This window comes from Eptesicus fuscus, chromosome 9 (genome assembly GCF_027574615.1).
Source record: "Eptesicus fuscus isolate TK198812 chromosome 9, DD_ASM_mEF_20220401, whole genome shotgun sequence".
NCBI classification, from domain to species: Eukaryota; Metazoa; Chordata; class Mammalia; order Chiroptera; family Vespertilionidae; genus Eptesicus; species Eptesicus fuscus.
In genome coordinates, this window is record NC_072481.1 from 23130107 (window position 1) to 23249274 (window position 119168).

The 119168-nt window shown below is 48.4% G+C and overlaps 5 protein-coding genes across 9 annotated transcripts; 2 read left to right on the forward strand and 3 right to left on the reverse strand.

The window, feature by feature from the left end:
• The first annotated feature begins 4913 nt into the window (after nt 1-4913).
• Nucleotides 4914-50905, forward strand: THRAP3 (thyroid hormone receptor associated protein 3). Its single transcript, XM_008151129.3, has 12 exons — nt 4914-4996; nt 13477-13584; nt 31079-31250; nt 35333-36235; nt 37689-38396; nt 40241-40413; nt 41162-41273; nt 42272-42356; nt 44329-44516; nt 46685-46880; nt 47529-47672; nt 49374-50905. Exons 3-12 carry the CDS (start codon nt 31114-31116, stop codon nt 49593-49595), a joined length of 2868 nt encoding a protein of 955 aa, XP_008149351.2. The 5' UTR covers nt 4914-4996; nt 13477-13584; nt 31079-31113; the 3' UTR covers nt 49596-50905.
• Nucleotides 50906-52119: 1214 nt separating this feature from the next.
• Nucleotides 52120-60954, forward strand: SH3D21 (SH3 domain containing 21). Of its 3 annotated transcripts, none has more exons than XM_054721618.1 (17): nt 52120-52195; nt 52355-52512; nt 52597-52660; nt 52882-53000; nt 53205-53295; nt 53480-53535; nt 53649-53694; nt 53843-53943; nt 54062-54148; nt 54354-54390; nt 58088-58138; nt 59356-59449; nt 59542-59585; nt 59689-59783; nt 59911-60575; nt 60658-60721; nt 60806-60954. In XM_054721618.1, exons 1-17 carry the CDS (start codon nt 52192-52194, stop codon nt 60875-60877), a joined length of 1848 nt encoding a protein of 615 aa, XP_054577593.1. In that variant the 5' UTR covers nt 52120-52191; the 3' UTR covers nt 60878-60954. The 3 variants fall into 3 exon arrangements, with proteins under 3 accessions (XP_054577593.1, XP_028015808.2, XP_054577594.1); XM_028160007.2 differs by having other exon boundaries at nt 58091-58138; XM_054721619.1 differs by lacking the exons at nt 52120-52195; nt 52355-52512; nt 52597-52660; nt 53205-53295 and having other exon boundaries at nt 52844-53000.
• A 722-nt stretch (nt 60955-61676) lies between these two features.
• EVA1B (eva-1 homolog B) lies at nt 61677-63298 on the reverse strand. Its single transcript, XM_008151130.3, has 3 exons — nt 63147-63298; nt 62650-62746; nt 61677-62372 (listed from the first exon to the last, which is right to left on the reverse strand). The coding sequence occupies exons 2-3, from the start codon at nt 62714-62716 to the stop codon at nt 61945-61947; spliced, it is 495 nt and encodes a 164-aa protein (XP_008149352.1). The 5' UTR covers nt 62717-62746; nt 63147-63298; the 3' UTR covers nt 61677-61944.
• A 6376-nt stretch (nt 63299-69674) lies between these two features.
• On the reverse strand, nt 69675-105816 carry STK40 (serine/threonine kinase 40). Of its 2 annotated transcripts, XR_008556927.1 has the most exons (12): nt 105634-105816; nt 85625-85744; nt 83811-83896; nt 83300-83443; nt 80744-80971; nt 79850-79902; nt 76006-76121; nt 74313-74457; nt 74047-74166; nt 73534-73618; nt 71596-71962; nt 69675-70936 (listed from the first exon to the last, which is right to left on the reverse strand). XR_008556927.1 is itself a non-coding variant. In XM_028160008.2 (11 exons), the coding sequence occupies exons 2-11, from the start codon at nt 85734-85736 to the stop codon at nt 71744-71746; spliced, it is 1308 nt and encodes a 435-aa protein (XP_028015809.1). In that variant the 5' UTR covers nt 85737-85744; nt 105634-105816; the 3' UTR covers nt 69675-71743. The 2 variants fall into 2 exon arrangements, 1 of the variants encoding a protein (XP_028015809.1); XM_028160008.2 differs by having other exon boundaries at nt 69675-71962.
• Nucleotides 105817-112219: 6403 nt separating this feature from the next.
• Nucleotides 112220-114746, reverse strand: LSM10 (LSM10, U7 small nuclear RNA associated). 2 transcript variants are annotated; one of them, XM_008151134.3, is made up of 2 exons: nt 114651-114746; nt 112220-113012 (listed from the first exon to the last, which is right to left on the reverse strand). In XM_008151134.3, exon 2 carries the CDS (start codon nt 112994-112996, stop codon nt 112625-112627), a length of 372 nt encoding a protein of 123 aa, XP_008149356.1. In that variant the 5' UTR covers nt 112997-113012; nt 114651-114746; the 3' UTR covers nt 112220-112624. The 2 variants fall into 2 exon arrangements, with proteins under 2 accessions (XP_008149356.1, XP_028015817.1); XM_028160016.2 differs by having other exon boundaries at nt 112220-113015.
• Nucleotides 114747-119168: the final 4422 nt, after the last annotated feature.

Sequence of the window (119168 nt, forward strand, 5' to 3'; positions counted from 1 at the left end):
TGAAAGGTTTATAAGCAGGAGAGGGATTCAGATTTCCTTTTTTTTTTTTTTATTTTTTTTAATTTCTTTATTGATTAAGGTGTCACATATTTGTCCTCATCCCCCTATTCCCATCCCACCCCTCTCCCCACGCATGCCCCAACCCCCTGTTGAACTTAACCATTGGATAGGCTCATATGCTTGCATACAGGTCCTTTGGTTGAACTCTCCCCCTCCCCCCACCCTCCCCTATCCTCCCTCTGAGGCCCGATAGTCCGATCGATGCCTCCTTGCTTCTGGTTCTGTTCTTGTTCCTCAGTCTATGTTGTTCATCATTTCCCCTAGATGAGCGAGATCATATGTCACTAGATATATACTTATAAGAACTGAATGTGAGACGAGCAATAATAGTTATGCTGACAGGCAAATGAATCAGTCTGTAGCGAGCTTCCCCCTGGACCAACAGTTCTTTTGAGACCCAATTTCAATGTCCAGCAGTTCCTTGTGTGTACATGTCAGCACTGACCCCTCAGCTCTGGATGGTGGACAAATGGTGGTAACGGAGGTCCGACTATGTATGTTTTTTTAAAGATATATTTTTAATGCCCTAGCTCAGTGGTCGGCAAACTGCAGCTGGAGAGCCAAGGTTTGTCACTCTGTTGACTAATGAGTTTGCCGACCACTGCCTTAGGGAAAAACACTTAAAAAACATTTTAATAATGTACTAATGTCTTTAACCTGAAGTCAAAACTTCTGAGTAAGGGTAATGCCTTAGCAGTGGTTGGCAAACTCATTAGTCAACAGAGCGGCAAACCGAGGCTCGCGAGCTGCAGTTTGCCGACCACTGAGCTAGGGCATTAAAAATATATCTTTAAAAAAACATATAAAAAAAAATCTGAATCCCTCTCCTGCTTATAAACCTTTCAATGGCTTCCCATTGCTCTCAAAGAGCCAATATCCTGGACCTGGACTATCAGACCCAGAAGGATGTGGCTCCTTATGACCTCACCAGGCTCATGAGCTTTAGTTCCTGTTACATTCTAGAGTCAATGACAGGCCTAACAATATTTAGGATGTGCCAGGTTTTTTCAGACCACAGTGCTTTCCCGTGTGTTCTTCCTTCTGCCTGGAATGCTCTTCCCCAATTCTTGGCCTGATTAACTACAAGTTTATGGGCCACTTTCTCAGGGAAACCTCCTCGGACCTTCTAACCTAAGGCAAAACCTCCAGATTCTATGCCAAGAGTCAGCAAACTTTTCTGCAACGCTTAGGTAGTAAATATTTTAGGCTTTGCCTGTCATGGAATATCACAACTGCTTTGGGGATAGCAGCCACCGACAATACATAAATGAATTTATGAATGCTGAACTTTGAATTTCATATGTATTTTTCACATGTCATGAAATATTAGTCTTCTTTTGATCTCCCCCCCTTCCCCCAGCCATTTAAAAATGTAAAAGCGCCCTAGCTGGTTTGGCTCAGTGGATAGAGCATCAGCCTGCATTTGATTCCAGTCAAGGGCACATGCTCGGGTTGCGGGCTTGGTCCCCAGTGGGCGGCATGCAGGAGGCAGCCGATCAATGATTCTCTCTCATCATTGATGTTTCTATCTCCCCCTCTTCCTTCCTCTTTGAAATCAATCAATATATATATATATTAAAAATGTAAAAGCAATTCCTAGCTTCTGGCTATGGTATAGGAGGTGGATTGGAATCGGCCCATATACTAAAGTTTGCTATCCCTGCTCTATGTTGTCAGTTGTCATAGTGTTATGGGTGGGGAGTGCTCCTTGTCCCTATCTGTTGCCAGTGGAAATGGGCTTCTTGTAATGTCACAAGAAAAGGTTTTCTGAGATTCACATGGGAGAACAAGTGATTTTAAAAATATATTTTTATTGGTTTCAGAGAGGAAGGGGAGGGAGAGAGAGAGAGATAGAAACATCAATGGTGAGAGAGAATCATTGATTGGCTGCCTCCTGCACGCCCCCCATTGGGGATCGAGCCTGCAACCCGGGCATGTGCCCTTGACTGGAATTGAACCTGGGACCCTTCAGTCCTCAGGCCAACGCTCTACCCACTGAGCCAAACCAGCCAGGACAAACAAATGATTTTTATTTGTGTGAAATTATATCCCTGAGTTTCCAAGGTACCATTTCCCTTCATCCCACCAAGGAAGAAATCCAGCTGTGCCTTTAGCAGGGCTAAGATTAAAGTGTTGCTCGGAGTTTCCATTCCATGTTGGAGCATAGTCCAGTCCAGCATCAGGCTATGGAGGGAACATGGACAAGAGCAAAGCCAGAGGAACAAGAGAGCCAAGAGCCTGAGAAGCTCCTTTGTCTGGGGATTATGTATTCCCAAATTTTCCAGCGTTTGCATTGGCTCCACCCCCTCTAGCCAATCCATGGTTCTCCAGCAGGCACGTTTCCTATGACACCCTAACTTCACTGCACATGCATCCATATCCATCTCCTCTTTGTGCATTCCCTTTACCCAGTGATTTCCCTGGGGATTATGAAATTGCAGCTTTCTGGTGAAGCAGCCCAGGTGGCCATGCTTACTATGTCTGGCCTTCCCTTTTGCTCCTTTCCTGTTATTAATAACTAGCTACTTACAACGGTAACAATAGTGTAATACACCATATACTTTCCTGTGTTGCACCTATCACAATCGTAATTAGTTATGCATATGATAGACTTCTTAATGTTGCCTCTCCAGTTGGAAGTAAGCTCTGTGCAGGGACCACATTTGTCTTGTTTACTGTTTTCCTCCTAGCTTCGAATACAGGGCCTTGCCCATAGTAGTTGCTCAATAAGTGAATGGGGGATAAGGAGTTCTTTTCCTTGAGAGGAGCTCAAAGGTTAGTGGAGAAGACAGACACGTAAACAACTCCACAACGAACTAGGTAATGCTGTACTGGAGGAAGAAGAGTTTTGGGCAGGTTTAGTTTTGAGATACCAGTGGGAACTCAGGGTATGGTGATTCCCAAACACCTGGAACTGAGTGGAAGCTGAGATGTAGAGAGGGAGTAAAATGTATAGGAGAGGTGTAAAAACTACCTGAGTATGCCATATAATTCAGGGAGAAAGGCTGAATGAGGAAAGGAGAGGGAGGAAGCTGGAACTGTGAGGTAAGTTTCTAGGCCAGGGAAGGGGCAGAGGTGGGAGGTGTCAACGTAAGAAACATCCAAACCTGTAAGATTTTTTTTTTTTATTTGAGCCAAACTGATGACAATTGCTGGGAAGCAAAAATCTCAAGGGATTGAGAAAATGCTCTGGAGAATGATAGTTATACATCTTATTTTATACATTACATTCAAAAGAGGAGGCCTAAGGGGGTTACGTGAAATCCGCTGCTGGGTACAGGATAGTTAACAATTACACAATAACAATAACAATGAGGGGATTTGTGGTCTCCTGCTCTGATGTGATTGTGCTTTCAGGGGTCCTGCCTGGCTTTCCCTGAGCTTGTCAGGTTTAATATGTGGTCCCTTTGTCATCCACAGAGGTAAGAAGAGATCAACACAGAGTGTTTTAGAAACCAAGTGGAATGACTATGTATTTTTGTATCCATCTGGTTTACCTCTGTTGTTCCTAGTATTTTGTACTGGGGATGGCATATACTAGACACTCAGAAAAATCTGTGAATTTAAAATTAAATTCAATCAGAACCTTCCAAGAAGCACCACACAGAAAGCAGTCCACGGGAAGTGCTCAAAGAAGGAAGAGTAAGCAGCGTGGAAGGAATGTTGCTGAGGCCAGAAGGGCAAGGAGGATGTGGCAGGGTCTGAGTCTTGAGTTGAGACTGGTGAGCTTTCCCCCCAAAAGAACAGTAGTTTCCTTCAATATTTATTCATATTTTCTTTGTTTACTCTGCCTTGGGGATGCAGAAATCTATCAAAACTGATCTCTGCTCTCAAAGAGCTCATATCTGGTGGGGAAGACAAACACAGGAGATAATATAGAATAATATAGGACCCCTAGAAGCACAACCACACCAGAGCAGTGCAAAGGTACTGCAGGAGTACAGAGACGGGAAGGAGCTCGTCAACTTCTAAGGCATCACAGAAGCGGTGACATCTGAGCTCAGTCTTTAACAGTCCGAGTTCACTAGGACAGGAATTCCAGCGCGAATCAGCCTGTGCAAAACCCTGTTATTTCCGGAGAAGCCTCTTTATAATGTAGATTCCAAGGCTACACTCCCCGGGAAACTTCTGGCACCCATTTTGAGAGGCTTCACAGGACCCCACTTTATCGGAAAACCTCTTTCAGGGCTCCCATTGTTATTGAAGGCGGGGATGGGGGAGGGCGCAGTGGCGGGAGATGAAGCCCATCCCAGCTTCCGGATCTCGGAAGGTCACTATCATAATAAAAACAACTCCATTTTGAATCGCGCTTTCAGGGTACTAGGCTGCTCTCACGTGCCTTACTTTGTGAGAGCCTCACAACAAGTCTGTGGGGTCGAAATTACGAGTCTTGTTTCCTGGGGAGGGAACTGAGGCTCAGAGCAGGCGGACTATTTGCTCAAGGTCACAAAGCGATAAGGAGCCCGTATGGAATGAAAGCTAGGAGACCGGATTCTCAGCTCTGAGACTTTCAACAGTGAAAGCAGGCCGCGGGTGGGTGGGGTCCGGCCCTCCTTCCAAGCTGCTTCCAAAATGGTGCGGGCTGTAGCGTCAGCAACACCTCCGCCCCTTCCGTCCACCTCCGCCCTTCTTCCCCAGGCCACCCAGGCGGGGGGAGGGGATGGAACGGGGCGACCCACGTGACCGACGACGACCTGGCGCGTGACGCAAACGGCGGGCCCAACGCTTGATCTGCCTTGTGGGAAACGTAGTTCAGCGCACCGTCAAGTGGGCGAGGAAAGGCGGGTCTACGACTACATTTCCCAGGAGGGAGCGAGGCGACGCTGCCGCTGCCGCCGTCGAGAGCGGGGACGCGGGCGCGCTGTCGGGCGGGGGCGAGGTTTGGGCCGGTTGTGCCGTTGCGAGGCTGCAGCTGCGATCGCTGCGGTGGGCCCAGGTGAGTGAGGGTCCCGGGTGGGATGTAGGGCCGTCTGACCGGTTCCAGTCATTTAATCTTTTATATTTTCACTGCGGTGGCTGGGTCATGGTCCCCAGGTTCGCCTGGCGCGGAGCCGCTCCCCCGCGCCTACCCCCTTGGCCTCCGAGCGGGCCATCGTTCTCCGGCTCCTCCCCCTCCCCGCCCTACTGGGCTCCCCTGCGCTCCGGCCTAGTTCCCGACGCTCAGGGCTGCCTTTTCTCCGGAGTAGTTTCTACCCTTCTTTCTCCTCCTCGCAAGCTGTGTGGGAGCGGCCTCCCCCCCCCCCCCCCAGTCGCATGAACCAGATTATTTGGGTTCCTTTTCCCGGAACTCTTGAGTGCCCTTCTCCCCCCCCCCCCCCATAGTCTCCATTGGCCTGGTTCTGTCTTCCCCTAGGGCGCATGTGGCTGGCACTCAGTAAATGTTAGTACCTCTTCCGTCCTTGTTGCCGCGTGGCCAGAGGAGGCATGGTCCAAATTTATCTGCCTCGGGAACATTTGTACGCCCACGTTTATTTCAATCTCGTGAGCTGGAGATGAGGCCGACTTGACTTGCATTCCAGTGATAATCTGCGTGTGTTCTGCTTACATGAGGCAATTTTTTTTTTTTTTCTTTTTGCCTGCCTTAGCATCTAACCAACTTTTATCAGCTGTTCTGTTTGCCTTTGTGAATCTTAGGGGAGGAGCATGGCGGCAGAAGCTGGCGAGTAGCGCTGGCGCCCCGAAGTTGGAAGCCATGAGTGGTAGTACAGTGTTGACGGGGAGGTGGTTAATTGGATAGAGAGAAAAGCCTCAGAGTGTGGAAAGCCTGGCGGGAGAGAGCCAGTGAAGCTTCTTGTGGCAGCATTAACAGAAATACCTTAGATTCAGCGTGCCTGCATTCAAAATTTGGCCCTGCTAGCTCTTGATTTTAGGTCAGGGAGCTTCACTTCCAAGTGCCCCAGTTTCCTTATCTGCAAAATAGCTGTGAGTAACGGTGGCCACTTTATAGGATTATTATGAAGGTTAAATGGATTAAATTGAAAACCGCTTAGCTCATTACCTAATATGTAGTAAACACTATTATTATTGTCACCATCATTTATAGGATTTCTAGATTGTGGGTCCAGAGTGGAAAGGCATGTATCACACCGTCATTTTCCTTCCCTTTCAGGTGGTCCTCTCTTTGTGAAAATACTGTCTGTAGTAAAAATACTGTCTGTAGTAGTCTGTCCTGTTATCTAGATTCTAGACAGCCTTATAAAGATTCAAAAACGGCTGCTGCCTTGAACAACTTGTGGAGCAAATTGGGCTTAGTTTGTTCTTCACTGGGAAATGTGTTTCATGACCTAGTGTACACACTGTGGCAATATCAGAAACATTTTCGGCAGCTATTTAGGCTTGCTTGTATTTTGTACAAGAGGTGAGTTGGAGTTCCTATAAGAAACTAACAAAAAACCTTTATGTCTAGTACAATTCCACCTTTTTTTTTTTTTAAACTTTCACAAGAGTGAAAGCTCTTCAGTTTTGGAGACTACAGTCCAATTTTTAAAAATATATTTCTGTTGATTTCAGGGAGGGAAGGAGAGAGAGAGAGAAATATCAGTGTTGAGAGGGAATCATTGATTGACTGCCTCCTGCGCATCCCCTACTGGGGAGCAAGCCTGCAACCCAGACATGTGCCCTTGACCGGAATCAAGCCTGGGACCCTTCAGTTCGCAGGCTGGAGCGCTATCCACTGAGTCAAACCAGCTAGGGCTACAGCCCAATTTTTAAAACTATTTTAGCCCAGCCATCTTGCTCAGTGTTTGACCATCAACCCATGAACCAAGAGGCCTCTGGTTTGATTCCTAGTCAGGGCATATGCCCAGGTGGCAGCTGGATCCCCAGCAGGGGGCGTGCAGGAGGCAGCCAATTGATGTTCCTCTCATTGATGTTTCTATCTCTATTCCTCTCTCAAATAAATAAATAAAACATTGTATTCACAGATTTATTTTAAAAAATGTATTTTAGAGAGGAAGGAAGAGAGAGAGAAACATCAATCAATTGCCTCCCACACGCACCCCAACTGGAGGATGGAACCCGAAACCTGGGTATGTGCTTTGACCCAGAAGGAACCCACCACTGTTTTGGTGTACAAGAGGATACTCCAACCAACTGAGCCACTGGGCCAGGACAGATTTATTCTTATTTAGCATTTCCTGTAGCTTGCAGTAGAGCACATTTTAGCCAAATAATAGATTATTTAGGAATGTTTATCATATTTCATAAGACATTAAAAACATTTTCCTTAGATTGTAACTGGCAAGAAAAGTCAGAAATCAGAGTTGACTGGATGGAGTTTGTGGCTTAAGGTTCTTTAACAGGTGAAAGGTAGCATGATGATGTGAAAGAACTGGGACACAGAGTCAGTGCCTTTTTGGGCAAATTCCTTCCTTTTTTTGTTCTAATGTTTTATTTAAAAATTTTATTTATCAAACATACTGATTTTTTAGAGAGAGTGGAAGGGAAAGAAACATTGATTTGTTGTTACACTTATTCTTTTTCCCCTGTCCTCCCCATCCACCCCCCTGTTCCACTTATTTATGCATTCATTGGTTGCTTGTTGTATGTGCCCTGACCAGGGATCCAACCTTGGTGTTTAGGCATGATGCTCTAACCAAGTGAGCTACCCAGCCAGGAGCTCTCCCCTTTAAAAAAAAAAAAAAAATTTTTTTGATTTCAGAGAGGAAGGGAGAGAGGGAGAGAAACATCAATGATGAGAGAGAATCACTGACCGGCTGCCTCCTGCATGTTCCCCACTGGGGATGGAGCCTGCAACCCAGGTCTGTGCCCATGACCGGAATCAAATCTGGGACCCTTCAGTCCGCAGGCTGACGCTCTATCCACTGAGCCAAACTGGCTAGGGCCCCCCCTTCCTTTTTGGGGGGCTGTTTTTCTCCTGCAAAACTAGGTTTGTGTGAAATATCCCTAGGAATGCTTTCATATAATTCTAGTCATATTTGTTCAAAACTTTGTTCTCCTGGTTCAGTGTGTTTGCATCTAGATTGGGTTGCATCATGGTCTCTCAATCACAGGGCTCTGGATCTTGGATTAAAGCCAGTTGTATACCCCTCAAAGCTATACCCCCTATACATGATCTGAAGATAATGAACTTTCTCTTTATTCTTCTAGCACTTCAAGTCACAATTCTATTTTACAAATAACTATTTCAGTGAGATTAGAAATAGATTCATACAAGTTATAAGTGTAGACTAGAAGTTGTGTTAACCAGGTTCTCAGCAGAATATTACTTAGCAGAGATAAACTCCTCTGTTGCATTATAAGTACCTGGGAGGTTTTCTGATTCATCTTTGTGCTTTCAACAGTGCTCAGTGAAGGAAATTAACAATTAGTTATTATTTTAGTGCTTGCTATATTATTAGGAACTGTACTCAAATTTTGATGTTCTCATTTAATCATTGCAACAGCTTGTGAGGTAGTGTTACTCCTTTTTTATAGATTGAGAAACAGGCTTAAAAAGTAAAAATGTGTTTTGTTTTTTAATATGTCTTTAAAAACTGATTTTAAAGAGAGGAAGGGAGAGGGAGAGAGAAACATCCATTGGCTGCCTCCTGCATGCTCCATACTGGGGAATGAGCCCGCAACTTGGGCATATGCCTGACTAGGAATCAAACTGATAATCTTTGGGTGCAGGGACAATACTCAACCAACTGAGCCACACTGGCCAGGGCAAGAGTCAAAATGTTTTTTTTTTCTTTTTTTTTTCGAGTCAAAATGTTTTAAATTCGTTTTTCTGTGACTCCACAGCCTGTAATCTTCCTTGCCTCAACATACTGTTTTACAAAGACATTTTTCAGAGTGCACTCAATGAATGTTAACTTAGTGAAATATTTGTAAAATGTTTAAAAATTTACGTATATTGTTTCAGGTTTTGATGTTAGTATTTTTAGACGAGAGAATAGCCAGTCCTTACAGGCCAACTGAATATTAAGATGACATCTCAAGGCAACCGGTGGTTGGTAACTGTTCCAAAATAAACTGTGTTCCAAAATAAAACATTAAAACCAGCGACAGGGACTAGAAATTGGGAATAGGGAGGGAAGAAAGAGATCTCTTTGTTATATGCTCTTGTACAGTTTGAAGTATTGGCTGTGTATATATATTTTTTCCTTTTTTAAAACTACATATGCAACAACATAGATGAGTCTTGACATTATTATGCTAGGTGACATAAGCTAGACATAAAAGGACAAATATTGTATGATATGACTAATATGAGGTACTAGCGTAGTCACAGAGAGAGAGACAGTAGAATGGTGGTTGTGGGTGGTTACTGTTTAATGGGTATCTAGTTTCAGTTTGGGAATATGAAAGTATTCTGGAGATGGATGATGGTGATGGTTGTGTAAGTGTGAATATACTTAATGCCACTAAACTAAACTATGCACTTAAAAACGGCTAAAATGGCCCTGGCCGGTGTGGCTCAGTTGGTTGAAGCATCGTCCCAGGCGCCAAAAGGTTTCCTGGTCAGGGCATATACCTAAGTTTCAGGTTCAGTCCCCATTTGGTGCACATGGGAGGCATCCAATTGATGTTTCTCTCCCTCTCTCCCTTCCCCTCTAAGCATGTCCTCGAGTGAGGGTTAAAATTATGTTTAAACTGGTAAGTTTTGTGTTAGTTAGACTTTATGATAGTAAAAAGAAACTAATTCATTTATTTGTCATTCAATGAACATGTATCTAGACCTGGGAATACAAAAAGGAATTTGATCTGGTAATTACTACCAATATTAGCATAGTAATATTGCAGGAACAATAGTTTTCTAGGAAGTAGAGGCTTAAGTTGTAGGGAAATGGCGGTAGCTTATAAAAGTTTTGTAATGTGATTAAAAAGATAATAAATTCTGGGAAGATAGCTGTTAGAGTTTCAGATAAGATAGTCTTATCCTCTTGTGGATGACTAGAAGGACTCAAATGAGTTGTTATTTGGTCTTGAGTATCTTTGCATTGTGTGAGAGCATGATTTTAAAAGTCATCAGTCTAAGTAGAAACTGTCATATGCACAGATGGCATGTTGATCCTTCTCATGTAAACTGAGAACCTGTGGCACAGAATAATGGTATCTTTTAGGAGGCAGACTCATTCAGCCTGCAGTCAAGTATAGGCTTGTGTTTATTACCAGAGTGTATTAAGAGGTTTTGAAGATGTAATAAGCATCATATATTCTGATTCTGCCTTAAAACCAAATTCTGAATTGTCAAGAGAAAGAAGGTAATTGTTTAAATGACCATATGACTGACTACCCCTACCAGCTGGTTGAAGTCTTTGTCCTTTTTTTTTTTTTAATTGATTTCAGAGTGGAAGGGAAAGGGAGAGAGAGAAACATCAATGATGAGAGAGAATCACTGCTTCCTCCTGCAAGTCCCCCACTGGGGATGGAGCCCACAACCAGGGCATGTGCCTTGACTGGGAATCGACCCATGACCTCTTGGTTCATAGGTCAATGCTCAAGCACTGAGCCTTGTCAGCTGGGTGAAGTCTTTGTCTTTTAACTGTCATTTTGACATTGGCCTGATTGATAATGTTTATGAAATACTTTATGTGCTAAGCTCGGTTTCAAGAACATTACATGCATGTTAATTTATTCAATTTTCATAGCAATCCTGTGTAGTAGGAACCAGTTTTACATATGAGGAAACAGTGATAGTGAGATTTAATTAAGTACAGTCAAACCTGGGTTCTCAAACCTTTCCCATCTTTTTCTTTTTTTAAAAAAATATGTTTTTATTGATTTTTTACAGAGAGGAAGGGAGAGGGATAGAGAGTTAGAAACATCTGATGAGAGAGAAACACCAATTAGCTGCCTCCTGCACACCCCCCACTGGGGGATGTGCCCTTGACCAGAATTGAACCTGGTACCCTTCAGTCCGAAGGCCATGCCCTTGACCAGAATTGAACCTGGTACCCTTCAGTCCGAAGGCCAACACTCTATCCACTGAGCCAAACCGGTTAGGGTTCAATTTTTTTTAAATATATGTATACTATTGATTTCAGAGAGGAAGGGAGAGAGAGAGAGATCAGTGTTGAGAATCTGCCTCCTGCACAGCCCTTACTGGGGATCGAGCCCACAACCCAGGCATATGCTATTGACCAGAATCAAACCCGGGACCTTTCAGTCCACAGGCTGATGCTCTATCCACTGAGCAAACCCGGCTAAGGCTCTCCACTTTGAAAAAATTCTTGCCTGTTGTTCCACACAGACTCTTCATAGAGGCTAATTCTTCTGTTACCTCAAACTCAATATTAACGTCTCCAATAAACAACTGAGCAGTACAAAAAATGTCTTTCAAATCATCAAGAAGAGTCAGAACACCACTCAAAATCATTTGCCTTTTTTTCTTTTTAAGCAAATGCCTAATTTTGGAAGTTTCAGATAATCAGAAAATAGTATATGTACACCACACATGCATTTCCCCTGTTAAACAGCAGATAGAGGCCACGAAGTATACTTATGACTGTCCAAATGACACAGGCAGGACAATTTGGGGTGGTGGTGCATAAACACTGTGGTGGCAGGGATGACTCAGGGCTTCAGGTGTCTCCTTTTACAGAATGAACTAAGGGCCAGAGCCTCATTTGTATCTCTACCCATTGGGACAATGGGAAATTGAAGACTTGTTGGGATGATAAAGTTCTTGCCAATGTCCAAAAAGAGGTTAATAAGAAACATGATGGGATACTAAAATGGAAGATTTGTGTGTGTTTGGTTAGAATTTTAAGGATGGGTGAATTGGAATAGTTCCTTAATTCAGTGGGTTGTAGAGTAAACAATTCTCAGTCCTATACTGTCATCAGGCTTTCCTTCAAACTGATGTGAGTCCCTGTGCCTCTGCAGTTAGAAATAGGGAAAGAGGTTTTGGATGCTGTAACCTAGGATGAATTCTACGAATAAGCTGCAAGAATATATGCAAAAGAAAAAAATACATATGCTAAAGTATTTTGAGTTTTTGAAAGTGCTATATTTTTACTGTTTATCAATTAAGTAAAATATATACCAACATTATCACTAATTTGGTAACAGGCTGACTGAGTAATAATTTCATCTGTATAGAACAGCTTTATCCTGTTAGTTTTAAGGGTAGGTTTTTGTTGCGTCTTTGTAATGTAAATGACCTGGTTACCTTTGGTATAGGTCAAGAGTTTATTGCTTGGGTTATCAGCAGATGTATCACTGTTAGGAAAATGGGCATATTAACATTTTAGAATGAGATGAGTGTAAGGAGAGACATGTCTAGGATAACACAGAGAAGCAGTACCTAACCCAGCCTGGGTAATCCAGGGACAGTTGTCTGGGGGAGGAGACCCTCATATGAACGGGTTTGGAAGAGGCTTTCTAAGCTGAGGGTTCCACATATACCAAGAGACCATTCTTTTTTCTTTTTAAAAATATATATTTTATTGATTTTAGAGAGGAGGGGAGAGGGAGAGAGATAGAAACATCAGTGATGAGAGAGAATCATTGATTGGCTGCCTCCTGCACACTCCCTACTGGGGATTGAGCCCACAACCCAGGCATGTGCCCTTGGCCGGAATCGAACCTGGGACCCTTCAGTCCACAGGCTGACGCTCTATCCATTGAGCCAAACCAGCTAGGGCCAAGAGACCATTCTTTAAGAAAATACATCACATTCTTCCTGGCTAAATAGGCAAGGGTTCAGCTGTATGTAAGCTACAGGTTTCAGAAAAAGCTAAGTTGGGTATCTTTGAGTGAATACTAAGTGAAAAAAAAAATTAATGTCAAGTCTGCATCTTTAGATGATTTGAATTGCGGTGCCTTCCTACTTTATAGTAACGTGAATGAATGATAAAGCTTTAATAAGCTAGGAGTGAGGACATTAACTACATACATGAGCTTGTTGATCTTGGATTTCTTGTTTTAGATAACTCCCTACATAGCTTTGATGTATGTCCATGTTTGTAATGTTTAGGTCTGGGAATATTTAAACAACTGGATCAGAAGGGTCTTTTTTTGTGTTTGAGGGATGAGGATAGGGAGCTATTTTAATTTGAAATGTATTGATTAAATTTAGCATAACTCAGTTAAGTATTTTTGTTTCAAATATCTAATTATTCTGAAGTAATTTTCCAGGTTGAATTATGGAGTGTGTGAATTAATTAGTCTTGCATAATGCAAACTGTAACATCTGAAATGTTGCCAATGAAAATATCAAGTTATAGGAGGAAGGTTTTGGCTTTCCTTAGTGGAAGATGTTGAATAGGTTAAAACCTGTATGAGAGACAGGCAGACAGAGACTCTCAGGCCAATCAGTATACTTAGAGTGAAGCCCATGTTCACTTGGAGTGAAATTCAGGGCTACAGTAGAATTTTTGCTTATAGATTTCAAGTGTGTGAATTTCAAGATGCAATCTGCAAGGATTGTGTAGCTATTTTATCACTGCTTATTTCCTCTCATTCCAGAATTGTATCCTGACTTTGTACATTGGAGAAGCCAGCAGCATTGCCCGTGTTTGTTTGAGGTAGTGTCTGTGTGGGATCCATTGCAAGTCGAATTATTGTTCATATAAGGTAAATGCAAGGTGGTAAAAGGAACTAATAACTTCACTGACTTCTAAAGCCGGTCTTACATTATTTAAGAGTTGTATATTCGTAACAGTCCTTAATGGGACTTTATTAAGCAGTGTTTGTCAGTTTAACCAACTGAAATAAGATGGTAAAATAGCCAGCTCTCTTCTTTGATTCCTTTCTAAGTTGTAGAATCAGCATGTGCCCTGACAAGGGAATTGAATCTTGACTTTTCAGTGCATGGGAGGACGCTCAACCAGCAGCTTAGCAGTTACTTTTTTTTTTTTTTTTTAATATACATATATATTTTATTGATTTCAGAGAGGAAAAGAGAGGGAGAGAGAGACAGAAATATCAGTGATGAGAGAGAATCATCCATTGGCTGCCTCCTGCATGCCCCATACTGGGGATCTAGCCTGCAACCCCAGTATGTGCCCTGACTGGACAGTAGTTACTTTCTTTTTTTTTTAAAAATTATTTATTGTTGAAAGTAATACATATATCTCCTTTTTCCCCCCATTGACCTCTCCTAGCCCATACAGTTACTTGTTAATTTTAACAACTTTTCAGTTCTTTATACATTTATTCATTTGGAAATATTGAAGAAAGGTCATCTATAAACTTGACATACATAATTATGGTTAATGTTTTGGTGCATCCTCTCTTTTCATGCATATGGTATTTGGATATCTGTGTGTTTAATCAAGTTGGGATTGCACTGTCCGGGAATTGAACCTGCAACCTTTTTGGTGTATAAGATGATACTGCAGCCACACAAGCAACCTGGCCAGGGCCAAGTTTACATGTTAAATGACTGATGGCATTTCATCATTGATGTGCTGTGTAATTTTAACTAGTTCTTTTTGATAGACATTTAAGCTTCTCTCTCTTTTTCCCCAGTCTTAGATAACTATATGGTGGATATAAATAAATTCATGTATACAAGGAAGGCAAAAGTAGGTTTATAGTTTTGAGCAAGCATGTCAAACTCAAAGGTGAACATGGGCCAAATAAATAAGATTTAAGTTAATGTGGGCTGCAAAAAACCCAAAGTTTCAATTTTCATAGAAACATAGGTTTATTTCAATAGAGACATGCTGAATACAAAGGGCTGAAATAAAAGAGTAATCGTTAACATAAAATAATAGAACATTTCAAAAAATATATTTTTTAAAAATATATTTTATTGATTTTTTTATAGAGAGTTAGAAACATTGATGAGAGAGAAACACTGATCAGCTGCCTCCCGCACACCCCCCACTGGGGATGTGCCCACAACCAGGGCACATGCCCCTGACCGGAATTGAACCCGGGACCCTTCGGTCCGCAGGTCGACGCTCTATCCACTGAGCCAAACCGGTCAGGGCTAATATTCTTTTTAAAAATATATATATTTTATTGATATTTTTACAGAGAGGAAGGGAGAGGGATAGAGAGTTAGAAACATCAATGTGAGAGAAACATTGATCAGCTGCCTCCTGCACACCCCCTACTGGGGATGAGCCCACAACCAAGGTACATGCCCTTGACCGGAGTTGAACCTGGGACCCTTCAGTCCGCAGGCCGACACTATACACTGAGCCAAACCAGTTAGGGTTAATATTTTTTCTTGAACAATTACTTACTGGACACTGACTAACTACACAAATTAATATGCATAATGCAAATAAACCTATTTTTCTTGTTCTCTGAAAGCAAAATATTTCCTGTTGCCCACACCAAACAAGTCAGTCCAAGACTAATGATGTGGAAATCGGCTGCTAAAATATTCGCTAGTAGTATTAGTGGAGAGAAATGATGTGCCTGCGCGTAAGGGAAATGAACGCAACACGATTATAGTAATCAGTCATTAGCAAACGTAGTTCGTTATTAATAACTAGAGGCCTGGTGCATGAATTTGTGCATGGGTGGGGTCCTGAAGGGGATGTGGGGGTGGCCAGGATGCAATCGACCCTCCAGGCAGGCAGTGGGATGCTGTTGCCGGCCTGGGATCTGGATCCATCCCACTGACATTTGCGCCAGTTGTCAGGAGCCACATGGTGGCCTCTTATTGATTTATTTTTATTATTATTTTAAAAAATATATTTTTATTGATTTCAGATCGGAAGGGAGAGAGAGAGGAAACATCAATGATGAGAGAGAATCATTGATTGGCTGCCTCCTGCACATCCCCAACTGGGGATCGAGCTCGCAACCCAGCCATGTGCCCTTGACTGGAATTGAACCTGGGACCCTTCGGTTTGCAGTCGGATACTTTATCCACTGAGCCAAACCAGCTAGGGCTGGCGGCCACTTTTATATCCTTTCATCCTTGTAGAGCGTCTAGGGAGGGGAAGCGGTCGCGGTGCCCGCGGCCAGCGGTGCTGTCAGGGTTGTGCAGATGGGGTGGCGCTGGTCCATTGGTGCCTGGCTCATTCTCGGGAGATTGGACCTGCAGGACTACTGAGGGACTGGCTGCCGCTGGGTCGGTGGGCCACCTGGATGGATCCTTAAGCTGAGTGGCGCTCCTATTGTATGCCCCCTGGTGGTCAGTGTGCATCATAGCGACAGGTCATTGGGTTGCTGAGGCTTTTTGATATATATAGACTAGAGGCCTGGTGCATGAAATTCGTGTACAGGGAGGGTGTGTGTCTCTCAGCCAAGCCTGCACCCTCTCCAATCTGGGACATCCCTTTTATAATCCAGGACTGCTGGCTCCCAACTGCTCGCCTGTCTGCTTGCCTGATTGCCCCTAACTGTTTCTGCCCGCCAGCCTGATCACCCCCTGACCACTCCCCTGTCAGCCTGATCGACATCTGACTGCTCCCCTGCCTGCCCGATTGCCCCCAACTGCCCTCCCTTGCTCCCCTGCAGGCCTGATTGCCCCCAACTGCCCTCCCAACACACAATAAGCAACGAAGCTAGGACTATAATTCAGTTTTCATTCAGAGTTTTCCATAATATGTTACTTCAAGATGTGAGCATAAAAGTGAGTATAAGTGAAGGAGTATGCTGAAGCAAATACTCAACCTAAAATGCCTTGTTCCAAATAGACAGAACCCTTATTGAGTCACTTTATAATACTGGACCAGGTTCTGTAAGTAGTGGTGGCTTTGCCACCAAAAAAGAACTGGGTTCAAATCTTGGCTCTTCCATTCATTAACTGAATAAAATACTCTCCCAATCTTACAAAAAAGGGACCTTTACCTCACAAGACCAGCATGGGAATTAAATTAGTAAGTGTATGTAAACTGCATGGCATACAGCAGGTGAGCTCCATAAGCTATGTTAGCTATAACAACAGAGTAAGATTGAGCTCTGACAGCAAATAGATTTTACCACTGATTCCATTTTCCTAATATTAGTAATAAGTAATCAGATCTTCCTACACAGAATAAAGTGTTTTATACTTTTACTGGCTAAGTTGGCGTGTGCTACACTGAAGAGGTGTAAAGAAGCAAGAGAAGGGCATATTCTGAGGTCATGACCTTTGGAGAACAAATCCCTTTGCTGCTGGATGTTAGCAGGGAAAATCAACAGCAACCTGAGGGGCCATTCATTTGGAAGTCATTCATCACAATATCCCCAGTGCAGGTAACTTGTATCTTCTGAGAATTTGCTCAATGGAGGTCTACTATGCTCAGGATCATCTATGCAATTAAACTCGCATCTTTGGAGAAACAGAATGAACTGCATAGCATAGTGAGCAGTTTAAATCTAAGTTCACTCCAGACGCTTCTCTCCTGTATCTCTAGGGGAGGGTCTAATTATTTCCTAGGGTAACTTATGTGCATATATTTTTTAAAAAAACAAAACTGAATCATTCATATACATTCCTACATGTTACATATTTAAAGCAAGTTCTACCAAATTCCATATAATTCAATATTTAATTATTTATTACATTATTTAAAATTTTTTTTAATTTTATTTTAGAGAGGAAGAGAGAAACATTGATTTGTTGTTCCACTTATTTATGCATTCATTTGTTGGTTTTTGTATGTGCCCTTACTAGGGATCGAACCTGCTACCTTGGCATATCAGGATGACACTCTTAACAAGCTGAACTACCTGGCCAGGGCTAATTCAGTAAAGTTTGAGGATTTTAGTACTAAGCCGCATAATTTTTTTTTTTAATGCTAGAGATATGCACAGTTGTTGATTCTGTTTTCTCTTCCTCTTACACAGGAGAGGGTAATCTGAGAAAAGCATAAAACAGTAAACATGTTTAATATTTCACCTGAGCTCTCCCCCGCCACACCCCCCCTCCAACTACCCAGAGGCATACAGAGCACAAATGGGGCTCACAGCTTTGTCTATATAATCCTTTATGAATAGTGAATTTCTTTCTTCGTTAATTTGTGCACCTAATTTTTTAAAATCTTAGTCATTTGTGTCTTTTTCACCACAAGATTTCTAAGGGAACTAGGATAGCCAAAACTGTCTTGGAAAAGGAGGAAGTTGGAGAACCCACACTTTCTGATTCAAAATGTATATAAACCTATAGTAATCAAGACTGTGCATGACAGATCGATCAATGGAATAAAATGGGAGTGCAGAAATACACCCTCACTTTTATAGTCAGCTGATTTTTGACAAATATGTCAAGACATTTCAGTAGGGAAAGAGTAGTCTTTTCAACAAATGGTACTGGCACATATGGATATCCACATCCAAAACAATGAGGTTGACCCCATACCTCACATTATCATTATAACAAAATTTAAGTCAAAATGAATCATGGATCTAAATGTAAGAGCTTAAAGTATAAAGCTCTTAGTTTTCAACTTAAGAGTAAATCCATGTGCCGAGGCCGGTTTGGCTCGGTGGATAGAGCGTCGGCCTGCGGACTCAAGGGTCCCAGGTTCGGTTCCGGTCAAGGGCATGTACCTTGGTTGCGGGCACATCCCCAGTAGGGGGTGTGCAAGAGGCAGCTGATGGATGTTTCTCTCTCATCGATGTTTCTAACTCTCTATCCCTCTCTCTTCCTCTCTGTAAAAAATCAATAAAAAAATATAAAAGAAAAAAAAAAAAAAAAGAGTAAATCCATGTGACTTTGTGCAAACCCTTCTTAGACATGACATTAAATACAAACAAGAAAAAATAAGATAAATTGGACTTCATAAAATGAAATTAAAAACCCTTTTGTTTCAAAGGTCAACATCAAGAAAATGAAAAGACAGGCCTGGCTGGTTGTGCACTGAAAGGTTGCTGGTTCGGCTCTCTGTAAGGGCACACTTGCACTGGATCCCCAGTAGAGATGTGTGCAGGAGGCAGCCAATCAAATGTTTAACTCTCACATCGATGTTTTGCTTTCTCCCTCTCCCTTCCTCTCCTCAAAATCAATAAAAAATAAAGAAAATGATATCCTACAAGAATGGGAGAGACTTTGCAAAGCATGTATGTAATAAGGAACTTATGTCCGAAATTTATAAAGAACTTTATAGCTCAATAAAAGGACAAATAATCCAATAATTCAATTTAAAAATGAAGGATCCAAAAGTAGTTGCACAAATAGCCAACACACACGGAAAGATGCTCAAAATCCCTAGTCATTAGAGAAGTAAAAGTCAAAACCTCAGTAAGATACCACTTTACACCTACTAAGATGGCTGTAATAAAAAGACATAAGTGTTGGGAGATGTAGAGAATTGGGAACCTTCATACACTTCTGGTGGAAATGCAAAATTGTATAGCTGCTTGGAAGTAATAGTCTGGCAGTTCCTCACAAAGTTAGGCATAGAGTTACCATATGACTGAGCAGTACCACACCCAGGTATGTACCCAAGAGAGAAAAACATCTGTGTACAAAAACATGTACATGAATGTTTATAGCAGCATTATGCATAATAGCAAAAAGTGGCAACAATACCAGTGCCCATCAGCTGATGAATGAATAAATAAAGTAGGTTATATTGTGGTATGAAAATGGAATGTTCTAATAACATGGATGATTCTTGAGAACATGCTAAATGAAAGAGGCCAGTCACAAAATCCCCGAAGTATCAGGCATAGGCAGATACGTAAAGACAACATGGATTAGTGGTTGCCTAGCACTGTTCAGGGAGGGGGCGTGCATGGAAACCAAGCTTACTAATTTAATTTTTCACACTATTTTTCTGATTTATCTTGAGAGCAATGCTGCACTGAAAAGTCTGGTGCCACAGGCAAGCAAGAACCATTTTATTACCCTTGGTTGTTAGGTTCATGTTTCTTGTTATTAGTCTCTTGTTACACAAAGCTCTTTGTTCTCTACAATTGGCTGTAGCATTCTTAGTTTAGGCTCTCTAAAATCTATAGCAGAAACATCCTTCTGTCTTTGGCAAGGAATGTGTTTTGCACTTAAAGTTCTCAAACAGTTCAGGCAGAGCCTGTTTTCAATTTTTGCGTATGTTATGAGTTAAGAGTTAGGGGTTGGGAAGCTGTTGGCTGCTTTAGTTAAGCATCTGAACTCTCCTGGTTCAAGATAATTATGCTTCTGAGATTGATTGATTTTTATTTTTAACTGATCAAATTCACAGGAGATTGATGGGTGGGGTATACCATAGGGGTAGCCCATAAGGTAATAGCCACTCTGCCATAATGTCTATGTTTGAATTCTGAACTTAACCAGCTGTAGAACTTTGGGGCAAGTTACCAACTCTTAAGTCCTCATTTCCTCTTTTGTAGAACAGGTACAGAACATAGTACTTAATGAAGTTTGTGTATATAAATGATATAATGCTGAAGGTTTGTAGCTCCTTGTCTGTCACATCTTAGTGTTAGCAATTGTTATTGATAAAGTGTCAGGGAATCAATTTCCAATGGATACAGATCTACCAGGAAAGCCAGTATTTGCCTAGGGTAGTCTTTTCTGGTAGACAGGTCCATCCAGAGTCCAGATTCCAAGTAAGAAGATGTTTGAACATATTCAAGATACAGAGCAAGCGGAGCTAGATGTTCATTAGTAAGTCCATCAAATCAGGGTAGCTAAATTATCCTACTTGAGGAAATGATGTATCCTGGCTTTTCAGGAGAGTCCTAATTTAAAATCCTTTTCCCCATTGTCAGCATAAATGTTCTAAAAACTTTACATTGGTAGATATTAATGTCACCCCCAGACCCCCAGCCTGTCTCAACCAGAAGCAGGTAAAAAATCTTGACTATGTTAGCATTTAGGTTGACAGTAGATATTTTTCTTTAGGTAATTATTATGGGTCATTAAACCATAGCATTCTTTTTCTCTGAATTGCAATTTCCCACTTTCAGTATTCAGTATTTTTTACTAAAACTTGTGTATTTATAAACTCATGTCATGGATGATACACAGTTAGTGTATCTTATGGTATTGACATCATAATTAGAGACCCAAAAGGATTCTGTCTTATGTTGAGGTTTTTGTGTTTCTTTTTGTAGAGTTATTTCTTGGGAAGTTTTCCATAGGTGATTGTTCTTCTCCATTGTTTTGTCCATTAGCTTCCCTTTTATTATTTTAAAATATATATTTATTGATTTCAGAAAGGAAGGGGGGTAGAGAGAGAGAGATAGAAACATCAGTGATAAGAGAGAATCATTCATCGGCTGCCTTCCGCACGCCCCTCACTGGGGATCAAACCCGCAACCCGGGTATGTGCCCTTGACCGGAATTGAACCAGGACCCTTCAGTCTGCAGGCCGATGCTCTAGCCACTGAACCAAACTGCCTAGGGTCATTACCTTCCTTTTAAAGGGTGATATTTATTTGTCCTGAAATTCTTTAGGCTTAGGTCTTATTTGGGTCTTGTAACTCAAATTAAACATTAAATGTAACACTCCCGCTTCTTTGAATTAACATTTGGCTTTTCTGTCTTGATCCCTTGGAAGTTTCGTGATGTTATTGCAGTCTAATAACCTAAGACAATCAGATAACTTCTATGCTTCATTGCTACAGGGAATTAGATGTTGCTATAGAAAAAGAGGCTGGTGTTCATCAGAATACCTCGAACTTTGTTTGGTCTTAAATTGATTGTAATGTGGAGATTGAAATGAGAGTTAACACCATGAGAAATGCTCTGAAAATGCCCTTTAAGGTATAGGAAATCTCTTGAAGAAATTGAATGTATCCTGTGAGATAATATGTTTTGATATTAATGGGAATGAGAAAAGGAAATAAAGAGTGATTTGCCCAGCAAAGCCCTGTGCAGGCATTAACAGCAGTGAAGCTATTCAAAACATTTAGATGTAGGGAGGTGGAAGAGAGTAAGAAAGGGTAAATGGTGAAGGAGATTTGGGGTGGTGAACACAATACAGGTGTGTTGTAGAACTGTGCACCTGAAACATAATTTTATTAACCAATGTTACCCCAATAATTCAATCAAAACAAAGCATTTAGGAGTTATCAAGATCTCAAAACTATACCATAGGCATTAGTTCCCTGGCCCAACTCAATTTTCCATGTCCTTCCATGGATTGAGAGCTTTAAAAGACTTAGTTTTGAGTTTATTTTACATGTTAGGGTGACTGTGGGTCTGTTTTATGCTATTTTATTTTTATTTTTATTTGTCTTTATTTTTATTTTTGAGAGTACGCTTATTAAAGCTGGAGACAGTGAATAAGGAAGGGCTTAGGATAGAAGAAGCAACAGGAGAGAGATTAGGTGGGCTGCTTTGGCTCACTGAGAAGTTAAAGAAAAGGGGGCCTTGGAGAAAGGGTCAGGGGGTTGCTTCCCTGGTTACAAGTCTACTAGGGGACCCTTAGAGTTTAGGAGATGCAGGACTGTGAGGGAAGAGGAGGGGGAAGGGGAAAATGTGGGTGTGCTCCTGGGAGGCGGAGCCACCAAATCATCCTATCTAATAAAGAGGGAATATGCTAATTGACCATTACTCCATCACAAAGATGGCTGCACCCACAACTGAGGCCAAGTTCCCATAAGGAGCCTTAATGAGCAATCAGCAGGAACCTGAGTTTACACCCTCCCCCACCCGGCAGGGCTTGACAGGGGACCTCAAGGTGCACCCCCAGTGCTGGGTCAGGGGAACTCTGGCTGTGCCTCCGCCCAGCGGGGCTTGACGGGGAACCTGAGGTTGCGCCCCCCTGCCGGTGGGACTTGACAAGGGGACCTGAGGCTGTGCGCCCTCCCCCACCCCCGCCTGGCGGAGCTTGACGGGACCTCAGGCCATGCCCCCCACCCAGTGGGGCTTGACAGGGGATCTCAGTCTGTGTCCCCCACCTGGCGGGGCTTGATGGAGGACCTAAAGGCACGCCCCCGGCCCCGGTCTGGGCTGGGGGATCTCAGGCCACTCCCCCGTCCTGGCGCTGGGCCAGGGGACCTGAGGCTACGCCCCCTGCGTCAGGGCTTGACAAGGGTGGGACTGGCCAGGTCTGGGTCTCACGTGATTTTGAGGTGCATGTGGGTGGGCGGGGACTTGACTCTGGGTCCCGTGGTGAGCCCCAGACTCTGACAGGAGGAAGGTTTTCATATACATTTTACTAATTTTCTTTCATCTCTGACACTTCTATTATAGAGAAAGGGCAAATAGCAATAGTAAATTATTTCCTCTAATCCCCTTTTAATGTGCACGAATTTCATGCACCGGGTCACTAGTCTATAGTAATAAAAGCATAGTATGCTAATTAGATCAGGCGTCCTTCTGGACGACTTTCCAGATGATGCCAGGGCTGCGAGGGTAGCCCAGGTCCTGGGTGCCAGAGGGAAGCCAGTGCCAGCAGCCGGGAGAAGGAAGGGCCTACTCTTGCATGAATTTCATGCATCGGGCCTCTAGTCTTTCTATAAAAATAAACAGATAGCCCAGCCGGTTGAGCATCGACTCAGGAACCAAGAGGTCACCGGTTTGATTCCTGGTCAGGGCATATGCCTGGGTTGCAGGCTCGATCCCCAGTGTGGGGCATGCCGGAGGCAGCCAATCAATGATTCTCATCATTAATGTTTCTATCTCTCCCTCTCCCTCCTCTCTAAAATCAATAAAAATATATTTTAAAAAAATAAACAGGTAAGCCCGGCTGGTGGGGTTCAGTGGCTGAGCATTGACCCATGAACCAGGAGGTCACCGGTGTGATTCCTCGTCAGGGTACATGCCTGGGTGCGGGCTCAATCCCCTGTGGCATGCATGGATGCATGAGGCAGCCAATCAATGTTTTTCTCTCCTCAGTGTTTCTATCTCTATCCTCCCTTCCTCACTCTAGAGTCAATAAAAACATTTTTTAAAAATACAGTTAAGTATTTTCTGAGAAGACCTTTTAGAATATGAGCCTAGTATTTAGGGATTGAAGAATACTTGTGTAGTTTCTATATACACACTTGGAATCCCTGGGTGGTCAATTGAGAGGCTTTATTTGGCACTACTTAGTTTTACCCAATGTCCTACCAAGTATAACCCACAGGGTTCCAAACATGGGGCAAACTGTAGTAAATACTCCTAAAATGTTTGTTCTGGTGAATTCAACAGACATCTACCATGTGCCAAGCACAATGCTGGCATAACACTAGGGACACTAAGAAGAAACTTAATCTGGAGTGAGAGGGGAGAGGAGTAATTTAATTCTTTCTTATCTTTGAGGGTTTTGATTTAGAGAAACTTCTTTGGCTTTCTCTGCCAATATTCCTTTTTCTTGGACTTGAAAAATAAGATCTGTGTTTTTAGTGATATTAAAGCCAAGTAATTATATATCTTAGTACCTTTGTTGTAAGTAAAATGCATCTGTTCTCCCAAGAGCTATGTTCTTTCAAGGACTGTTGATGTGCTTGGTAATTAGACAAGTGGTTTAGGTGGAGAGGGCTGGTCTTTGAAAGGGTAATGGTTTAGGAAACTCCTCTCAGGTGGCTCTGCAGAATAGTTTGAAAACAAACCCTTGCTCCAAGTGACAAAATTGTATCTGAAATGATTTCAATAGGCTACACTTGGGTTTTAAATAAAGGTGAGGGATAAAACAATCCTACCTAATAAAAGAGTAATATGCAAATTGACCCTAACTCCACTACACTCACAAGCCACGCCCATCAGCCAATCAGGAACAAATATGTAAATAAACCCAACCAAGATGGCTATAGCCACAGAGAGCAGGAGGGAGGCTTGGATTTCCCCGGTAACAAAGGAAGCCAAGCTTTCCGCCTGCCATTGCTGGCCTAAGCCTTCACTCAAGGCTACAAAGTTTTGATTATAGAAGGTAAACAAATCCAAACAAATGGTGGCAGCCACTGAGCTGGAAAGAGCAGGAGGCAAGGGTTGCCCCTGGCAATGGAGGAAGCAAAGCAGATTGACCATCACTCCAACACACAAGATGGCTGCCCATGTGGTCAAAGATCCTGCCCCCAGGTGGATACAAGATGGCCGATGCAAGATGGCCAGCAGGGGATGGCAGTTGGGAGGGACCAGGCCTGCAGGGAGGGCAGTTGGGGGCAATCAAGCCTGCAGGGGAGGGCAGTTAGGGGTGACCAAGCCAGCAGAGGAGGGAAGTTGGGGGTGACTGGGCCTGCAGGGAAGGGCAGTTGGGTGGGACCCAGGCCTGCAGGGGAGAGCAGTTGCGGGGGAACAGGCCTAAAGGGGAGGGCAGTTAGGGGCAAACACGCTGGCAGGGGAGCAGTTAGGCATAAATCAGGCTGGCAGGGGAGTGGTTAGGGGGTGAAAAGGCTGGCAGGCAGAAGTGGTTAGGGGCAATCAGGAAGGCAGGCAGGTGAGCAGTTGGGAGTCAGCAGTCCTGGATTGTGAGAGGGATATCCGACTGCCCATTTAGGCCCGATCCCACGGGCCTAAACGGGCAGTCAGTCAGACATCCCTCGAGGGGTCCCAGATTGGAGAGGATGCAGGCTGAGCTGAGGGACACCCCCCACACACACGAATTTCGTGCACCGGGCCTCTAGTTGTATAAATATAAGATGGAGGAGGAGGACATCTTGCAGCTGAAGAAGGGTTTATGAAAAAGGACTTCAGGGTTTAGTGACTCAGCGCTCACTTTGAGTCAACATGTAGTGTGGTTGCCAGAAAGAAAAATCTTAAACACACTAATAGTGTCTAATAAAGAGGGGAATATGTAAATTGACCATCACGCTGTCACAAAGATGGTGGCACCCATAGCCACAAGATGGTGGCGCCCAGTCCCCTCAGCCCTGCCGAAGTCCCCCAGTCCTTTCAGCCCCGCTGGAGTCCGTGTGTGCGCATGCGTGTGTGTGTGTGTGTGTGTGTTTGGGGGCGGGGATGGGCAGGCGTACGGTGCGGCCGGACCCGCCCTCAGCCCCCCAGCTGCTCAGGGCCGGCCTGAGGCGCAGGTAACCAGGGCTGGTGAGGCTTGCTCTGCTGGTAGCAGCAGAGGTGTGATGCGGGTGTTGCCTTCCCCTGATTGCCTCCCACCCCTGAGGGCTCCCGGACTGTGAGAGGGGGCAGGCCGGGCTGAGGGACATCCCCCCACCCCAGCATGAATTTTCATGCATTGGGTCTCTTGTAGTTCTATATTAGGCCACATTTTGAGAATCACATTAAGTGTATCCCAATGAAAGAGAACAAACAAATTGTTTCCATGGCGAAGAGGGTAATAATGTGAGATATGAAACCATGACATTTGAAGAATATTGGAAAGTTGAGGATATTTGGATCATACCAGGCTCTTAATTGTGAGTTCAGGAACTAGTTCTTAGTATATTTCTGCATTCTAACATATTAAATAGTAAGTATTGATTATTACCATCAATAGATACTAAGTATTGATCATTCCTATCAAATAGATAGTATTGGTTACTAGGTGGATTCTTTCATAATGCTGATGTAGGAACATGGCTATCTTACCTTAAGTGTGAGAATCTTTTTGTCCAAAATAGTGTTTGAGGAGACAGGTTTCTACCCCAGGCACATATCACAACCATGAGCTGTCATATTATGCCATAGTTCTGTAGGGACTGCACTTTTTTAAAAATAATTTTCTAAATGAAACAGCATGGTCAGTCAGGAAGAAACAAGCAGCATTGTTGAAGAAGCAAAACTTACTTTTAAGGAAATTATAGTTCGAACAGAAACTAAATAAATAACATGTACTTGTAACATGTAAGAGGTGCTAAATCGATTTCCTAGGTAGTATTTGTTTATCTCACTTCCCATTATATTTTTAGAGCACCAACAATGAAGAAATGTCAGAAATAGGAAAAGCTGTATGGATATGAAGTTTGTAGGTCTTCAAAATAGAATTGAGAGTTGTTTTGAATGAATTTTGATAATTTGATCAGCTGGCTTTAGTTATGATCATCCCTACCTTATATATATTTGTTGAGAGAAGAAACTACATGTCTTTTGGACACTTCTCTTTTCATGTGACTTGCTCTTCAGGTGACAGTTTAAATACCATCTCTTGACCATCCTATCTAAATAACTACCATGCTGCATATACACTGAGTGGCCAGATTATTATGATCTCTGAACGCATAATAATCTGGCCACTCAGTGTAGACTGACCACATAGTTGGGATTTTAAAATAAGGTTTTTCCATGTTATAAGAACTGCATTGTGGGTAGTTAGAAAGAAGCAGAGGACTTACTAGCCAGAAGCTGGGGGCCACTATTTCCTGGTCCCTTGACATATCAAGATTTGCAAGCTTTCCCTTATACATAAGTACACTGAGTGGCCAGATTATTGTGCGTTCAGAGATCATATGTATATGCCAACATAGTATTTTCTTTGTCTTCTTCCTAGTACTTACCAGAATTTATAACTATGATATTGCTTGCTTGCTTATTAGTCTTAAATGCGCCTAGATTATAAGCTCCATGAAGGCAAGGACCAAGTCTACTTTAGCTTACCCACTGTATAGAGTCCTCTTGAATGAGTTAAGTATTTCATTGATTTATTTCCAATTGTGGATTGTATCATCCAAAGTTATTCCACGTAATTCTCAAGGTATAGTGAGTGATGTTTTTACTGTTAGTTTCAATACACATTAAAGAAGTTCCAGGGGTAGGATTGGGGATGGTATCACAGCATTGCCACTCTTAGTATACTTGTCAATTCTAGTAAGTTTAATATATGTAGACGTGTTAACTTTGGCTCTGTATGCATTTAATTGACAACTTTTTCTCTGATGAAAATGAGCTTCTTAATTTTCCATTTTCTGGTGGTTGTAATGAGTGTTTCCTTTTTCTTTTTTTTTAAATATATTGATTTTTTTACAGAGAGGAAGAGAGAGGGATAGACAGTTAGAAACAACGATGAGAGAGAAACATCGATCAGCTGCCTCTTGCACACCCCCTACTGGGGATGTGCCTGCAACCAAGGTACATGCCCTTGACCGGAAACCGAACCTGGGACCCTTGAGTCCGCAGGCCAACGCTCTATCCACTGAGCCAAACCGGTTTTGGCGAGTGTTTCCTTTTTCACTAACTGTTGCCTGTTCTTTTTCTTCTAAAGTCTGATATTGTCCACCTGTTGTGTAAATGATCTAAAAGGATTTTTATTTCTGGCCCAAGCTAAAATTGAAGATTGGACAGAGATGTTGCTAGGCAAGACTATTCCTAAACTTGTAACAGAAGAAAGCCATTCAGTAAGAGTGAACCCAGGGAGAAAATCCCAAAATATGCTGAAGGCCAACTAGCAAAACAAAATGTATTTTCAATATTCAGTTTCTATAAATTGTTCATGTACATCTCCACTTCCTATCCCCGAGTAACTTATTCCTCTACCCTGGCTTTGTATAACGATACTGTTGCCAAAAGTCAGTTCCAAATAGAAGTATCTTTGACCTTGGTAGAGCACACAACAGTTTGATTCTTTGGCAGGATCTAGACTAGGTCTTTGGTGTCCTCATTACGCAATCCCTTACTCATCACCCTTTGTCTCTGGCTTCCTGGCACTTTGTCAGACCTCTAAATTATGTCTGTGAGATTATGGTTGTTTCCTATGAACTGGAGTTATAGTAGCTTCCTGAACTTTTGCCTTTCCAGAAGTTACTAAATTATGAATGTAGTAATTAGAAACAAATATGATCTTTCAGTTTGCCTAACTCTTGCCCCTTTACCAGATCCTAAACTTGGTAAGAGTGGAGAAAAGACTTAGATCTATGAATGACTTCTGTGTGCAGCATTGCTCTACAGAGGTGGAATAATAGTGGTTGAGAACACTGGCTTTAAAACAAAAACAAAAAACCAACACTGGCTTGAAGCCTGGTTGGCTGGGTTTAAATCTGTAAAATGGGACATCATAATGCCCTCTTTGTCCCCTGGCTGGTGTTGCTCAATGGTTAGAGTGCCGGCCCATGAACCAAAGTATTCTCAGGTTCAGTTCCCTGTCAAGGGCACCTGGTTTGCAGGGATGCAACTAGTCAATCTGTCTCTTTCACATTGATGTTTTTTTCTCTCTCTCCCTCCCTTCTACTCTCTAAAAATCAATGGGCCCTAGCTGGTTTGGCTTAGTGGATAGAGCATCAGCCTGTGGACTGAAGAGTCCTGGGTTCGATTCTGGTGAAGGGCACATGCCTGGATTGCAGGCTTTATCCCCAGTGGGGGGGCGTGCAGGAGGCAGCCTATCCATGACTTTCGTCATTGATGTTTCTCTCCCTCTCCCTTCCTCTCTGAAATCAATAACAATATAATAAATGAATAAATAAATAAATAATAAAAAGCAATGGGAAAAATATCCTCTACTGAGGATAAAATAAGTACATAAAAAACATTTTAAAGCATTTGTTAACAATCCTATATAATAAAGAGCTAATATGCTAATTAGACCGAACAGCAGAACAACCATCCGGACAAAGCTGGGGCTGCAAGGGCCTACGCTTGCATGAATTTTGTACATAGGGCCTCTAGTAGTTCATAAATAGCAGAAATAAAACCAATGAATTACCGAAGTAGTTATTAGTAAAAGTTTATTGTGCACACACCAAAAACAGTTTATAAACTGGGAGAACTCAAACCAAAATATGGAAGGAGGCTCAGGTATATGTTGTTATAAAGCAGCTTATTATATAGTGAGAAAGCAGTGACTATGATTCACAGTGATTGATTATAATAGAATTTTCAGTGATTACTTCCTATTAACCTTGGGAAACAATTCGTTTTGTTTATGATTTCCAGAGGCATAAGCAAGAAATGCACCTGTCAAGATAGACTTGCAAAATAAGCTATATTAAGCTTTATTTGTTTGACTGAACTGGTTTTGTCTGCTTAGGGAAGTTTCAAAGCTGGTCTCCCCTTTGTTTTTTATTTTAACACTGTTCTGGGCATGAAGTAAATAAGAAAGATGAGATTTCTGCTGGTGGAAAGCTTACCTTCTGGTTGGGTAAAGATAGAAAGCAAAAAAGGAAGCAAGATATTTTTTAAGTACTGAATTGAGTTCTCAGAAGGAAAAAAAAACAAGGTGTATGGGATTAAATCCTGTAGAATGACTGGTGGTTACTTTTGTTTGGGTGGCCAGGGCAAACCTGGCCAAATAGATAGCTTTTGAGCTGAGATCTGAATAACAAAATATGTGAGTAGGGGAGGGTGAAATATTTGCTTATCATTATTTTTCCCTTACACGCTGGGAGCAGCATCACTTAGAAGCTTTTGCTAAGCAGTGAGATGGCGAGGTGTGATGGAAAAAGCCCTGGCATTTTGGCCTGGTTTGGCTATTGACTAGCTTTGTGATCTTTGACAGATCCCTTATTCTTCCTGGTCTTTGGTGGACACATGCTTTAGCACTGCAATGTTTTGCTACTTGGAAGATGCCCAAAGTTCTAGTAGGATATAAAGAGAATAAGTGAGTTAGCTTGACAGTGCACCTTACTGATCAAACCCAGCAGTCAGGGCAACTTTGAGGTTCTCTATTCATTCCTGTAGAGGAGAAAGAAAAGGAAAAAGACAATTTTGGTGTGTGTGTGTGTGTGTGTTTTAATGGGAGAAAAATGACCCTAAAAGAAAGGTGGTACTAACTAGCTAGAAGAAAGAATGGATCTTCACTTTATAAATTACTTTAGTCCCATGTTTATGGATTAATATCCTGTATTTTACAAGATATTGTACATATCTGTTGTGGTATTAAAATATTTGAGAACACTCTTGCACTTTTAAAACCTTTTCCTTGGAAATAAATATTAAGGCTATGCCTCATGACTTCAAGGTCTGGGGATTAGAGAAATGGTCAGATGTGTACCATTTCCAAGATAGACCATAACCAAGATATCATTGCATATGGTTTCTTCTGTTAGAACTGGGAAGCCTGTCTCAGGTCATTTCAGGTTAGCTAACTTAGTTGGCAAAGCTTGTTTGCTTACTGCAAAAAGACTGTGCACTAAATATTGTTAGCTCTCCTCGTTTTTGCCAGTATTTTATAGTGTTACCCAGTTTGTATTATATGTCAGGTTTTCCATCTGCTGCTGTGGCTTGGGTCTGTTTGGATTGTACTGCTTAGAACACAAATCCTTGATGAAAGTGGGGGGGCGGGGAGAGAGAGAGAGAGAGAGAGAGAGAGAGAGAGATAGATAGAGATAACCAGTTATTTCATCTGCATTAAAAACAAACCTGTTTCTAAGAGAAGTTCAGGTTTGCAAAGGGACTCATTTATTTGAATCTGTTTCGTTACATTAGGTGTAATTGAAAAGTGACTGATCCTTTCTTCAGAGATGTCAAAAACAAACAAATCCAAGTCTGGATCTCGTTCTTCTCGCTCAAGATCTGCATCAAGATCTCGTTCTCGTTCATTTTCGAAGTCTCGATCCCGAAGTCGATCTGTCTCTCGTTCAAGGAAGCGAAGGCTGAGGTAAGCGGGTGTGTGATTGTCTATTGAGATAATCGTTGTATCGGGCCAGATGGGTTTTTGAAGATCTTTTGTTAGATTCTTTCTGTGAATGTCAGATGGTGGGGGTGGGGAGGAGGGGGTCAGGGATTGGCTTGAGGTGGAGGGAGGTTGAGCTGTAAGTTATTCCAGGTTTCTTTAAATGCTGCAAATCTAAATCAGCTCTTCTTGCCATATTGTTTGCCTAATTCCTTTTCTCCTCTGCCAGAGCACATTCTATTTCTCATCTACTTTGGAAGAAAGAGCATTTTATATTTATTTAAGCTGCTTACTTTAAATCTCTACATCTGATGATTTTTCATTGAAGTGTTTTTGGAGTCTTGGACCAAAGTTTATTTTCATCCAGAAAGAAAAGATAGCTAAGAGGATTAATAGTATGATCAACTCTATGGTGGAAAGGTTACCTTCTAGTTGGGTAAAGATAGAGGGAAAACCCACTAAACGAAGCCTTAACTCACTAAATAAACCTTAAAAAACGTATCAGGAGTCATTTGTATACACCGGATGTGCCAATTACTAATAAACTGTATTTAGTAAACACATCTTAAAACTAATCTAAAAATAACTATGTAGATATCACCTGGTCGTCTTACTAAATGTGCAAGTAATTCTTTCGAATTTATTACCAATGTTCTTTAATTCAGTCAGTTTTCACACCTTTGAGTGGGATTTCCCTATTTCAATTCTGTCCTGAAATGGGATGCCAAATCTCCGGCATCTTTTCCTCTTAATGTGTTGTGAGTTTTAGTTTTATTTTGTGAATAGATAAGAACCTTTCAGTAGATATAAGTTTCTGTATGTGCATTAGGAAAATACTGATGTATTTAAACCAAAAGGGGGATTTTTGCACAATTACATTTTTTTGTCACAATTGCATTAGGTAAGGAGATAATTTCTCAATTTTTCCACTTGGGACCCTTGCTGTTTATTTCTGATAAGTCTTTATAATCCTTTTCTTTTAAATGAATTGATTATGAAATTCAAAATAAGCCTCAGGAAAAGGTGCTATTAAAAGCTTTAATTTTTGATGGTTTCATAGTACTTCTATAAGAGTCTTAAACAAATGGTTGGTGGGATTCCCGCCCCCCCGCCCAAAGAACAAGTTAATTTCTTGAATGGAATCTGTGAGAAGCCTACCTAAAAATTAGTTTCAGACCAGAGGATGAACAAAGAGTAAGTGTGCGTAAGTATTGATGACTCCAATACAATATAGAACAGGAAGTTATAAAATCTAGTTTTTCCCTCAAACAAAATAAATACTAGATTTTTTTTTTTTCTTTTTAAAGATAACATTACACCTTGAGGGTAACAACTCTTAGCTTTTCTCCCTCTCATGTTTTTTGGGCATGCATTTCCCCCCCAAACTTTCTTCAAGCCCTAGACTAAATAGTGTCTGTCTGTTGCCCAATCATGTCAGAGTCTATATGAATAAAATTCTATCCCACCTTCTCAACCCCTCTAAAAAAGAAGAGGGAAAACCCACTAAATTTATATCTACCTTGGGAAGTTACCATCAAGGCCTTAGGACTGAGCAAAAGACTCAGTAAATCCTACCTAGCACCCAGAGTTTTTTATTTGGGCTGATTAAATCTGTTTTAGCCTATTTGATTCTGAAAGGTAACATTTTAATTTAGAACTTTACTTAGTAAATGGAAACTAAGTAATTGGTTCAAAAATAAGAGGCTATACAACCAAAACTCAAAGACAAAATAGTACCGACACAAGTCAAATTGAAAAATGTTAACCACCTTTGTGATAAATAGAACTGGGAGGATCTGTCTGGACAGATCTCTTCTGCTTATTCTACAAATCATTGGCATGGTCATCAACTTGGCAAATGAGGAAAAAAATATAGGCAGGCAGTATGTGCTGGGGTAGGTCTAGAGCCCCTTCATGTGCTATCTTATACCTAGAAAATTATTGTTTTGGAGGAATTTCTCCACTAGAAAACAGGTTTTTAGACTTGATTCTAGTGTGACTTCTCTTTCAGAAACAGATAAATTTGCCATGGATATTCAGTTCTTACTTCTGGCTTATCTGTTTCATGATTTTTTTTCCTTTTTGTTTTTCTTCTACAAGGAAATTATATACTACCCATCCAGAGAGTTTGAGAAACCATGCCTTTACCTTAATTGCTGAGTTCTGTAGAATTGGAGAAAATTGATTGTTTCCTTGTATTTCACAGACTGTATTCTTTTAAGTGACTTTTTGTAAACAACTTCATTTGCAATCTGCAGAGACTCATGTTCCTGCATCTGTGCAGTGACTACAGGTTTTGGATGCAGTATGCCACAGGGCCCTCACTAGTAATTGGTGACCGAAGCAACAGTAGCCTCTGAGGATGGCAACATGAATTAAACCCTCCTTAGTTTGGTGGTACAGCACCTCCCTCAAGTGTAGCCACTTAATCCGGTCACATTCAGTTGCATAGCCTGCATCTGCCTCTTCCTTCTTCTTTTCTTATATTGTACTGTTTTCGAATGAAAAGTGTGGAAGGTAAGTTTGGTTTTTTTTAAATTGTACTGAAATAGCAACCATTAATGACCAGCATTAACATGCATCTTGCCAGAAGCTCTTGTTCTTGGGGTAAAGAACCTGAGCACAGCAAGTAATAAGTAATAGAAAACCAAGCCCACTTTGTCTTTAGATTAAATTAAGTGTAAATTTATTTTTTTAAATGTCATTTTGTTGTTAAAACCTGTCACATTTGCTAAATGGAGTTATTTATAAAACAATCGGTTTCCAGTCAGACCTGCTATGAGGCCTGCTGAGTAACTGAAGGGTTTTTATTCTATATGTAAAGAAATATTTTTGGAAAGCATTTTCTAGCAATTTTACATATTTCTAGCTAACTACTTATGAGTAGTGGTTAATGATCTGTATTATAGTTGACAAGACAGGTGTTATCTAAGAACCCCAGTGGATTTTTAATACCAACAAATACAGTTTTTAGCTTTTTGATCAACGACAGGGAGCTTTTGAAACAAAGCTCCCTGTCATTGATAAGCCTGGTATTCATGGACATAAAATGTTTACAAAGTTAGGTTACTATTGAATACCCGTGATTCTAGAAATGTACCTTTGCCAAGTTAAGAGTTCTATATTTTTAAACAATAACACATCTTAGGCTTTAGGTTGACTTGAAAGATGTGCATGGTAAGGAAGGGTTGTTTTATAGTTTCTCTGATAATCTCCGGTGCACCTGTGTGTCTTACAGTCAGTAGTGCCCTCTTGTGGCACACAGTTAATCTGTAGTTCAGCCACAGAAACTGACCTAAATGGTGAGACCATTTCCAGGTCCCCAGTAAAAAACTAATACTTGTATGCCTTGCTGATATGATTTCAGTAAAAATCTTTTAAGCTTTGTGTTCAAAGCTTTTCTAAGTCCCTAGTTAAGTGGCTTTAATTTAGACCTGTTACTGTGTTTTTACAATTCCAGGCATTAGTGGAATCTAAGAAATTAGCCCTGCACAGACAGAGGTGAATAGGATGGGGAGTAGAGTGTTAAAACAGTATTGGGGCCAAAGGACCTGAACAGTTAACTGTCTGGATATCATAGCTTGTAGTTCTTCCTTGCTTCCAATGATGTAGGCTCTTGTAAAATCCCCTGTGCTGTAGAACCCTAAGCAATTAGTACACTATATTAAAATAGCCTTTGTTTAGTTTACTGTATTAAGGACATTTTGCTATTCTTTCACTGCAGAAATATAGCTGTACTTAAATGTGCTATACCTGGAGTGAGGGGCAGGGGCAGACTATAAGGGGTCAATGGGAGAAAAAAGGGGACGTATGTAATACTTTCAACAATAAAGATTTATAAAAATAAAATGTGCTATAATAAGCATTCTTGGCACCTCATTTGTTAAAATGATTCTTATTTGTCTTTTTGTACTTAATATGGTTCATAAGCAATGGGATTAAATATTTAAGTGTGCTCCCTATGAGCAGGAATTTCAAAATGTTACTTTTTTCTTGACAGGTTTTTCAAGAATAAATATGCTTTTGTCAAAATTCTAACATTTCTTCTCCCTTCATCCCCTTTTCAGTTCTAGGTCTCGTTCCAGATCATATTCTCCTGCTCATAACAGAGAGAGGAATCACCCAAGAGTATATCAGAATCGGGATTTCCGAGGTCACAACAGAGGCTATAGAAGGCCCTATTATTTCCGTGGGCGCAACAGAGGCTTTTATCCATGGGGCCAGTATAACCGAGGAGGCTATGGAAACTACCGCTCAAATTGGCAGAATTATCGGCAGGCATACAGTCCTCGACGGGGCCGGTCCCGATCCCGGTCACCAAAGAGAAGGTCTCCTTCACCGAGATCCAGGAGCCATTCTAGAAACTCCGATAAGTCTTCCTCTGACAGGTCAAGGCGCTCCTCATCCTCTCGTTCTTCCTCCAACCACAGCCGAGTTGAATCTTCCAAGCGCAAGTCTGCAAAGGAGAAAAAGTCCTCTTCCAAGGATAGCCGTCCATCTCAGTCTGCTGGAGATAACCAAGGAGAAGAGGCCAAGGAGCAGTCATTCTCTGGAGGCACCTCTCAAGATACAAAAGCATCTGAGAGCTCGAAGCCATGGGCAGATGCCAGCACATACAGTGCTGGTTCTGCATCACGGGCATCGGCAGTTTCTGAGCTAAGTCCCCGGGAGCGGAGCCCTGCTCTTAAAAGCCCCCTCCAGTCTGTGGTAGTGAGGCGGCGGTCTCCCCGTCCTAGCCCTGTGCCAAAGCCTAGCCCTCCACTTTCCAGCACATCCCAGATGGGCTCAGGTCTGCAGAGTGGTTCTGGGTACCAAGCTGGGACACACCAAGGTCAATTTGACCATGGCTCTGGGTCCTTGAGTCCATCTAAGAAGAGCCCTGTGGGTAAGAGTCCACCGGCCACTGGCTCCACATATGGCTCGTCTCAGAAGGAGGAGGCTGCTTCAGGAGGAGCAGCCTATACAAAGAGGCAAGTACCTTGTTTCCCTGGCCTGGTTGTGTTTTTATTTCACCAGCTGGCAGTTTGATTGTAATGTAATCTAAGTTAGAGCTGTGATTAATGGTAAAAAGATAATCCCCATTTCCTAAACTTTTCATTAGCAAAATTGAAAAGCATCACCTAAGGACATCTTAAGCTTAACTCTAGCTTTCCTACCTTCCTGAATTTGTATTGCAGCATAAAGTTTCTTTAAACTACTCTGAAATGATGTTTTCACATTTAAAAATTTGCCTTGGATTCTACCAATGTAAGCCAGAGAACAGTAGAGATTTGTGGGTCAGCTATCAAAAAAATATGATCTTTGCCAAAATGAATGGCCATTGGAGCTGTTAGACCCGCTAAGAACCACCATCTACTGTGATTGATCTACATCAGCCCATCATGGTGAAGAGCTGCACCCTCACACCCTCCAGTTGAGGAGACTGTGCAGAATGGGAAAGTCCAAGGCTTAGTCCAGGAAGGCCTTGTTTTAAAATCACAAGGTGGGTGTATTCCCAGTAGAAGCCAACTGGGCTGCATGTTAGGAGAGGATGGGACAATGCTTTCGACTTTATACCCTGGGGGACATGGTGAGTTGGAACCTGAATCTTTGTGTGATTGGATGGATTGGGACAGCAGAGACATAACAGGGACGTTGGCTTGGGACCAGGTTGTCAAGAGGGATTTACCGAGCAAGGGGTAGTTCCCTTTTTCTTTTCTCTTACTATTCTTTGATATCCTGCTGTCCTTTGATTCTATTTTACCATATTCTCCATTAATGGTACAAATGAGATGTTGAGAATCTACTTTCCAGCCTTAAGTAAGTCTACTTTAAAATGTAAGTTTGGTTCCTTGCCAGAACTGAATGTCTTTAGAAGACTTGGGTATGAGCTCTGCTTTTCCATAAGAAAGAATAGGATGATTTCCCCCACCCCCCTGCTCTCAATTAACACATGTTTTGTTTTTATTTGTGTTTGCAGTATATTTCATATTTAGATCTTCTAGGTGACTTGAAGCAAATTTGAAGTCTCTTTTGAGACTTGTATTTCCAAATGTGAGTTATATAAAAGCAAAACAGTCCAAGGTTGAACATTCTATGTTAATTTTGCTGAAAGCAGATTATAAGTGACTGAATGAAGGTTGGATAAGACCTTAATTTTTTTTTTCCTAGACCATTTACAGGTAAGTAGGTTTTTGTTTTTTAGTATCCTAAAAATTACCTTTGTTATTTTCTTTTTGGTTGCTTTTGTAAGACACAACTCCATGGACCATGTATTTTTCTCTTAAATTACTAGAAAGTAGCCAAGGAGAAAGTCCTTTGGTAACACTGGAATCCACGAGACATGTTTATTCAGAGATTCAAAAACCCAAGACCAGTGGTGCTGTTTTAGATCAGGTTGCTTAAGAAGCCTCTTGTGTGTCTCCCTTTTGTTTTTATAACCAGGTATCTAGATGAGCAGAAGACAGAGAATGGAAAAGATAAGGAACAGAAACAAACAAATACGGATAAAGAGAAAATGAAAGAGAAAGGGAGCTTCTCTGACACAGGATTGAGTGATTCGAAAATAAAATCTGATATGTTTGCTCCCAAAACTGATTCTGAGAAGCCTTTTCGGGGTAGCCAGTCTCCTAAAAGATATAAGCTCCGAGATGACTTTGAAAAGAAGATGGCTGATTTCCACAAGGATGACATGGATGATCAAGATAAGGACAAAGCCAAAGGAAGGAAGGAATCTGAGTTTGATGATGAACCCAAATTTATGTCGAAAGTCATAGCCGGTGCAAACAAAAACCAGGAGGATGAGAAGTCAGGCAAATGGGAAGTGTATGCACCTCCAGGGAAGGAAAAGCAAAGGAAAACAGAGGAGCTGGAGGAGGAGTCTTTCTCGGAGAGATCCAAAAAGGAGGATCGGGGAGGACTCAAGAGAACCGAAAGTGGGCACAGGGGGTTTGTGCCTGAAAAGAATTTCCGAGTGACTGCTTACAAAGCGGTCCAGGAGAAAAGCTCATCACCTCCCCCAAGAAAGACCTCTGAGAGCCGGGAGAAGCTAGGAGCCAAAGGAGACTTTTCCACAGGGAAGTCTTCCTTCTCTATTACTCGAGAGGCCCAGGTCAATGTCCGGATGGACTCTTTTGATGAGGACCTTGCAAGGTGAGGTTTAGTCCTTGATCTGTGGCCTAAATGGTGCCTCCTAACCTGTCTTCCTGAGGACATAATGGAACCAAGACAGGCCCCTCTTGTATTTTCCACTGTCCAAGTTTCACAGCTGATACCCTCAGGTCCACACCTGTCAGTGGGGAGTGTGTGTCACTAAGCTATTATGTGTTGAAGTCAGTATCTCAGGGGTGGTGAAGGGTGTTTCTTCAGTGACTGGTTTTGGTGTTGGGTCCCCTCTGCTGTTTTTCGGCCCTCTATCCAGCCTCTAGCCCCTCCTCGCCTTCCCAGCCTTCATCCTGTTTTTGTTTTTTTGTTTTGTTTTGTTCCCCCCCCCCCCCCCCCCCCCATGAATTTGCTTAAGGTGCCTTTGGCCTATACAGCCATCCAGGATCCATTTTTCCATTTTTAGTAGGCTCCTAGAGCCTATTATTACAGACCTTCACCAAGAAATAATGTGGCAGTTTTTAGAGTTGGGGCTGTGGGTAAGAGGAGTACTTTAGGAATTCCTGAAAATTTTTTTATTTGTGTTGGGTTTTTAGAGTGGTGATGGCAAGGCTGGTTTTGTTGTTTACTTTTATTAGTATTTATGTTGAATTTACTCCCGGGCCATAAGTTTTGTTTCTTGGGTTTCTTCTGGGATATCTTTTTCTTCTGTGCAACCTCCTCTTCTGGTTTAGAAACAATCTGCACATTTTCCCTAAGGATCCTCTCAATGAGGCAAGGAGGGCTCATGTATGGGTTAATATGCCCATGAGCTCTGTATGTTCCACAACACATCTTGGGAGCTTTGTTCACCTGGATGTGCTCAATGACCAGAGAATCTACATCTAAACCCTTAAACTCAGCATTAGAGGCTTTCTGCGTTTTTTAGCACGTGCAGCAAAAATTCAGCAATCTTTGGGCCACCGACCCTGAGTCCAGCCCCACTGTTTCACCTGGGCACACCTACCAACTCCACATTGTAACGACGGGATGACACACATTGCTTCTTTAAAGTGACGTCTTTCAGATACTTGGTGGCTTTTTGGACATGCATACTCTTGATGGCCTGGGCAGTTTCACAAGTGTTCTTAAAGTGAACACGAAGATTTGAACCTCTTGATTTGCATGATTTTGGCGGGGGTGTTTCTGGGTCAAGTGAATAGCAACCATTTTCAGAGGTCACGTCTGGCTGCATTCTGGAGGAGGAAGAGGCCAGGTTATTTATTTTTTAAAAAATATTTTTATTGATTTCAGAGAGGAAGGAAGAGGGAGAGAGAGATAGAAACATCCATGATGGGAGAGAATCATGCCCCATACTGGGGATCGAGCCCACAACCTGGGTATGTGCCCTTGACCGGAATTGAACCTGGGGCCTTACAGTTCGCAGGCCAACGCTCTATCCACTGAGCCAAACCAGCTAGGGCGAGGCCAGGCTATTTTTTACTTGGGGTGATGTAAAAACTCTGCAGCCTGTTGGAAGTCAGCGGGAGCCACATTTCACTCCTACTTCATTGTGTTGACTCACTGAGTGGCTCTGGCTCGCCAAGCTAGTTGATCTTTTAAATACGTTCTCATTTGTTGTGTGTGGTAAAGCCAGCAGTGACGCCAAAAACAGAATCACTGAGGTTTAACACTCGTCCTTTCTATGAAAGATTACCAGTGAAGAAAGGGAAGCGATAAATTTTGGATGCCTTTTTCCATAGTTGTGCATTGAGGTTACTTTGAATTTAAAAAAGAACTTTGTGGGTAAAATTAAAACTCTTTGAACAAATGCATTGCACTTTTAGGGTTTAAATGTTCTGACTTTCTGTATATTTTGTTAAATTGAGCCAGCCCCTTGTGTTTTTTCCCCCCAGACCCAGTGGATTACTGGCTCAGGAGCGCAAGCTTTGTCGGGATCTAGTTCATAGCAACAAAAAGGAGCAAGAATTTCGTTCCATTTTCCAGCACATACAGTCAGCTCAGTCTCAGCGGAGCCCCTCGGAACTGTTTGCCCAGCACATTGTGACCATTGTTCACCACGTTAAAGGTAAGTCCCAACCCCAGTCTGCTCAGGATCCCTTGCCACAGCTTAGCTTCTTTATTACAAGCAGAAGGATGAACGGGTGAATAAGGGAGCCTTATCAGGCCCTTTATCTTATTGAAAGGGCCTTTGAAGCGAGGGACTGACTGGAAGGAAATCCATTTCAGCGATGAGTTTCCATTTTTTAATTACAGAGCTGAACATTTTGAATTGTTGGTAGTGGTCTGTGATCATGAGAGTAGGTAAAATCTTCCACATGAAGGCTTAAAATGCTTGAAAAAGGAAGTATGAAAAGTGGTTTTACCCATACCTCTGTCTTCTCTTGTTCAGTAAGTGGAAGCCTCTTGTTGACCCTACGCTGTGTGTGAATTTCTTCTCCACCATAAGGGCAAATGGAGGTGGGCGGGTTGGGGAATGGCAGAGAGGTGATGGAGAAGCTGGATTGTGCCAGTTATAAGTTCCATCTGAAATTTAAACTTAAGCAGGAGTTGGTGGTGCGATTCAAATGACAGTAAGCTCCAGGTTTCTTTGTATCCATGTCTTTAAGGGGGCTACAGTGGTATTCTAGTGCCCAACATTGGATTGTGCAAATTGAGAATTTTACCTATTCTCATGATCACAGTATGTTTGTTATGTAGATTTGAGTATTTTTAGTCACATGTCTGTAGCTGCAGGTTCATATAAAAGAGTTGAATATTATGAATATTATGTCTGCCTTTGATGACATAATGTGTTTTTCTTTGAATCCCCACAGAACATCACTTTGGGTCCTCAGGAATGACATTGCATGAACGCTTTACTAAATACCTAAAGAGAGGAACTGAGCAAGAGGCAGCTAAGAACAAGAAAAGCCCAGAGATACACAGGTGAGGACCTCAACCTTACATTGGAGGTGGTCATAAAAGACTGATCATCAGATATTAAACTATCTTTGCCACATTAGCAGTAGAATTTAAGGTAACACCCTGCAGATTCTAGGAAAGAAGTGGGTGTTTGTAGTTGTGAATGGAAAGGAATAGTCAACTCTTGAATGTGTTGTATAGTAGGTAGGACCACGTTTGTACAGTAGTCTTGCATTTAGGGTCATACCGGGCAATTGTTTCTCCTCTAGACCTATCATTGGAGAATAATGGGCCAATACATTCTAATTTCCAAGGTGAAACTTGTTAGTAGAACATATAGATAGTCCTTAAAAAAAAAACCCCAAAAAAACAACTTATTGATTGATTGATTGGTTTTAGAGAGGAAAGGCAGTGGGTGGGGAGGAACATTGATTTGTTTTTTCACTTATTTATGTATTCAGTTGGTAGCTTCTTGTATATGCCCTGACCGGGGATCAAACTCACAACCTTTATTTATCAGGATGATGCTCTCAGTGGTGGGCAAACTCATTAGTCAACAGAGCCAAATATCAACAGTACAACGATTGAAATTTCTTTTGAGAGTCAAATTTTTTTAAACTTAAACTTCTTCTAACGCCGCTTCTTCAAAATAGACTCGCCCAGGCCGTGGTATTTTGCGGAAGAGCCACACTCAAGGGGCCAAAGAGCCGCATGTGGCTCACGAGCCGCAGTTTGCCAACCTCGTCTCTAACTAATTGAGCTTCCGGGCCAGGGCTCTATAGATAATCTTGATATGAACTTGAAATCATAAGCTTGTCTGTGAGTCTGCCTTCCTCAATGTAACATTACTGTTTGAGTTTGAGAAGTTTTAGATTTTGTGTGCTTTGTTCACTCCTATGTAAGTAATGAAACATAATACAAAGGAATGCCTATGACTCCATTACCAACTTACAAACTAAAATATTACCTGTATTATAGTCACACTGTGGATAGTTAACATTTTTTTGTGTTTTCAATTTTAGGAGGATAGACATTTCCCCCAGTACATTCAGGAAACATGGATTGGCTCATGATGAAATGAAAAGTCCCCGGGAACCTGGCTACAAGGTGAACTGTTGCTTTGATCAGTAATTCCGACAAAAATGAGTGCGTTGGGCATGAACTTGACAGAAATGTGTTTGTTTAAATTACTCTCTACTTAAGTTTGTGTTTTTCTTTTAAGGATGGGCATAATTCTAAAAATGAACTACAAAGGGTTAATTTTTATTAAATGTATCAACAACCTTTGTGAAGTGGTTAGAATATGGTAAATGACCCCAAAGTCTATTGAGGTGAGCTTGAGAAAAAAAAAAAGGAGTTTTGGAACAAGTGCCCATGATGAGAGAAGAAACTTTTTGTGATATTTTTCTGCTTGTAAGTATTATCAAATCAACTATATACATGCACTATTTCCCCATGATTTAAAAAAGACATGCATGTCAGAGGAGAGTGAAATATTCATATCTTAACTTAGTAGACTGTTTTAAACAGCTAGTCCAGTTTTTTCTAACATTGTACCATATCTATCATCTGTTGGTTACTGTTACTTTGAAGGTAAACATTACTTTGATAGCCCAGCTACATTTGCATTGATGTGCACGTAAAAACTCTTAAGAGATTAAAGCTTATATGCACTTTTTAAATGTGAAATACTAGGTTTGGTGCTTTAAAAAACCTTAGTATTTATTGACCTTCATTCACATATACAGTTGAAATTTAAAAATCAAAGATGGCTCTTCCAATGCTGCTGAAACCTTTCTAAAAATTTTAATTACTCTTCAAGTTTTCTAAACAATTTTGTCTTGTTGGTTGAATGTGATGAGAGGCACTCTTGCACAATCTCTCTTCTCTCCCATCCCCTTTTCTTTTTCTTGAAGTGTCCACCAGATTGACACTAACATGTGAAAAACCCAGAAGACATCTCATCTATGCCTCACAAAGCCAGCTCATTAGAGATGTTGTGTGCACCGCCTGAGGGAGCAGCGCCTGCTTTTGTCTTGTTTTTCTTTAGTCTTTGGAGGGTGCAGAGACTTCTCCCCTCAAAAACAATGGAAATAAAATAAATTTAATACCTACCACTCCTGTTAAAATTAAACTTTTATTTCAACAAAAAGCTTAGTGTAAGTGAAATATTTATAATACAGAGTGAACTGCTCAGTATTTGCTCTTTTAGGGAGGTATTAGTCCCAGGAGACAAGTCTTAGTGTATAAAGTTCTTGAAATCACCTTGCATCTCTGCTCTCACTAAGTTTCCCGAGAACTGTGGGACCCCTGCAGTGCTGGTCATATTGTGTCTGCAGCTCCCCTGCCCTCCCTGGTGGTTACACTTCCTAGAAGAAGATTTTTTCTTCTTTTCCCTTTTAAAAAAAAACAAAACTTTGACCTGGTTTTGCCACTTTATGAAATTATGGTATTCCCTACATTATTGATACTTCTTCTCTAGAGAAATTCTCAGTATAACCAACCATTTAGGCAGGCTGTTTAAGGCTCCCACTGTCTGCCTTTGGACTCAGTACTCAGACATGATTCCAAGTCTATGATAAGCTTGGGGTGGCTGCTACATTGTAGGTAGGAAAAGGGTAACACATGCCTTTCTATTCTTGCTGGTGAGAAAGCAGGAGCCAGCCTTAATCAACCACTTTCTAGAGCTGATTTGGCCTTCTCAACCTGTAGGCTCGCCAGATCATTACGGGGCTGCGGAGGAAACGAAGCAAGATCAATATAGAGCATATTTAGATTTATTTTTTAAAAATTTCTTTATTGATTAAGGTATTACCTATGTGTCCTTATCCCCCCAAGTATAGAGCATGTTAAGAAGGCTACCATTATTACTTTAGAGAACTGGTTTGGGATCTGAGGGAGGGATCCTTATGAAGTGACTTCTTGGGACATCTGCATCCCTCCCAAGCTTGGGTGAGGTGCCCCACACTCCCAGTTCTCCCTCTGCACCACTCCATTGGAGTAGTAACCACAGTTTATGGGATGGTTGAGTTGGCAGCCGTGGACCCCAAAAACCTTCATTTTGATTTTCTTTTGCCAGGCTGAGGGAAAATACAAAGATGATCCTGTTGATCTCCGCCTTGATATTGAACGTCGTAAAAAACATAAGGAGAGAGATCTTAAACGAGGTAAATCAAGAGAATCAGTGGATTCCCGAGACTCAAGCCACTCGAGGGAAAGATCAGCCGAGAAAACAGAGAAAACCCATAAAGGATCAAAGAAGCAGAAGTACGTGAGCCCCTGTCACCTCATTCAGATTCCTGAGTGGAGTCTCATCTGCCCCCTTTTTAGGCTCTACACCAAACCTATCTAAGTGGGTATGAACCTTCTCCAAAGAAGGCCTGCTGGGAGATGGCCAGCTAATTTGGCTACGGGAGTGTGGGAAATTATTTGGGGATTCGTTTTTTGGCTGTTTTAGACATATTCTTTCTCTTCACAAATCTTCATGAGGAGGTTATGTTTTAGAAATGGCTCCAAGTCATTATCAGGTAACAACACTGGTCAAACAAGCTATGGAACTAGATAGGACAAGATTGTTGATCTTAATGCTTTTTAAACTAAGCAGACATTTCCAAGAGAGGTTTTTTTCTTTCTTTTTTGAAAATGACAAGCTTTTATTTTATTTTTATTATTATTTAAAATATATTTTTATTGATTTCAGAGAGGAAGGGAGAGGGGGAGAGAGATAGAAACATCAGTGATGAGAGAGAATCATCGATTGGCTGCCTCCTGCATGCCCTCCACTGGGGATCCAGCCTGAGAACTGCTGCAGCCTGGGCATGTGCCCTGACCAGCAATCGAACTGTGACATCCTGGCTCATAGGTCAATGCACAACCACTGAGACATGCTAGCCTGGCTGTTCCATGACTTATCAATCCTATCTCATTAAATAAAGCTGAGTTGAAGCCCCAAACCTTCCCATAAGAAACAATAGCACCTTTGCTGTTTCTGAACTTCAGCTGGCCAGCATTTTTGTATCCATTTGATTATCAAGTCCTTTGAGAACAGTTGGATAGTTGGTGTGAAGTTAAAGAAGCTAAGCTCAGGATAATTTGTCCAAGATCATAGAAGTACCGGCTGACATCAAAACCCAAGATCTTCTGTTCTACTTTGTCTCTTTCCAGTGTGTTACTTGTGTATTAGGAGCCCCAGCAGTTTCAGGGCTGCCATAGATAAAGGACCTGCTACTCCTCAATAGGAAATGGAAGTGGTAACAGTAGTTCTCAGGGCTGCCCTGGTAGAAAGGGAGCAGAACCTAAGTGTTTTGCGTTGGTTGGGATTACTGACTGATTCCTTCCCCTGGAACACGTGGAGAGGCACTGCTAGGATTCAAATCTGGAGCTTTTGGAGTCTTTTGGAAACCTCTTGATTTCTAGAAGTCAGAGTTCTACCTCTGAGTTATATGAGTCCTATGACAATAACTTAGATTTCCCTTGTCATGAGTAAATGCTGGTAGGATTCCAATAGTTAAGTTCTTGAGTTTGTCACATGCAGAAGGTGGGGGCGGGGCAAGGTGCTTTTCCTAATGGAGGAGGATGAGGGAAGGGAGGACAGTGATCGGCCCCTGACACTTGGCTGGCTTCTCCCTGGAACTCCTTTTCCACCCCTGGGAGCCTGGCCTTTCTGCCACCTTAGAGGCAACCTCCCCTAGACGCAGGGCTGGCCCTGACCTTTAGTACATAGACAGTGACTCATCGCTGTAGTCTAATTTGCTGTAGTCTGTAATTTCCACCAGATGAAGGGAAGGCAGGGAAATGACTGGGAAGGGTTCTGCCAGGTTTTGTGCTTAATAGCACAACCTGTTTGAGCTCAGTGTGAGGTGGCATGTGGAGCAGTAGTATAATTAGAAGTAGGTTTGAATCCAGGTGCTGCTCAGCTCTGCCACCTGGAAAATGAGGGAATACTACTGAATAATCAGAGTTGCCATTTACTGTGTGCTTGCTATGTCAGTGTAAAGTGTTCAATCTTAATAGCAACCCCGAGAGATAGGTAGTGTTCTTCCTATGAGAAATAAAGTCCTAGAAAGCACAGACAGATGCTAACATATGAAGCCTGTCCCAGTACCATATACTGTTACTAACGGGGTTAGTTTTCTTCTGCCTTTCTATTTCATGCACATGCATTAAACAGCTGCCAGAGGCCATGGACTGTTTTGTTCCTTATGTATATGTCCCATGTTCATCACAGGCTCAGGCGTAGATCTGTTAGTGAACATGACTGACAGAATTGGGACCTCCCCAGGCACCCTGGGTGGGTAAGGTGGGATGAATTGAGGTTTTTAGGTTACTCATCTTCAATGCCTTCATCACACACATTCCTGATTGCCCTGTGCTTCTTAGCCAGGAGGCCTAGCCAAGGGGTTTATTGCTTTTCCCTGGCTCTTCTGTTTTCATAGGAAGCACCGGAGAACACGAGACCGGTCCAGGTCATCATCCTCTTCCTCCCAGTCATCCCACTCCTACAAAGCGGAGGAGTACACTGAAGAAACGGAGGAGAGAGAGGAGAGCACCACCGGCTTTGACAAATCAAGACTGGGGACCAAAGACTTTGTGGGCCCAAATGAAAGAGGAGGCAGAGCTCGAGGGACCTTCGTAAGACCGTGCTGTCACCCCTTTTCTCTCACCTCCTGCTCCCACCATTTCTAATTATGTGTTTATCAGTACCAGTTTGGTTTTCCTTAATATAAGTAATCCATTCTACAGACCTCAGAACCTGTGGTTCCCCATTACCCAGGCCAGTGGTTGGCAAACTCATTAGTCAGCAGAGCCAAATATCAACAGTACAACGATTGAAATTTCTTTTGAGAGCCAAATTTTTTAAACTTAAACTTCTAACGCCACTTCTTCAAAATAGACTCGTCCAGGCCGTGGTATTTTGTGGAAGAGCCACATGTGGCTTGTGAGCCGCAGTTTGCCGACCACGGACCCAGGCTTTCTACTTGTAGTTATTTTACTGATCATAATTACTGACCTAGACACTAGAAAGCCTCTTAGGACTTCTAGCCTCAGAACTTCCCAACTTACCTTGACTCCTGCTATGCCTGGAGGCCCTGGTGCCATATTGTCCTCTGTCTAGGCTATAGACCTTAGGTGAACAGAAAGGAATTGGCTAGAAACCAGTGGACCAGCATATCGACTGCAGGACAACAGCATTCTGTGCCAGAAATGTGCTTGAACAGAATGCAGGGCACTGGTTTTCTTCGTTCCTGACATGGTCCTTTTTCCCTCTTTATGCCACAGCAATTTCGAGCCAGAGGTAGAGGCTGGGGCAGAGGCAGCTACTCTGGTAACAACAACAATAGCAGCAACAATGATTTTCAAAAGAGAAGCCGGGAAGAGGAGTGGGACCCCGAGTACACGCCCAAGAGCAAGAAGTATTACCTGGTATGTGTCGGGATAACCAGGAAGGGCCAGGGCCTTTGGCACACACAATAGCTGATACCAAGGCTTTGGTTGGTATGTTTGGTCTGTTCAGAACTGATTGAATATGTGTAGAGGCATCTTGCACTGGGGGGATGTGTCCTGGGGGGGCAGTAGAGTGCTGGCAAGATGAGTATTCTCTGAGAGGCAGCCCTGGCCTCTCCAGGGTTTATCACCCGAGACATACATGGATTCTAGGGTAAACAAGAAGGGTTGCTCTTCCCTTTTTAGTTTGTGACTTGTTTTATTGCTCACCCACCCCAATCTCGGCCTCTCTTCAGTTTCTACTCAGGAATAAAGCTGTAACCCTTCCCTTAAGCCACAGTTCCACTCTGTCACTTGCCAGTGCAAGATTGATAGGGAGGGATGACAGCTCAGGATCTCTGTCTCCAAAATGAAATGCCACTGGGGCTTCTCTCATCTAAGCTGTTGGTCAGTGTCAGGTACCAGGCACCTTCTGGACCTCGCTCCCCTCCCTCAGGTTAGGGCTCGTTGTGATCAAGGTAAACCTGGAGCTGAGTCTCCGTCGTCTAGGAGAAGGGCTGGCATGAGTCTGCGTTGTCATTTGCACAACTAGGAAACAGGCTACTGTGTAGATGGCTCTGCACAGCCACCTTCCCTTTTCTAGAGCTGCTGGGAGCTGCTTTGAGATTCCTCCAGGACCCTTGAGTCTGGATTTAGGGAAATGTTGACTGGGTCCAGGATAGGTCCTAGAGTGAGTGGGATTGCTATAGGGGGGAGCCCTTTTTCCTGCCCCTACTTGCCACCTAAGGGAACATCACCCACCTGATGCATTTAGCTGGGTAAACAAGCAACCCTGGTAGGAAGCAGCTGGCCCTTTCCCTGGCTGACCCCCAGGAGTTCAGACTCTGAAGCCATGGGGCTGATGACTTAGCAACGACTCCTACTTTCCAAAATTCTCTCTCATTTTTTCATTGGATGCCTCCTCTCTGGTGAAATGGTCAGAGTAGGATTGTTTGAGATGTAGGTTGTGTTTTTCCTACTCTGCCACACTGCCTCCTTACATAAAACTGAAGATGGGAGAGACAAGACAGGAGACTGGGTTCTGGTCCTGACTTGGCCACTAAATCTGAAACCATGAGCAACGAATTTACTCTTGGTCTTGCTGTCTGTTCTGGGCTGAGGGTGGGGTGCGTGGGAAGAACTGTAGTGTAGCTCTGTGTATTTGAGGGTTGCTTCTGTGAGCTACCTGACAACCCAGATCAGACACAGTTTCATATTTTGGTGTGATTGGCATTCTCAAACTCATCCTTTGTGAGGTGGTGTACTAAATAAATAATGAGTTAAAGTTCCTAAGCCTGTTTACTCATTTGCATAGTGGAGGGTGATAATGATAGGGTAGATGTAAGGGTTAAATGAGATAATGCATGTACAGGTCTTTCTGAAAGCTCAGTGAAGATTTTATCGTCATTATTATAAAGCCCAAGCTACTGCCTTAGCATTCCCAGCGTCCCCAACTGAAGATTCTGTTGGGTCAGATCAGTAGGGTCTTTGGAGTGGGGAATAGGGAGGAGGACAGAAAAGGAGCAAAAGGGAGGTCTGGACGTAAGTTCGTTTGAGAAAGTCACATTTGGGGGTAGGTACAGAGGAGGGTTCTGACTACTGGTTAACTCCGGCATTGATGGCAGTTCTCTTTCCTTTCAGCATGACGACCGCGAAGGCGAAGGCAGTGAGAAGTGGGGCGGCCGGGGCCGGGGCCGAGGAGCCTTTCCCCGAGGCCGAGGCAGGTTCATGTTCCGGAAGTCCAGCACCAGCCCCAAATGGGCCCATGACAAGTTCAGTGGGGAAGAAGGGGAGATTGAAGACGACGAGAGTGGGACAGAGAACCGAGAAGAGAAGGACAATTTACAACCCACCACTGAGTAGGGGCCGATCTGATGGGAGCTCCTACCCAGGGGGGGACAGGCGCTAGGAAATGGCTGGTGAAGAACTAAACAGAAGAGCCCCAAGAAGAGTCTGAAAATCCCCCCACCAGCCATGCAGAATGCTACTGTAGCTGAAAGCATCCCTGGCGCAGTGTCCCACTGGACGGAGGCGGCTGGCCATGGAGCCTGGTCAGGCCCGGTTTTTGAGCAGAACACAGCACATCGGGCTTTAGCTGTGTTTCTCATTTGTTGTTGGTGTGTGGGGTGGGGACTGGGGCAGGGAGGGGAGAGCGATACTTGGATTTTGGTTTGTTTCCTGTTAGAAACCAGTTTTGTTCTTAATTTCATTTCGTTTGGAGCTAAGAGGACTAATTTGATGATTTTTAATTTCTTTTCCTGGTTTTTAAAGCCCTCTTTTTTTTTTTTTTTTTTTTAGGCATATAGTAACATTAGCAGAAAGATTTAATTTGGACAACTTTTGATTCTGATTCTTAAAACAAAGCATGTGAATAAACATTGAAGTGTTCATCTCAGTTTGGGACCAACTGCTTGGATCTTTGTAAAAATTGGTTTTGTATGTAGAGGAGGAGTTCAAGGCCTTTCTGACCACCTTGTGTTCCCCTTTTCTGCGTAGCCATGTGTCACATGGTATTGCTCCTAACCACACCCCACGTGCCCCCTCCCCCAATATTTTCTGATTTCTTCTGGGCTCGGCTTCCCATTCTCCACCAGCAGCTCCAGTGTCCCAATTTTCTAGCCCTGCTCTCAGCAACAGTGGTGGAAACTGGGTGACGGTTTCTGGTCTGTTTTCTAAGAAACTTCTGAATTCTATTATCTTTACAAATATAAGATGAGAAAATAATTTTTTCAATATTTTTTATTAATCTTTTTATAAAATGAAAAGAAACTCCTATGATTGATTAAGGAAGGTGGGTATGGCTGGGTGATTTGTGGGGTTCTCTTTTTTTTTTTTTTTTTTTCCTTTTTAACCTTAAGCTTTAAGTTGAAGCATTCTCAGATGTTTGGGGGGGGGAAACATCCTCTTAAAATGGGTCCTTGTGCTTGCCTTCTGGGGAGGCGGTCCTGAGCAGGTGAATCATATGGCACTTATGCATATGGTATATGCGGACTGCACCCACCTCTCCCCCTGCCCCTCCAACCTTTGCCTCTTGGGTTGTTGTGCTACTTTTACCCTTACTTTGCTACATTTCTATAGTTAAGTTGGTTTTACTTGATTCATGTTTAAGGGGAAACCCCCCTTAAAGATTTGTTTCAGCTCCTCCTGCAAATAAAAATAAATAAATGAAGTGGCAGATGTAAATGGACTCTGGTTATTAGGGGTGTGTGTGCGCTGCGTGGGGGCGGATATCTCCTATAGGGAACCTGGAAGATCAAATGTCTGTTGGGGGCTGGAGTCAAACTGTTGCCCAGCCTGATCCTCACCAGTCTCACACTTGTCCTGGGGAGGAGCTTATGACTGCATTCTCATCCCAATGGTCTGTCTTTATCCTGTATCTTGGACACCCCAGGAGAACCAGATTTTTTCACTGGTGTGTCAGGCATGAGCAAGGACTTTGGCTTCCAAGGTGGTGGGGCGGTGGCCAAGGGGTGTGGATAACAGACTCGGCCTTGTGTGTTTTCCCCTGAGCAGCAAGGTTACCTGAAAGCACCTGGCTGGCGTGGCTCAGTGGTTGAGCGTTGACCTATGAACCAGGTGGTCACAGTTCGATTCCCAGTCAGCACATGCCTGGCTTGGCTCGATCCCCAGTGGGGTGCATGCAGGAGGCAGACAATGATTCTTATCTCATCATTGATGTTTCTATCCCTCTCCCTCTCTGAAATCAATAAAAATACATTAAAAATATTACCTGAAAGTGAACCTAGCCCACATGGGATGGGCACTAGGTGGACCCTACCTTTCAGCCCTTGCCAGCTCTGGGCTGGCTGTAACCAGCAGAAGCACTGAAAGAATCTGGAGGTGTTTTCTGAAACCAAAGAAGCGTCTTTGCGCTCTTCCTCCTCTGCACTAGCCGGGTGCCCGTACGCCTCCCAGGGAAAGCAGAGCATACCAGCAGTAGCTCTGTGGGCACTAGAACAACCACCCCTTCCACTCAGCTCCTGCCAAGGAGCGGTTCCTGCCTGCAGGGGGGACCCCACCCAGGTATGTGCCTCTCCCCACCTTTTCCCCTGCAGCTAAAGGCTTGCCAGCAGGGAGATAGGCCAGGAAGGCTCTGCCAAAGGTGGGTGGGAGCCTCAGGGCTAAGGTTAGGGGGACCGGAGGCAGCTGGACTGAAAATTTAGGTGCGTGGGCAGGCAAGAGCAAATGGGAGAGCGGTGACCTGGGAGCTGTAACCTCAGCACTGGCCGGAGACCTTGGATTCCTCATCCCTGGGTTGGGGGCCAAACCTGCTGAGCCGGGCCGCCCCCTCTCCCACACCCACTCTCAGCACCTGGAGCGGGACCTATCCTATCCGCTTGTGTCTCCGCCTCTTTTGCTTCAGTCTCGCAGCTCGTCCCAGCCTACCCAGCCCAGTACTCAGCTGCCCGCGGGATCGCTCTATCCTCCCTGCCCGGCTCTGGAGGGCGTCCCGGAAGCGATGGGTATGTGCGGAAGGCTTGGGGTGGGTCCTCTACACAACCGTGTGGAAATGGCAACAAAAACCACCACCACCACCCCGCCCTCCCCAACACGGAGCCCGGACTCCCGCCAGGGCCAGGCGGCCTTGACTGGGCCCTTCTGAGCCGCGCTTCCGCCCGCAGAGGTACTGGTTCTGGCCGGATACCGTGCGCAGAAGGAGGGTGAGCTGAGTCTGGCGCCCGGGGACGTGGTCCGACAGGTGTGCAAGGGACCCGCACGGGGCTGGCTGCGCGGAGAGCTGGGGGGCCACTGTGGCTTCTTCCCGGAGCGCCTGGTGCAGGTGAGCCCTGGGGGTCTACTTGGCGGGCGTCTCAGCCCTCACCCTCGGGAGCTGACAGCCCCCTCTCCCGGGCCTCATTTCCAGGAAATCCCGGAGACTTTGCGCGGCGCGGGAGAGGCGCCGAGACCACGCTGTGCGCGCAGCCGAGGTAAGAGCCTGCCGGCCTGGAGCGGGGAGCCATCGCTGTGCGGCCCGCCCACTCTGGCCCCTCGGGCGTCTCTGTGGGCGGAGCTGCTTGGCCGCTCTGTGGCCTGTGATTGGTTCTCAAGCACAATGCTCCGCCCTGAGCAGGGCTGGAGGTACGCACCTCCCCCAGCTCGGCGGACTGGGCCACTCGGCCTAAGCGTTCTCATTCACGTCGCATCCCAGGTCGCCCTGCCAAATCTCGGAGCTCCCCAAAATGGTGCAAAGTGAACTTCAGCTACAGTCCGGAGCAGGCAGACGAGTTGAAGTTGCAAGTTGGGGAGATTGTGGAAGTGATAAAGGAGGTGAGAGGATGAGGTGATGAGAGGATTTGAGGGAGATGATGGAGCACACCCACGGGTGAGGGTGAAGTGAGGTGAGGGTGATGGGAATGGTGCGGGAGCAAGGATGGAGGGGGTCATCCGGCAGAATCAGGGCAGAACCAAGAGTGATTTCTAGAAAGACTCCTGGGGCAGAACCGGAAACCTCTGCGTCCTCCCCCTCCGCAGATTGAGGACGGCTGGTGGCTGGGAAAGAAGAATGGGCAGCTGGGAGCCTTTCCATCCAACTTTGTGGAGTTGCTGGACAGTGGGCCCCCAAGTGAGACCTGGGCCCGGTGACCCCGTGAAACCCTGCGACCAGACTGCAGTCTCCCATGACCCTCCCAGTGGCTGAAACCTGTGACCCACACATCTTGACCTTGTGACCCCTTTGACCTCTTCTATGACCTAACCTATGAATTAACACCCCCCCCACCCCCCCTAACCTCCCTTTCCTTCACCAGGCCTTGATAACCCAGGCATGCCTTCACTCTGCCTTGATCCCCAGCAACCGCCCAAGGTAAATTGGGTGGAGTGGGTGAAGAGGTGGGGAGTGCCTCATGGGGCCTTGTGAGGGTTGGGGAGGGGGGATTGGAGGTTCAGCTTGTTCCTCCCGCTCCCTGCCCTCACTAGATGAACAGCCTGACCTGTGACAACCCTCCAGACTACCTGCGGCCAGGTGAGCACCCAGCCAAACAATCCCTTGGGTAGCCCTTCCCAAAGCACTTTCACTTCCGGAAGTGAGGATCCCGCTAGGCTGATGGAGGAGGGATCTGAAGACTGATTTGGGGAGGGGATTTGGCTTCAGAGGACTGACCTCCCCTTAGTCTTCTACCCTGAGACCTATAGGGTCCTGTTTGACTACCAGCCGGAGGCCCCAGATGAGTTGGCACTGCGGAGGGGGGACGAGGTGAAGGTGCTGAGGAAGGTATGAAAGGCACAGGCAGGGGAGGGTGTAGGGGAGGGCCTGCTGAGAAGGGGTGGGACCTGGGGAGGAAGGACCTTGAGGACCTGGCACACCTCTGCCCAGCATCTTTCGCTCCCAGATCACAGAGGATGAGGGCTGGTGGGAAGGAGAGTCTCAAGGCAGAAGAGGAGTTTTCCCAGACAACTTTGTGCTCCCACCACCCCCAGTGAGTACAGGGCTAGACACTCTGGTGTGTGTGTGTGTGTGTGTGTGTGTGTGTGTGGAGGGAGGCAGGGGGCAGGCAGGCTACTCTGGACAAAGTTGGGGGTCTTGATGCTCACTGGACACAGCTGTAGGGTCACCCCTAAATGAGGGTGGACCTAGAAATGTGGAGGCTTCTTTTCAGATTCTGATACTTCTTTTTTGCACAGATCAAGAAGCTGCTCCCACGAAAAATGCAAGATTCAGGTGGGTGCCCTGGAGGTGGGGGATTGGAGGGGCATTGTCTGGGGGACCCATCAGTCCATAAACACCCACAGCTCCCCAGTGGTCTAGTACACCCTCTTAGGAGTTAAGAATCTGATAGGAACGTATGTAGACCAATGTTTGTATGTATCAATATGTTCATGTTTCTCTGTATGTCTTGAGAATGCAGCTATCAGTATATTTAGATCTTTTTCAGTGTTTAATAACATGCTATTTAACCTCCATGTGTTTGAATGTTTTTGGATGTTTTTATTGTAGCTGATTTCTTTTTTTTGTTAATCCTCACCCGAGGATATCCACCTCCCTCCCCCCTCCCATTGATTTTTAGGGAGAGTGGAAGAGAGAGGGAAAGATAGAGAGAAACATCGATGTGAGAGAAACACATTGATTGGTTGCCTCCTGCACAAGCCCTGACCAGGGCCTGGACTGGGGAGGAGCCTGCAACCAAGGTATGTGCCCTTGACTGGAATCAAACCCAGGACCCTTAGGTCCATAGGCCAATGATCTATCCACTGAGCCAAACCAGCTAGGGCAACTGTAGTTGATATCTAATTTCATTCCACTGTGATCTGAGAAGATGCTTGATATGATTGCAATCTTCTTGAACTTGTAAGACTTGTTTTGTGTCCTAACATGTGGTCTATCTTTGTGAATGATCCATGTGCACTTGAGAAGAATGTATATTCTGCAGCTTTGGGGTGAAACGTTCTATAAAGGTCAATTAAATCCATCTGGCCCAGTGTGTCCTTTAGAGTCACTGTTTCCTTGTTAAGTTTGTCTGGAGGATCGATCCAGTGAAGTCAGCGGGGTATTCAAGTCCGCTACTATGACTGTATTGTTGTTTATCTCTCAGTTAAAATCCTCTAGAAGTTTTTTTTATATATTTAGGTGCTCCTATATTGGGCACATATATGTTTACCAGGGTTATATCCTCTTGTTGGATCGATCCCTTTAATATTATGTAGTGACCTTTGTTATCTCTTGTGATGGCCTTCACTTTGAAATTATTTTGTCGGATATGAGTATTGCTACTCCAGCTTTTTTTTTCTTTTCCATTTGCATGAAAAATGTTTTTCCATCCCTTCATTCTCATCCTGTGTGTGTCTTCTGTTCTGAAGAGGGTCTCTTGTAGACAGCATATTGTTGGGTCATGTTTTCGTATCCATTTAGTTACCCTATGCTTTTTGATTGGAACAGTTAATCCATTTACATTTAGGGTTATTATTGATAGGTACTTATTTTTATTGCCATTTTAATTCTGTATGCCTAGGTTTCTCTCTCTTTTTCTTCTCATTACAGCAGTCCCTTTAGCATTTTTATTTACTTATATTTTAATTGACTTGAGAGAGAGAGAGAAACATTAATATTGATCTATTGCCTCCTGTATGCGCTCTGACCAGTGATGGAACCTGCAACCTAGGTATGTGCCCTGACTAGGAATCAAATATGCAACCTTTTGGTACATGGGATGATGCTCCAATCAACTGAGCAACCCGGCCAGGGTAACTTTCTACTTTTTCGATGGCGTCCTTTAATGCACAAAAATTTTTAATTTTGATGAAGTCCCATTTATCTATTTTTTTCTTTGGTTGCTTGTGGTTTTGGTATCATATCTATGAAACCAATACCAAATCCAATGTTATACCTCAAATTGATTGAGTTCCCTTCAACCATGACAGTGAACCTTTTGATCCTCAACCTGCCCCACACTCAAAAGTCAGTGTGGGCTGGGGAATGGGGAGGAGTCTGGTGGAGGGGAGGAGTAGGCAAGAGCCCACCAACCATAAATGCTTCTCAGATGATTTCAGCCTGTGGTCAGTTTCCAGAGCACTGAAATGGTTGCTTTGTCATTTTTGTCCAGTTTTATAGCTGTGTGGGCTGCAAATCTGTCCACTAACTCAGCCATATCACCCATTTTTTTAAACATTGCTTTCACGTTTTTTACTTCTTGTTTTAGTAATTCTCTCTCTAGCTTTTTGGCTATGTTTGATCTGCTGTTTAATTTATACATTGCATTTTATTTCAGGAGTGCTGTTTTCACCTCTAGTAGTTTAGCTTTCTTCTTTCTTTTTTCCCCCTTTCCTCACATCTGCCTGTTTACTCCTGATGGCTCCTTTGTTGCAGGCTCATCCTGTATTTCTTCCAATATGTTATACAGGGTTGTGCTGTATTTTCCACCTGACAATTCCAGGTGTGTTGGGTGTCGTGTCTGCCGACTCTGCTCTCACTGGCCTGTCTTATGTGTTATGATCATTGTGTGGGAGCGCGTGACTTGATCTCAGTCTGTGGGAGTCTTGCACGCCTTGGTTGGGGAAGACTTCTTTCAGAGAGGACTGCCTTTTACGTCTGGCCCCAATTTCTCCCTTTCTCTGCCCCTCTCCTACCTCTTTTTAAGTCCAACAGTGCCCCAAAATCATATAATAAGCAGGGTATAGTAGCAATTATATCTAGTGGAAGAGCCCCAGAGGGCACCTCATCAGTCATTCTTCAGGAAGCAGAAGTCAAAGTTACCATTTTAACGGAAGGAGACTTGACTTGGGATGGTGAGCACACCGGATGATATACAGATGATGTATTATAGCATTGGACACCTGAAACCTATATAATTTTATTAACCAATGTCACCCTGATTTAAAAAACCCACATTTTTAATATATATATATTTAATATATTTTTATTGATTTCAGAGAGGAAGGGAGAGGTGGGAGAGAGAAACATCAATGATGAGAGAGAATCATTAATTGGCTGCCTCCTGTATGCCTCCTACTGGGGATCGAGCCTGAAACCCAGGCATATGCCTTTGATCGGAATCAAACCCTTCAGTCCGCAGGCCAATGCTCTATCCACTGAGCCAAACCGGTTTCGGCTAAAAAAAAACACATTTTTACGAGCTTTGACTGTATGCCAAGCACTCTTCTCTAAGTACTTCATATGGATGAAGTCCCTCAGACTTCACAATAACCCTGCAAGATGTGTACTGTGGTCATCCGTGTTTTATGGATGAGGACATTGGGCCACAGGTTAACTTAACCTACCCAGGTTTTCTCATAACTGGCAAGTCATGGAGCCAGAATTCAAAGCCTGGTGTCTGGTTATAGAACCCATGCTTTTGCCCATTGCAGCATGGCGTCTGGGGATTTGTGCATGTATCTGTGTGATGACACATGTGTGGGTAACATTTCAGGTGGCTGCTTGCGTGCCTATGGATGTGATGATCAATGTGTGTGACGGCCTCCAGGTGTTCACTCTGATGTCACCTCACTGTGGCCTTTTCTGACCACCCCGTTTAAAATTATTCTCACTCGGAAAGCCCTGGCCGGTGTGGCTCAGGTGGCCGCAGCATTGTCACATATACCACTAAAATTATTCTCATCATGCCCTAACCGGTTTGGCTCAGTGGATAGAGCGTCGGCCTGCAGACTGAAAGGTCCCAGATTCGATTCCGGTCAAGGGCATGTACCTTGGTTGCGGGTACATCCCCAGTGGGGGGTGTGCAGGAGGCAGCTGATCGATGTTTCTCTCTCATCGATGTTTCTAACTCTCTATCCCTCTCCTTTCCTCTCTGTAAAAAATCAATAAAATATATTAAAAAAAATTATTCTCATCCTTCCTCAATAATATGTTCTACTCTCTAACACACTGCATGTTTTCCTTCTTTGGTTTATGCCTGCTTCCCCAATAGAACATGAGCTCACTCACGCTGCTGGGGGAAGAACGTACCAGAGGCAGGGTGAGTACCGCCAAAGCCCAGGTTGGAGGCCATTGGAATAGTCCAGGTGAAGATGGTGGTGACTTGATTAGGAGTGCCTAGTGGTCGAGGTAGTGAAAAGAGGTGGATTTAGGACATGTTTTAAAGATAGAGCAGACAGGATTTACTGAAGGGTTGGATGTGTGCAGCATAAAGGTATAAAAGAGGTCAAGGATCACTCCTCACTTTGTCGTATGAGCAAGTGGGCAATTGGGTGAGAAGGGGAACACTGGGAAAGGGGCAGATTCAGGGAACAAGGAGTTTGGGAAGCAAGAGATAGGTTTTGAACATGTTGAGTGTGTGAGGCCAGTTAGCTCTCCAAGTGCAAATAATGGGAGGACAGTCGGATCTGAGTGTGGAGTTCAGGGAAGAGGGAGGAACTAGAAATGGAAATGTTGGAGTCCTTGGCTTATCTTACCTAATAAAAGAGAAACATGCAAATTAGCCATCGCTCCGCTACACCCACAGCCAATCAGAGTGAGTATGCAAATTAACCCAGCAAAGATGTAGGTTAATTTGCATGTGCAGGCTCACAAAGCGGCGGGGAGTGGGTGACACCTGCTATGAGGGGAAGGGGGGCGGATGAGGGAGCTATTGGAGCGGTGTTCTGGACAGAAGCGAGGGCTGCGGGCTCTGGGCAGGCCGGGGAGCGGAGACGTGCTGGCTCCTGGGCAGGCCAGGAGCAGGGACTTGCCGGCTCCCAGGCTCCTGGGCAGTTGGGAGTGAAGCCAGGGGAAGGAAGGCCTATTCTTGCACGAATATCATGCAACGGGCCTCTAGTTGCTGATAATTAAGCCCGTGAGACTGGGTGGGATTTCTTAGGGAGTAAATGAGATGGAAAGACGAAGTTTAAGGGACGGTGAACTAGAAGGTCTTGCCATGGTCCAGGACAGAAATGAAGTCTGAACCAGTCATGACACTAAGCAGGGACAGGTCTTAGAAAAGCATGGATTGAAAAACTGCCAGTATTTGGAGCCATCTACCCCACGAAGCCGTCCCTGACCGCTCTTTGGGGTGCTCCCACATTCCCTATGCCCCTGTGGCATGAAGGTGGTCAGCTTCCCCAGAGCTCCCAAGAGACGGAGTCACATGATTCACCACCTGTCCCTGATCCCTGTGCACAGCACAGGGCAGGGCCAGGGGCTCCCAGGTGGATGGATGAGTGAGAACAAATGCTGCACTCACCTCTTCCCTCCCAGCTCTTGTTAAGGAATCAAAAAAGATGATGCCCAAAACAGCCCTCCCTGCAGTCAAGAAGCTGACCACAGTCCACACTGGGCCCAGCAAAGCCAAGTAAGGAGCAGGGTGGGGTTGGGGGAAGGATGAGGGTGCAGAGGAAATGCTGTGCCTGTCACAGGCCTGGGTCTGATGGGGATCTGTTGCAGGCCCCCTGGTGGAGATGGTCAGAAGCGCCCCTCCCGAGACTTGGGTAAGTCTGGCTGCCTCTCTCAGTTGGGTGAGGACTGGGTGACGGATAGGGAAGAGACTCAGCGTCCTACTACGCCTGGACCCCTGACATTCTGCTCTCATAGGCTCCAGTGGCAGCTTCTTGGGTGGGGGTCCGGGCCACACTGGCAAAAAGCGATCCAGAACCCAGGCTACCCGGCAACGACCTGCAAACACTCAGGTGAGAGGCCCGCAATATGGCAGAGTGGGAGGCTGAGCGGTCCGCTTCCCAGGGGCATGGCATGTGCAGGTGAAGGACCCCAGGCCGAGGAGAGCCCTCAGCTGAGACCTTATCCCCATCACCACAGGAGGAAGAGCGGAAAAGCCGAGCAAAGGCCCCTCCCGCGAATAAAACTGCTACTACGGGCAAGACACTCACCCCAAAGAAGACCCTGCCTCCACGCAAGGCCCCCAGCCCAGAAGGGGTCTTTTCTGCGGATGAGACCCCTGAAGATGAAGCCCTTTACTCAAAGCTGGTTTCTTCTGGGGACGAGGCCTTGACCTTCGATCAGATACTCTCTGAAGAGACCTCTTCTGGGGACAACACTCAGCTCCATCCCTCTCCGGAAGCAGCCCCGTCCAAGTCCAAGACCAAGGGCAAGTCTTCCTTGGTCCATAAGCCAGAGGAACACCTTGATAAGAGGGACAGCTCTGCACTCCCATTGGAGGCCATGCCAGAGCCCCTTGAGAATCTGGTCCAGCCCTGGGAAGAGCCCACCACCCTCCAGGAGAAGACTCCTGCGAAGGATGAAACGTCCCCCAAAGAGGAGGCACCCCCCAAAAAGGTAGCCCCTGCTCAAAAGCACCCACAGCCTACCAAGCCGGCTCCAGGCCCTCAAGGAACTCCCACCCTTCCTTCACGGGTCCCACAAAATCCCACGGTCAGCAAAAACGACAAAGAGGAGGTGATGAAGCTACAGGAGGAGGTGGAGTCTTTAAGGAAAGCCCTGGAGCTGATGGGGGAGCAGCTGGAGTAAGTCGGGGAAGATTCGGAGAGTGTGGGAAGGAGAAGGGCAGGGCTGACCCACCCCTTCCCCTCATCCTCTTGTCTGCAGAAGTAAGCTAATGGACATCTGGGAGGAACTGAAGAGCGAGAGGGAGAGGCGCCGGCTGCTGGAGGTGGGTGCTGCTCCAATCCCTGAATCCCGGCAGGAAGGGGGCTGGCTGGTGGCGGGCCCTCCCCTGACGCCGTCTCCCCACCAGGCTCAGATGAACCTGAAGACCGAGGAATCCCTGACCCCAAGCTCCAGCCCCACGCAGCCGCAGCCGCAGTGAGGTGGAGCCTGGAGGGAAGACATCCTGGCACACAACTTTGGGATAGCCAAGAAAGTAAACTTTGCTGTGTACGCTCACCGCGCCTGCCTGGTCCTTGCGGGGGCGGGGCCTTCCCGGCGGGGCGGGGCTGGTGCTCTGCATTCCTGGCCGTCTCTTCCTGGCACATCTGGCCAACATGTGGCTCTCATTACTGTTCCCAGGGCCTGTGCACGGCTATTTTTACCCACCGGATGGCGGGGGTTGGGTGGGCGTCTCCTTCGGACGCCAGCAAGCAGGAGGGGCCCAGGCCCAGGCGGGGTCAGGCTTTGCCTGCGGCCGGATTCCGGAATCCAGCTGTGCGCCAGCAGCCCGGCTTTCCAATCCCAGACTCCTCCCAGGAGGCCCCACTGTCCGTTCCGAAGGACTCACAGGAACGCACCTCGGCTCCGACACAAACGCCACGGCCCAGCTCAGGCACGCGTGGTTACACTGGGGCACCTTGGCGTCAAGGTCGGGCTCCCAGGCTGCTGTTTGTGTGACTGCAGTGATGCATGAGCCCTGGGCACGTGTAGGGACAGGGGGGACGTGTGCTCAGGAGCATGCGCGTAAGGAGTGCATTTGTGAGTAAGGAATTCGAGTGATACTTGTTCTGTGTGAGACTGGTGACGTGGTAGAGTGTGCTTTTGCCGTCCGTGAAGTGAATGCGAGCAAGTGTGCTGAGGACGGAGTGGTGGGGGCGGCTCTCAGCCCTGGGCCCTCTGCAGGACGGGAGCCTGCGGAACGCTGGAGGCTGGGGTAACAGAGGGAGACTGAGTCACTAAGAACGCAGCTTTCATTGGTCACTTCACCTCTTAACCGTCCCCTAGAGCGAGGGTGGGGCCCCTGGGTCCTGCCCTCCCGCCAGGGTCTTCAGGCCGGACGGGGAAGGGCGCCTCCCAGAGGGTGGGGATTCACGCCCAGTAGCACCGTGGGAGCCGAGGGGGCGGGGCCGACAGCGCCGCGGGCAGGGCCGCCGGAAGGTCCTGCGGCAGCTCTGAGCTCGCGTGCACGTCCAGTGCCCAGAGCGCCCGGCTGTGGACGAGGCCCGGTCAGTAATAGTGCATGCGGCCCAGCGTGCCCGTGGCCGTGGGGCTGGGCCCCAGCGTGCCGGTGCCCAGCAGGTCCGGCTGCCCGGTGCGCCAGATCTCCCGCAGGATCCGCTCCCGCTCCTCCAAACGCTGCGCGCGCTCCAGCTCCTCTGCCGAAGTGAAGACGTTAACGCTCACGGTCCCGTCGGGCTCCGCGGACAGCTCCGGGCTGGGCAGGGTGTCATCAGGGCCCAGCCGCGTCACGGTGTCCTCCTCGTCTTCCTCGTCGTCGTCCTCCTCCAGGGCGCCCCGGGGGTCCCGGCGCCGCGCGAGGAGCCGCGGCCGCGGGCGGGGCGCGCAGGAGATGGTGATGACCAGCAGGCACAGGGTGAGCAGCAGCCCGAAGCAGACGCCCAGCACGAAGTAGAGGCCAAAGCTCTCCGGGTTAGCTGGAGGTCAGAGGGCAGAAGTCACGGAGGGGCCCCGGCGGATGGGAGTCACTCCATCTTGAAAAGACTCCAGGTTTAAAGCTTGGGGGGCGAGGACAGTGCCTCCTATTGGAAGGACATTAGGCCATCGGGCATCGGGGACAGTGAGGCTGGGTAACTGGCTGTAAGGGACTAGCTGGGGGGGGGGGGGACGGGGTGATTATAATGGAAAGGGGGGGGAGGGGGCGTAGGGGGCCGCAGAGGGGCAGGGGGAGGTGCGCGCCTCGGGCGCCCTCACCGCGGATGTGTGCGTAGGCCGCCAGGCTATTGCTGAGCAATTCCATGTCTCTTCGGGGGGCATCCATGCTGCTCCGGGGGGCTGCTCCCTGGTCAGCCTGCGAGGTGAGTGTGATCAGATCCTACTCCCCGGCCGCCAGCTGGCCCTGACCCCGCTCCCCTCCGGCAGCTCCTCTCCCTGGAGGAGCGGCCTCGGGTTCCACCCTGGAAAGCGCGGCGTCCCGACTTCCTCGCAGACTTGGGCCCAGTCCGGGGATCCTCCCCCCGCGCACCGACACCCCTCCAACCTGGGGTCAGGGCGTGGGCCGCGGGAGGCTCCGCCCCTCGTGAGGTCCCCCAAAGAGGTCCGGTTCCGCTGTCCCGAGAGCGAGATGCAGGAGAAGCGCGGTGCCTTCCGCCTCCTAGGGCGAGCTCCCGGGAGGGGAGGGGAGGCCGACTCCCTCTCCCATCCCGCCCGCCCCCGGGGGCCCGCCGGCCCGCAGGCCCGGGCTCACTCACCGTTAGGGCCCCGTTTCTCCGCGGACCGGCCCCAGCGCCTCCGGCGGCCGCACACACCCGGGGCCCGGCCGCTCCCGCCCCGTCCGGTCCGCTGGGCTCCAGGCCGCGGCAGCGCGGGCCGGACACGGGCCGATGGACCAGCCGGCGGAAAGTTTCCTCCGAGGAAAGAGGAGGGACGGGGCGGGGCGGGGCGGGGGAGGCGGGGAGGGAAAGGGCCGGCAGAGGAAGGGGAGAGGAGGGGGAGCGAGGCCTGCGGGGCGTCTTGTCCCCCCACCCCCGCAGGAAACTGCAGGGGAGGCGGGTGCCAGGGGCCCGCCCCCAGGCTACTAATAACAACAACAATAATAATAACGAGGAGGATGGAGTTCTGCCTAGGTGCCAGGCCATGGGCTAAATAAACCCTTTACAATATTATTTTATTTAATCCTTCTTAATAATCCTGTATTGCGGGGTCATCCCCACTTGGCAGATAAGTAAACTGAGTCACGGATTGAAAAACTACCAAACGGTCGGGATTTGAACCCACTGGGCTCCTAACCCTGTCCCTCTGCCTGCTCTTCCTCCCAGGAGGTTCCCTCCCCAGGCAAGACTGCCTGCTCTGTCAGCGCCCCCCCAGACCCTCAAGCCACACCCGAGGGAAGGGACTCTTCCCCTCCTCCCGGGGCCCAGCGGTGGCTGTGTCCAGCTGGCTGAGGCTGGTCAGCAGGGTTAATGAGTGCTGGACTCAGGCTTCCAGCCAGGCTGCAAGGCCAGCCTCGCAGAACCCAGCCTGGGGCCTCAGGGCCCCTGTGTTCGGCACCAGAGTGTGTGGCGAAAATGCCTTTTCCTTCTGGCTAGACCTGCCCGTGCACATGCGTTTCCACATGGGCTCAAGGGCTTGTGCATGCAATGTGTGGTGTGATCAGTGTGTGGGCCCAGGTCTTCTTCCTGCCCAGACTCCCAGCCCCCCCTCCTGGGCCCCCCTTCCTGTGCTGGGGCTGGGGTGAGGGGGAGGCCTTCTTGGCGGGAGCCTTAGAGAGGAGGAGGGAAGGAAGGGGGGAGAGGAAATTGCAGACATAGCTGAAGGCGCTGCCTGAGGCCTGTGGGCCAGTGACCCCCCCCTCTCTGTCCAGGCTGAAGACCCCCCTCTCCAAGTCCTGAGACTGGGTTCATGCAGAGGACAGATCAAGTGGAGAAAGGACTAGGACGGGCTCCCCTGGGGGTGGGAGAGGTCTCCTGGGTATCTCTGTGACTGTAGTCTGTTTTGTGAGCATGTGGCACTATTTCTGCCTATATCTGTATATTGGTGTGTCTATTTTCATGTTGTGTCTGCTTGAGCATTTTTGTGGGGGTGGGCATGTCTGTGTAGAAATCCGTACAGCCTCTAGTCAACAAATGCCAACTGAGCCCCCTGTTAGCATCTCCTAGCAATGGGAGGTCAGCGGTGAACAGACAGACACAAATCTTTGTCTCATGGACAGACAGTACGCGAAGGAGAGACGCCGGTGCTGCTGGGTGCTCAGAGGGTGATGGAACAGAGGGTGATGGGGAACTCCTGGGCAGCCCTCCAGGCGGACATCTGAGGTGAGAGCTAGATCCTGCGGGGGCAGCCAGGCAGGATCTGGGGCGGAGTGTGGGGCAGGAAGGAGGGCGAGGGCCCTGAAGTAGAACGTCTTAGGGTCCCTGGACCCTGTGGAGGAGCTAGATGTGCGTGTCCTGGGGAGCCCCTGGAGCTAGGAGAGTGTCGTGGTTTGGTGACACGCTTTGGAGAGATCCCTGTAGGGGCTCAGCGTGGATGAGCCACACAGGCGAGAATGGAAGCAGAGCTGTGCGCAGGCTGGCAGCCCTCCAGGCCGCGGTGGCAGAGGGCTTGGACCGGGATGGGCTGTGGAGGAGGGAGACAGGACCCATTCAGGCAGCGTTTTGAAGGGAGTGTCAACAGGACGTCCTGCATGGGATGTGGACGCCACGGGAAGAGGAGTATGGGACAGCTGCTTGGCATTAGGCCCACACACCTGAGGAAAGTTCAGGCGGGAGCAGGTGTGGGGCAATCTGAGTTTCTTTTTAGATAGATTTGACATGTCCAGTAGCTACCGGGTGAGGCAGGGAGGTGAAGCCCTGTGTCTGGGCTGGAAATGTGTTTGCGAGCTTAACACCCAAGATGGACTGAACACCGTGGGAGTGGGTGAGAAGAGAAGGCGTCTGAAGCCTGAGTCCTGGAAGCTCCAGCCTTGAGGGGTCCCGGGGAGGAGGCGTCAGGCAGGAGAGATGAGTGACGGGGGAGGAAGACCTGGCCAGGACTAGGACGCCATCAGCCATGTTAAACTGGGCCACGAGGCGAAGGCGAGGCCAGGATCTGACCCCTGGCTGGGATATCGGTGGGTGTCCGTGGTTGTACCATTGTGCTGAATGCCCACCATCCATGTGAAGATTAATGTGTTTTGGCTGTGCTTGTGACCTACCCTGGGTGTTGGGGGGGGGGGGTGCCTTTGCGTGGCACATACATGTGCCTGTCTCCATGTGTCTCTGCGCCTCTCTGTGAGTGGCAGCTGTGAGATTTGGGCTATGTTTGTGCTAAGCTGTTTCCGTGTATCCCTGTGCTATGCAGATCTCTGGGAACCACTCTACAGACAAAGCTGTGTCTGGTTGGTGGTGGCATGTGTTGGGTGTGGTCAGGTCTGACTCAGCCCCGGTGAGGCGGGTGGCCATGCTGGAGCAGAGTGGGGGCTGAGATGGTGGCCGGTCCCTTCAGGGAGGGACACACGGCAGGGGGATGCATATGGCTAAGCCAGGCCCCGGGGGAGAAGTGACCGCCCTGCCCTGGAGGGTTGGAAGAAGCTGTGGGTTGCTCCTAGGACCCAAGGGGAGATGCCCACAGTTTTTGGCCCGTGTGGCCATCTGCACAGTCCACGTGTCCTCCTGGCCACCTGCCTATCTGCTTTTCTGCCTGCCTCTCCCTGCCCGCCGGCCCGCCTGTAGGTCTGCCCAGCCACCTGTTTCCCCGGCGTGCTGACCGGGACCTCTCTGATCTCCCTGCATGTCTGTCACCTGCCTGCCTGGCTCGCATCCCCTCTATCTGCCTGCTGGTTGTCCTTTCTGCTGGCCTATGGCGGACCTGCTGCTGCCCACCTGCCCACATGCTGGCCGCCTCTCTGCCCTCTTGTCGGTGTGAGAATAGAGATTTGTCACCTTGGGAGGCACAGAGAGTGATCCTCAGATGAACCAGGGGAAAGACAGGTCTTGGTGGGAGGTCAGGGGTTGAGAGAGCCGGAGACTCTGGGTGGGGCCTCGGGGGGCCGGCATATTCAGGGCCTAATGCCAAGCCGACTGCTCCCTTCCCCAGCAGCCAAGCTGGGGCTGGCCCAGCTGCTCTGTTCCTGACACGGGGGCCTCACCCCACTGCGGGGTCAGAGGCTTCCTAGGTCTTGGATGGGGAGAGAAAGGGACTCACTCAAGGGCTCCTACGACCAGCCCATCCTCTGACTGCCGCCCCACCACCCAGGACAGCTGCTGGGAGGAGGGCAGCCTGAGAGTTTACAAAATGAAGAATAGTAATGGCTGCTGAGGAAACTCTTGGCACCTGCCACTGCTAACTGCTGCGCTGCCAACCCCTCACAACCTCCCAGGAACCAGGTAGTTTGTAGGGTGACTCCATTTTACAGACGAGGAAAGTGGGGTTCAGAGAGGTTGAGTCATATATGTGCGGTCACATGGGTGTAAGAGGTGGGGCCTTAATTCGAACCTCAGGGCCCTGTTCCCAACTATCTTCACAGGTCACGGCTCTCCCCCGTCAGCTCCGTGCTGCCTTGTCACGATCCTTTGTGCTGCCCCTTTTATGCTCCTGAATGAAACGTATGGCTGATAAACCCACCTCCACATCTAATTTAAAATGCACACACACATGTATGTCATAATACATGAAATACAGGGCAACGATACGTATCTGCGAAGTGATCAATTGCGGGGAAGGCGGCAGCTCTGAGTGCAGATTCACTCCTACCGGGATACTGTGGAGGTGGTAGTGTCTGAAACGGTGAAGCATTCTTGGTAAAACTCTGAACAACATAAAGTACAGACTTCTTCCACTCTGCACAGTAGTTGCATTCCTCAAGAATTCAGTGTACGTTATGTACACACGAGGCCTTTCTGTGTTTATGTGTAAAGTGGAGTTAGATTCTTGGCTCTGGAGATTATAAACAAGTTTTCACCCATGTCGTGCAGGAGGTAGAATCTGCCTTCCTTGTAGGGTTGTCTGGAGTCCCTGGTCCCCACCCTCTCAATGCCAGTGGCATACCCTCCCCCCAAGTCACAGTGACGGCCAGCCCCCAAAACCCCCAGCCCCACATGGACACACAGAGGAGATTCCTGCCTGCTGGGAGCTCAGCATTCGAGCCCGGGGGACATGCAGTCACTAGTCAAATAGATGATATAATGTTGGGCTGTGCTGAGCACAATGAAGAATAAAGGAGGGTAAAAGGCTACAGACCCGGTGGACGTGGCCAGGAAGGCCTCTGAGGAGCTGACGTTTTGAGCAGAGGGAAGTGAGGGAGGGAGCCATGCAAATCTCGGGGAAGACCCTTCCAGAGAGAAGAGCCAATGAAAGGCCTTGTGGTGGAAGCTGTGCTTGGCTTGGTCAGAATCAGCAAGGAGGCCCACGTGGCTGGGTCGCGGGTGAGGCGTGAGGGGCTGAGAAGTGAGGGAGGAGGCCAGGTTAGAGCCTGGTGGTGCAGAGCTTTCTAAGCCTCAGACAGGCCTCTGGGTGGCACGGGGCAGAGGCCTTCAGGGGTGTGAGTAGAGGAGAGGGAAATAATCCGTTTAAAGGCTCACTCTGACTGCTGGGTGGCTGGGCTGCCACAGGGAACAGGGAGGACAGGAAGTGAGAGAAGGGGCTCAGACCTCAGATGGGTGGTCGCAGGGAGGCCAGGGGGTGTGGGAGAGAGAGAGACCAGAGATCACAGCTGACTTGGCTTGGAAGCCTGAACAACTCAGCTGTGGAGAGAGACGCCATCTCCTGACTTCCTTTCCCAGGGCAGCCGGCTGGCTTCTCTCTGAAACTGCTTCCCCTGAGGGCAGGAGACCAGGCAGTGGCTTCAACTGGCGGAAGCTTCTCATTTTGTTTGACTTCTCAGGAGCATGCGAGGCTGCTGACCACACGGTTCTGGCGTGCGAGCTGCGTGCCCTTCTAGGTGCTGGGATACAAGAGTGAGCAAGACAGTGCCTGCCCGCCCTAGCGGGTTTGGCTCAGTGGGTAGAGCGTCGGCCTGCAGACTGAAGGGTCCCGGGTTCGATTCCGGCCAAGAGCACATGCTGGGGTTGTGGGCTCCATCCCCAGTGGGGGGTATGCAGGAGGCAGCCGATCAATGACTCCCTCATCATTGATGTTTCTCTCTCTCCCTCTCCCTTCTTCTCTGAAATCAATAAAGAAATATACATATAAAGACAGTCCCTGCCCTCATGCAGCCTGCCATCTGGGTATTGCTGAAGGTAAGCCTGAGGCGTGTAGGAGCTTAGGAAATACCAGGTACAGAACGGAGGCTGATCAGGTGTGGACAGGAGGGAGGCTGAAATGGAGCCAAGGCCAGGGCGGCCGCTGGCAGTGCTGGGCTGGGAGGGAGGTGCGGCCAGGGCAGCTCGGCAGGTAGATGTGGGCCAGGTGAAGTGGGCCAAGTTCCCATCCATGCGGGAGGGGACAGGAAGATGGGGAGCCACGTGGATGCTGGGGTGGGTGTGGGGCTGTGGGTGAAGGCATGGATGAGGCCTGGGGGTTTGCTCTGAAGCATTTGCAGGGCCTTCTCACATCTTGGAGAGGTGCCCCCCTCTGGCTGTGTGGACACTGACTGGGAAGGGGCTTCTCCTGCAAGGCCCTCTGCTCCTGCTGTGACCTGGGCCTGTGCCTGAGCCTGTGTGGATCCTGGACACAAAGGTAAGTCTGCCTGGGCCAGTGGTGGCCTGGGGAGGGGCCAGACTACCTCTAGCTTCGCTGTGCCAATGCTCCATCTGCAAAGTCTAAATTTAAGCAAAGGAAGGAAGGAAAGAAGACAGGAAGGAAGCCCCTTGGCTCCCGAGGGAGGGGGAAGGAGCGGGTGGTTCAGGAAAGGGCCTGGCCTGGCCCTTATTACCCCAGCTGCCCTGGATGGGCATGTGGGCACATGGTGGTCTCTGTCTGGCTATGTCCTCTCCATCCCAGATGGGGGTTTGGCAGGGAGAGAGGATCAATACTCTGCAAGCAGCAGCCACACCTCCTTCCTGCACGGTCCGGCTGAGCCAGGCCAAGCAGGGAGCTTCCCCTTGGGCACTTTGGGGGAGGCTGGACCAGCCTGTCGGGAGAATGCTGGGCAGTTCTGGCCCTTCCCCCATTCAAGCCAGTGATGGCCTGTGGCCAGGTGGCTGTAGTGGTGGTGGGGGGTTGGGGGGCGCCTATCCAGTGCCCCTGGTGGCAGAGCCAAGAGCTGCAGGAATCCTGCCCCACCTGCGGGGATGGAGGGAGAAGGGCTGGCGGGAGACAGACGCAGGTGAGGAGGGCAAGAACAGCAGACGGTACAGCCACGGTGGCTCCAGATCAGGAAGTTTTATTGCTGACATGCAGGAAGAGTCCCCATGTAGTACAAAAATATGTCTTTATACAAATTTTTTTGTGACTTTTTTTGTTTTGTTTCTTTACAATTGGACTTCTCTCAGCGTGTGACAGTCAGTGAGGGCAGACCCAACCTCCTCTTGTCTGCTTCGCTAGCAATGTAATCAGCCACGTGGCTGAACTGTCTGACAGGGCTTCGTAGACCTGGAGGATATTGCTTTGAAGAGGAGGAGAAAGACCACACGTGGCCAGCAGCCCAGAGGGTCTGGCTGGCTGCCGGGCAAGGGCACAGCTGAGCCCTCACAGGAGGGAGTCACAGGGGCAGGAGCCCTGTGCTGGACTGCATTTCTACTCCCTTAGGAGACTTCTTTGTGAAATAAATATAGAAAGAGGGCATCCCGATCCCACAGCAGGACACCCTGGCTCTCAGCAGCGACGGCTGAGAGAGCAGAGCTTGGTGCCCACGGGGAGTAAGTGCTGGGCTCAGGCGGGCTCCCTCAGACCCACTGAGGCAGAGGCACGAGACGCCCAAGTGCTGGGGGAGGGGTAGGGGGAGGAAGGGGCATGGGTGGCCCTGCTACTGCTGGCAAGAGGTGGCCCCATTTTTTCCAGATGGGGAAACTGAGGCACGAGGAGGTTTGGGAACTTGCCCAAGTCACTCACAGTGAGTCAGCTTTTGGGAGAGGGCAGCTCACACTGGGAAACAAGGTCACACAGACCTTGCACTTCCCATTGGGGAGCAAGGACAGGCAGGAAGGGCCCAAGGGCCAGGGCTGCCCGGAGGGGAACACTTGGCCTTTCCAAGGGGGATGGTGGGGAGGCCGGGGGAAGGTCTTTGCTTGGCACTGGGCAGGGCCAAGTCCAGTGAGGGAGCATGGGACGGGGCATTCTGGTGAGAACAGCATTTCTGGCAAGACAGGCATCCACTTCAAAATGTCGGCTCAAAAAGGGCAGCAGGGCTGTTCTCAAGCCAGACAGGGCCCCCAGCTCCCACAGTTCTTCCCAAGAGGCCTGCAGCCCCGTGGAGGACCCTGGCCGGAGTCTGCTGGGCGACACCACATCCGTTACGAGGCAAGGGCAGGAGGGGCGATGTCCCCACCATTCTCTGAACAGAGTGGGGTGTGGGGAGCGAGAGGGCGTGCCAGCGGGCACCTGTCCGTGGACAGCCCTGCGCACCCTCCCCAGCCCGCGCCCGGCACCTCTTTCACATCTATGTTGGCATTACCTCGGTACCGCGCTGAGGGTGGAGAAGGAAACCAGGGTTAATGCGAGTGTGCAGCACCTCAGAGAAGCTACTGAGATGGGAGAAAGAGAGCCAAGTGGAGAAAGGCCTCCCCATCACCAGAAGCGAGGAGGGACTGGTGGGCTGGAGGTGGAGCGGGGCCGGCAAGAAGGGGCTTCTGAGCCTAGGGGTGAGGAGGGCCCATCTGTGAGCTGTGGACGCCCTGCTGTTAGCCAGGCTGGGGCAGGGAGTAACCATGGTCCGAGCCACCTGACGATGGGAGAGAAGTTGGTTTCAGTATAAAAATAAATATATTTGAATTCCACTTAAGATGAGGTGAAGGTTTTCCAAGCTTGGACTGAGGGGCCAGGGGTCAGAGGGGAGGGAGGAAAAGTGACCGTGGGAGGGGCCGGGGAGAGCGGTGGGGAGTGGGCATTCGTTTGGAGAGCCAGCAGCGAGCTGCACTTCCAGCTTATTGGACTGTGGGGAGCAGCTGCCGGGGCGGCGGCTGGTGGGCTCCCTCCTCCTCCCTCTCACTCAGTCCAGAGACAGCATGGTTGGAGAGACAGAGGTAGATTAAAACGTCATGATTAAAAGCAGATTAGTTATCTAGGCTTCTCTGATTAAAAAACCAAACAATCAAGCAATCATTCCAAAAGGTAGCTTCGTGGTACCTCTGCTGACCCCATGTGTGACCTGGGCTGTCCCTGGCGGCCCCGTGCCAGCCCGAGAGAGTTCAGCACTCCGGGCCCGCCCCGAAGCAGGGCCTGGCTGGGGCCGGGAGGCGGTGTCGGGTGGTGCCGGCGCCCCAGCCTGAGGCTGCTATTTCCGCAGGCAGCGCTGCGCCAGGATGGCCGCGTCCAAGGGGCTCACGGGCTGCGCGTCGTGGCCCAGCCGGCGCACCAGCGGGGCGCTGCCGAACTGCCGCTTGGGCACCCAGCTCCGGGCCTCGTGGGTGGAGCTCTTCTCCTCGGCCAGCAGCAGCTGCTGCCGCATGTAGTTCTCAAACTCGTACTGGGAGCACTCCTCCGTCACCTTCGCCTGCAAGGCAGAGACAGGAGAGAGAGGTGTGGGCGATGGACAGAGAAGAGCAGGGAGAGTGTTAGATCGCCTGGCTCCAGAGGTCCGTCCCAGGCCCCACACCCTTGAACCCCATCCAGCCGAGGCAGAGTGTGTGGGCCCCTGAAGGCCCCCAGCCGACCTGGACCTCGCCTTGCTGGCCATCCTGGGTGTCATTCCAACTGAAGCAGACCTGGCATCTGAGCCAGATCCCCCTCACTGACTCCAAAACTTTGGCTTCCTCGCCTGTGAAGTGGACAGTAATCTCCCCTCAGAGAGGTTGTCAAGAGCCTGGGAGGGGCCCATGCAGGGCGAGTGTTAAAAAAGGGGCCTGGGGCTGGCCGGTGTGGCTCAGTGGCTGGAGCATCAGCCTGTGCACTGTAGGGTTGCGGGTCCGATTTCCGGTCAAGGGCACATACCTGGGTTGTAGGTTTGATCCCCAGCCCTGGTCCAGCCATGTGCAGGAGGCAACCAATCTGTGTCTCTCTCATATCAATGTCCGCCCCCCCCCCCCCCCCCCCGCCTTCTCCCTTCCACTCTCTCTAAAAAATACCCTCAATGAGGATTAACAAAAAAGAGGCCTGGGGCAGCTGTGCTTCTTTATCCTGCCCCACACCGAGCCCCCACACCGAGCCCCCGGAGTGCCCCAGGCAGACGGGGACCGACTGAAGTGGAAGGCTCTGGTGTTAATCAGCTGAGGGGGAAAGCAGGGCTATGGAATCAACTTGGGTTCAAGGCTCAGCTCCACTACTTCCAAGCTGTGTGACTTTGGGAAACCTGTTTACCTCTCTGAACCTCAGTTCCCACTTGTGAAATGTGGATAAGAACGTGGCCACACAGGACGGAAGGAGACGTGCAGTGTGGGCATTGCTCATGTGCCACTGGTGATCACTCTCAGCTGCTGAACATCCTGGGGCCGGTGGGAGCTGGAGGGTAGCCTGGGGCTCTCTTCCCAGGGCCAGGAGGCTCTGGTGTGGCCCCAGGCTGGTGCCTCCTGGTGCTCCCTGCCCAGGGCGTCCCTCCCAAGGGCCTGGCCAAGCTCTGTCCTCCAGGGGGCACCCTAAGATCACCCAGTCGCTGCTGCCTTGTGCCCAGGTCTCTGCCCTCACTCTGGGCCCAGCACTTTCTCCAGTGTGGGGAACAGAGGAAGAGAGAAAATGGGGAGAAAATGAATCATTTGGAAAATGAAAAGCAGGAAGGCTGAGAGAGAACCATGTGAGTCAGAGGGGCAGAGAAATGTGACTGTTTAAAGGGCCAGCCCGTGGCAGGAAGAGGAAGCTGAGGGAGGGCCAGGCTGGGCCGCTGTGGGGCCTCCACCTCAGCTGCCCTTTCTCAGGCCACAGAACCACCAACTGAGCTGGACACGAGGCAGGCCCCAGGCAGCACAGGGCGAGGACTGAGGTCTCCCTTTCCCACTCTAAGAGCTGGGGACAAAGCTGAGAAGGCCCTGCAGCCTGCGGGGAGCTGCCACCTCTGTCCCTGCCTGGCCTGCCTTCCTTGCAGGCTGGTCCCCCAGGACTTGGGTAACAGCCTGTCTGCCCTTCCCAACTCACCTCCTGGGAGCTGTCCGCATTGCTCATTTGGTCGTCGATGTCAGGGACCACCTGCAGAGGCCCGCTCAGGGACGACAGGGACTGCCTGCAGGGGAGGCAGTCACGTCACACGTCACACGTCAGCTCGGCTCCAAGCAGCCCCCAGCCCCTGCTCCCTGGTCCTCACTGCTCTAAAACTTGGTTGGAGTCAAAAGACCTGGGTTGGGTCCCAACTCAGCCCCTTCCTGATGTGATCAACTCTGCTGCTCCAAGCCTCAGTTTTCTCATCCAATAATGGGGGACAATTTCTGCGTCACAGGCCGTGTGTGGTTAGAACTCAGTGAGATAACGCCCTCCCTCCCTGGCACCGATGGCGGACAGGAGGTGCTAGAGCCAAGCGCTGCCAGGACCCTCCCAATCTTGCCCCCGGGGAAAATCTGGAAACTGGACTCTGCCTGGCAGAGAAACAGGCCCAACCTCAGGCTTCTTTCCTGGCAGGATGGGCAGGACCCAGCCCTGCACCAGCCCACTCACCACGAAGCGATGATGGCACTGAGGGCTTCCAGGACGTCGGCGGCAGCCAGGCGCTGCTGGGGGTCGAGGACCAGCAGTTTCCGGATGAGACACACGGTGCTCTCAGAAACCCGCCCGTCCCTGATGCAGGAGGGGAAGAGGGGGAGGCTCAGGTGGGTGAGCTGGGCTGGGTCTCGGACCCAGGACTCCAAGCCTCATTGTGTTGTCTCTGCCCCATGAGCCTCAGCGGCAGAGCCTCCCTCCCCTCCCCAGGGACCAGGACTCACTCAGGGATGGTGTACTCGGCGGCCTTGATCTTCCGGAAGAGCTCCTGGGGGATGCTGTCGTAGAAGGGGAACTGGCCATAAAGCATGGTGAACAGCACCACGCCCAGCGCCCACATGTCACTCGGCTTGCCCCGGTACGGCCGGCCTACGGGCACACAGATGCACCCACTTAGCACAAACCCCAGAAAGAGACAGCCCTGGACCTCCCACCGCTTACCAGCTACCTGCTGAAATCTATCCAGGGACCCCTCTACCTTGCCACCTTCACTTCTGGTCACCCTGCCCCCCTTCCTCCCAGAGCGAGCTCTTACGCAGTCTCCACCTCCTCCCCACCACCCCGTCTCTACAGGCAGATTCAGCTCTTGCTCTGGAGACCCAGCTCGGCAGGGTGATACCCCACCTCGGGCGGGCCTCCTGCCTCTTCCTCAAAGCACCAGCCGGGCCGCCAGCTCTCGGCCAGCTCCTAGCAGAGCGGCTCACAGAGCAGGCGGGGCAATGTGCGTGTGGAACAAAGCTGCGCGGCTCTGGACAGTCGGCCACACCCATCACGATTCCCTCATAGCACTGAGCACTGTAAGGACCCCTTTCTTTGATTCTCATGGAGGGTGTCCAGCTGGACTGGGGGTTGCCCAGAGAGTCCTCCAAGCAGAGGCCGAAGGGATTCCAAACCCCCCCAGGTCTGGGGAGTGGTACCACTACCCTCTACAGATGGGTAGCCCTGGCATTCCGGCAGAAGCCTAGGCTGGGGAGGCCTCCAAGGAGACTACAGATGCTTATGGTCAATTACAGCAGTCGGCTTCCCAGGAAGGCAAGGACGACTCTGCGACTGTGAGGAGGGTACACCTGTGTGTGCTGGTGGTGACACACCCCGGGGACAACCCTGGACCTTCTTCACATGGGAGAGACTCCGCTGACATAAGCCCTTGGTCCCCTACGGGATCAGGAGGAGAGACCCAATTTGGTAAAGAATGAGCGGGAAAAGGAAAGAAATCCTCTGGTGAAACAGGAGCCTGGGCTTGGGCAGGAGGCAGCCCGGGATCCAGCCAACGGGTTTACTATTAGCTATGACTTTGGACAGAGATGGAATCTGAGCCTTGGTTTTCTCATCTGTACAAAGGAATACCAGCAGGATGAGTGAGTGAATGACGGAAACAAGGGAGTGAAGTCTGAAATGAAAATCTCATCCTGGCACCCTCGTGAAGACCCGTTCAATGGCTTCCTTTTGCACTTGAAATAAAGGGTGCCGTTTGTTTCTCAGTAAGGCCTCCATCAGCCCTTTCATGGTCTGGCCCCTGCCCACCTCTCTGGCCTTGAGCCAGGCTCACTTTCTGAGCAACAGCCACAGGGGCCTTCAGTCGGTTCTCCTCCCACGTGCTGTGCTGCCTCCACCTAGTCACACTCCCCGGGATTCCCACTTATCTTTCCCATCTCAGTTCAAACGTCACTTCCTTGAGGAAGTCCTTCAAGTGCCTTATTTACACGCACAGAAGTCTTCCCTGCCAAGCACTAATCTCGGAGAGTAACTAAATGTGCACTGGTGTGGCCACTGCTGTCTTCCTCCTCCATGAGGCCCCAAGGACAGTACTGGCCGAAGCCATTAGGAAGCCCACAGGTAGGGTTTGCGGAAGGAGCGAATTGCTGCGGCGCCTGGCTGTGTGCTGGCCTGGGCCCACTGCCTGCGCACCGCACCTACCGCTGAGCACGTCGGGACTGATGTAGGCGGGGCTGCCCCTCTGGTCCTTCAGCAGGTCCCCCTCGCTCACGAGGTGCTTCCCAAGGCAGAAGTTGGTGATGGTTATCCGATGCGTCCTGGGAGTGGGAGGCAGAGAGTGAATACTCCTTGGTTCCCATGGCACCCCTGCTGCCCGCACCTCCTGTCCAGGGAGCAGAGGACTCATGCCCACATCCTCTCTGCTCCCCAGGCCCTCGCTGCCTTCCCGGGGCTGTGTGGAGAGTGCCCGTGGTGCTGACTCTGGCCATTCACTCTTGTTTGCTACCTACTGAGCCATCCAGGCAGGGATCTGAGTCATTCTGACCCGGTGAGTGTTTAAGGGGGGGCTCCCCTGAACCTGCTGCCCTAGCTGAGTCTCAGGGGAGACAGCTTAGGGCTCGGAACAATTTGCAGGGAGTCCCCAAACAACCTCACATCACGTCTAGAGTGACCAGGGATAGTTCAATTCCCGCATTTCCACATGAGGAAAAGCCAGCAGAGCTGTGGAGCCCACCCTCAGGTGCCACTTTTGTCTCCTTTTGCTGAGCCCTCTGGTCACCCCCAGGTCATTATCAATCCGCATCACTGGCCTTAGTGCCTGGTGATTACTGTTTTCACTCACACCCCTAGAAGGGATTTCACTCACACGCCTCGGAGGGATTTCAAAGACAATGCAACTAAGGCACAGAGAAGTGCAGGGACTTGTCCAGGTTCACACAGCTAGTGTGCAGTGAACAGGATCCAAACCCGGGTCTGTCTGACCCTAGGGCCTGCCCTGTAGATTAACATACCCAGGTGCCCACCGTCCCCTGGACAACCCCAGTCCCTAACTTTCTCATTCCCCGCCTTGCCCTTCAGATTCTCCCCTGACCTAGAAAGCCAAGGATTCCCCCATTGGAGGTGTGGCTGAGAGCAGCTCTGGGCTCTGATCCTTTCTAGGAGCTTCACAGTGTGAGCAAAATGCCCAGAGAGGACACCTCACATCACACGGGGGCGGAAGTTACGGGGGGCAGTCCCCTTCCAAGAGGCCAGGAAAGGCTTCTTTGCCCCAGCGGGGACGGCCAGTGAGGAAGGGTGCTGCTCTGCCCACAGACGAGCAGGGGCTACTGCCCGGCTCCGATGTCAGCCGCTGGCAGGGAAGCACACGAGGGGCTGCGGCCGCCTCTCGAGGGTGGAGGGGAGTCGGCTCAGTGCAGGTTGTGTGGGGCTGAGGGCGGAATTCCCCAGAAGCTGCGTCCAAAAGGCTCCCGAGCCTTTCAGCTCTGGGGAATTCTGCTGGCACAGGGCTTGGTGCAAAACAAAGGCCAGTCTGTGCTCTGCATTCCGAATGGAAATGTCGACTCTCCTCTCCACACAGGCCCGCCCGTCAAATGCCACAGAAGTCGGACTGGTGGCCCTAGGGCAGCTGGAGCCCAAGAGAGCAGGCAAAGGGTCCAGGCAGGGATCACAGCACATCAAGCCATGGACCGCTCCCGCTCTGAACCGCCTTGTCACTGTCCTGAACGTGGGACTGCTCAGCCTCTCAAGTGCGCGATCCCCAGAGCAGAGGCACTGGGTTTCCTCTCCGCTCAGAGATGGCTCGGCAGCTGCAGCGCCTCCTGTGGCGCCCTCTGAGGCTTGGGACACTGGGGAAGGACAGCGCAGCGGGCAGTTTGGTGGGCTTGGGAGTCAGATCCTGGGTCCATTCCTGGCTTTGCCACTTCCTGGTTGTGTGGTCCTGGGCATGTTATTTAGTCTCTTGCTAAACCTCAATTTCCTCATCTGTGAAACAGGGAAGATATTAGCACCTAACTCCCAGGACTGTGTTAGTGTTTAACAAGATAAGAACTTAATCCCAGGGAAAGCACTGGGCCCAGGGCCTGGCGAACAGTCACTGATTACTAACTGCTGGCTCAGATGAGCATCTCATCCCCCGACAGTGGGCAGAAGCTGCCAAAGGAGAACCCTGGGAAAGGCACCATGTCTGAGGGGGCAGGAGAGAGGTGCCACTTTGTGTCACAGGCCCTGGAGCCCACGTGCCTCTGCCAGCCCTCTACCAGTATGTGTGGGGCGGGGTGGGAGGGCTGGAGGAAAACGCGCCAGAGACTCTGCAGGGCGGGCAGCAGGGTCCACTTGGCTTGCACTGCTCTGCCCGCTGAGGACCCTGGAGCCTCTCCCACAGGAAACCACATGGTCAGCTCCAAGACCTCCTGAAACTTGGCGACGCTCCCTGCCGGGCCACCACCTCCCAAGTTGGCTGGGTGGTGCACAGATCCCTGGGAGACCAGACCCCCCAGGCTCGTCAGTCCTGGCAGAGGGGCGAGGGAAGTGAGGGATGAAGGGAGCTCTGTGTCAGCAGGATCCACTCTGAGTGAGTCACTCTTTAGCTATGGCCCTTTGGGCTACCACAGTGTTATTCTCCTTTTCTAGGAACTTGGTGTGCAACTTGACTACCCAAAAAGAAAGGAGGAAGAGGAACCCACAGCAAACCTCACATAACCCCAAAAGGGGATTTCAGATTCCAGCCCGTGCCTTTCATCCACAGCAGGGCGGACTTGCCACTGTGCTGCAGGCAAACACTTCTCCCGTGTCCTCCCCCGGGAGCACCCTCTGCTGTGAGGACCGGCAGGGCCTCCAGCTTGTCCGCCTGCCTCTCCAGCTGGAGTTAGGGCCTGGCCTGAGGGGCATGAAGGGGTGGAAGCGCCTCCAGGTTGACTCTGAAAGGATGAAAGCAACGTCTGGAGAGGAAAGGGGCGGGCCCTGGACTCTCAGTGCGGGTCTCTCGGCACCACACCACTCTGCCTCTTCCAGAACAGCTGGGAGTCAAGGGAGAGGTGGCCAGAACCTCTGTCTGCCCAGCACAGAAGGGATTGTCAGATTAAAGGACTGCAGCCAAGACGAAGGGTCTGAATGAGGTACTGGTGCTCTGCAATCGGAGGAAACACACACACACACACACACACACACACACACACACACACGCATTACTCACGAGAGGTGTGACCTGCGGACTACCTTCCCTGACTGAAGGGGCCTAGAGAGCTGAGAGGCGGAAGCAAATCCATCGCAGAGACTAAGAGGCTTGAGGCGCCGGGGTGGTCACAGTGTAGGAGCCCTGACTGTGTGTTGCTGCCACCCTCGGGGTGAGCCACCAGATCCCTTCCAAAATCAAGGCACTCTCTCCGGCTGCTGGGAGTGCTGGTTTCTGACTACTCGTAGCTGTGTCCTTCTCTGGGAAGTGTCCTTACCAAAGGAGACTGCCTAAGCTTACGCCCACCCCGGGCATGGGCCACATTCAGTGGCTGCCCCAGTAGGGGTGCAGGGCCCTGTGCCCCCTTGCCTTGATCTGGGACATCTGAAGGGCCACCTGGCTCTCAAGGTTTCCAGGCTGAGACCATGTCAGGACTGCACCAGAGTTCAGCGTCTCCTCTGCCCAATCCCGCCCCCTCCTCCCTGAGAGCTCTCCCCAGTAAAACTGCACACACATCTGAGTCTGCTTCCTGGGACCTTGACCTATTTTGCTCATCTGTCATTCCTTCACCCATTTGTCCTTTTTTACAGTCACTTACTGAGCACCCACCAGGCATGGCCAATGAATGGACCAGGGAGGATCTCTGCACTCCTTCCCAGAGCTCTGTCTGCGGCCTTGAAGACTCCTTCCTCATATTCTATGCAGCAAGAAAACAGAAGCAGGCATCCCACCCCCACCACTGGGATTCCTGGGAGAAGTGGGCTGTTTTAAGCCAGAACCCCCACGGGAATCCTGAGGGCATGGGACAGCTGGTTGGAGCATGTAGCCTGCTCCTACCCCTCGGTTACCTCCTGAAGGAAGAAAAGCAGGTCTCACCTTTTATTGAGCACCATGTTCCCGAGCTTCAGGTCTCTGTGCACAATGTTTTTCTGGAAGACAAAAAAATGGTTTGCACCATGAAGGTGAGTGAGGGCTGGGGGCGGGCCCAGCCTGCAAGGTGTTTGGGAAGGTAGGATAAAACTCTGTGACATGCCTTTTAAGGCTCTGCCTTGATTTGTAAGCCACAGGCAGACCAGGACCATTCTAAGACCTCATCAGCCTTGTGTATGGATCGGGTAATAGGTAAGCCCAGGCAATCACTGCCCCACCCAGGGCGGGTTCCCAGCTTTCTCCCCTCAGGGCAGCAGCCAGTGGGAAAACCCAGTCCTCTCTCCACCTCCATCAAACATGTTGTTGAAAGCAACAACAAAAAACTAAGCATCTGCCTGGAGCCGGAGTCAGAGATGAACTCTCCTGACTCTGGAGACCAAGTCTGCAGGCTTGGCCCACAGAAGCTGTGAGCCTGCAAGAGGCTCTCCTAACCTGGGCATTGGGGTACCTGACACCCCCAATCCTAGGAAAAGCTCAGAGGTAAGCTGTGGCCCCAGTGGATATCTCACAGTCATCACCAAAGATGGGAGGCTCATGTTTAGTTCCTCGCCCGAGAGGGATCCCTGCTCTGGGTTCTGCTCCGTGCCCATTGCAGCACCCCTGCCCCCCAACCCCCCGGATGGTGGGCTGAGGCCTGCAGCACCGTGCCTCCCAGGCATACATGTCATCTGGCCACTTTCCTTCCGCACACTTCCAGCTGTCCCAGCTGCAAAGCACACCTGGGTGAGGGCGGGACAGAGCTGCTTCCATCAGCAGCAGCAGGAAGGGTGGCTTTCTGTGGCTTGTGGGCCCAGGATGCTCTCGGGCCAGAGGAGGGGTTGCAGAGGGGCGCAGCCTCACCTGGTGCAGGGCTTCCACCACGCGCACCACGTCGTAGAAGATGACCACGGTCTCCCGCTCGCTGAGCCTCTTCTCCTTGATGACGTAGTGCTGCAGGTTGATCAGGTCGGCGGTCTTGTCGCTGAAGTCGTGCGCACAGAGGCAGTCCAGAACGAGGCAGATGCGCTTCTTCGTCTTCTTAACCATTCGGCTGGATTCTGGGTCCGCAACGATTTCACAGGTACGGTCCTGGGAGGCAAGGGGGCTGATGGAGCTGGGGCCAGGGCTTTGGGACTCTCCTCTGGAGCCAAACACACAAAGCAATGAGGGAGCCTGGGAGAAGCCTGCATGTGTGCAGGCGATGAAGGCCTGAGGCCTGGGCAGCATGGACCATGGGGCAATGCCTGGCTTCCCATGTACCAGTGCCAGGCCGAGCAGGGGATGAGGTTACAGTAGCTCAGGAACAAGCTTTGTGCTTTGACTCTAATACTAAGGGCTTGGATCAGGGCTGAGCATTTAAAGCCAAACGGTCCCGAGTCCAGAGTACAGGCTGTAAACCCAGGACCCTGGACACCCTCCCCTCCGCGGCACTCCAGGGATCCCAGCAACGACCACAGCACACTTCCTTCCAATGTCCAAGTGGTGGCTGTGAAGAGTGTTGTGTGTCCCAGACAACTGATTCACATGGAAGAGGGACTCATGGGCAGCCACGGAACAGTGGGTAAGAGTATGGCTCTGGCCCCACCTTATCCAAGATGTGGACCTCGGGCAATCTCTGGCTCCTCACCTGCAAATGGGAGCCGGTAACCCCTGCCTCACAGGTCCCTGGGAATAAGACAACCAGACTGAGTGCTAGTCCCCTCCTGCCCCCGCCAGGGCTCAGTAGGTGGGCCCTGCTACCAGCACTACACAATTTGCGGTTGCAAGTTCTGGACCCACTCCCTTGCTGAAAAGGCATTTCAAGTAAGAAAAAAACAGGTACAACACGGGGACCTTTATCCTATCAGCTTGAGGAGGCCCTTGGTGTCATCCAGCCCCTGGGAGCTCCCGGGGACTGAACATCCACACCTCTTGTTCTCCCTTCCCCAGAGACCCAACAGGGTCTGGCACGCAGATGACTCTAGAAACACTAATCACCCAGGTTCTCTTGTCTACAATGATATGAGCCAAGGCCAAGCTTTGGAAGCTGGCAGAAATGAAGTACTAAGAAATCACAATCTTGCCCTAGCCGGCTTGGCTCAGTGGATAGAGCATCAGCCTGTGGACTGAAGGGTCCCAGGTTCGAATCCGGCCAAGGGCACATGCCTGGGTTGCGGGCTCGATCCCCAGTGGGGGGTGTGCAGGAGGCAGCCAATCAATGATTCTCTCTGATCATTGATGCTTCTATCTCTCTCTCCTTTTCCCTTCCTCTCTGAAATCAATAAAGAAATATATTAAAAAAAAAAAAAAGAAATCACAATCTCCCTCAGTTCGACTTCATGCTTAAGGGAAACACAGTTTTCAGAGTTGCCTAATGATACTGAGTTGCCTGTAATTGTGCACCTCAGAATGAAGACCTTAGTGGGGTGTATGTGTGCGGCTGAGAGGCATTCTAATTTATTTTATTTCGGGAAATCAAGCTGACAAGGAGTTTTTATTGCCTGAAATAACAGCCACGATGAGAGTGCAAACGGGGCAGCTCAGTGCTTTGCACACTCACTCATCTTCCCACCACCGAACAAGGTGGGCATCACTGTCATTACCCCAGGTCAAAGATGAGGAATCTGAGGCTGGGGACCTGAGTGACTTGCCCGAGGTCACACAACCTGACCCCAGGACTGCTGGCTCCAAAACTTGTGTTCACCACCCCCTGCCACCATGCTGCCTCTCCTGCACCAGGTCCATCGGAGCAAGAAGGGGCCCTGGCCAGTGCATCTGGCTAAGGGCACTGCAGGGGCCCTGCCGAGTCCTGAGTAGGCGGCCTCCTGGGCATCTGAGCTGCTTCTCTACTTGTGAAGACACAATTTCAGTTCCACCCCGAGGGCTCTTTTCAGGGTACACATTGCTAATTAGCACCTTTCCTGAGGGACCTGGGCTCAGGGACACTTGTTGAACAAACTGGAATGCCTGGGCGGACAGGACTGTTAGCACCAAAACAACTGAGGTGGCTCAAAGTGCCTGTTCTTCCTCACAGCCCTCCCTTCTACCCTGACCGGGCCAAATCCTGAAAAAACAGTAGAAGGAGTCTATGTCTTTAAATGACTTCCTGCTTTCTTCTTTTCTCAGAAAATCAGCTTTTCAAAGAAAGGCTGTAAGATTCGAACTGTGTGCCTTCCTGCTAGGCTGTGATCATCACAGCAAGACTGTGGGGCTGACCCAGTCTGACCTTTAGCCCAGCGGTCACCAACCAGTGGTGGTGGCCCGTGAGGTCCGAAATGTTGGCGACTGCTGCGTTAGCCTGCCCAGCCCAGGAAGTCATAATGCACCCAGCATGCAGGGGTCACAAGGGTGAGCTGCTCCAAGTACAGGTGTGACCCTAGCAAGTGCCAGCCCAGGGTGGGGGGGGTCAGGGAAAGGAGGGGACAGGCAGCCACTCACCTGGAAGAGCCCGTGGTGGTGAACCACGCCATCCTGCGTGTGGAGGAGGGAGAGCAGAGAGTACTCGGTGTGTAACAGCATCTTGCCTTGCCTCTCCTCCTGGCTTTCTATTCCTTGGTCCCCCCTCTCCTCCAGGGTAAGGATCTTTAGGAAGGCACACAAACACAAAAAGGAAAACAACCCAAAAAACCTTACTTTACAGAGCAGAGGGACCAGAACAGGAAAAGCAGGGGGTCATGTTCTCCCATGCAATACTTGCACACACACACTCACACACACACCTACGAAGTGCAACAGTTTTTCTTAATGTGATGGCAACGTAATTTATGCACAGATAAAGCTTGTTAAATCAAGAGTTGTTCAGAGAGAGGCTGTGAACTTGATTGCTTCTCAGGAAGAAATGGTGCCACTCTTGCTCACAAGTGGTGCAGGTGCGAAGGGAGAGAAAAGGGAGCCAGGCTGGCAGGATGGCCTGAGTCCCCGGTACCCTGGCCCCCGGTGCCTCACTTACCTTCAGCTGATAGAAGTCATCTGTGCCATCTTTCCTCGCCAGACACTGCACAATGCTTTGCACTGGGGAGGTGCCCAGACGGGGACCTGCGGCACAGAGAGCAGCTGGCTTACTGCTCAAAAGCCTATGTATAGTGGCACCATCACCATGTGGTCTTTGGCTAGTTCTCCTCAGTGGGCACCACTGAACTCACCCCACAACAGCTCTCCTGGGGGAGAGTTTTCATGGTCTTCCCTCAAAAGTAGAGGGTATGTGTGTATCTGCCTGAGGTACACTTGGCTTTTATCGTTCCATTCTAAAAAAGAGGGGTTTTCAACAGTGGGTGCAGGCTGGACTCTCTGAGGAGCATGTGTCAAAAAGAGCTCCCGAAAATAAATAAATAAATAAATAAAAAATAAAAATAAATAAAAAAAAAGAGCTCCCGGCTGCAATGTGCCCCTCCGAATCAGCAACTCCAGGGTGAGAATCCAGGAAACCACAGCTAGGTCAGGTTCCCACGGTAGCCTGATATAGCCACCTGGCCCTGGTCCAAGGACCAGCTTTTGGGAACTTCGGATTTCTGGAGAGTACACCGCTTGTTGTCCTGTGACAGCACCCTGCCTGAGCTTTCAGGGCATAAAGCAGATGATGTCACCATGTCACTGCACTGCTAACAACTCGAAACAGTGCTCCACAGCTCTTACTATGCAATCAAACTCCTTTTTGGACATCCAAGGTCTTGCATGATTTGGTTCCTACCCATCTTTCTAACTGGTTGTATTTCCCCACTCCACTCACCACACTCTAGCTACACTGGCTTCTTACTCCCTAAGACATTAAGCCCTTTCCTGCCTCTGGGCTTCTGCATTTGCTGTTCCTTCTGTCTAGAACGCTTTACCCCTGTTTTTCACAAGGTTGGCTCCTCCTTATCCTCAGCTCAATGTCATCTCCTCCTACAGAACCTTCCTGGTCTATACTATCTCCCGGCCCTTCTTATTCTCACATCACCTTGTTTACTTCCTTAAAGGCACCTACCGGGCCTCCCAGTGATGATGTTGTGTGTTGTTTACTGTTTCTTTTTGCAACTAGAGTGTTAAGTTCGGTGAGGGCAGGGACTGGTCTGTCACATTCACTGCTGCACCCCTGCAAACAGCACAGGTCTGGCCCAGAGTGAGCACCACTGACTCACTGAATGGCTGAGCTGGAACTCTCCTGTATCCATAAGTCCAGATGCTGTTCCCCCAGCAAAACTCACACCCAGCCTCTGGCTGCTAGGGAGTCAGGGTCCCCAGAGCCCACCCCACCTGCAACCCTGAGCATAAACAACCGGGACTTGCTGGACCTCTAACATCACGCAGAAGGCCCAGCTGCTCCTCTGGACCACTGGGAATACCCAACTCTACAGGATTTCTGTGCCAACTTTATAATAAGTTTTAGGGACTATATTGAACACTTTGTGAAATTAATTGCGCTCTCCAAGAGTGGCCCACAAAGTGCCTTGGATGGCCCTTGGGATTCAATGCAGCTGTGTATTTCCCGTGGGTGACATCGTAGGGGAACATTTAGTCTAGCTCTCAGCTAAGACTGATCTAAGGCTGGTGCCTCTACAACAAAGGTGACAACTCTTGGTACAGGGTGACCTAAAGCTCCGGATCTTCCACTGGCATAACCAGACTCTAGTTAAGGCGGTGAGGCTGGGCCAGACCCAGGGTTGGTCAGGATCCCACACTGTGGTGGGTGTGTCACTTCACTCTGCATGTCCCGGGTCAGACTGTGCATGCCAGTACGCCCTGCCCCTGCCCCAGCACCCGCTCACCCAGAGGGGAGAGGCTTACCCAGGATGAACGGTCCAGCTCTCTTCGCATTATTTCCAGAAATCCCACTTCCTAGAGCCTTCGCCCTGGCCGACGTTTCCCCAGCCCCTCTGTCTGATGCTCTCCGCTTCATCCTCAGCTCTAGACAAGACAGAAAGAGCCCCTCTCACTGAGCAAGCCAGCGCGTTTCCTTACGCTAACCCAGCCTCCAAGTCTCTGACTTGGGGATGCGTCACACAGCTGCTGCTGCTGCTGCTGCTGCTGTCGCTGCCACCTCCTCCCCCTCCCAGAGGAGAACTGAAGGTTCCCGGTGACAAAGAACCAGGGCTCCTTTACTTGGGATTAATTAGGGGCTTGAGGGAGCGTGCTGGTTACAGAGGTGGGCAGCCAGCTTGCCTCAAAGGGGCTGGTAAGATGCAGAGAAGAGAACACCGGGCTTTGTGCAGATGCAAATTGGGTTCCCCAAGAGATCACCACAGAGAGGAGAGCTGGCCGGGAATTTACTATTCCCAAAGTAAGGCCTTCCCCCCAATTTCCTATAGCCAGTGGCCTGGGTCCCACTCCACCCCCAATGTTATGACCTTTGCGGTGTTGTGGGGTGTGGGCCCCGGGAAATGGTGAACATGAGGCCCAGGGGTTCTTATGCCCACAAAGTATACAGGTTACTACTGAGAATCTCCTCTCTCCAACTCCCCTTGACCCTTAAGTCCTCTCAGATGGAAGAACATCCCAAAGTTGTCAATGGGGGGGGGGGCGGGGGCGGGAGAGGGTTAACCTTCCTTTCTTTTAAGAAAAATACTGTACATTCAGGGGCCAGATAAAGAACACCAATGGAGGTCACAATCACTATGATTTGCTTGGTAATCCCTATCTCCTCCAGGGTTAAAACAAAAGGTTGACACAGGAGCCAGATGCTAGAAGATGTACACCTCTAGACATGGATTTTTAATTTGTTTCTAAAATATATTTTTTATTGATTTCAGAAAGCAAGGGAGAGGGAGAGAGAAATAGAATCAATTATGAGAGAGAACCTCATTGATCGGCTGCCTCCTATACGCCCCACACTGGGGACTGATCCTGCAACCTGGGCATGTGCCCTGACTGGGAATCAAACCGTGACCTCCTGGTTCATAGGTTGATGCTCACTGAGCCTCATTGGCCGGGCTAGAATGGACTTTAAAAAAGGAGTCACTCCTTCTAGCTCTCTATGGTTAACACCTTGGGAAGGCAGCGTCCTGGAGGTGGGGCGAGGAAACATGCACACAAATGAGTCCCACGGAGTGGGCAGAGGGCCACAGGGATGCCAGGGAAGGCCGGCTGCCCAATCCGAGGAGAGGCTCTGGCCCGGGGTAGGTGAGGGGGCTCAGGGGAAACTTCTCTGAGGAGGTGGTACTGGAATGGTCCAGGCAGAGGAACCTGGGTGAGCAAACGTACGAAGGTAAGAAATGGCACATAAGCAGCCGACTCCAAGCAGTTTGTGTCACTGGAGTACAGTGTGCAGCAGGGAGTGGAGAGAGGTGACCAGAGGAGGGGCCAGGACCACATCTAGGGGACCTGATGGCCATGTCAGGAGTGAAAACTTGAGAGGTTTAACACTCAGCCTTAAACTTCTGTAATTTTTTCTTCATACAAAAGTAATTGGCATTCCCTGCAGAACACTAGAAAATACAGATATGCAAAAATAAGAAAGTAAGATACCCTTGACCTCACCACCCAGATGTAATCGCTGTTAACATTCAAGCAGACTTTCCTGGGTGTTTGTATAGGTGTGTGCTTACAGTGTTCATTACAAAAGTTTGGACCACTCTGCCATACCATTTGTAAGCTTCATTTCTCCTACCTAAAATACATTACAAGGGTGAATTTTATGGTATGTAAACTCATTAAAGCTGTAAACAAACTAAAATAAAACACCATATTAACATCCCCGCATGACAACATTCTTCTGTAGCATCACTTGAAATAGCTGCACAGTCTCCTTGGTAAGAATATATCATGATTTATTGGACCACACCCCTATTCATGGACATCTACTCTTTCCATTTTTAAATATTTTTGTTAACAGCCATACACCTACATCTTGGCATACTTGTCTCTCCCCCTCAAGATAAACTCTAAGAAGCGGAATTGCAGGGTCAAAAGGGGATCAATTTTTAAAAGTGTTTCACATACACTGCCAGGCTGCTCTGAGGGAGGCTGAGCCAATTTATATCCCATCAGCGATGTGGGTGAGGAAGGCCCAGGAACTGCCCCAGGACTATGTCCTCATTTTAAAGACTGCCAATTTGATGGGCAATAAAAAGCATATCATTGTTTAAATTAATAATTCCTTATTCATGAGGTTGAACTTATTTCACATGCTTACTGGTTGTATGTATTATTTTTTATGAATTTCCATATCATATTTTTCTATTTTTTTTTTATTGCCGTGTATTAGTTACACTGGTTTTTAGAAACTATACATTAAGACTATAACTGGGAAGAACAGGGGAGAGGTCAATGGGGGGAAAAGGAGACATATGTAATACTTTAAACAAATAATTTTAAAAAAGAATATAACTGGCACAGGATGTTTTTCTTAATCTTTTAACTTTTTAAAATGAAAAACAAAATGGTTAAATGTCTATGTAATTAAACAGTTCTCTTTTCCTTTAGCTTGTTTTTGCTGTTATTCCTAGAAGTCAGTCTCTACTCTGAGAACAGGTGTGGATCCACTAGTCAGGTTACTTTAACTCTTTACACGCTGTCATTCTGGTCCTTCTTCTAAATCCCAGGAGACTGGCTCCAGCAGTGAACTGGGAGTAGGAGAGATGGCCTAATGTACTTGTAGCCCCTCTCAGGTTGGCTTCCCGTCAAGCCCGTCTGTTTCAGAGCTGTGTCACTGAGGAGCAGTCCCAGGGTTTCATTATGAGAAGCTGGGACCATGTAACTCAGTAGGCCCTGACAGTCCACAGATGGAGAAGCCACTAGGCTAGGCTCAGCCTTGACTTCTGCCAAAGCTCATGCTGGAAACAGATTCAAAATCATTCACACAAAAGAAGGGAAAAATAAAACAGCTTCTAGACTTCATAGCTGGGCACATGTGTCTAGAACAGTGATCCTGTTCTTTGCCTGGCTAACTTCTATGCATCCTTCTCAGTTTAAGTATCACTTCCTCAGAGAAGCCTTCCTGGACAGCCCCACCACCAGTGGGTCCCAGCTAGTTTCACTTGGCATCCTGTAGTTTTCACTTGTAGCACTTTCCATATATATTTTTTAATATATTTATTTGTGTGTTTATATGCTTAATGTCTTACCCCCACCACTAGACAAAAAATTCCATAAGAAAAAAACACAGCTTGGACCCCAAATGCCTGGCCCCACAGATACTCCACGATGGCTGGATGCCTTCCCTCCAGGTGAGGGTGGTTCTCACAGGTCAGCAGCCCTGAGCTGGAGCTGCCCCTGTCCTGGTAGATAAGCTGATTTCATGCCATTGTGGCCCTGTCCCCTTTCTAACGGAGCACTAAGCCTTCCTGCTTTCCCTGGTTCCCTGGAGAGCACCTCAGAGGCCTCATCATATCTGTATAGACGCTGCTGAGGCGCCTACGCACAGGCATGGTCTAGACTAGACAACAGTTTGCTGCGAGCAGCTGCAGCACAGACAATGAGTGGGCTCAGCCTGACCCCACCCACCCCACTCAAGATTCAACTCAAGCAAATGGCATGGGAACTGCTCCAAAATGTAGGCAGACAGAAGGTTGGGAGCAGACGGGCAGGGAGAGGAAAAAGATGCTGCTGGCAGGGGAGGGGTAGCAAGGCTGCTTCCCTTCCTGAGCAGCCCTTCTTGCCACGCAGAGCTGGCGGATGCAAAGGAAGCAGCGTGAGGAGGGGCGCCTGGAAAAGCGGAAGCTGCTGCAGGCTCACTAATGAGGTGAGCAAAGACTGAGGTCAGACCCTCGTGCCCGCCCCCCCCCCCCCAACTGATGCACAGGGAGGATGTGCCCCACTTTCAAATCCTCCTGACGTGTCCCCCTTCAGAGGCACACCTGCAAATGGTACCAATGCTCCCTGGGGGTATTCTGGCTTCACAGCAAGATCTGCAATGTGGAAGCTCTGGCTACTCTGGTCTCAGGGACTTGGGCCCAGGCTCCTCCAGAGACTGGTCCTCAGGTGGGGTGAAGAGCCCTGGCCCAGCCTGGCTAAGGGGTATCCGTTTGCTAGTGCTTCCTGGGTGCACTGCTCAGCTCCCCAGGAACTTAGTAATCTTGGCTTGGAAGTCTCTGGAGCTTTAAATCTGTCAACTATTCGTGTGATATCCTCCCACATCATGGCTGGTTCCCTTAGAACCTGGACTCAACAGGAAGCTCAGGGAGGCAGCAATGGGGCTGAGGGGTGGAGGCTGGGAAGGAGGCACTGAAAGAGAACCCAGCGTCACAGCCCTGCCTCCTGCAGGCTGCGCTCCTCAATCTGGATAGTGGGAGCTCGGGGGGGGGGGGGTACGGGGGGGTTGTTTGCTTGGCCCAGCCTAGGGAGCAAATTGTGGGCCTTAGAATAGGGGCCAACTCTGTGACAGCCATCATGGCATGCCCAGAAGAGAGGAGGCCTGCCCTACCCTGTCAATTTGGGGTTAAGGTCATGTCACCCCAAAGCTGCTCCCATGTGCAGAAAGTTCTGCACTCATCCTCATCCTAGGCTTCTTGCTCTGGGTTCCTGGAGAGATGTGTGACCTTGCAAACCAAACAGTAAAGGCGGAGTGCAAGGGCAATCCCTGTAACCTCGGCCCAGTGCGGCCCTTGCTGTGTGTGCATGTGTGACAACAGCAGCTGGTATCCACAACTTGTCAGCAGCCTCTTTTTGTGCTCCTGCTAGGAGCCAAAGGGCTGTGCCTACACTGCAGGATCAGGCTGAGCCAAAGCCTTCAATGTTCAAGCCGTTCCTGTCAGCAGCCCCTATCCCTACTCCCATGTTTCCTGGGTCGGTCAAAATAAAACAAACAAATAAACAAAAAGCTCCTGAGCTGTACAGGCTTCTGTCCTTTGGACTGTACCCGGGGCAGTGCCTGCTGAAGCAGGGCCCCATACTTCTGTCCAGCCCAACTGGCACCTGGAAATGCACACAGAACTCCCACCCATCCCCAGCCTCAATCCTATTTGCCACGGGGGTAAAGGGGTTGCGTGTCCAAACCCACAGCAGCTCCCAGGAGGAGGCCAGAAGGAGTCCTGCTCACAGGACACCAGGGCAGCAGAACAAAGTGGTTAGAGCAACATGTGTTGGTCTTTTACCTGTCAAACAAAGAGAAACTCGTATAGCAAGCACATGGGGGTGAAAGGACTGGGGGCTCCAGCCGTCCTGTGGGTGGCCCCGTCCTATGCCTCAGGCTGAAGGGATCACCCTCTTGACTTACATAAGCAAACTAGATGGGAACCTCTGAGTCAGAGCAAGGGTTGGATGAGCCAAAACCTGGGTTCAAAGCCTAGCACCATTACTTAGTAGTGATGAGATCTTGGACAAATTATTTTGTTCTGTATCTGCAAAATGGTGTGCAATATCTACCTTCCTAGGTTGGTCTAAGGATGGAGTGAGATAGTCCACACAACAGGCTCAGCAGAGTACCTACTGGCACATTGTAAGCATTTGACGAATTGTGCTGTTTGCTTAAAACACAGTAGCTTTGAATTTCTCCTGCCCAAGGAGAAGGGGATAGTTAAGTATTGAGTTAGGAAGGTGGGGAGCAGATGGAAGGTAACCAGATTAAAGGCTGAAGAGACCTTAAAACTGCTGTCTGCTGGCCTGAGACTACAGGCCGGGGGGTCTGATGGCCAGCCTGAGTGACATGCTCAACTCAGTGTGGGGGAAAGGAGAGGCCTGGGCATTAACTGCACTGCGGAGGAGTAGAGCGCCGAGGGCAGGGCCAGTGCATTCTGTAGCAGAGGGCAGAATACAGTTGCCATGTGGGCCAAGGGGAGCGCCTACTCTTTTGGGCAGAGGCACACCTCATCTCATCGTCTTGTTCTGTTCATTGGTCTATGGGGGAAGCAAAGGCTGGAGCACCAGCTGGCAATTATCAACTTGGGCACAGAAAGGGACCCCAGGAGGATGAGGCCATCTCAAATGGGTCCTTCATTATAATCCGGTGATGGAATTAAGACCTAGTGCCTCTAGTCCCAGATCTCCTGGAGCAGGACTGGGGGAGTGGGACAGAGCACATATACTGGGCCATAAAACTTATACTATCTAAGGACATAACTTTTGTCATTTTCTGCACTTGTCAAAATGACTGAATGGTACAATTAAAAGATCTGTCAAAGTCACTGTGTGTAAACAAATTAATAAAAAAGCAAGCTGCAACCTTAACCAAATGGTCAAAGTTAATACCACCAATAGCAGAACAAACTGACATCATGTTACTCCTAATATGATGCACTTAAAAAGATACATCATTTATGTTACTTTTTTAAAACCAAAAATGCATAAACCACATCTGATCATGAGTCAAACCCAAATTGAAGGACATTCAACAAAACAGGCCTATATGCTTCAAAAACATCAATGTTGGGTAGGTTTTTAAAAGGCGGAAGAACTATTTGAGATTAAAGGAGACTAAAGATATATGACAAGTCAATGCGATGGGTCATCCTGGGGTGGGAGTGGGGCGGAGGGAATTGTAAATAATATGACTCAGTAGCCCAAGGTTGTGGGTTTGATCCCGGATCAGGAGACATATAAGAATCAACCAATGAATGCATAAATAAGTAGAACAACAAATTGACGTTTCTTTCTCTCTCTCTCTCTCTCTCTCAAATTTTTAAAAATTTAAAAAAAGAATATGACGGGGCAACTGGAGAAATTTGAGTATGAACTGTGTATTAGGTAACAGTATTGTGTCAATGTTAAATTTCCTGAATTTGAAAACTGTATTGTGGAACAGCACAGGATATAGGAGATTGTCTTTGTTTTTTAGGCAACAGATGCTAGTGTATGGGGTGAAGGGTCATGATGTAATTTACTTTCATTTCAGGTGCCTGGAGACAGAGGAGAAAGTGCAACCTGCTGAAAAAGCTCCCCAGACCCTGGAGGAATATGCTGTCCAGATTCACAGGTTCAAAGGGATTTCTGGTGGGTACACAGCCCACAGTGGCAGAACTTGGAATCTCATACTTGTTGGGCAGAGCCAGCCCGGCATGAACAGAAGTTCTGTCTTGACTGTTCCCCTTCCTTCCCCACCCCAAACACTGTGCTAAAGGGATGGGGATGGGGGTGGGGAGATGCCTTTGTGCAATCTCCAGGTCTGCCACCTGGTGGCGTCTTTCTGCAGCTCATCTTCAAAGGGTTTCTCTTGGCACCAGGATGGGGCACTGCTCTCCAGGATGCTGATCAGGAAAGATGCAGGAATGACTCCATGAGAAGGCCCCACCTCAGCTGCCTATGTAATTGGGGCTGGACAAACAGATTCCAGCAGGCTGCACTCGGTCCCCTGCTTGGGGACCTGGGGCTGCAGTATCTGTCTGTATTGGCTGTGGGGGTCTTCAATACTCCCGTGGTCTTCAGGAAGAAACAGGCCTGGCTAGACCCAGGCTACCTCTCCAGGGTCACTGCCCTTATAAGCCTCCTACATCCAGCTGCACCAAATGACACAATTCCTTGAGTGTGCAATGAACAGGCTTGCCTACCCTCTTCTTTCTGTCTGGTTTGTCTTTCTCCCTCAGTCCTCACTTGTCACCTTTTGTACCAAGTCCTCAACTCCTCCAGCTCCCAGGGCACCTGAGCATCCCTGTCCCCTCCTGCTGTGCTGTACCACTGGCTTACCTTCCTGACTGCCCCTACCCCAGGTTGTGTGCAACCCTTTGGGAGCAACCCCAATTCATCTCTGCTTCTCTGCACCTCGCCCAGAGCCTGGAAAACTGCTGAATGAGAAAACGAAGGGTGCAGAACTGTTTGTACACCCAGAAGGCACTAAAGCCCATATGGGGCAGAGGACAGAGCTTGAGATCACCCAACTAGAAGCAGGGGTTGGAGTGGGACCCAGAAGAAAGCATGGATGGTCTACCAGCTCATGGCAGGAGACAGAATCCAGGATCAGAGAGATGGGGGGTGGGGGGACGACATAGAGATAGGCAACTGGGCTGTAGAGGTGCTGGGAAAAGTCTGTCCAGGAAAAGTCTCGTGTCAGAAATGTCTGGGTGCCTGAGGCAAGGCTTTCTAGGCTGGCTGATGGCCAGAGGCTGTGCTTAGACAGTGCTTGCTGCTGGAGAGCAGCCGCCACTGAGGAATGAAGCCCATTCACAGCATGCCTGCAGTTGGGCCCACCCCCTCACAGGCAGGACAGACCAGCCCCCTTTTTGCTGAATTCAGCTAAAAGATCTGCTTTCCCACAGTAAGATGTGGAGCGGGAGAGTGACAGCCTGGCCTGCCCCTTCCACCAGTGACAGTCCTCCTGGCCTCTCCAGGTTTGCAGTGTGAAGGCTCTTCTGCTGGTCAGAAAAATTCCTACCACTCCTACTTCCCCCAGAAAAGAGAACTTCAGGCCCAGCTTTGTTTTTAGCTGACTGTACCTGCAATGAATGATGAGACTTGAGGTGAGCAGGGTGAAACCTGAATACACGATCCAACTAAGATGATCTGTGGATCCATGCTTTATAGACCAGACCCTTCCACACGAGAGGGAAAACAGTTCCCTCAAAAACTTCCTACGCCCCTTTCTGGATGGTGAATTTTGGGCTCAACCTACTAGGAAGCCCCACCTGACATGAACTAACTTTGTACAAGGCTTTAAAAGCTTACAAAGCACTTTCAGATACACTATTGTAACTGACTGGCCCCCACCCCCAGAATATATGTTCTAGAAAAAGAAAATGAAGTTCAGAAATACTGAGAGACCAGCTTAGTCTCCTGGCTAGTTGTTGAAAGAGTTCACCTACGTGAACACAGGTTTTCCAACTCTGAATCCCACACATTTCTACGTGACCACACTGCTTCCTTAGCTGCTTTCTCCACCTGACGTCCGCTGTGGTTCTAGCATGCCAACCAGAGGGGACAGCACCCTCCGGACTTCCTTATAAGCAATTATTCTCGTGGAATCAGGGAGCTGTCAAGCCAGAAAGCTGCAGGTGAGCAGGGAGAGAGGGGTCATGCTTGTCCCTGGAGGAGGTGCATTTCAGGGCCCCCCTTGAGAAAAGGGCTGAGTCCAAGGCAGGGTTACTGACACATCCTCCCACCAGCCAACAGGACAGCGTCCCACACCACTCCCTGACTCACACTCTGGGAGTCACCCCCACCGCACCTCAATATTCACGCATAGGTGCTTCTACCAGCACCACCAACTTCCCTACAGGCCTATTCTCCTTCGACAAAGCCAACCCAGAGAACCAAGAGGAATTCACAGAACCAAGTGTTTCAGATGATGGACCAGTTACTCACATGCCAGATGGGAAAGCAAGGTGGATTTTGGGGTCAGGTAGGCCCGGTTTCAAATTTCAGTGTGCCTCATTCACTTGCTTTGTGACCCTGAAATAGTCACCAATCCTCTGTGAGAGTCACCTCCACTCCGTGGGCCTCAGTTTCCTCATCTCTAAAGTGGGATGACTGAAGGCTCAGACAGGATGTTGTGGTTGGTGGTCTCAAGGGCTATGCTGGAGGCTGTCTGCGGTCTGTTCTCTACTCCCGCTAGCTGCCTGGAAGGGGGCTCTGTCTGAGGGCTTTTTCTTTGAGTTTGAGTGACAGCCATCTCTGAAGCAGGCATGAACCTTTTCCCAGGCAGCCTGAAGGCTATAAGCAATCTCCCTAGGAAGCCCCTGGAAGCCATTTGCTTCTGCGCTCAGGATGGGTGCTGGGGGTGGGGAGGCGGATTAGTAGTCCCTAGGCTACAGCCAGGACTCCCTGATGACAAAGATTCATGCCTGTGCTGTCATCTTCACTGTTCCAAAACAGTGTGATGATTTTGTTCCTTTTTAAAATGCAGGATATGTATAGCTCCAATTTGTCAAGAATATATAACATCAATCATTCTCCAATGCCGTGCTTCACTGCCTCGGGGGTACGGAGTGCACTGCTGCGTTCAACTAGAGTTCCCTCTTGTTGCTCAGGGTGAACCCCACCCCCTGAAGCCCTGCTCTCGGGCCTGGGGGTGAGTACCTGCAGCAGCCAGAGAGGAAATGACTCAGCCAGTGGGAAGTGGGAGGGGCAGTCAGAAAGAGGGCTCTGTGCCCAGCTGCTCCCCCTCAGTCCTCGGTCACTGCCTTTCCTCACAGGACTACAGCATGCTGAGTTCAGCAGTCCTGGGGGCTGCAGGGGCCTGAAGACCCCGCCGCTCACAGGAAGCCCAATGTCTGCCGCTCGCGGTCCAGCTCTAGTCTCCTCCAGGAGGCAAGGTTACACACACAAGGAGACACCGTAATCAGTGATGTCCGTCTTTACCCCACTGCCCCGAGAAGTCCTCACTGGGCTCCTCTGTGAGTTCCATGAAGGCTGGGGGGACAGACTGGAGGCTAAGGGCCCCTGCCCAGGAGAACGTGTCTCAGAGTGATTCTGGGAGAAAGGGCTCCAGGGCTGTGCACACAGAGGCGGACCCGTAGACCCCTCTGGGGAAAAGATAGACAGTATAAGAAACCAGTTCCTGCGGATGGGTCACAGGACCTCACCAGCAGCCACTCAAAAAGCCACCAGAGCAGAATCCAGGGCAGCATCACCAGCTCACCCCTCCCAAGGGCCTCCGGAAGCAGCTGATGTGACAACAAATAACCCGTCACCGTGAGTGGGTGTCAGAGAGGAAGGAACAGACTTAATGGCTCTTTCTGAGCTGTGCTGCCCTGGTATCTCCCCCGCCAGCGAAGCAGCCCGGGGAAACAGCGAAGAGCACTGTCTTGGGAGACATTCCTGGCGGCCTCTTGGCTCTGCAGGGGAGGGGGCTTCTGCCATGAGCAGTGATGGCAGGCTGAGTCACTGAGAGCCCGCACCAGCATGCCAGCCTCCCTACAACTAGGGGACCCTGGCATGAACAGATGACAGGGAGGCCCCTCAACTCAAACCATCACTTATTACTTTGTGCAGTGACTCAGCCCAGCAAGAAGGCCTGCCACAGGGTCCCATGTGGACTTCAGGTTCTTGCCACTCACAATGGTCCAAATCAGGCAGGAGAATGTAGCAAGCGACTAAAGGAGGGCTGGCTGAGTCTGAGGGCCACCTTTGTGTCCACTGTGTGACCTGGACACGTGTTTCTCTGCTCCTGTGTCCCACTAGGGAGAGAGACAGTGATGCTTCACACAGGTTCCCTGAGGACTGCTGGGAGCCCGAGTGTGGGAGGCACTCGACAAATGCTAAGTTTCCTTCTACCCCAGATTTCCAGAGACATACGGGAGAGCCCAGGCCTGGCCTAGGTGCAACGATTCTCTCTTTTTCTACTGTTTTTAATAGCAGAAATCACTACAATCATCCGGTGAGAAAGGCAATTAGGACTGGGGCCAGCAAACAGCCTTTACTTAACTGCCTCTATCAAAAATTAAATTCAATTAAACTCCACAATTTTGACAATGAACAATATAGTTCACTTTGTGTGGTTTTACTGAATGCTGCTAGCAGTGGCTGCTCAGAGGGCAAGATTACAGAGGCAGACAGCAGGCCTGGCCATCAGAGTGCCCCTCAGTGGGCCGTTCAGAGGGGTGGACCGACACGAGGACCTCACCTGCGCTGCCCCTGGGAGGCCAGCCATGGCCAATCCCAAGGGCCGCAAGCCTCCATGGACAGACACTGGCAAGCAAATGCTCCTTGTATGTCTGCTTGCCTGTGTCTCTCGAGGCCTGGGGCCTTGTCCACCTGAGAAACCTGCTCAGGCCCAATAGGTGTGCAGAAGACATGCATGAAATAACAGCCAACAAAGTAAAAGAAAATGCACACGCCTGGGGCCCAGCACTGCCAGTTCTAGGGATTTATCCTACAAATATACTCACACCAACTCACAAAGATTAATTGCTCCAGGGTCTTCATGTGTAGCAGTAAAAAAAAATCACAAAAGACAAAATCACACACACACACACACACACACACACACACACACCCTCAGACAGGTCCACCAAGAAGGGACTGGTTCACTACATCGTGTTCCATCCAGACAATGGAATACTATGTAGTCTTTAAGACTAAAACCACACCTGCTGATAAGATGTCTATGACACACTACATTTTTAAAAAGCAAAATACAGAACTATTTGTATAATACAATCTCATTTGATTAAAATAAAGATTATATACACCTCTGAATATACATAGGAAATTTCTAGAAGAAACTTAACAATGGATACTTCCATGCAGTACTAGGGGCTTAAGGAGAGGAGGGAGAATGTTGTTTTATATGCTTCCATAACTATTTTACCATAAACTACTATAATAGTAATAATTTTTAAAACTCTAAAAATTTTCTGAATCCATTAAAATTGTTAAGAGCAGTAATGGAATCAGGGGAGGCGGGGCCTCCGAGAAGGCACACAGAGGGAGTATGGCATGAGAACACAAGTGTGAGTGTAAGTACCTTAAATGTACAGGTCTGTGTGCTGACCCCAGGCTACATCAGGAGAGTGGGGGGTGGGAGGGACAAAATCACCACTGCTGCTACACTTAAGCTCTCCCAGGTAACTTGCAAACATAAGGAACTTCCTGCTTGCCACCTGGTATCCAAAGGGCTGGGAGGACCACCAAACAGTTTAAACAGGATACCTGGAAGCCGGCTCATGACACGGCTTTTGGGACAGCTACAGACCCGCCAGCGAAGAGCTCATCTGGGCCTCTCACTAGAGCTAACCCCTGGGTGCTGACTGCAGGCCAGACACTAGCTGAACCTGCTACAGACAGTAACACTCGTGTCTAATCCTCATTACTACCTTAGCAGCAAGAAGCATTATGTCCATTTTATAGAGGAGGAAACTGGGGCTGGAGATAGGAAGTGACTTGTTCAAGGTCACTCAACTAGCAAGCGGCAGAACTGCTGGTTGACATGGTTGAAAGTCTTCTAACCCAGTGGTCGGCAAACTCATTAGTCAACAGAGCCAAATATCAACAGTACAACGATTGAAATTTCTTTTGAGAGCCAAGTTTTTTAAACTTAAACTTCTTCTAATGTCACTTCTTTAAAATAGACTCACCCAGGCCGTGGTATTTTGTGGAAGAGTCGCACTCAAGGGGCCAAAGAGCCGCATGTGGCTCGCAAGCCGCAGTTTGCTGACTACGGTCCTAACCCACTAGTCAAAGGGCCGGGCAGGTGTGTGTGTGTGTGTGTGTTGGGGCGGGGATTGTCTCTGGGCAATGGCGGTTTCCATTTTCTGACAAAGAAGGGATTCCTTCAGCTTTGTCAAGGTCCCTTCCAGCTCTACGGCTCTATGAGTCCAGGTTCCATGTGGCTGGCTCCCTGGGGCCAGAGTCTGGCTAGGATGGAGAATGGGATGGCATGAGTTCCAGAGTCACACAAGTGTGGCTGGCTCTTCCTTGCTGGCTGTGTAACAGTGTACAGGTTATTTAACCCCTTTGAGCCTGGGGGTTGTCCTCTGTAAGAGAAATAACTCCTTCTTCCTTAAATGTGAGAAGAATTCAATATGTACTGCAGAGTACTTAGCCAAGGGCCTGGAAGATGGTGGGGATCCTTTCTTTTTGGCTGTTTTCCTTTGTTCCTTCAGGAGAGACCACCTTGAGAGCGGAGTCAGAACAGAACACACCCTGTGGAACTTGCCCCAAACACAGTAAATGCCAGGAGCTCATGATCAACTGCAAAACGGAGTAGGACTCTTGCCCCCAGAGTTGGCAGATGCCAGCAGTGGGGTTCCAAAAGCCCCACAGAATTTTGGGCTACAGCACTCCAAAGGTCTCCCAAGGGGATGAACCCGACCGAGCCTCTTCCCAAAGCACCTGCTGTTCCCTGATCACACTTCAGACCAGCTCTGCCCTGAACCCAAAGACAAATGACGCGCACACCAGTCCTGTTCTTGACACTTCCCATGGCAATGTCCAGGCCACTTTCTCTTCCATCTGGTACCTAGGGTCAGGGACTCCCTAACGGCTAGAGACCCTCTATCTCTTTTGCCAAGAAGACAGCAGTGTATCAACATATTTAGAGGGGACAGCTTCATTCTGAATGACAAGAGACCTCAGTTTTGCTACCTCTATGCTTTCCGACTATTAGAGTTTCTTTGAATCATCAGGCCTGTATACTGCTATATTAGGGAGTCTAGACTCACACCCAGGACAGACAGCCATTAGCCAAAACAGAATGACTATCACTGGGCTGTAGCCCCCTTAGGAAGGAGGACCTCAACCCTGAAAGTTTACTTTTGCTTACTGGGAGAAAAGCAGGCTGCTTCAGCTTATTAAAAGGGGGCCAGCGAGCATCTCTCAACCCATTGAGATTTTGCTTCCTGGCAATTGTTGTTATTTTGGCTCAAATAAATTCTTAAAAATCCTTAAAAAATGGGGGGGGGGGGGTGTTTGACTAGAAATTCTACTAATAGCCTATATATATAAAAGCCTAAGCGACCGGCCGACTGGCTGACAGCCCAGTAGCTGTGATGCACACTGACCACCAGGGAGCAGACGTTCAACGCAGGAGCGGAAACCACAAGCATGGAAACATAGAACAGACTGATGAATTTCAGAGGGAAGGGGGGCAGGGGAGAGGGCGGGAAGAGATTAACCAAAGATCTTATATTCATACTAGAGGTTCGGTGCATGGATTCATGCACCAGTGAGGTCCCTTGGCCTGGCCTGTGGGGATCGGGCCCAAACTGGCTCTCCGACATCCCCTGAGGGGTCCTGGATTGCGAGACCTCTTTGAAGTAGCAACCCCTCTTCTAGAATTTATCCTGCAGATATCTAAGCTGGGCAAGATCACAGGTATACAGATAGTTACTTCAGCTTTGTTTGGAGAGCAAAAGACAGAAAATAACCTAAGTATATCAGCAGAGAGCCTGTTGAATAAATGACACACAGATGAAGACACAATGTAGCCTCAGATGATCCAGACGTGCATGTACCCAAGTGGCACCATCTCTAACACAGTAATCAAATCAAAGCAAGCAATAGCATCCTTTCTCCTTTTGGGAATATATATATATATATATATATATATATATATATATATACATACATATATATATATATATATATATATATTTATTGATTTTTTACAGAGAGGAAGGGAGAGGGAGAGAGAGTTAGAAACATCGATGTGAGAGAAACATCAATCAGCTGCCTCCTGCACACCCCCTACTGGGGATGTGCTCGAAACCAAGGTACAGGCCCTTGACTGGAATCGAACCTGCGACCCTTGAGTCCGAAGGCCGACGCTCTATCCACTGAGCCAAACCAGTCAGGGCCCTTTTGGGGATATTGATTACAGATCCCAGAGGATATGCGGCGCTGCTGTGGGCCGGGTGACCTTCAAAGCCACAGTCTCACCTGAGCAGGTGGAGGAGAAAGATATGCTCCTATTTAGGCCACTTTCTTTTCCACGCCACAAATGCAAGGAGAAATTCTGTGGAGAGCTCCACAATTCCAAAGGGCCTGTTTGAAGCCTTGCACACCAGCACATCCTTCTCCAGAGCCCAATCCCATTCAAGTCTAGCTCTACACTCCCCTTGAGCTCAGGGGGATAAGTACACTTCCCTTATGGTTGAGTGAGTCCCAGGGAGCCTCTGGCTGATACCTCTCCTTCCTGAGAAGAGGGACTGAGTCTGCTGACCCAGCCTCTGGAGTAAATGCAATCTCAGGGTCTCTTTCTGGATAAGGTCTCCAGGGAGCTGGGAAAGCCATCCCTCCCTGGGGGTAGCTGCTGTGCAAGACCTCATCAGTCTGTCCTTTGCTGAATTGTCTGGATGGCGTCAGACTGAAGGGCCATTTGAAGGCAGAAGAAATTATGGGAGCTTTTTAGACTCAGCCACTTGAGTTTCTGAAACAGCCACTTGAGTTCACCTCCCCAGGCAAATCGGCATGGAGGGAAGGTGAAAGAAGGGAAGCTGCCCTTCTCTCAGGCACTGACTCACGCCAAACCAGAGGGAAGCCTGGCCCAAAGCCAGACAGGGTGCCACAGACTTCACAACTGATCCTGTCCCACGAGAGTGTGCGCAGGGCTTACTGAATAGAGCTGGCGGATTTCACTGGTCATTGTCTTCTCCCAGCCATCCTATCTCTACAGTATTATTCACTCTTGTCACCCAAGCCAGGAACCTCTGAGTCACCTGCCACCATTGCTCCTCCCTTAATCATCACTTCCAAATACTCCCAGAGTCTAGTTGATTTCCCCCCAAACAGCCCTCTTTGCCCTTCCTCTCCATCCCAACTGCCTCTGCCCTGATCCAGCCCCGCACTAATCCTTGCTTTGAATATTGCAACAGCCTCTTACGGGTACTCCAGACTTGCTTTCTCCCCAATCCATCCTCTACCCACAGCCAGGCAGCTCTTGGGAAGATGCAAGTCTAATGTTTCCTCCACTTAAAGCATCCCATCACCAAAAGAATAATTAGTTCAAGCAGTTTAGCCCCGGTGCCTACTCCTCCAGCATGTCCTACAGCCAGGTGCCTTCACACCCTGTGCTTGAACCTCTGTGGTTCCTAAAGTGCACACACACCAGCACACAGCCAGGCCTGTGCCCTGCTGCTCCCCTGCTTGGAGTGCTTCATGCACCCTCAGAAAACTCAGCTCACCCTTCAAGATCCAGTTTAAGCTCTAAGGGCTCTCCAAAGTTTTCCCCAATCTCCTCATCTTCCAGGGGAATCAATCTTTCCTCTGGGTTCCCACTATATGCTGCACGGACTTCTGTGAGAGACTTGCCAAGCTCTATGCAAGTGTTAATTGGTTAGGAGCTTGCCCTGTCCCTGCTGCCTACCGCTCTGCTCTCCTTCTGCCCCCAGTACCCCTCCACCCTACACCTAGCACATCCTCAGCAACAATGGGAGCCTGTGTGTGTGGAACTCAAGTTCTGGATTTTCAGCAATCACACACAGCAATGTTTCCTGCTGATACTAATTCAGACACCAGACTAGGTCACTAATAGGGACACACATGGAAGAAATTCGAAATACTTTTTCTCAGCATTCCTATTTCTATTTTAAAAAATGGTTCTTTTAAAGAGCCACGCTGAATCATTCGAATGGCTCCTATACAGACTGGGTAAACTCCCCACAGATTTTCTGTTCAGAAGGAATAGAATAAAAGTCTGTGATTTTGTGATGCCTTAGGACACTTCTGACAGCTCAATGGGACACAGTTCTAGTTGCCACTAATTGCATTGACTAGTTCTTGGAAGTTCTTTTCTGCAGCCTGTAATAATAGCGAACACTCAGTGTGTGCTAAATGCGCAACCTGCCACATCTTACTAACCCTCACAACTGCCCTACTAGGGAGGGGCTCTGACTGTCCCTATTTCACAGATGAGAAAGCCAGGCATGGAGAGGATAAGTAACCCTCTAGTGACTGGCAGGGCTGGAATTAGAACCCAGATATGACTGCAGAGCCAAGTAGGCTCTTAACCACTACAAACTGCCGCCTTCCCAAAACATCAAATTAAAGGCACAATGGAGCAAATGCAGGACCCCCTACAACTGGCCTTCTGAGAGGGTAGCTTACCTCTCCAGCTGCTCAAGCAACCTGCAATCCCAGGAAGAGAGGGCCACATGTACCAGGCACCTCTGTATTAGCAGAGCAGTCCAGGGCAGTGAAGGGAGCTTGTCAGCTGCCACTGGTAGCATACAGTGCTTTCTCAGCAAAGACCCACCACCCTAGCACCAAGACTCCACTCTTAGAGGCCTGCAATGGCTTCTGAAGAGGTCTGCAGTCCTTTAGTCTCTCCTCCTCCTTCCTCTTCTGCTGGGACTCAAAGGAGACAGTTCTAAAACTACATCCAATTATGACACTCCTTTGCTTAAAACTTTCTCTCAGGCTCCCCATGGTCCTTGGCACAAAGTCCCAAATTGTTAATGTGGTGTTCCCTTGTCAACCTATACTGCTTTACCTTGCACCATGTTGACTTTCATGCCACCATATGGAACAGTCTGAGGTTTCTGGAATAAACTATGAGTGTACCGGTCTCTCTCTAAGTAGAACACCTTGCTTCTTCACTCTCACCTGGCTAGGACTTCCCATCCTTCTAGATACAGCTCCCACATAATCACTTTGGCCAAACCTTCCCAAGACCCTCCCCCTACCCAGGCTGAGCTAGCAGCTTCCTCTGCTGGACTCCCACAAGCCTCTTGTTCCTGCTGCTATTAGCTTTTTCATACCACACTCCAACTATCTGTCTATAGGACAGTCTCCCTTTACCAGACCATAGGCTTCTTCAAATAAGAATAATAGTTAAGCCGAGACCGGTTTGGCTCAGTGGATAGAGCGTAGGCCTGAGGACTCAAAGGTCCCGGGTTCGATTCCGGTCAAGGGCATGTACCTTGGTTGCGGGCACATCCCCAGTGGGGGGTGTGCAGGGGGCAGCTGATCGATGTTTCTCTCTCATCGATGTTTCTGACTCTCTGTCCCTCTCTCTTCCTCTCTGTAAAAAATCAATGAAATATATATTAAAAAAAAAAGTTTAAGAATAATAGCTAAGTGTACTGAACTCTTATTATGTGGTAGATGGTGGTTCTATGTGTTTTACATGTACTAACTTTTTCAATCTTCCTAACAACTCTATGTTATCACCCGTTTTAGAGATGAGGCACAGAGAGGTTAAACAACATGCCCAAGGTTGCACAGCTAGAAAGCTGCAGAGCCAGAATTTGAATTAAGGAAATCTGGCTCCAAAGCCATCTCTTTAAAAAAAAAAAAAAAAGTATTGATTTTTTTTTTTAAGAGAGAGAGAGAGAAGAGAGAGAAACATCGATTTGTTGTCCCACTTATTTATTCATTCCTTAACCAAGGTAAAGCTCTTTGTATGTACCTGACTGGAGTTTGAACCCACAACCTTGGCATATAATGAGGACACTCTAATCAACTGAGCTACCTGGCCAGGGCTTCCAAAGCCCTCTTTTAACCACTATAATATAGGTTACTTGCCTCTCCAGGCAAGGATACTGTTGTTGTCATGTAGGTAATGAATGAATGAATGAATGAATGAATGAGGGCTATCTCCAGACTGTCTAGATCTAACCCACAAACAACTGGCACGGCAGGGCCATCAGAGCGCTGAAGCAGCTCACAAGCACTGTTTACAAACAATATTCTGCTCTTCCTTATCTCATGAAAGCTAAGCCAAGAGGGAAAGGAGCCCAGCCCAGAGTGACTACCCTCTTCTCCACGGCTCTCAAAACCCAGCAAAGCCAACCGGTTTCCTCCCGTGACTTAAAACAGAGCAAAGTCTATCCTGCCACAGAAGGCGGCTGTCATCTCTTCCTTCCGCCAACAAACCGGCAGCAAACCTACGGAGTGGGGGTGCGCAGAGAAACCCAACGCCCCCACCTACTGGCTGGAAGGTGAGGCCAAGCGGCGTGGGAATGGGCGGGCCTGACCCGGCAAGAAAGGTGAAAGAGTGACCACAGCACTCTCCTTGAAAAAGGCCGACCAAAACACAGCACTAGCAAGCAGGTAGCTCTGACCCGCACCTGAACGCCGCCCGGGAAGCGAGAATTCCCCAGTAGTGATGGTGCCCGTGCCAACGGGTGAGGGCTGCCGGAGGAAGCCCTGGCTGGCTCACCCTGGGGACTCGTCCTAACTTTCAAGTCCCACTCGGATCGGGAGCGAAGCATGGAGAGGCAGAGGGATCTCTTGGGGGAGACCTGGCTGGTTCAAACGCCGGTGCCTTCACTCACGGGCGGAGTGACTCCGGGCAAGGCTGGCAGTGCCCACCTCCCAGGGCTTCCGCAGGACTAGGGTCCCCGAGGCCCCCGGCCCCGGCGCGCAGCAGCTCCCGCCCCCGCAGCCCGGGAACGGCAGACCCCTGCAGAAGTGGGGGCATTCTCTGTTGCCAATTCTGTCACAGCCAGACGGCCTCGGGCTGTCACCACAGTCCCATCAGCACAGCCGCTGAGGCCCGCCCAGAAAACCCGCACCCTCCACCCGGCTCCCCGCTCCCGGACCCCCGCCCTTACCTTCCCCCGCTGCTCAGCGCTGCTCGCCCATAGTCCGTAGCCCGGAGCCGGGACTGCTCGGAGCTCCGTCGCGGGGGGCCGGGCCGGGGCCGGGCCGGGGGCGTGGGACCCGCTCACCGCCGCCTCCCAGCGCAGCAGCCCGAGCCGCCGCCGCCGCCGCCGCCGCCTCGCTCCATGGCTGCGGCGCCGCCACCTGACAACGGAAGTGACGCACAGCCCCCTCCTCCCTGCCCCAACCGCAGCCCCGCCCCCTCCCGGGCCCCGCCCCTCGGCCGTGTCTTCGGCCTCACGGCATTGGGATTGGACACCATCTTGACGATGGGCGGAAGCCTTCAGGCTAGAGGCCAGATTCCAAATGCGGATTGGTTCGGGGTGGGGTCCGGCCGAGACCTGTGAAACGATTGGAGGCTGAGGTACTCACCGCTTATCTAAGTCTGCGGAGAGGCTCGGCCGGAGGCACCGCCCCCGCCCCGACTCCACCGCACCTCGCGTGCCCTACAGTCTCGCCCTGCCAGGTTTGGAGAAGTCTCCAGTAGCTGGAAGATCGGCCAGTTGTAGTGTATTTATCAGAAAAATGGTTCTTCCTAGATCCCCATTTCTCGGTTTCTGGAGTTCTGTGCGGAGAGCGCTGCGATTGGTTTCAATAAATGACAGGAATTCCTGTCGAAGCCCTCACAATTCCTTTTCCTCTGGGCCCCTCGCTTTTGTTGAAACCCCGCTTCAACCTGAAGATGCCTGAAGTCTCGACCGGGGAGGTTTACAGTGAACAGTTCTAGTAATGATTCCAGTCATCTAACCTCAGCCCCTCCTGTTGCAGTTTCGGTCCCTTTCTCCTCCTCCTCCAGCAACCACGCCCTCCATGAATCAGCTTCTTACACCAGCAGATGAGCCCTTTAAAGGGATTGATTGCATCAGGCTGGTGACTCACTGGGGCCCTCTGAGAGCCTGGCTTCCCTCCCCTGGCATGCAGAAGCAACTAAGAGGGCTCAGTGGCAGCAGCACCCGCGACCATGGCCGTCACTTCTTTGTTTCAGAGGTGTGAGCTGGGGAGCTTGCTGCATATGACTGCCTGATTCCTGGGTGTCTTGCCAGCTGTCCCTTGGGTCACTCTGCATCCATGTGTGGGCACACATGTCCAAACCTGTGTGCACTGCTGGGTTTTATGAGGGCATGTGGCCAGGCACTTACCTGTATGTGCATTTGTCATCTCTATACAGGCAGTGCCAGGACATGAGAGTTGGTGTATGAATCTGACTGCCTCCTCCTGTGTCTATCTGACTGCCTGGTGTTCACTGAGCTGATGGGGCTGAATAACAACAGTCATCAAAACAGCTCCCGCTGGGGGTCACAACCCGTGTGGAGCACTTTAGAGACATCAGGTTAGGAGTCTATTTACAGATGAAGAATCTAGATCTCTGAGATGGGAAATAACCTGTTCAAAGACACACAGCTTATAATGGCAGGGCTGTGATCTGAACCAACTCTGGCAGATTGTGAAAAGATTGGATTTGAATCCTTACTTCACTCCTTACAAGCTGACTGATGAGTGTAAGTTCCTCAACCTTCTCCACCTGTCAAAATAGGGATAACACTTCATGGGATCACTGTGAGCATTCAGTGCGTGGAAACAGCTTCTCACAGGACCTGGCGAGTAAGGGTGCTTTACACGCACCTCAGTGACAGAGCTCCGATGAAGTGGATGACAGAAAGTCAGGCACAGAGACGCCAGCCGCTGCCCCCAAAGCTCTCCTCTCTGACAAAGGGAAAAGCCTAGGGATTCCGGAAGCCCTGACTCTGACAGGAATGAGTTTTGGGTTTTCCAGAGCTCTAATTATCAGCTAGATGAATCACTGGGAGCTGACACCCCCCACCCCCAGGAGACTTTCAGCTGATTCAAAATATAGGATTTTAACAAAGGAGAGAAGGAGGAAGAGAAAGTGGGGAGGAGAAGAGGTAGTGAATAGAAACTAAAGGTGCCAGCCAGAGGAAATGAAAGGACACTAACATGAGACTGCTGTGTGTCACACACACACACACACACACACACACACACACACCCACGGTGACATGCTCTCCAACTCTGGGCACACTGGTAGACAATGCTGCCAAAACAAAGTGATGCCTGTGACAATAGCATGAGATGGTTGCTTGATGAGGTATAGGCAGGTCTGCCTATCACAGAAGGAGAGGAGGAGACCTTCAACCCCGACGAGCTTACTCAGCCTCCTTAAACCCAGCAAATCCTTCCTACTGGCTGGCTTCTGGCTTCTCTTTGTGGCCAAGCCCCAAGGCCTGGGTATGGCAAGTTTTGAGTGACTGGGAACCAGCACTGAGATGAGCAGGTCTGTCATCTGTGTGATGTCAGGGGTGCTGGGGAGCAGAATAATGTAGTGTAGTATCGTGGAGTTTGAGTCATACACACCTGAGTTCAAATCCCCACTTTGCTGTTCACTAGCTCTTCGACTTTGAGCAAGTCACTTAACCTCTCTGGGTCTGTTTTCTCATCTGTAAAATGGGGCTATTAATATATACCTCCAGGGTTGTTATAATGATGTAATGAGATGATTCTTTCATTCCACAAAGATTTACAGGGGGCGGCTAGGTACAAAGCACTGAGCCAGATACTGGTGATCCAGTGGGACCAAACAGACTACATACAGCTCTGCTCTCCTGTAGCATGTAGGGCCCTGGCACAGGACCTGGCACACAGTGAGACTCAACAATCCATAGCTACTTATGATGGTCATCTTGGCATTCTGCCATTAACTTAATCATGGGAGCTGAGGAGAGTCCCTTCCCCTGAGGAAATTAGGCCTGTTTCTTCAACTATAAAATGACAGGGTTACCCACAGGAAATACAAAGGTGAGGTACCTACCTGCAACTGTGGGTAACAGGGTCAGAGTTAACACGGTGGAGTCTCAAGAATGTGAATGGCCCGGCTGGTGTAGCTCAGTGGTTGAGCATCAACCTATGAACCAGGAGGTCACAGTTTGATTCCCAGTCAGGGCACATGCCGGGGTTGCCGGCTCGATCCCCAGTAAGGGGTGTGCAGGAGGCAGCTGATTCTCACTATTGCTGTTTCTATCCCTCTCTCCCTCTCCCTTCTTCTCTCTGAAATCAATTAAAATAACATAAAGCAAAATTAACTGCATTTGCTAGGTTCAAAGTACAACAACAATCAGTCTCATTCTTTTTAAAAAATAAATATATATTTTATTGATTTCAGAGAGGAAAGGAGAGGAGAGATATTGATGGGCTGCCTCCTGCACACACTGGGGATTGAGCCCGAAACACAGGCATGTGCCCTGACTGAGAATCAAACCGTGACCTCCTGGTTCATGCGTCGGTGCTTACTAGTAACTACTGAGCTATACCGGCTGGGCATGCAGTTAATCTTTTAAAGCTGTTTCCTTCTATAGTACTTGCTCCTGGGTACTGTTAAAGTTTAGGTTGAGAAAATATGTAAAGTAAAGCTATATTGAGCATCTGTCACACACATATACACAAATGACAGAGTCAGACAGGATCAGTGGTTTCCAATCTTCTCACTTCAAAGCTTCTTTTAGTATTTTCTCTCCACAAGAGCCTCACTTTTGGCAAGATTTTGTCTCCTGTACAACCTGCAGCAAGCATTTTCTCCCTTTTTATTTATTTTTTAAATTAATTAATTTATTTTTTAAAATATATTTTATTGATTTTTTACAGAGAGGAAGAGAGAGGAATAGAGAGTTAGAAACATCGATGACAGAGAAACATCGATCAGCTGCCTCTTGCACAACCCCCACTGGGGATGTGCCCGCAACCAAGGTACATGCCCTTGACCGGAATCGAACCCGGGACCCTTCAGTCCGCAGGCCGATGCTCTATCCACTGAGCCAAACCGGTTTCGGCAATTTTTCTCCCTTTTTATTAATCAAAGCCTCGTATCACAGCCATGAGAGTTTGTGATCATGAGGAGCAAGCCAGGTGACCACCATACTGTTGGTGGAATTCCAGCCCAAAGCAGAGACCGAGCTAGCGTGGTTACTTTTCACGTACTCTGTACTGTTTCTCTGGGTCCCTCTGGAACATTGATAAGAACTCAAGGGACCCCTACTGCCCTCAGGGATCCTTCAGCCAGGGATGCCAGACTGGAACTCACTGAACTGGATCTTCTCCTCCAAGTCCCCTCCAGCTGAGAGCTGGAGCTGTTGTATCAGGGAGATGTGAATGTCGAGCTGCCTGCCCACCCAGCTCTCCTCTGAGCCATGGAAATTGTCCCCTCCCGCCAATGAGAGAGAGACCCCTGTACTCTTCTCTCCAGGAACAGCAGGAGCGCGAGGGGACATGCTGTACCACCCGAATGCTCAGAATTCCGAGGACTGTCATCAATGAGGACCCCCGCATCGATGTACATGCGGGCTTGCACCAAAGCTACAACATGAGTCGCACAAAACCCAAACTCTGATGGGGTGATGACATTTGGAATATGTCTTTTATCTTTTCCTTGGTGTCCCTGGGCCTTGCCTTTATGCAGATAGTTAGGTTAATCTGCATTCCTTACGTCAGGAAACAACTGATACGACAGAATGCAGAGTTCATTTTTAGCTTCTGAATTCTAAAGGCCTAGCCTTCAGGGAGGAATGGGAAGAATTTCTGAGCAGATACAAATTTAGAAAACTGTGTAACAGGGGCTCTGGGAGACTGACTTGGGGGCAGTAGTCCCTGAGAATAAAGATTCTCCTCAGCCTGGTAGCTGGAGGGGATCAGCTAGGTCTCAGGGACGGGAAAGCAGGAAAAGTTGTGCCCCTTTTCCTGGTGGAGTGCCAAGAAGTAACAAAACCCTCTCAAGAAACAGCTGTATGTTGCATTTGGGCACACAGGGCCTAACTAACCCGAGACCTTAAGAATTTAGACCTGGGGGAGGGGGAAGCAATGGGGAAATAAGGACACATATGTAATACCTTAATCAATAAAGAAAGAAAAAAAGAATCTAGGTGAACATTGAGAGGGGGTTGGGTTACGCTTGAAGGGGAAGTCAGGAGGTCTTTTGGTCAGGGAGGAGCAACTCAACAGCAACCTGAGTGGGCTGGTGACAAAACACCAGAACAGAACCCTCGTGGACCAATGCAACCTGAGTGCATCGAAAACAAAAGGCCAGAACAACACGGGCCATCTCAGTGGATGCTAGTGTGACCGGGTGACCACCAGATCAGACTACCTCTCCCATGCTTTGGCATCTTGAAAGGAAGTGCCCTAGAATTCAACCAATTCCAAGAAAAGTGGCGGTAGTGGTATGTGTGTGTGTGGTTCTGATGAGGTAGTCCAAGGACAACACTTTGACCAAGACTGTGCTGGAATGGGATGCAGTGACCTTGGGCTGCTAGTGCCCAAATGAACACTCCTATCAAATCTCCCTCAAGAAATCACAGCATTTTAAGGTAAAGGGCCCTGCCTTACTCAACTCAGACTGGATTTCAGTTTTGTAGTTCTTGACCACCTCTTCCATCTATTTATATATATAAAAGGCTAATATGCAAAGTGTCCCCTCAGGAGTTTGGCTGGGAGACCGGGAGTTTGATCGCTTGCTATGATGTGCGCTACCACCAGGGGACAGCGTGAAATGAAGCAAGGCCCAGGCCAGCTAGGGACCCTACCCATGCACGAATTTCATGCACTGGGCCTCTAGTATATATAAAAGCCTAAGTGACTGTTTGACCGGTAGCTATGACGCACACTGACTACCAGGGGGCAGACACTCAACACACAGGCATGGAAACATGGAACAGACTGATGAATCTCAGATTTGTGCACTGGTGGGGTCCCTCGGCCTGGCCTGTAGGGATTGGGCCGAATCTGTGCACCGGGTCTCCGACATCCCCCGAAGGCATCCCAGATTGCGAGAAGACACAGGTCAGGCCGAGGGACCCCACCCGTGCATGAATCCGTGCACAGGGCCTCTAGTTAGATTAGAGGTCTTCTGAAAGGACCACATCTTACTGTCAATGTGTGCTGGGCATAAGGCCTGGCCCACAGCAGCTGTGCTGATGATTGTTTGATGAAGACAAACCTGCTAGTGCCACAGGACAGAGCTGCTTTTACTGAGATGGTTGTTTGCCTGTGGGAGGGCTGGTATGGTTGCAAAGCAGTGACAACAAAGACTTGGGTTCTAATTTCCAGAACCCCTTCTTCCCTGAAGACCCAAAGACTCTCAAAATTGGAGCCTGATTTCGTGCTGTTGTTGGATGAGTTGCCACACTGGAGGGGAGGGCTCAGGATTACTCCAACTACTCCACCTCAGGAAACAGCAATGAGACTAACAGCCCCCTCAGCAGGGAATCTGAACAGAAAAGCCAATTTCTATCTAAACCAGACTGAGGGACTCTCCTATCACAACTCTCAGACTTCGCTGACTATTAGTACTGTGTGAGAAACTTACAAAAATCCCATGCCCAGGCCATCCCCCATACCAATGAAATCCGAATAGATGAAGGTGGGACAGGTGATTCCAATGTGCAGCCAAGTTTGAGACCCAGCACCCTAGGACACAGGACCAACAGGGAGCCCATACTCATCAGGAAATGCATGAGGCACACACTTGTTTTTGTCTAAGTTTAATTTTATAAGAAAAAAGACACAATTGCAAGAAAAATGGGGACACTTAGGGTGGCTGAGGTTGAGCACATTTAATAATCCTCACTGGGAGAGGGTTGAAAACAATTGGTCAGATTCCCTGAATCAGTAAATCATCGACTCAGATGCAAATGGTCAAAAGGGGGTATTGTCATCTACCCCAAGGCCACAGATAAATAGGATTGTGGATCCCAGGGTGAGTCTGGGAGGTGTAACCCTGTGAAAGGCAGCTGTGATAGGTGTTGTCTGCCAGATACCAGTTTCTGGGCTGGCCCAACTCCCTTCCCAGGTTCTGGGCAGGGATGGATGGCAGGCAGTTGGCTCAGTAGAACTCTGGAGGAACCTGAGTGGTGACTAGGGCTTGCCGAAGGGACAGGCTCATTTATGCTTCTTGGTGGGAAATTCCCGCCGGCCCTGCCCCAGGCTGCCAAAGTTGCGCACACGATGGATGATCTGCAGCTGCCGCTCAATGGTCTCGGTGATGTTCACGTCATCTGGGATGTGGACATAGCGGACGTTACGGCCTGTTACAAAGAGGTCATCCAGCTCAGCCTGACGCCCCCAGCGGTCCGTGTAGGTGACGTTGGCTAGGCGGATGTTCATGAAAGCATCAACGTTTTCTACGCGTCCACGGGCCACGCTCTCATCCCGCAGGTCCACAGTGGTTACCTGGCCCTGGAGGCCCTGCAGCAGGATGATCAGGCTGTTCTCGGAGATTGTCCGTTCCTTCATCGAGTGGCTCACTGCCATTTTCCCACACTGCTGGCTGCTTGAGGGAGGAGCACACAGATGGGAGCTTTAGCAGGCTAGAGGGGTGCATGTGCCAATTCACCTCCATCAGGTTACAGTATAAAATCCCCAGCACAGATTTCCCCAAGTTTGCCCACCTTCCCAATTTTTGAGTCTAGAGCACCCTTATGAGCCAGGTGCTTCATGTACACACCTCAGAGAATCCTCTCACCACCTTGCAAGCCAAGGATTACTTATATTCATTTTATAAACAAGGAAAATGTGGCCAGGAGAGGTTGAGTCACTTATCCAGGGTCAAACAGTTGATAAATGGAGGTGCTAAGATTCAAATCCATAGCTACCCTATTCCAAAACACACCAGGGGTTCTGAACACTCACCATAGCTTAGAATCACCCAGTGGGTTTTTACCTAGCCGCTACACCCCAGAGGTTCTGATTCATTTGGTCAGGGGTGGGACCCCGGTATCGTATCTTTTAAAAGCTCCCCAGGTAATTCTAATGTGCATCCAAGTTTAAAAACCACTGCTCTAAGATGTAGTTTATACTCTTGCTATTCAAAATACGGGTCCATGGACCAGCAGTTTCAGCATTACCCAGACATCTGTTAGAAATGCAGAATCTCCAGTCTCTCCCAAGACCTTTTGACTTGCATTTTAACATGAACCCTGGGTGAAATCACCAGTAGTCCTCAAACATCAGAATCACCTGGAGGACTTATCCAAACATATTGCTGGGCCCCACTCCCAATTTCTAGCTCAGAGGGTCTGAGGTGGGGCCCAGAATGTGCATTTCTAAGAGGTCCTCAGGTCTACACAATGCAGCTGCCATATAAGTAGAAATTTAGCTCATTAATTTAAAAAACGTGCATATAAAGCACAGGTTTTGAAGGCAGAGAAACCTAGGTTGGAATCTCCACTCCACCCACAAGCTCTGTAAACCTAGGACTGTTAATGTCTCTGAATACCTGTTTCCACATCTATTTTTTGTTGTTGTTGTTAATCCTCACCCAAGGCTATTTTTCCATTGATCTTTTAGAGAGAGTGTAAGAGAGAGGGAAAGAGAGAGAAACTTCGATAAGAGATAAACACATTGATTGGTTGCCTCCTGCAAGCCCCTGACCCGGGAGGAGCAGGCAACCAAGGAAGTGCCCTTGACCAGAATCGAATCTGGGGCCCTTTGGTCTGCAGGCCGACGCTCTATCGGCTGAGCCAAACCGGCTAGGGCTGCTGCCACATCTATTAAACCACAGGCTAAATGAGGCTAACAGAATCTCACCACATTGAATGTACTTGCCTTTGCTTTCAACATGCCCTGATATTTTATTAATGTAACTCTGCCTCACTTATCCTTACATTCAGACTCTGAGTGGAAGGTGGTGGAACTTGAAGACCTCGTTCAGAACCCCGACAGGGCTGACTGGGTGGCACTGCGTGGCACGCTAGCCCCCGCCGCAGAGGAGGTAGGCTTGGAGCTGGGCGGGAAGGGTCTAGCATGCCACCAGCTTCGCCAGGAGCATGCGCCCACGCACACACGCCCGGGCCGCAGTGACTGCAGTCAGGCATGGGCTCTAAGACGGGCTCAGCCGCTTTCTGGAAGGGAGACCTCTCAGAGTTAGCCCACTGATAAATGGGGATGGTGGGGAGCCTTTACTCACAGAGCCTTGGGAGTGGACTGGGGAGATGAGCTACGCTCCGCAAATCGGCAAGACGCGGCTTCCGCTGCTCCCCACGGCCCCCCGCGGTTCCGTATACCCTCCCTCCCCCGGCTCCGCCCCCGGGTTCCCCGGACGCAACGCGCGGGATTCTTTCCGTTTCCCGGTCCGCGTTGTAGCGGAAGCTGGCGGGCGCCTAAGCTGGGCGGCCTTACTCCAGCCGCGGGATTTAGAAACCATAGCAACAACCAGGCCGCTCTGGCTCCAGGGAGCATAGATAGCGCTCAGTGCGCAGGTCCGCGCCACCGCGGGCCGAGCCTGAACTACAATCCCCAGAATGCCCCGCGAGCGCCGCGCGACTCGCGCTTTTGCAACCCCGGCCTACCTCATTGAAAGGTCTTCATTGGAGTCATTCATTCATTCATTCATTCATTCATTCATTCATTCATTCATTCATTCATTCATTCATTCATTCATTCATTCATCCATCCATCCAACTAATATTCATTGAGCCTTCATCCTGTGTAAGGCTCCTTCCAAGCTCCGGACATAGCGGTGACAAAAGAGACAAGCTTCCTGATCTGTTGACGCTTAAATCTACTGGCGGGGGGTAGGGAGGGATGTCAATTAGAAAACAAGAACATTATGCTGAAACCGGTTTGGCTCAGTGGATAGAGCGTCGGTCTGCGGACTGAAAGGTCCCAGGTTCGATTCCGGTCAAGGGCATGTACATTGGTTGCGGGCACGTCCCCAGTGGGGGATGTGCAGGAGGCAGCTGGTCGATGTTTCTAACTCTCTATCCCTCTCCCTTTCTCTCTGTAAAAAATCAATAAAATATATTAAAAAAAAAAGAAAACAAGAACATTATGATAAAAGTCCTTCAGAGCATTGAAATAGGGTAATGTGATAGAGACTAGGTGGCCTTTTATTGGATGTCCTAATAAGGTGACATCTGAACTGAGATGAATGACATAAAGTCAACCTGGTGAAAACTAGCAGAGGAGCATTGCAGAGGAAACGGTTTGTGTGAAGACCTGGTGGAAATGAGCTTGCCAACTTGGAAAAATGGAAAGGCCAGTAAGACTGGGGAGAGCAGTGTGACAAGAGATCACAGAGGAAGACAAGAGCCAGATATTCAGGATTTGTAAGCCAAGGTAAGGAGTTTGGCTTTCTTGGTTAGGCATGTAGGTTCTGGAGGCAGTGCCAGGGTTCAAATGTGCTCTTTGCAAATGGACTTCAGACAAGTTAATTATTCTCTCTGTGCCCCGCTTTCTTCATCTATTACTAGAAGTGCAATGATAGGCTATCAAAGGGGAGTGACATGACCTGATTTACATTTTTGAAAGGTCACTCTGTATAGCCTTGGAAAAGTTTCTGTCTTCTCTCAGCCCCACTTTTCTCATTAGGAAAAAAACATGTTGATTTCAGAGAATTGTAAGGTTTGAGTGGCCTTCATTAATGTGTGACAGCACCTGGCACATAGGAGAAACTCAATGAGTTAGGCTTGTTTAATTCTTTCACTCTCATACAGAAGCTTCACCATAAGCATGGAAGCTGGCTGCTGCATAGAATGCTGAAAGCCAGCTTTGATCTACAAGAAATGCCTATCTTAACACTGGCTGTTAATGAAGACCTTAAAGACAAACAGCCTGGTTGAAAAGGTAAAAGAATTTTTGAGCACTTTGTGATCTTTCTGAAGACTGCAGGCACCAAAATGATTCCAGATACTTCAGCTTTGTGTATCTTCCCAGCTCTATATTCATATAAGTCTCTTTAGAAAACTCAAGTTTTTAACCATTTTTGTTCCAAGAAAAGAAATATTTTAAAAATGAATCATATATTCCTGGCCAGTATGGCTCAGTGGTTGAACCTCAACCTAGGAACCAGGAGGTCATGGTTTGATTCCCAGTCAGGGCACATGCCTGGGTTGCAGGCTTGATCACCAGTATGGGATGTGCAGGAGGCAGCCAATCAATGAATCTCTCTCATCATTGATGTTCCCATCTCTCTCTCCCTCTCCCTTACTCTTTGAAATCAATAAAATATATTTTTAAAAATAATAAAATCAATCCTATATAATAAAAGCCTAATATGCAAATCAAATGGCGGAATGACAGGCAGAACGACCAGTCACTATGACATGCACTGACCACCAGGGGGCAGGTTCTCAACACAGGAGCTTCTCCCAGCCCGCAGGCCCCAGGCCAGTGAAGGCGGGTGCCAGTGGGGGGCCCCCCGATTGCCCCGCCGGTTGCCCCACAGAGGGAGGTGACCAGTGGTGGGGGGCAGGGCTGGTGAGCGGTCAGCGCCAGGCCGTCCAAGGCAGGTGCCAGTGGGGGCCTCCTGATCACCCTGCTGGTCACCCCACAGATTACAGCCTTGATTGCTGGCCAGGCCTAGGGACCCTACCCATGTACGAATTTTATGCACCGGGCCTCTAGTCATATAAAAGTTTATGACGTTACTTTCTTCTCCTCCTCCTCCTCCTCCTCCTCCTCCTCCTCCTCCTCCTCCTCCTCCTCCTCTTCCTCCTTCCTTTTTGGTTACAAACAACAACAAACCAACCCAAAGGCATTTAATTATCTCTCATGGTAAGGAGTCTGGAGGTAGATCATTCCAGAATCAGTATAGTGCCTAAACTATATCATAAAGGATCCTCTCTCCTTCTGTCTTTCCCTTCAGTTATCCTCCTAAGCAGGTTGGCTTTCCCCCCTGCTTCTCATCTCATTGCTGACTGTTTTCTTAAATTTAATGTTACATAGTAAATGGTAATGTGCCCTGTGTAAATTAGTGCAAAATGCTGAAAGTGGTGTTTAAGGAATCTCTAGGAAAAAGTAAGTTTTATTTTAAGTACTTTTGACCAGTGCCTCCCCTTCCATCTTAATTTATGTGGAAGATAAGACCAAATTTAGCATTTTATCACTTCATTGACATTTATAAGTGTGTCTGTGACACATTTAATGAGGAACAAGTTAGACTTTGTTCCCAGTTTGTAGTGGCATAGATTTTAGAGAGAGAGGAAGAGAAAGGGATAGAGAGATAGAAACATCAATTCACTGCCTCCTGTCGGCTGCTTCCTGCGTGCCCCCTTTTGGGGATGGAGCCCGAAACCCGGGCATGTTTCCCGACCGGGAATTGAATTGTGACCTCCTGGTTCATAGATCGATGCTCAACCCCTGAGCCACGCTGGCCGGCTGGGCCGCTGTTTTTTTTTTTTTTATTGATTTTTTACAGAGAGGAAGAGAGAGGGACAGAGAGTTAGAAACATCGATGAGAGAGAAACATCGATCAGCTGCCTCTTGCACACCCCCCACCGGGGATGTGCCCGCAACCAAGGTACATGCCCCTGACCGGAATCGAACCTGGGACCCTTGAGTCCGCAGGCCAACGCTCTATCCACTGAGCCAAACCGGTTTTGGCTGGGCCGCTGTTTTTAAGTCACACATTTCTACTTTGAGAACTTTGTGATTATTCTTTGCTTCATAGTTTATTTTGAAGCTTCTCTGTAGGGTTATACCTTAAGATTTTTACCTCCCCCCAAGAGAAATTATTACTTTTTCTTTAATATATTTTTATTGATTTGAGAGAGGAAGGGTGAGGAAGATAGAAACATCAATTATGAGAGAGAATCATTGGTTGGCTGCCTCCTATACATTCTCTACTGGGGATCAAATCCACAACCCAGGCATGTGCCCTTGATCGGAATCGAACCTGGGAGCCTTCAGTCCACAGGCCAACACTCTATCCACTGAGCAAAACCAGCTAGGGCTAAGAGAAATTATTGATAAAAATGATCTTGCTTTATATGCTATATATCTTGAAGGCATTATCATTTAAAATATATATTAGAAAATATATTAATGAAAAAGACAAAAGGGTAAAATAGTTGTAATTTTAAAAAATCTGCATGGATGCATTTTAGTTCTATATATCATGAAATATTTATTTTCAAGTTTGTTTGGGAAAAAAAAGTGCTGAAGCACATATGAGACTTTAGCTGTCTTCTACCGTATGACAGACATGAAAGAGATTTGCAAAATATATAAAACAATGTCACTTCTCACTCAATTTTTTTGGAGAAAACATAGTTATTTTTAGTATAAAATGTGAAAATGAGTTTCTTATTGTTATTTTAAACTGAATGAAGGTTTTTGGAGTTTCCAATGTATGTTAAGATTACAAAGGGTTTCTGACACGGAAAAGTTTCAGAACTGCTGCTTTATTCTGAGGATTTTCACATGCTTTCTCAACTCACTGTAATCTGGCTTCTGTTCCCAAGATTCCACTAATTTCTCTGGCAAAGATTACTAATGATTCTTTGTTCATCAAACTGTTAGCTCCTTTCTTAGATCTTATTTCCATGATCCTCCCCATTGCTTGACCATATTGCCCATTCTCCTCCTCCTTGATTTTTTTTTTTTTAATACATTTTATTGACTTTTTACAGAGAGGAAAGGAGAGGGACAGAGAGCTAGAAACATCGATGAGAGAGAAACATCGACCAGCTGCCTCTTGCACACC

What these genes read in the sequence shown, in the direction of transcription:
- THRAP3 (XM_008151129.3), top strand. Translation starts at nt 31,114, where the DNA reads ATGTCAAAAACAAACAAATCCAAGTCTGGATCTCGTTCTTCTCGCTCA. An exon ending in GGAGCAGCCTATACAAAGAG is followed by an intron (nt 36,236 to 37,688) that starts GCAAGTACCTTG and finishes TTTTATAACCAG; the next exon opens with GTATCTAGATGAGCAGAAGA. An exon ending in AAAGGATCAAAGAAGCAGAA is followed by an intron (nt 44,517 to 46,684) that starts GTACGTGAGCCC and finishes CTGTTTTCATAG; the next exon opens with GAAGCACCGGAGAACACGAG.
- SH3D21 (XM_054721618.1), top strand. An exon ending in TTGTGCTCCCACCACCCCCA is followed by an intron (nt 54,149 to 54,353) that starts GTGAGTACAGGG and finishes TTTTTTGCACAG; the next exon opens with ATCAAGAAGCTGCTCCCACG. An exon ending in GCGCCCCTCCCGAGACTTGG is followed by an intron (nt 59,586 to 59,688) that starts GTAAGTCTGGCT and finishes CTGCTCTCATAG; the next exon opens with GCTCCAGTGGCAGCTTCTTG.
- EVA1B (XM_008151130.3), bottom strand. Translation starts at nt 62,716, where the DNA reads ATGGATGCCCCCCGAAGAGACATGGAATTGCTCAGCAATAGCCTGGCG. An exon ending in GGCCTACGCACACATCCGCG is followed by an intron (nt 62,373 to 62,649) that starts GTGAGGGCGCCC and finishes TCTGACCTCCAG; the next exon opens with CTAACCCGGAGAGCTTTGGC.
- STK40 (XM_028160008.2), bottom strand. Translation starts at nt 85,736, where the DNA reads ATGAAGCGGAGAGCATCAGACAGAGGGGCTGGGGAAACGTCGGCCAGG. An exon ending in TGGTGGAAGCCCTGCACCAG is followed by an intron (nt 79,903 to 80,743) that starts GTGAGGCTGCGC and finishes TTTGTCTTCCAG; the next exon opens with AAAAACATTGTGCACAGAGA. An exon ending in CAGTCCCGACGTGCTCAGCG is followed by an intron (nt 74,458 to 76,005) that starts GTAGGTGCGGTG and finishes GTGTGCCCGTAG; the next exon opens with GCCGGCCGTACCGGGGCAAG.
- LSM10 (XM_008151134.3), bottom strand. Translation starts at nt 112,996, where the DNA reads ATGGCAGTGAGCCACTCGATGAAGGAACGGACAATCTCCGAGAACAGC.